Below are 121,896 nucleotides of genomic sequence, written 5' to 3' on the forward strand. Positions count from 1 at the left end.
CTGGGCTCGAGGAAGCACTGCCAGCACCCGGGATGCGAAATTGGGTTGGCACCAGAGCGGTCAGCAGCTCTCATTCCCCGTGGAGCACTCGCTCTGACGTCCGCTCCTCTCCCTCTCCCCTCCCTCGGGTTTTCGTGGGCACAGGAGCGCAGCCGTCGCTCCTTGGGATTGATTATTTCTCCCTCTCCAGCCTCATCCATTAATGACGCACATCGATTCAAACGCTGGTGCTTTTTACTTCTCTCTCTCTCTCTCTCTCTCTCTCTTTTTTTTCCTATTCCCCCTATTTTTATGACGCACAAAGTCAGGGTTGTCATTATTCTATATTTGCATGGATTAAGCTGCCTTCATCATCTATTAGCTTCCAAAAGATAAGAGCCCACATACAGGCTCCCTCGTTATGTATGCTGCCTCTGCCCTCCATTCCTGATTACTTCTGGCCCATATTCTAGCTCTGGGAGCCAAATGGCTGCTTCGAGCAGCAATGCTTCAAAAATGATTTTTTTAAGATGTTCTTTTCATAAAAGGAGACGTGTTTTCTGTCTTGGCCGCCTCTTTCCACGTTAACAAACCGTTTAGGCTTCCTCTCAATTTTTCACGTTTTCCTTTTTGGCCCGGTAATAAAGTTTTACGTGAAGCAGAGCAATGAATCTATCTGTCGATTTTGTCCTTGTGTTTGCACGCCTAACATCACAGATACCTTGGGCAGGGGGGAGTGGGAAGGGGGGTGTTTTTTCTCAAGTCTTTCACAATAATTAACGCGCTATCTTCCTGCTTCAAAATACTTCCCATTATTTACTCAGCTTGTTGGTTTAAAGTAAGATTAAAGAAGTGAAAAGAAAATAAAATAATAAACTGCCCCTGGAGTTAGAGGGATGGAGAAACCCAGGAAGCCTCCAATGTTGGGCTGGGGCTGCCTAGCCAGGACTGCTGCGGGCGGTTTGCAAGAGCTCGGTGCTGTGCCGGGGCTGCTGGTGGTTTTCTCATTAAATCCCAGTCTGCCACTGCTTCCTTTTACGGGTATTTTGTGCATGCTGTGGCACGATAGCTTTGAAGCTGATAATGAAATAGCCTCCCTTTTCCTTTGGTCCACGTACAAGCAGGTAAACACAATTCCACCGAATTTCATCAGAAAGTCAATGCCATACAAGCCTGGAGGAATCCTGCGAGTGCCAGCAGCAAATGCAGTGAAAATATCTCCTTTTTGTTGCCCAAGCCTGACATCTACATACTCCTTTGCCTTTCTCTTCTGCCCTGCATAGCAGCCCCGGGGGCTACGAGCCATGCTGATGCTAATGAAGCTTTCTGACCAGAGCCACCTTGTGCGTGTGCTGCCTGCACAGAGGTCCCCTTCGAGGTAGGAAGGACATGCATCCTTCCCCTGTTCCCACAGCCCTGCCTGTGCTGATTGTAAAAATATCTGGGCCCTGCAAGAATAAAATCCCCTCGGAAAGGGCAGACAGACTCAGGACTCTGGGATAATGAGGTCTCTGTGTCAGGGACTGCAAGATGGAAATGACTTTGGAGCATTTCAGGATCCCCGTGCTGCTGATGTTGCAAGACTGAGCGACTGAAAGGGCACCAGGACTGACTGAGGGTGAGGAAATAAGGAAGGAGGGAAAAGCAGCCCAGGCTTCAGCTGCAGAAAGCACTGGGGTGTGCCGGCTGTTTTCACAGAACCACAGAATCGTCTAGGTTGGAAGAGACCTCCAAGATCACCAAGTCCAACCTCTTTCCATCTTACTGTCCTCAGCCAGCAGAGAGACTTCGGGCAGGGTTCATGCACACCCCTAGGTCGGCTCCCTGCTTCCCATGTACGGGCTTGTTGTACATTTGCCATTTCATCTCCTCTCACTGCTTCTGGCTGTGGAGCTCCCTGTGGCGAGACCCCTTCCTGAATTGTGGCCACCAGGAATTTTTGTCATTCCCCCATTCCCCATCCTTCCACTTCCCAGTTCCCTGCAGTGCTGGATGGACACATGCTCTCACTTTGATAAGGCACTTTTTTCCAAATCTCCCTGCAAAGCTGCTCTCTAATTTGCTGTGCCACAAGGGAAGACTAAAAGGAAACATACACATGACTGGAACCCAGGGTGGTTTGTACATCTCCATAACAGGGTAACAGCAGAAAGCTGGCCGAGCTTGCTAAAACTGGCAGGACACAATGACAGATAAAACCTACACATGACTACAGCATCAAAACTCCTTTAGAAACACTTAGAAAAATCCCCCAAAAAATGTGGAGGGATTTTTTATTATTATTTTTTTGCAAGCTCTCATTTTTGGACAGGAGCAAATGGCTGAGAAATACATTGACAAACTAAAGATCAACCAGTCACTCTCCTGGTGGTAGAGGACTCTGAATGTCTCCTTAGAAATGGAAAACCAGAAGGCAAGTAAATCCAGAACACACTAGCCAAAGTCACATCGGTTTCTTCCATACTGATACCAGCAGGACCAAGGACTCCCTCGCCGTCCCCGCTGCATCCAGCGCAGCATTTCAAGGCCGGGGGTTATCGCGGCAGCGAGCGGGTAACCGCCAGGGTGGAGCAGGGCATGGGCCCCATTGGAGAGCAATTAGATCACGGCTTATCAGGAGTAAAAGTCAGTTTCCAGATAAGCAGAGTGTAACACATGGATTAAAGTTGTCAGTTAATTAAAGAGGCCAGGGTTTAAGCCGCGGACAGGGCTGTGTTTTGTGAAGTAATGTTGCAAGAGATAGTGCCATTCTGACCAGCTGGGAGGACAGTGGTGTGGCACGGGGTGTCGGGGTGCTGGGTTAATTACCAGAACTAATTACAAACGCTGTGTCTGAGGGCTCCAGGCCAGGATCCAAGCCTGTGTGTTGTGGAGCAGACTCAGGTGCAGACCTTGGGTGCCGGGGGCAGATCTTCTTCCCATTCAGGCATTGACCACGCCTGGTGCAAACAGTGATGGAGCAACTAGCACGGACCAGAGAGCTTGGCATGACACCTTCTCTAACCACAGAGAAAGCGATGGGCTGACAAGCTTTCCAAGCAGAGATAACTTGTTTTATCTGCACCCTAATTGTTTTTTATCTCTTTTTAATGAGCGCCAAATTTCTGCCCCTGCCGGCAGCCCAGGGGCAGGGCTGGTGGGAGAAACAGACCTCCAGGGTGGATGGCCACATGCAGCACCTCCAAAGGGAACAATAAAGATGGGCACCCACATTTTATCTGCCTGGGGCAGCAAGAAACCCTGGGGGAGCCCTGCTTTGCAGTGGATGGCAGCCTCAGCTCACACATTAGAGCCTCAGCATTTTGTTACATCTTTGTGGTCTTTAAAGGAGAGGTCTGTGCGAGACGCACCAGAAAAGGAAGGCACCACTTTGAAGAGCTCACATTTGAAGCAAGGATCTCCTGACTCATCCACACACACGTTACACCTAGATGCACTTTGAACCTCGTGACATTTCCAGCACAAAAGCAGCACCTTCCTCAGCTGCGCCCCACGCTTCCTTGGGCAGACAGTACAATTTGCTTTGAAGTGGGTAAATGGAAATGGATTCCTAATTCGCACCGCTCCTAGACGGCAGTGGGCAATCCAAAATAAGGTTAAGTTTGCTCCCAGTTTTCTCTTTCTGCAACTTTCTTGCAGCAGGGCGACAGCTCGGGCAGATGACTGCACAGCAGTGCCCGCCAGGGTGAGTCACGCCAGCGCTGGCTCTGAAGGAGGTGTAACTGCGGTGAGAGTAAAAGGAGAGGTTGTGAACTTCAGAGTGTGAGAGTGAAGGATTTAAATAAGGGTCAAGTCACATAAAGTTCACCTTCCTTTGAATTAAATCATGAAAGCCTCAAGCTTCCTGCCAAATCCCCCTTGGTTTGCTCCCCCTCATTCTGCTCCAGAAGTGAGAGCTCTTCCAAGCCGCCCAAAGCCCATGGAGCAATAAATTACTTCCGAGACTGGCTAATAGGAAAAAGCTAAGGCAGGATAATTAATGTCAGAATTTGTTTATTTTGAGCTAAGAATCAAAGCATAATTTAAGTTGGAAGGGGCCTCTGGAGGTTGTCTGCCCCACCCGTGGCTTACAGCAGGGCCATCTCCATGGCTAGATCACGTTGCTCAGGGCCTTGTGACTATCCCCAGGGATGGAGATCCCCCAGTCTCTTCAGACAGCCTCTCCCTACAGCCTCTTCTAATGCCAAACCAGTCAAGTAAAACTAACTGGAGTTATCCCTCTTGTACCTTTTGTCCGTTTTCCTCTGCTGTGGGCATTCAGAAAGGGCACAACCTGGCACCAGGTTGGATTGTTCATAGAATCATTAAGGTTGGAAAAGACCTCCAAGATCATCTGGTCCAACCATCATTGTTGTCACCAGACTCCCCAAGTCCTCTCCTGCAAAGCTGTTTTCCTCCATCTCAACCTACAGCTCACTCTGCTGCATTGGGTGCCTCCTGCCCTGCTGGGCCATGAAGACAAGGAGCAGTACCCTGGCTGTCATGTCTCACTCCTGGAATGCAAAAATCTCGATGTCCATTGTGAACATCGCAGAGGAATAGATCTGTGGATGGAAACTTCAAGAGATTTTCCACCTGTTGCTCAAGACTGAAGCACTCCCAAACACAGAAATTGAATTCTGTGCCTAGAGATTTTGAAAATCTCATCAGGACTGAAGACCAAAATCAGAAACTTCTATCAAATGCATGCCAGATATGTGCTGCTAAGCTTGAAAAAAAAGGAAAAAAAAAAGGTTTTTGACGGAATAGGAAATGGCTACTAAACTTTTCCAGCTCTACAGTCCTGTCATTTGATGTTTTTTGTCTGTTTCCTTTATTGTACATTTCAATATATCTCTATCGCAAATTGAGACTAGTAACTGCCTATAGGGGACCCAAAGACTAACCAGGGGAACAGAGCAATAGCAGCGAATTGTAATACTGTGGAGAGATTATAGATTTATGAGGCCCGTTTGAAATATTAATCAACCATAACAATCTGTCTTCCTCAGTCAGGTAGACATTATAATTTTCTTGTTAAAAAAGAGCAAGCTAGGATACATAGAACTTGTCAAAAATTATTCACCAGCAGAAAGAAAGACCTGGCACAACTGGGAAGGGAGCTTGGCCCCCAGGGACCCTCTGGAGCAGTCAAGGTTGCCCACCGCCCTGCCGAGCAGAGGAGCCTGATGCAGGAGAATTCAGCGTGAGGGAGCACGAGCACGCAGGAGCTGTCTGAGGATGCTTCTCCAATGGTGGTCAGTAAGGATGGTGCATATGGACTGTGTTCATTAAAATCATGCAATGGCAGGTTTAGAAAAAAAAAAGAAAAAAGAAAAAAGAACAACAACAACAAACAAACAAACAAAAAATACCAAAACTGTAGCGGGAAGGGGGAGAAAGAGCAGCCACTATTTACAGAGATTTCAAATTGGCATGGGAGCAACCTAAGTAAGAAACAATGCGTATAAAGACAGGTAAAATTGACCAAGGCTTGCTATGGGAGGAGTAAGAAATGTCTAATTAGTTTTAAAATCTAGAAAGGAAAAGGAAAAATATTGAGGTCAAAGTGGATTTGCTTTTCCAGTCACGTGAGAAAAAATGAAAAAAATGATTTAGAATTGTTGTAAAATGTTTCTCTGTATCCAAACTGAACTTTTATTTATTTATTTATTTATTTATTTATTTATTTTTTAATGATGTCACCCTTTTTAACTCTTTAAAAGGTGGCTTATGGATTTTTGAGGATAAATAAATGCACCAGAAATTCCTTAAAATATATTTTCCAGCACGTGTGTTATATTGACCCCCCAAAATAATTCCCAGCTCTATTGAGCAAAGGCCTGGGGAAGAGGGTGGACATTTGACACAAGCAGGCCTAACTCCCAGCGTGAAGTGTCCGAAACCCAAGCTGCTAGAGGAAGAGAAAGCGCAGTAGGTCACGCTTCAGAGCAATGAGGTCTCACCTCTCATTTCCAGGCAGGCACTAGGCTCCATCACGTCCCTGGAGTTTGCACCAAGAGACTTCACGTGAACTTAATAATATTAAAATGATTTAATATTAGAGACAGAGTACAGGGAGGAAATGCCTCTGTCCCTGTCCACCTGCAGTATAGATGAGCCTGCCAGAGACTCCCTCCAGTCCAAGTCTATCTTGACAGATGTCTAAAATACGCAAATGCTGAACTTAGCCTTTCCCGTGCAGTATAGTAATTCATGTCAGCTCAGGCTTATTGGATTAGTATGCAGCAACAAGTAATGCAGTGAAATGCAAACACCTTGGGGCTGGAGGCCTCAGGGACTGAGGCAGTTACAACGTGCAAGGCATGAGAAAATAAGCTAGTGTTATTTTTGCTTTCTGTTGCAGAGGGAAAACGAAGAAGAGGAAATAGTGATATGTCAACCATGGACACCTCTCGGGGGGCCCTCTCGGTGGTCAGACGGTCCCTCTGATGGAGGGTTTTCCTCTACACCCATGGTGCAGTGAGGAAGAGTGTGCACTGTGGATGTGAGAATTGTGTCACCAGCTTCTGAACAGCAAGAGCACTGGCAACTGTATTACTGCTGTGCTGGGTAGGAAGCATCCAGCATATGTATTACACGCATTTCTGTCTTTGCCATGGCCACTACCCAATACAATGTAATGGTCTCTTTTCTTTTAGTTTATGAGTTGTAATGGTCCCTAGGAGAATAGATGAAGAAAAATGAAAACACATCAGCAAAAATGGATGGAGAATGAAAATCCTGAAAAATAGATTTATTGCTGCAAATTGAACCTGGGAGTTGCTTGATGCCTTTGATGCCTTCCTGCAGCTGACAGCAAAGAAATGATTTAGCAGTGCCTGCATCATGCTTATTTAAATGTTTTGGTGTGCTTGGAGCTGCTCACCTGTGAGAAGGGCAGGCGAGATGCAAGGACAGGACTTCTGCTCTTTCCCTTCAGGGGGTGGGACCACGAATGGATGCTTGGAGCCATAAAAAGGTATCCAAGATTTATCGAGGAGCTCTTTTTTGTTGTTGTTGTTGTTTTCTCCAGCTTTTTTCTCTGGTGAACTTGGATTAGGCTGCCTAGCATCTTTCCTGTTTTTCTAATTTGCTTCAGCATGGCTGTCTGACTCAGCTGGCACCAGGCATGCGGTGGAAACCAAGTGGGCTCAGGGAACCTTTCCCCAAAAAGCCAAGTTCTCTTGTCACAAAAACAAAAGAAATTCCTCAAATTTCAGACATGCAATTAAAATGAGTCAGTAAAGAAAAAAAAAAAGTGAAACGGGCAAGAGATGGAAATGTGCGGCAGTAGCATGGGAAGCATGACGATTTATGATCATAGGAAAAACTCATGTGAGCCTGTGAAAGAAAGTAAATATGTGATTTGGTCAGGAACTAGGGTTTTACTTCAAAGCACACTCCTGCAGGGTGCAAGCTGCCAGGCAATCCCACGTACCAACCCCTGGTGGATACCAGCACCTTGAGGGTGCTCAGGATGCCCCAAAGAATGGGCAAGGAAATGGGGCCAGGGCTGGCTGTGCCTGCAGGAGAGAGTGGTCACAGCAATGGGGCAGCTGTAGGTGATGAGCTCGGGTCGGAAAGGTGGGAACCATGCGTCAGGAACCATGCGTTTTCCCTTTGTGTGTGTCCCCAGGACTTCTCTTGGGAAGAGAATGAGCTACCAGCAGGTAGCACCTTTCACTACTGTGGTGTTATTTGGGTTTTCACCAACATGGTGATCCCGATGAGGCCCACCTAGGTGCAAGGGCAGTGCAGGGCAGCTCTGAGTACCAGCAGCAGATGTAAGAAGAGGCTCTGCTGAAAACACTTCAGCCCACAGACTTCAATGGCTGGCGATAACTCCGCTGGGCCACACAGTGAGCTCATCATGGAAAACCTGCTGGTGATTCAGAGAGCGTTGCTCGCTCCCGGCAGCAATGCTCACCAGTGGGAGCGGCGCTGGGGAGGAGAAGGAGGAGGCCTGGGGCAGGCAAGGATTTGTGTGGATTCAACATAAATCCCCTTGCAACATCACCAAGTGGTGGAGGACACGGCGCAGCTCAGCCCTCCTGAGGTCAGCTGTGGTCCACTTCTCCTTGGGGCATCCACATTTCTGTGTCTTGGTGGCACTGCAGGCCTCTGCTCAGAATGCTGGGGGGAAAGGCTGCAGGTGGTCCCTGAGCATCCCTGTGGCTAAACAAGTGATACATCCTCTGATAAAACTCCAGTTATGGGTATGGTATCACAGAATCATGGAATAGGCCAGGTTGGAAGGAGCTTGAATAATCACCAGGTCCACCCTTTCATGGGAAAAGGGAGCCCAGGTGAGATTACTCAGCACCCTGTCCCATTCCACGTTGAAGAGATGGGATCCCTTTGGTCTTCCAGGGCAGGTTCTCCAGCCCTTTTGGCCATTGTTGTGGCGCTCCTTTGGACTCTGTCCTTTTGGTCATTTTTGGACCCTCTCTGGTTTGTCCACATCCTTTCTGAATTGGGACCAGAAGTGTGTGAAGGAGGAGGAGGGTCCAGCTTGCAGTCCTGCTCCCAAGCTGGTGGCCTCGTCACAGAGTAGTTAATCAGAATTTATAAAGTTGCAGATAGACAAATTGCTTTAGGAAGCTGGGCAGGCTAATTGGCTGTCGGTGACTAATCACCGCCTGATTACAGAGTAGCGGTTGCACAGGTATGAATCAGAAACCTGCAATTGTCAGAGCCCTGTCTGAAACCACCCTGCAAACAGAGGCTTTTTCTTCCCCGCTTTGACAGAGCAGGCCCATTGTGCGACAGAGATAGATCGCGCCTTGCCCATGGAGAGAAAATATAATTACAGTGCATTCGGGAAAAGGAGACAAGGATCAATATACAGGAAAAGAAATAATTATATACAAACGCACAACCCCTGTGAAGAGAGGCATTTAGGAAATTTCAGGGAGGAGGGGAAGAACAGGCCATCTCGGCTTCATACATCTGTTTCACACCAGCATTTACAAATGCATTTTCAAAAGCAGAGCAAATCCAGATCCAGATTAAGACTCTTAATGACAAACTTATAAAGATGATGCTTTAACTCCCTGGCCTGGGGCTTCATGAAGCAGCGAAAAGCCACCACAGAATGTGGAGCACCTTCCTCTGCTCCTCTGCAGGGTGATTTCACTGACCCATCCTCATCCTCGCCCTGTGTTGGAAGGGCTCAGGGTGCTGGCCCAAGCTTTCCACACATTTATCTAATTTCTGCACCCTGTTTACAAGCTGTGGGCTTTGGGTCCTTCTGGGGCTGCTGGACAGGGCTAGAACTGCATCTCATGAGAGGAAAGAACTGTGTTTTAATGCAAGAGCATAGAGAAGTGACAGACAGTTCAGTCATTCACTGTAAAATTCATTTTTAGGAGCTGTTCCCTATTCAGACATTAGCTAAAAAATTTTAAGTGAGTGGTGTACCTCCCTGGCTTTTATTTATTTATTTAAATCACACAAACCCTTCTCCACTTGGAGGAAATAAATCCATTTATTTAGGCTTATTTGCGGATCTTTGTGCTTGCCATCCTGACATTATCATCCAGGAGTTCTGCAGCAGCTAATGAAATTTTAATCCCCCAGTACTCAGCGTGTATGCACCTAATGAATGTTTTGCACATATGTTCAACTTCTTTGTCATCCGAACGCACCAACGCTCACCCCGTACACACACGTGTACGCGTTACTCAGGGCTATGACTTATTGCTCGGGGGCATCACGGCGTGTCCGTGCTCCAGCTGTGCGTTATGTGACTGCCTCGCTGGCGGACCCGGGGATCAGACGAGTCAGCACTGCATCACGCAGCCCCACGTACCGGCCGTAACTGGGGTTTCCTAACGCTCTGCGAATGTTCTTGCCAGAAGCCATGCACGGTTTCTCTCTGTCTCAGAAAGACCACCTCTTTAGCTGCTTCTTTTTTAAATTGTTGAGGTCCTTATTTTGTACATTTTGGACAAATTGGTTCATTCTTCTTATACATTGGGCCTCAATCACTTTTTTTTTTTTTTCATGTGTAGATACTTAAAATTTGGGCTTTGGATCTTAAAATGTTTTTCATCATACCTCGGTCCTTGGGAACTTCTGATTCGGATGTACATCCGAAATTTAGGTAATTTATTTAGGCAATGGAGTTAATGAAGGCTGGCTTCTTAGTATTTTATTGCACAGTCTCACACGTCCTACCAAAATAATCACAGTTCAGCCTTAGTCCTGTCTCCCACGCAGATCCCTATCCCTCCCACAGGGCATCCAGCTCTCCCACTTCCCCTCCTAAATGCAGTCGGTGTCACTTCTGAGCAATGTGTGTGGACTGATCCATGAGGCCTGTGTGCCAGATAGCACTGACGCCGGCCCAACCACCTTGGGGGCTCCCCTAATCCCACCCTGGTACCCTGGAGCTTCGTGGAGCAGTTCCCCATCCTTTGCAGTCTACAGAAGCTCCACAATAAGGGGCAATGCAAACAGCCATACGGGCGTCATGAGCGGGGGCCTTCAGACTTGCATGCTCAGAAGATGTAAACTCACAGCCTGAAGGAGGTGTGCAACTCTGAAAATGTCTTTAAAACAATAACTTCCAAATCAGGCAGCAATAATAGGTTTTCCCACTCTGGGGCCTCTGAGGAGTTATTAAATACAATTTTCCAGACTCATTCAAATGTCAACTCATTACAGCCTGTGCAAATAGGAAGGCAGACCGTGGGATTTGTGTTTTTGTTATAACTATTTTTATATCGAATCTATAAAATGTATAAAGGAGCATTAAGCCTTGTTATTCTCTTCCTTTTTTTTTTTTTTTTTTTTTTTTTTTTTACCCATAGCTGCCCCACCTCTTTTTGAAAAGGATCATTCAAAAGCGGCCAGATAATAAAGGCTGGATGAGGACATTCCAGTCCCTCCTTATCCACTTAAAAATACAGTATTTCAAAGGCAATTCGGGAGTGCTTCTTTTGGCAGCTACAACCGGAGCCACAGTAGAAACCTTTCAGTGGGTCAGCCTGATGGATGGCCTCTTACATCAATGAGCCAGCTGTCCCCATTAGGAGTGGGAATCATCTGAGCAGCCCGAGGAGACTTCAAAGGAACATTTATCATGTACAGAAAAAAAAAAGGTACCCTGCACTTGTGTGGTTCTTTGCAGCAGCAGATCTCAAAAGGTCTGCAGAGGTCAGTTTTATTGTTAGGCATGGAGAAGCAGAGACACACAGCCTGGAAAGGGCTTGCTGAAAGTCCCTGGGGTCCAAGCAGCAGAGCTGGGACTCATACTCTCTAATTCCAGTGCAGTGCCCTTCTTTAGCCCCACTTCATCCTCCCCCTCAAGGTACCAATTCCCTGTAGAGTCAACATTACCTGTCTAAAGGCATAAACACACTTGTATTTTTCTCCTTATCCCAAGGCCACTTTTTCAAGCATTTCCAAGTGGAGATTCTGCGGGCTGGAGCAAATGCCCTTTAGATGAGGCTGTTGGACTGCCAGGCCTGTGAAGACCTCTCCAGCATCCTCAGCTTTCCATCCCCGTCCTTTCTTTTCATGCACTAGTCCCTGCAGAGATATCCAAGTGTGCAGCACCTCCATCACAGGAGTTACTGTGGGCTTTGCTCTCCCAGGTGCTCTAGGGCTCCCTCCACTTCTACGTATCCCATCCACTGGACCACTGCAAAGGTTCATGAACAGCCCCACCTCCCTCAGTGAAATTCCAGGCAGCAACCAGTCCAAGCTCAACACCCATCTGTCTGAGAGGCACAAATGTATAAATATATATAATTTATTTTTTTTTTTTGGGGGGGTGGTAAGGTTTTGCCAGTCTTTGTCTTCCTGAAAACAGGTGAGAAGATTTCACGAAGAATGCTAAAAAAACTGAGCTTGCTGCTGAGGGAGGGCAAGAAACCCCTCTCATTTCAGCTGAAAAGGAAACTACTGACAAAGCCCTGAGCGACCAAACATGGCCTTGACTGGAAACAGATGCCGCAGCTCTTACCAGTCCAAAGGAGTCCCCAGGGCTTTGGATTCCTCAATTTCTCAGAAGTGCTGGGTTTTTAAGAGAAGTACAGTAGCAGATAAACAGGATTAGGGAGTTTTAGAGTGGATTTATAAACCTTTCCTGGGCTACCCGGGCTGTGCCCACTTGATGGTTCCTAGAAAATTAGGCTCCCTTAAGATTTCCTGGCTGGGTGCAGACTTAAAATTTAATTTTCTTTAATAACAGTCCCACAGAGTAATTGTTTGCGCATGCATGGACACGCTGAGATGGATGTGGTTATTCGGCTCATTTAATTGTCTTTGTGCCAGGGATCTGGCAAGAGGACCTGCTGTGTCAAGCGGTGTCTAATCTCCTATAAAACCTAACACTTCTGGCACAAACACTTGAGCTCACAAGTTTTAAGCACCCTTCCTTGCCAGTTGTACAAGCGGCGTGTGATCTTCCATGTGCTCGTAGAAGGGGCTGGGACCCTCCTGCCCATCCATCCTGCTGGGGCTTGGAGCAAGGCCACCGCAAGGCAGTGTGCATCTGGTGGCCTCCGTGCATCTGGTGACCTCCTCCAAAGCCTGCTGGATGTCTTCTTAAGGGCGGATCTCAACTTTCACTGGTTAAATTAAAAAAATAATAATAAAAAATAAAAAATGGTTTGGGAGAGAAAGAAAGTTTCAAGACTTCCTGACGGCGGAGAAAAGCTTGAAAATACCCGTGCTGTAACATCTAAAGGCACATCAACTCAGAAGCACATACTTTTGAAAGTACATAACTTGCCAGTGACTCGTGATTCTTATGACTTATGATATGGAGGTCAAAACTGTGCTTAAATTCCCTGAAAGAGTGTTGAACATGATGTGCCCAAATAATGTACCGCTGCACCATGCTGCTGCACCTTAGGGTGGTGGTAGACCACACAAGTCGAGCCTTCATGCTATCACTTTTCCTGTTCTTGGCCTTAACAAGACCTCTGGGAAAAGGGAGAGTTTCATCATCTGTGAGGCATGCAGGAAGAAAAAAAAAAAAAAAAAGATAAAAGTGCAGTTTCAAGACCCGTTTGAGCTGATTTAAGCATGAAATTTTGCAGAAAAACAAAGCCTTGCCTTCGGGCACCTGATCTCATCGAAAACCATTGTTTTCTGGGGAGATGAGGACTGTTTTTCCAAAACAGGTTGCTGGACTGGTTTTCATCTTAGGCTTGCCGAAGGCTGGGCGAGTGGTGGGGAGAAGAAAGGAGCACGTGGCTGGGAAGGTGGACAGAGCTGCTCCTTTCTCCAGTGGTGGGGATGGTGATGCTGCAGGGATGGCCTTAAGCCAGTCGTCCTCAGAGGATGGTTGCAACCATGGGAGAAGAATCTGGCCTTGGTCTCCAGAGCCCAGAAATAGCCCCTGAACAATGGGACATTGCCGCCCTCTCCCTAACAGAGAAGCACAAGTCGAAGGGAAAAAACAGCCTCCATGACTTCTCTCCTTATTTCTCCAACTTCACAGCTAAGTCGTTAGAAATAAATAAATGAATGAATGAATATCTGGAGGCTCTTCTGTTCCAGTTACGTAACCAACAAAACACTATATTCTTCCCCACTGACGAGCATTTAAATGTTCTGTCCCCCAGCTACAGCCTGCTAATAGGGATCATGAGGACCGCTTCGGCTGCCAAGAAGAAAGCTTCAATGTTGTTTTTTTTTATTTTATTTTTTATTTTTCCAGATCTCCATAGGCGCCTGATCTGTGTGCAAATGCTTTCTGGATTGTTTTCTAATGCTCTGTTTTGTTAGGTTTTGCACTTCCAGATAATAGCCGTACAGACTGGATGGCTGCATGTCGGCCGTGAGAGGCAGGAGGGTCAGCAGCAGGAGGTTTGGATGCTCTTCTACTGCCCCTTAGTAAACTGGGTTGGGAGGGAACTGAAGAGCCTTCGCGACCTAGCTTCACGGGTTAGGTTTTTTATTTTCTTCTGGTTTTCATTTGTAAGCCAGAATGAATTAGCATATTTCTCTCTTGTTTTACGTAGCTGGCATTAATTATTTTATTAGTTGCAAGAACAAACCAAATTTGTGATTATTAATATCAGTAGAAATCTCAGTGTGCTCACAGACGTATTTGGGGGTTTTCATGCTATTTTTTAAGACAAGAAACAAGTGTCGATAGACACATTTGTGACTATTATTTTAATCTTTCACACAGCTGGAGAGTTCAGTGTCCGTGGTTGTGGTCTCGTTCTCCTCTTTCCCTGCTGAAAGTTCTTCCAGTTCGGTACATTTCAGTGGGAGCTGGGACAATAAGTTTGTCTCCTCCAAAGGTTAATATGTCCAGAGTTTCTCTTACGTACGCAGTATTGTTACTCTGATTTCACAATCAATCAGACACAAAAATGTTAGGTACCTTGCCAGGAGAAGAAAGGGAATAGAAAGGAGGACAAGAAACCCAGATCACTGAAAAAAAAATTAAAGCAGGAAATGTAGAAAATGAAGGGAAATATATCACCAAGTGCATTCGTAACAGCAAGGAACGGCTGGTTATTAAATGTCACCTGTAGTTCTCATGTATGAGTCATATCTAAGCTCTGTCCTCATCTGTGAATGGAGGCAAAAGACGCGATCTTTCATTCATACAACCCCTTTTTACATGACCTGACTCCTCCCGGTGAAGTTTGGCCAGTGGGCAGAGATGCCCAGTGTACGCGTCCAGAGGGTGAAGGCTCTGGTACAGCCGAGGCCAGGGCAATGCCTCGCTGCAGGGGGAAGGACAGGCCATTTCCCAGAGCAGTCCTCTCCTACTGCCCCCACCTGCCTCATCCCAGCTCGTGGAAACAGCTGGAAATGGGCCCGGAGGAGAACAGAAGGACCATTCGGTGCTGGTGTAGTGAGCTGAACTGGTTCTCCCGGGGGCCAAGGCAGTGCCAGAGCTGCTGCATGAGGAGGAGGCAGGTGAGGGCAGCTGGGAGCAGGGGAAGATGCCTTTGTTCTAGTGTTAGCGAAGACACAGACACCTCCTGAGGGCATTTAGGCCCACCTCCGATCCCTTCTGTGAGTGCCTGTTTTCTCCACGGATGTCAAGGCAGACCAGGTCACCTCCAGTGCTCCCTCTGGCACTTCAGCGGAGGGCTAGAGGAGAGGCCGGCTGAAATCAGCCCTCGGCCTGTTCACAGCAAGGGCACCCTGCTACAGTACAGCTTCAACTGATACCACGCATGCTGCAGTAATCTTAAAAATCAACCACTTCTCCCACAACAAGAGGTTCGCAGCGCAATTAGAAACAGACGTGGGCAGCTCGGTGCGACTCCCCTTGTAGGCACTCTCGATTCAGTTGCTTTCTGTATCGCAGGCATTGGCATAGCGGGTTCTCCGGCAGAAAAAGGTCATGCAGCAGCTTGACGGCTGCGTGTCCTAAGCTGAGATACAGCCCGTGTGCCAAGACAAGACTGAAGGGTCTCCCGTGAGTCATGCCTGCGCTGTGAGAGAGAACGTGCTGCATGCAGATCTGTCTTTGACGCAATGGCATGTCAGCCCTGGCAGCAGCACCGCTCGGCTCAGGAGCTGGCCCCTCTCGGCTCTAAATCTCGGTTCACGATCTCTGTGAAGTTGTTTTCAAGTCCCTCAAACCGAAGCCTGATGCTGTTATTAAGCGTTCCGCGTACATTAGAAATGCCTGTGTGAACGTGTCCAGATAGCACAAAAACAACCGTGCCAAGAGCCACCCAGTTTCAGATTCCCAGACCTCCCTACCCACAGTTCCAGAAAAAAAAAAAATAAATAAATAAAAGAAAAAAAGAGGAAGGAGGAGAAAGAGGTAAAGGAAGAGAAGCAGGACTCTATTAGCAGCACAGAGACTTACTTTCACAAGGATTTTATCGCAGAACAAAAACCACAGTGTAGTCATTGAGTTAAGACTCAACCTTCAGCTAATTAAGCTCTTTGAAAACCGCAACCGTAGGAAGGCAGACACTTGCTAAATAGATTACATTTTTCTCTGCTCACGTATTTTGATACCTGTCATCTCCATTTCCACCAGACACATTCACATCTTTTCTTTTCCGTCTCTTACCATATGGACCATCCAGAAAAACAAGACAGTCCTCACCAGCGAAAAGCCCCCGCTAAGTGCGACACGATGACCATTAGACCCTTTGCAGATAATTTCAGATTTTTTTTTTCAGGCTTGCTGTGATATTATCTGTATGTGGAGGGTACTTTTTGAAGACGATGGATCTCCGTGGCTGCTGACTGCTCCCACCGTGCCGAGGAAAGGCACACTGCACCTCACACACAAACATCCAGCCGTCACGGGAAAGCTGGGCTGGGTGCGGAGCAGACCCCAGGGACCGACCAGCACAAGGTTTTCCTGACCAGCATCTCTCCAGCCTCAGCGTGCTGCCTCCCAGCACACCCGGGGCACATCAGTGCTTACTGTGCTGCTGTGTTGGGTCCCTGTGCTTGTGTCCTCGCAGCCCCTCCTGCCTACACCGTGCAGGGGAAGGGCTAAGCCCTGGTGCAGGCTGTTGCAGGTGCCTCTCCCTCATCTCACCCCTGCTTTCCTTCACCTCCTCTCTATCATCAGGCACTAAAAGCACTGCGGCAGCTCCCAAGCAGTCCTGGGGAGGTAACTCCATCCCCTGGATCTGGAACCTCACTCCTTTCATTGCAAAGCATTAGCTAAATACTTTTGCTCTTTCTTTTTTCCATAAGCAAGCAACAGACGCCTTGCTTTGAAGCTGCTACAAGGCTTGCTGGTGCCCAGCCAGTGACACTTTGCTCGGCAGAGAGGTCCAAGCGGACCCTTCCCTTCCCAGCAGAGCCCTGTGAAGCTCTCAGCTCGTAGCTTGCCCAGCTTACTGCCACACGCTCAGAGCAGCTTTCAAGTGGCTCTGCTGGCCATGGGGTGCCCAGGCTGGGCAGATGAAAGGTGTTACAGGTGGGAACACCTGCATCACTGCCAAAACACATGTGCCTCCGAGCAGCTTCGCACCACCCAGAGCAGGCAGATCCTGAAAGCAGAACTAGATGCAACCACAGCAGGAGTGCTTAGGGGAGCAGAATCTTCCTGCCGGAGCCAGGAATCTGGTCTAGTGTTTGGGTGGAAAGCCATGTGTTCCTAACGCAACAACCGGGGTGATGTCTTTTGAGGTCTTTGTTCATCTTGTACAATTAGGGGAGCTCAGCCTTTCAGCAGCGGCAGAGCAGGTCTCAAGGGGCTGCTGCCTTGCAAGGTCCATTAACATATTGCAAAATCCCATTTGCCCCAGCTGCTGTGGTTGAGATATGTCTAACATCTGATGCCAGTAACCATTCAGCAGGGTTTCAGATGTGTTTCCTCTCCATAACAGGAAAAAGAAAAGGGCTCCTGTTAGATGTGCCGAGAAAAGCCCTCCCTGTCCCGCTGCAGGCTGCAGAGCTCTGTTTGGTACACATAATTACCTGCTTTGTAATGCATATTTACTGCACATGGGACGGCACGCTGTGTTTATAAAATACCTGAGGAAGACAGGCACACCCAAGCACACCTGCCTGCTGCCGTGCCGGGCGCCTGCGAGGTGCCACCACCGCGTGGGCTGTGCTGTGGCTCCTTCAGGCCCGCGTCGGCAGCGACAAGCTGTCCCTCCGTGCCCACTGCTGTCTCACAGACACCAAAAGATAAGAGTGGCTGTTCCAGCAAGGAGAAGCAGCTTTGCATAATGCGAGCACACACAGGGAGGATAATTGGCGATGGTGAACGGAGTCAGCAGGGCTAAAGCACACGGCACCTGCCAAGCTTGACGTGAATGTGGCAAAGCTGGGTTTGGTGAGCTCCTGGCTCCACGGTGTCTTCGATCTGGCCGGGTGCTACTTACGTCCAGCACAAGGTGTAAGGTGTATTCATCCCTACCCCAAACCAAGGCTGGTTCTGCATGTAGATGAGCATGTCCCACCTCTGGTCCAGCCAGGCGTGCCCTGCTCTGCGGGAGCAGGGGAGAGCCTGAGGTCCGAAGTGTGGGATGCCCTGAAGCACGTGTCTTTGGTTTCCTGATGATGGGGTTACTCCCGGGGACTTTTGTGCCATCGGCAGCTGCATGGGGGTCCTGCGTTTAGTACTGAGACAAATGGTGCTGTGTGCTTCACCAACCCCGGTAGGCAAAGCAGATTGACTTAAGTGTTTCTGGGGTAAAAATCAGGCAATTGTCAATGCCCAGAAAATGGCCCTAACTACCTTGCTGTTTGGCTTTTTGCAATCGTGGTGCAGTCCTTAGGCACACTCTATGCCTCCCAGTACCTCCCTGCCTTGTAGAAGTAGTGGCAGCCTGAAGTGTTTGCCAAGCCTCTGCCATGCATTTCCCCTTATCTGCCCTGTACGGCGCCTTCCTTACGAAAAGGTACAAGAGGCCAGGGCGTTTTTAACGCTCTGCGTGGCAGAGAGCAGAGATTGGGCCACAGGAGCAAAAAGCCTTTGCATGCAGTTGGGGTAGGCTAGATAAGGCTTGTACAAATAAAGCCCCGACAGGTTTGGCTGGATGTGGATAAAGCTGCCAGTGTCTTCGTGGGGCTCTGTCGGTGCAGCTGAGTTCAAACCCAACGTGGCAAACGCTGCGGGCTCGTGGTGCATCCACAGACTGCCGCACAGGCTCCATCCATGTGAGCTGGCTCTCGACGAGTTTGTTAGCAATTATATTCCTGCCTAGATGGGCACGATAAGGAAGTGCTTCATGCTGAAACTCCAGGCGGCAAAGGGTAATTAATGCAGATCCGCAACACAATCGTTGGGTCTTCTTCTAAACGCCTCGGTTCAAGAAGATGAGGTGCAGCACGTGTACCTCCTGCATGTGGGGGGACACGATGCCAGGCTCCACGAGCTTCTTAAGAACATAGATTAAAAAAAAAAAAACAACACAAAAGCTAGCACATGAAGGATATTTTGAAAACATTCACTCTACATTTAAGGGTAAAATGCAAGTCATTTTTTAAAATTGTCATTTAAAAATTGGATTTTGTTCCAGGTCATTTTAAAATTGTATTTGTTTTACAGTTAGCAAGGAGGCATGACATACCAGGACAAGTGAGTCCAAACTCCTGTCATTAATATCTTACGGAAACGGTCAAAGTTTAAAGCAAATGACTGAAGTCAAATATATAAATTAATTACTAGCAACTCCCCCAAAATATCATGCATTTTTCCTTTTTCTTAAAGGAGAACCACTTGTTTCATCAACTCTCTGCTTGTTTTCCTTTGAGTGCTTTCCCTCTCCAGGAGTAACGCATCGTGTTTGATGGTTTATCAGTATTTTTTTTCTGGGTGAAAACCCTTTCCTAGGATTTCTGTATGTCCATGACAGAGGGGACACATGAAAGGTGAAAAAGCTCTAGTGTAAAATGGTAGAAAAGCATACTCTTAAAAGTAGGTTCTTTACATGATTAATCTGGCATATTATTTTTAAGGGATGTAAGGCTGTCCAAAAGCTTTGGCTTATGCCTGACTTTTTACTACTAAGTCTTAAAAAGAAAACACCAACCACTACTTTGCTTGGTTTTTTCTTACTTCTTAAAAAAAAAAAAATAATAAAGTTTTTAAACATTTAACAATAGCTGATTCTGGAGGAAATAATGAATGCGTTAAGCATGATAAACAGCATACAGTCACAGCTGTAAGCAAGAAACAGCTATTTACAGATCCTTGCACACATCCGTAATCCATTCCACTACATTTCATGCACACAAAAGCCAAGTTAAACAGCAAAAACCTCAAAAAAAAAAAAAAAAAAAAAAAGAAAGAAAGAAAAGAGGACAATTCATGCAGAGTAGGGTTGCAAAGCCTTTAACTGAAGCAGGAAAGGACTGATGGTTTATCCAGTTGGGCTGTTCAAGCCACAATTGCAACCACCTTTTCCAAACTTCAGGGTTCAGAAAAGAGGCTCAAACCAAGGAAAGAAAACCAGGGTCGTGGGCCGTGCTACCAGGGTTTGCTCGGGTTTGACCCTTTCTCTCCAGGCCAGCTGTCCCTCAGAGTGAATTACTGACACTAAGAGGTGCAAGAGCCACCAAAAGGATGAGAGTGCTCGGCATCCCTCAGCTGTGTGGGGACGAGGGGCACTGACATCACCCGAATCCCACCCCAATTCACCCTGCTGGGCCACTTTGCTCCCCCAGTACGGTGGAGGCTGTGCCTTCACATCAGCAGGAATGTGGTTGTGTAGATGCCACACGAGCCTAGCCCTCAGCTGGGATCCCCCTCAGATCAGGGGATGCAGAGCCATCAGCCAGGACATGCCAGCACCCCTTCTGAAGGACGCCGCAGCCGTAGGGAGAAGCGAGCCATCTTCACTACACCAGAGATAACGAAGAAGAGATGAATGTGATCTGCACAGGGATCTGCAGAGGCATGAGCTATGCTCCCGGGGATGAAAAAGGAAGATAAGAGACGAGGCAGGAGCAGAAGAAAACACAAACTGACAGCAAGGGGGAGGCTGGAATCTGGTGGCCTCTGGCAGGAGATGTTTCCTCTGTTGTGGATGCCAAAAGTGACTGCAGTGGCTGGGCTGATCCCAGGAGGCAGAAGTGTGCAGAGCTGCTAATCAAAGCGCAGCCCCACCAGCTGCTCTGAAAGCACCAGAGTGCTTTTGCAGGATACAGCAGGCGTGTCATACATCAGGCAACTTGGTCTGGTCACAACCTGGGGGATTCCTGGTGCTAAATTAGCTACGTGACAGCACTCCCTCTTCTCCCCTACTCTGCCTCTTCCAAAATGGAGCAAAACACCTAAAGCAGAAAATATAAAGACATCCAGGACTCTGGACTGCTCTTTCTGCCCGTGTCAGGCCTCCCAGGCACCATTTGTTTTTTTAAGCAGCTCAGATCCTGACCCGGAGTAGTAAGTTTTGAAGTCCTTAGCTTGCGACTGCTTTCCTCTGGGAGGCGTGTGGCACACAACTCATTAAGCTCGCATCGCTTTCCGCGGACCAGCCATCTGCTGGAAAATCACACTTGTGCCCTGTTACTTCCACCCAGAAAGGACTCTCTCTGCCCTCATCAGGTCACACCGATTCAGTCAACAGGGACCCCTGCTTTAGCCTGGGGTTAACGAGAACAGCAGTGATGGTGGGGCAGATGGCAGACACTTCCCAGCTCGTCTCTACTTCCAGGCCACCTGTGACCATTCCCAGAAATTCAGCAGAGTAGGTCCAGAACCTCAGCCCAGCGCAGGGCTGTGGTCTCCTTTCCACCCTCAGTCAGCTGGGTGGAAGAAACATTTACAGCTGATGCTCTTTAGCTACCACCAATAGGTCATTCTTAGGGCTGAAAAATTCATCTGAACACTCATTTCTTCAGTTTCCTGAGAAGGAGAAAGTTGCATTTTCTTGAGTTAGATACAGGGGCACTGAGATTTGTGTCTGACCTGCAAACACTTACAGTTCACACACTTCCTTCCATCTTAGCCATCCCTTGCAGGAGAGTGGGGAGAAATGTACATTTTTAAGCTCCATTCACCAGATCTGCTTCGATTTTGCTTGAGGTTATGGTGAGCTGCATCAACACTTCAGCTTGGTCCATCCATCATCTCTCCAAACGCTCTGGGCTTTTGATGCTGACATCAGCGGCTTTACTTGAATGCCTGCTCCTCCAGGAAATACTTGACCGAGGGCTACAGCCTTGACTGAGAAATGTGAAGCATGCAGGGGCATCTGAGCAGGACAAGGCTGTCGCGGATATCTTGGGGAGGTTTTCTCCCAGCCTGAGCGGTGCTGACCTTGGCATGAGCAGCTGTGCGTGGCGTTGTGCTGCTGGGATCCCTCAGGAGGCACGGGGGAGTGTTGGGAGGCTGCTAGCGCTGTGTTGCAGCAGTAGAAAAACCTTACAGCAGTGTTTCTTACAGAAAAAAAAAATCCATGTGTCTCGTTCCCGGCAGCTCTAATGCTTTACAACACCTCCATCAGGTAAAGCAGCAAGGCCAAGGACATCTCTCGTCACTTCCCTTGGCTAAAGGTAGCAAGAGCCCATGAGCTCAGATGCTCTGCGCCCCTGGCGTGTCTCATCTCACACTGAGCAAGGCTGCCACGGTGCTCACAGGAGGAGGGAAGTCCAGCGACGACCATTTCTGATCTCTCCACTTTGTCCTAGCACTTGGGGCTATTCAGAAACCGATCCCCTAGCTGTGGTTCCCATCTGTTCGCTAGAGAACTGATGCTTTCAGACCTCCCCTCCTCCAGGAACGAACACAGCGTTTGATCGCAGTCCAAAAGCAAGGTGTTACAAAGGAGACCTAAAAAGAGAAGAGAGGGGAATATGGAATACAATAACTAAAAGCTGAGAATTATGATAGTTTGGAGAGATTTTCTATTTCCAAGCTTGAAAATTTGGTTGGGTTAGCTTTCCCACCTCAGATTGCTTGTGGTATGTTCCCCGTCATGCCTCCACAGAAAGGCTGAACCTCAGTGCCTGGCTAAACGTGTAGCAGTTCATCGTCCCCGTGTCCTTGTAACGAGAACTTATCACAGACACAATCCTGGAAGGAACACACAGCTTTAAACCAAACTTTTCTTAAAAACAAACAAACTCTATTGCTAAGGACGCGGTGATGATCCCGTGTCAAAAGCACAGGGTTTGGAGGTATTCATGTTGCTGGGGGGGATTCTTGCCTGACAAGGCACAAGGCACTCACCTTAAAGCCTCAGACTCTGCGGCATGGGACATGGTTTACCATGGGACATGTAAACAGGGGACAGCCCTTTCTGCCTAGCGGAGTGGTTGGAGGGCAAGGCACACCACCACCTGGCATAAAACCAGAGCCCTGCTGATGAAGGATTCCTATGAAGGATGCAAAGTTTTTCTCTCGTGGCTCTCATTCAGTGTTGTTGGCTCTTTGTGAAAGGGCTATGGGGCAACTGCAAGGTACACTCTTGGTAACCTACAGCAATGAAGATGAGCAAGACTCACACAAGGTATTGGCAGCCTGAATCCATCTGGAGGAGGTGGTGAAGGCTATGTGTTGGGTTTTTTTGTGACCACGGCTATCAACATTAAAACTAAAAGGATGTGTCTGGCCTCGTGTTTCGGTGCACAGACACAATGCAAAGGGCCTGCACCAACGAGAAGTCCTAGTGCAGGATTTCTGCACAAAGCCCGGGGCATTAGCTCAGTGTGAGGAAGGAGAGAAACGAATACCAAACCCTCAACGTGTACGTGCGTGTGTATAATAAAGTGACAATATAACAAGAGGAGGTCACCATGATACTCTCTCACGCTCTCTGGGAAATAAGTGACCTGTCAGCAGGCAGCCCTATATTAGCTGATTTCTTAGGTATGCGAGTTATCTAAAAACAGTTGCTCCCTAATCTGCTCTCATCAGCTCCAGGTTAAGGGAGTTCATAAATCCCTGTACATTTGACGCTAATGGAAAATGTGCGTCGTGACTCCCTGGGGTGACCCAAGTGTGTGACAGTAAAGCAGCAAAGCTATGCATTGCTGGGTTTACCCACAGAAATACAAATTCAGAAGAACAAACGAGACAGAAAGGAAAGAGGCTGGTATGATGGCAGTGTCCACATCCGCTCTGCCCAAAGCAGCCTCCTGTCCCAGGAACAGATTTGTTTCAAAGCACCCGCTGACACCAGCCTTGGTTACTGGGGGTCTCTGCTCCTTAGTCACAATGCACTGGCTGGGCAAGAAAGTCTGATTTCAGACAGCTGGGACTGCAGAGACCTGAGGGGATGCAACGTGTTTGCCTTAATACTGCCAATTCACCATCCTCTCCCCACTGCAGGAGGGGGAGAGCTACTGAACACAGGGGTGCAGGAGCTCAGCGAAACTCGGCAGATGAGGCACGACACGAGGCAGCTCGCTATTCCCCGGCTGGCACATGTGCAGAAGCAAGCTGCTCCCTACAGCTCCAGTTGGGAAACTGCCTTCAGTCTTTCCCCAAACTTCTGGCTCTAAATGGTTCAAGAGAAATGGGAGGAAACCAGGGGCAGGAGGTGGGTGTAAGGAGAGTGCTTTTGTTCTTTGAATTTGCGAGTTCTCATGCAGCTTTATGTCGGGAAGCACTTGAACAGTGCATCCTTGTGGTGCCCCAGTTGTGTAAAAATGTGCAATCAATAGCTAGTTTTGTCCAGAAAGCATGGTCTCCTGAGCAGAACCCGGGTGATGCTTGGCTGTGTTTGCGCAGAAAGCCGACCGTGGTTTCTGGGAAGAAGGAGGAGGAAGCTGGTGCGAAGTCCAAAAGGTCAGTGTGCCAGGTGAGTTGGTAAATAGTGAGATAAGACAGCTGGAGTAAGAAGACAGACAATAATCAGGCCAAGGAAGAGAGAAAAATCCGTCTCCTGCTTCCCACTAGTATATAAATGTTCAGAAAAGCTGCTTTGATGGCTTTGCAGACATCAGTGTCTTTGTGGTGGGAACAATACCTCCTGCGTTCCTGGGCAGAAAGCCGAGGGGAGGAGGTGAGGGCTCACTGGGTAAGGAGATGCCTGTGTAGGCTGCAGCGATGCTAATAAGGCAGTTTCTGGAACCAAAATAGCTACTTTCATACAGCCCAGATGTGAAGACATCTTTCAGCCCGGCTGGGATGCTGCAGTGCTGAGCTGGGCAGTGTCAGGCCCCGTGCAGGTTACCCACAGGGGCACTGTGGCACCCAGATTATTAGGATTTTCTTTTTTTTTTTTTCCTTTTTTTTTTTTTCTTTTTTTTTTTTTTTGACATGGGTGAAAACATTCAAAGCTAAAGCCTTGAACAAGCCAGAGCTCCTTCATGCATACACACACATCCAGTGCAGAAATCACTCCTCTTAACACCCCAGTGTGTGTTTAGACTAGCATTTTATTAGAAAGGGGAAAATGGAGAGACAGGGAGGAAACTAATGGCACCCTGGATGGAGGAGATCCCATTAAGACCCCCTGCTGTATAAAGTGTTGAAACTGTGCTGGGATGAGGGCTTCCTGAGCTGCTTCTATTAATACGACTGTGCTTGAGAGAAAAATAAATGGGCTTTTGGCTGGATGGTCTCAGAGGGCTGGGTAGTCTCAGAGCAGAGCAGAATTTCAAGCCCCTGTTAACAATGAGGATGATGTATGCTGCTGGACTCGTTGATAATTCAGCCACCCATGGTATAACTGGCTGCACGCCCTCCTCACCCCTGCGTGAGGGTTAAGGTGAGGCACGTCGATTCCTGCTGTGGACTGGGGATCTCAGCTTCCCTTCCCTCTCTCCCTCTTCTGCTGCTGCCTTTACCATTTCTTCCTAGTCACCTACCTCTTCCTTTTCCTCCGCTCACAATTACTCCCCGTTCTCTTTTCTCCTTTATAGTCCTGCTGTACCTTTTCCCTCTCCAGCACTGTTCACCTTAACGTTGACATCACTGCACACTGAATATCCAAAGCCGCTATTCATCTGAAAAATAAAATAAATTTTGGGTCATTTGCTGGCTCCCAGCGAAGTGCTCACAGTACCAGACATTCCCTGGGAGACAACAAACCAGAAGAAAGACGGGGCCTTTGCTTTGCAGTGTTTGGGATTTTGCAACAGTTGCCATGAATTGAATGCCAATTTTCCCCGACTAGCTTGCAACCCAAGCATTGTGATGAAAACAATGGCTGTCACTGGTGCCAGTGTGTTCCTGGTCCATAACCTGAATGTCAAAGCAGCAGAACTATGGGATGAAAGGCAAAATGGCACAGCTGACTGAAATATCCTAAAGGGCAGCAGACAAAAAGTATCAAAATAAAAGCAGACTTTCTTCCCCAATTCAGAGAAACTCTAATCAGTACCATCGCATTTCAGGGGCTCTTACAGAGACAACTGTGAATATTTTCTTCTTTCTTCTTCCTTCTCTTTCTTTCTTCCTTCTCTCTTTTCTTTCTTTCTCTCTTTTCTTTCTCTTTTCTTTCTCTTTTCTCTCTCTTTTCTTCCTTCCTTCCTTCCTTCCTTCCTTCCTTCCTTCCTTCCTTCCTTCCTTCCTTCCTTCCTTTCCTTCCTTCCTTCTTTCCTTCCTTCCGGCAAGATCTGTCCTGGGGAAAGCTTTCTCAGCAACAAAACTGAGATGGGTGAAGTGTGTGGAGGACACAACCTCAGGGCACAACACATCTGAGGTTGCTGCCGTTCTTCATTGCCAGGCCGTTCGTCTTTATTTGACTGATAATTCCAATCTACAACCCGCAGCAGCTTCACTTCCTGACCTCAGCTCAGCCTGGCCACCTCACCATCCCAGGAACACGAGGTGAACATGCCGAGCGGATCCTGTGTTTAGCAAGGTCTCTAATGGTTCTCTAGCCACAAAATGCAGCGCACACAAAACACAGGACAGACAAAAGGACGACAGTCTCTTTTGAGCTTGTGGCCTGTGAGCCCACAAGGCCTGGGCGCACATCCCTGTCCTCTCCCCCAGAAAGGGCATCGTTCCCACACGGGGACAGGACCAACCATTGGGTCAAGCTTAATCACACACCGACTTGCCAGCTGCTCTCTTTGCTCTTCCCTCCAACACGAGAACTGGCTTTAAGCAAGTTGCCTTTCTTGCCCTTCTCCTTGTCTCTCCCGGACGCCCTTCCTCTTGTTCAGGGAGCCAGCGATTCGAGGCACCCACCTCTGCGTGAACACAGAAGGGTTCAGCGGCAATAAGGAAATAAGAGGTCAAAAAGACGTGCTGGTGATCCCTTAACGATGCCTGGAAACGAAGGCAGCCACCGGTTTCACTCCGTGGCAGCCCCCAGGGGGTGCACACAAGCAGTGATCTGCAGGAGATGGGCTTGGGGCAGGAGGAGGGTGAGAGGACTGCTGTGAGGGGCTGGAGAGGACGAGGAACTTGTGGGGAGAAGGTGTTTCTTAAACGTCTTACCTTAAAGGTATTACAGGTAATTCCTTACCCTGCAACGTCTTCCCCAGCTGTTGTAAAACGGTTGCATTAGCAAGGGAGCCAAGGCTGTGTCGCGGCTGGCAGGTCAATTCATTGACCTAAGCCACAGGTTTTTAGCTTCTTCTGCAACCAATATTCATTGCAAGCATTTTTCCAGGCCTGCGGTACACTGCGAGCTAATAGAAGTTGTTCTATGGGTATCCTTTAGGATCTGCGGTTCGTTTGAGTGCTTTCATAGATTTCTTTAATCTGTCTGAAATTGCAGGTTTCAAGTAACCTTCGGTATTTGAGCCAGACTCCTCCAATTAACTGCTCCTTTAGCTGAACGTACTGGGGAGGCCCAAGGCATTAAAACGAGCTGCATGAAGAAACCAACCCAAAATAAATATAATTATGGCCTAAGCTCATTGTTCACAGTGGCCTGACCTCCAGATGGCAACTCACATGATTAAAACTCTTTCATTTTTGCAAGAAAGCAGATTAAGGGGGGTAAAAAAGTGGATGGGTGGCTGCCACTTCGGGGCAAATCCACCACGGCCCCCCAGCCCCTTCATCCTCGGGGGGAGGAGGATGCTCGGGCTGCTCTCTCAGGAGCTGGTGTCTGAGATAGCTTCGGCTGCAGCCCTCCTGGCGTGCCCAGGGTCAAGGAGAAACGATTCCTGCCCGCCGCTGCCACCGGGGAGAGATAAACACGGTGCTGCCGAGCGGCTTATCGCTTTCTGCAGCCGCGCCGCTCCCTGCCTGCATGGCCAGGGCTGCCGGCGGTGCTGGAAATTGGGACACCTGCCTTGTGAGCCCCCGTGGTGGTGGTGCCGAGCCCAGGGGGTCTGCAGAGATGAAGGGTTTCTACAGGCACACAGCGAGGGGTGATACTGGAGGACGGCGGGCTGGGGGACCGCAGGGTGTGATGCAAAAGTAGGCTGGGTTTGTCTGGATGTCATCTGTGTGTGCACGCAGCCCTCCGGCCCCCAGGTGAAATATCAAGGGGGGAGCTGGAAGAGAATAGGCAGGAGGGATGGCAGGAGTGAAACGCCTAAGTAAAAACCGCACATTTTGTCTCTTTGTCTTTGCTTTTGTGTCCCTCTCTTTCGCTTAAATTGGGAGCTGCTTATCGTAGCAATACCCTGAGCTGGCATTTCAGCCTGCGATAGAAGTGCAGCTTTTTCATTAGGTTTGTGTCAGCCGCCTGAAATGGCAAGAACAAAATATCATATACACACAGTTTCCCTTCTTTCCTTTCTCTAAGGTTATGGTCACTTTGGGTCAGTTGGATTACATTTACAGAACGAGCCCCTTTTTCCTTTGTGCTCTGTAGGGAAAAAAATCCCTCAGGCACACACATCAGTCTCCTGCCCCTATCTGAACCAACAGCAGGGCTGCTTCTGCTAACTCTGAGGAGAAACGTAACTTCCAACGAAAGATGCTGAAACTACAGTCCTGCAGATAAAGGTCTGTGCATGCCCACAGAGCAGATATGCCACGAGAAATGCTGCACCCACAGGAAAGGCATTTGCTCTTGCTCTGGAGTGACCTGATTTGCAGGCTCTTACCCCAGCAATGAGGGCCGTTGCTTTTCTGCTCATTTTTTTGTGCTCATCCATTTGCTGTGGCAACATTCAAGAGTACCACAGGCATACGAATAGTTACTTTCTCCCTCCTATGGCCAGCATATGTCTTAGGAGATTCTTACCCACAACACAGAGCAGGCAGGAGAAGCCTGAGAAGACCTCCTGGCTGTGCGTGAGCTGTACCTACCTTTACTTTTCTCTCCTTGCCTATCTTTCACATCCTTTCAACTTAGGTTATGGTGTGATGAGTTTACAGTGCCGTGTCCCATAGATTTCTTCGGGATTTTTCTCTCGTGCTTTGGTCAGACGGTGTGGTGGACAACCTAGGAAGCCACGTGGAAAGGGAATTGCATGGTTGCGATTCATAGCCCTGAGATCAGCACTGTGTGCACGCGAAACCAGGCTGGAACGGGTCCAGGGAGGCAAAAATACCTCGAGGTCTGTGCCGTGCAAGCCCCCCATAATTAGCTGTAGCTATGTGCCACCCAGGGTGGCTAGCAGGGGGAGCCATGAACCAGCCTCCCCTCATGTCTGGGGGTGGCCCCACCACACAGAGCTGCACGGGAGGGAGGGAATAGGCCACGGTGCCAGCTGCTTTGTAGCTTTGGAGGGCTTTGTAGCCTCTCTCCTGCCCCTGCCCTGTGCAGCACTGATGACTTTGCTTCCAGGAGTGTGTCAGGGAAATGACTGCTCAGGGAGGAAGGTTGGGGACAAAGCTTCCCTGCCCTCTCCTTCACCACATCCCTCTGCTTTTCCACACTCAAGGAGGAACTGAAGCATGATGCATGAGCAAGGTCACAGCATCTATTCCTGCTTCCCTGCTTCTTGCAACCCTCTCTCCCTCCATAGCCAGCCTCCTTCTCCAGCCCCACAATTTCTCAGATTTTTTCTTCCCAGCAAGGCTACTTATAATTTTCCTTCTCAGGGCCTGGGTACTAGCAGACCCTCCTTGCCCCAGATCTGGTAGGGAAAATCCTAATCAAACCTGTCACTGAGGGCATTGTCAAACTCCAGGCCCCAGCTCCACGAAGATGCTAAGCTGTGCCAAACACAGAGAGAGCGCTGTAAGCCAGAAGAGGCAGCAGCAGCAGAACAGCGGATGAAGAGCATTTCCTCTTCATTTCAAACCTGGAAACACTGGAGATGTTTTGACTCAGACCCTGAAGGTTGTCTGGCATGGGCAGTTTCGGTTCAATTTACTTCTGGGGAAGAGGTGAAGCTGAGACGGCGTCTGTGATGGAAAGCACCCAGGAAGCACCAGAGCCCAAACTCTGGGTGCTATGGGGAGGAAGCTGAAGCGCGTGCAGAGCACCAGCCTCCTGGTGTATCCACCTGCAGGAGCTTCGTGCACAGGCCCGCACCTAAGCTGCAGACACAACAAACTGATAAGCTCTGTATTCAGCAGTGCAAGGCTTGTTTCTGCTGAGGTAGAGAGGTGCATTTCTCCTTTGACACCGGTTCAAAGCTCAGGCTTGGGTACTTGCCATCTTCCATGTACCAGGATAAGCAGTGTCATTCATGCTAGAAAAGATACTGAAGGCCCCAAAATTGCACCTCTGTGCATGAAACAACCCAAAAAGGCATTGAAAAGTGAAAAGCATGCACTTGCATGCCACAGAAAAGAACAAATTACTTATTCCTTGTCATCTCATATCCTTCAGATAGAAATCTGGACCATGGAGGCAACTGTTCCAAAAGGGCAGCACAAATTTTCACCAGCCTGAACTTTTTTGAAATGTCAGAAGGGAAAAGGAGACCGGTGAAATCTAAAGCCTCTTAGGCAAACTGCTGGGTAGGAAGCCGCAGCTGTTGGCTCGGCAGTCCTGTAAGATGGTGTTGTCTTCCCTGCACCACTCCTGTTTCACGCAAGGAACCTGAGTGGAGACACTGACCCTGGGAGCAGCGGTTTCTTGCTGGTGCCAAGCAGCAACTTTCTGCTTTCCAAGCCCAAAGCCTGCTTACAGCAACAGAAGAAGCAATACCCCAGCTCACCGAGCTACCCAGCTATGCACAGGAGATGAGAACAGCTGAGCTTCGGGCTTAATCTAGCACTGGGGGAGGCAGTGACTTTGTCTTTGCAAGGCATCTGTCACCGCATAGAGCTGGGTGAACAAAAGGGAGAGCTATCTGAGGGAATTAGCTCAAAAAAATATATATAAAAAAAGACTAAACTCACAAAGTCAAGGCTTACTATTCACTGGAGTGAATCTGGCAGGCCTGCCTTTATTTTTAACATTTTCTAGCAATCGTAAGAATAATCCTGTCACGCTCTGCGAAGGCGATCTCTAGAAGACTAGTGGATCATCTCCCTGACTCTCCTGACGAGGAGATGCTCTGAGCCATACTTTTTAGTCAGGGGAGCACTGAATCATGGAATATGTAGAAGAAAAAGAAAGGGATGACACTGCAGCTAAAGCAATGGGTGCTGAGATGGAGCTGGTGTGTCAGACTGACCTACGTGACCGCAGGCAGGGAAGCTCCTCTCAAGAGATGCACAGAGCAGTGCTGTCCTCCCATGTCGGTGTGGACTAAAACGTGTCCCTTACACCGGCTGTGCACAAGGCCTGGTAAGACAAAAAAAAGCTCGATCTCATTTGGAGCCTGACAGCATCATCACATTGCGAGCACACAGCCACCCTCAGAGCCTCCGAAATGCTGAGCATCCTCTGCCCTCCCAAGCCCTTCATGCCCCGGTGTTCTGACAATGGGCAGAGGGCTTGCACCTATGAGATGTATGTACATGTAGATACGTGTGTGTGTGTAAATGTGCGTATGTATGTGGACGAAGTCATGTTATCCATTCCCCTCTACATGCATGCCGAGGTGTAGTGTGGCTCTCCCCAGGCACAGCAGCAGCACTGGGTGGGCAGGGCAGCCCCTGCCCACCAGCCGGTGCCCGCAGAGATGGGCCACATGATTTACGAGGGGCTTTTCAGTGTAAAGCCATGGTGGAGTGCCATCTGCTGGGCATGTGCAGGGCTCTTCTGGTAACGAGGAGGAAGAAAGTAAAGGAAAAACCTCAGAGAAATAGTCTGGGCCTGTGCTAGGACATTAAACTTGCTTGAGACCCTTCCCTGGCAAGCTGGCAGGGACCAGCCCACAGCCAGGCTGGCCCATCCTGCAACCCAGTATGGCTCCTGCAAAGTGCCCAGTGGCTCCCGCCAACTCCCAAGCTGCCCAGGAGAATTTTGGGAGAGAATCCCAGTGGATTTGGGCCAAAAGCATGCCAGGAACCATCCTGATCATGTGGATATACCTGCAGTAGAGATGTACCAGCAGGAATCAGTGGCTAGGGATGCCCCTTGGCACTAGTCGATTTGTTAGACATCACCTTCATGTGACGTGCATGTGATAGACCCAGGCAGTGACAGGGAGGAGGAGGAGGAACAGGCTTCATGTCTTGCCACCTTGACTAGCTCGCACACCAGCTTTGGATCAGATCTGGAGGTAGCCACTTATGTCCGTCAGCTGGGCAGGAACTTGCCCCCCTAAGTGTACAGGCACCCTGGCTGCCCCAAGGAGGGTGTGTGAATCCCTCGTGCTTGAAGTCTGGAAAGGGAAAGTCACCTCCTTGTGAGCCATGCCTCCCTGCTGCATCTTCTCTGATTCATCGCAGATGGTGGCAGTCACTGAAACCTGAATCACAGTGGCATTATGCTAACCCACCTCTGATTACAGTGCGAATGAGGAGCACAAAAGGAGGAGGGCAAGGGGAAGGGGAGAGCGGGACACAAACTGCAAATTAAAGGCAAATCACAAGCTTGGTTTCTGCTATTGTGTCAGTGGGGGTGGTTCAATTTTCTGCCATGCCAGGAAACTGCGAGACATACCATAGTGCCAAAGATCAAGGCTCATTAGGACGACAGCTATGAAGATCCCTGCTTTTTCTCCTATTAGAGATCCAACAGCCTCATACAATTCTGTACAGCTGCAGCGCGTTTCCTTCCCACCACTAAGGATCCTGGGAAACAATGGAAAAATTTCCAGGGACAAACTTGGTCAAGGGCTCTCTGAAAATTGTTATGAAAGGACTGAATCTAAATCCATAAATAAATTAATGTTAGATTTCTTTGCCAGCATGCCATAACCACTAATTCTAGATTCCTCAATGAAATACGTCAAAAGGAAGCTTCCTCCCCATCCATCAATTGCCTCCCAAAAGTAGGAAAGAGACCTTGATGAGAAGGAAAAGCTAAACCCAACAAGAAAAGAGCATCATGTCCTTCAAAAGAAGCACACACTTTCCTGACTTTATGGATTTATTTCTGTCCTTCCAGCCCACTCCAAACAGAAACTTATCACCCTCTTTTATTTTTATTTTTTTTGTGCCAAATCAATAGTCGCTTGTGCAGGGATTGTGGAATGCTGCATTTGAAAGCCTCTCACACACTTTGTTGAAGTAAAGGGCTGATAATAATTAATAGCTGCCAAGGACATTCAGCCTTGCTGAGTGGCTGTTAGCATGGTTTTCCCCTGGAATCAGTTGAGACTGAGCCTCTCCAATTTTCCCAGGCAGTATCTGGATACCAGACAATTTCTCTGCACTTCTGTGCACAACCCCCTGCAGAAGGTGAAGAGAAGATCCCACGAAGCCCTTGGACCAAAAAATCTTGTTAACGGATGGAGTCTGCACCTTTTCTAAAAGTTCTTCCCATGCAGCAGGGTTGTTCAGCTGTGCTAGGAAGGCACAGCTTTCCCCCCCATGGGGACATCTGTGCTTTGGGTAGGTGAAGTAGCTCTGGACTGGCTTTCAGGTCACGGAGGAATATCAAAACACTGTGTGCTGGAGGCTGAAGGATTTGTTCCAGATGGTTTCTGCCTCTTGTTCTCATAATTCAACTGCTCTGATAGGGTTAGAAACCCTAGGAATTATGCCTGGATCGTAAGCTGCCTTTATTTCATAGTCATTCTGGAGTTAGTCCTAAAAGTGATGCTTTTGGGAGCAACAAGTCTAATAACAGCACTCAACACAGTAGCTAAAGGAAGCAAGACAGCTGAAGTGAAATGCTGAGCTCCTGGCTCTGCAGCTTACTTTTGTCAGCTCCTCTCAGACCAGGGGAGGCAAGTTTTGGAAATCTCCCCTTTTCTTTCTTCTTGCTTGGGCCAGCTGGAGCCAGGCGAGCTGCAGAGCCAGCAGGCAGCGAGCACCTCGAAGGCAGAGGTGGTACAGGAGAGGGACAACCTGGCGGGCAGCCAGGAAAAGGAATGACCTTAGCTCCGAATGCCTTGCGAGAGAAACTAGGTGCCGTAATATTTCTTGGCAGACAGGTGTTTTCACTTCGTCACTTCAGCTTCAGCAGCTGCTTCAATTTTTCATCAGAAATGCTTGTGACAGCATGGGACACGCCTCAGCAGGACGCAGGACACAGCAGCGCTCCAGCATCTGCCCTTTCCTTTGAGCTTTTCTCTCTTTGGTAAGAGGTGGATGTTCTTTTGAAGGCACCAGTGCTTATGCTTGGGCAGGTGGAGCAAAGACCTTCAGACTGGCTGAGCACCTCCATTTGCCTAGAGCTGTGTGGACATCTCCAGGCTGTAGGATCAGACCAACACACAGGATCAGACCAAATTCTAGCTAAGTGTGGTCAATGGGGAAGCTGTAATGGGAAATACGTGCCCAGCAGCTGGCAGGTTACAACATCTCTAACCCCTGAATGAGTAACTGGGAAATATATTTGTTTGTGTCGGGGCCCAGTCTGGTTCTTATTCCCAGCAGTCAGGGTGGCCAAAAAAAAATGCTCCAGTCTAAACAGATGCAATTTAGTCCATTAGCAGACATCAGAGAAGCTACCTGCCTTGACAAAACCCAGCTATGTTTCTAATTAAGCAGGGATAGCTCAGAGTTTCTGTTGCAGCCACTGTGGCTACAATCCCAAATTCCCGCAACAAATTACCGACACTTCTCACTGTTAACAGAATTACCTATCTATCTACCACTGTTGGTCAAATGCTGGAGTGCATCCTCACACAGAATTGCTATTGTAGCTGTCAGCTGAGATTTCTTTGAGCAGAGATTGTGGGATTTGGTGTTTGACATGAGTCCACTTCCAGCCTGAAGGGCAGAGGCTTCCTTTTTAAGCATAATCAAAGAAAGATCAGTAGGGGCTTGGATTTCCTTCTTGTTCCTCCAACCCCCTGTTCAAGCAGGACCACCCAGAGCAGGCTGTCCAGGAACACATCCAGATAACTTCTGAAGATCTCCAAGGTGAGAGACTCCACAACCTCTCAGAAAAACCTGTGCCAGTGCTTGGTCATGCTCACAGCACATAAGTGCTCTGTGGTGTTCAGACAAAGCCTCCTGTGTCTCAGTTTGTGCCCACTGCCTCCTGTTCAGTCACTGGGCACCACTGCAAAGAACCTGGCTCCATCCTCTTCGGATCCTCCCTTCAGTTATTCATATACTTGATAAAATCTCCCTGAGGTTTCTCCTTTCCAGGCTGAAACCATTTTGTGCATGGTTAACTGATAGAAGTGAAGGAAAACACTCTCATGCAGGCTCTTTTGCACATTGATGAAGGCACATATTTTAACCAGGGCTGCAGATGAAAGTTGCTTTGTCTTAGGTAGATCAGCTGGGTTGTCTGTGCTATAAGTGAAACACTAATAGATAATACCCAGCTGGCATTAAACCAGAGAGCATGGGCATGAGCAGGGAGTTCACTACAAAACCCACTAGAGAGCCAGGTGATGCTCGGGGGATTGCTCCTGCTGAGCTTCCTGCTGCCCAGGCCCCACCATTTTGAGGGAGGCCACGGCGTGGGCCTGCCCTTGCTTCTCCTCACAACTGATGAGGAAGGGAAGAACAGCCTATTTATTCCCTGGCTGTTTTCTGAAAACCCTCCTGTGGTTCCCATCCAGCTGTAACCGCAGCGGTTGATGGCTTTAGGAAAGAGGCACCCGGCTGATCTGACCTTCACTATCTCGCAGGGAGCCGCGGAGCACAACCGCGCTAGGAGGGGGAGAGAAAGGAGAGCAAATCCCGATCTGCTCAGTCTTGGGTGGACTAATGCTGTGAAACAGTTAAGATGACATTCGCAGGGTCCCAAAATGCAGCTTGGACCTGGCCATCCTGAAGAGACACGGGGACAGTACTTTTCCTTTCGGCTTAGCTTTAAAAATATCAGCTTGCACGCTGCGGCGGTGGCCACCGGTCAGGTTTCAGCCTTGCTGCCAGGCAGAGGGATAATCCTGCTGTCATCTGTGCTGCTGGCACCTCACACTGTGCTGCTGTGGAGATCCCCTCCTGCCCCTCTGTGTGTCCTCTGCCACTGGAGGAGAAGGCCTTGGGGCAGCAGTGCCCCTGCCACCAGCACCTAGAACCCCAAGGAAATACGGGGGGCATTTGCTCTGCCACCCCCCATGTGGGTTTGGGCTCAGCCGAGGCTTGGCCTGCTGCTGTGGTGGGTATTGGAGGTGGCAGCACCAGTGATGGACACCTTCCTCCTCCTCATGGAGGAGGCCGAGGGCGCAGGAAGGAAGGATGGATGATGGAGGGGAGGCTGGATGGGGAGACAGGGTGGATGTGGCAAGCAGGAGAAGTGGAGGGCTTCAGCAGGGGCTGGGGCTTGGAGAGGGACGGGGCTGGGTGCAGGGAAGGACAAAGACTGGGCAGGAGGTGAGGAGATTTGTAACAGGGACAAGGGAGAGCACTGGGGGAAATCAGCCTTACCCTTAGGAAGAATGTAACTTTTTTTTTTTTTTTTATGTTACAGCCTTTTCATTTTAATAGAAGACATTCTTTTTTTTCTCCCAGCTTTCTTTGCCCATTCTTTCCCTCCTGTTATTTGACCCTCCATTGGTAATTCTGCTTCAGTGTTTGCTAATTTTCTGTCTCTTGCTCTGCCAATACAACTGTCATCGCATGCATTGTGCTCTGTCCTTTACGAAATGATGTGCGGATAGCAAACAGTCTGTATGTACAATACAAAGGCTGCTCTTACCTCCGAGCTGGCAGACAGCTTATTCTCCCCATCTGCAATTATCCTTTCAGTTCTTCTCTTCATCCTTTTCTATTCCTGGGGCCTTGATTTTCTCTTGTGTTTCCTGCAGCCTGGCCCCTTGCCAGCTTTGTTGTCCCCCCCTCAAGCTGAGTCTGTCCCCGTCCCTGCCGTTGGTATCACTCGCAGCGCTTCTCCCCCTTGCCCCGAGCAGCCTTGCTGAGGCAGCTGGAAGGCAGCAGTGCAGTGTAGCAGGGAGGACGTGAAGAACATCTCTTGCAGATCTCTGTGGTCATGGCTAAGGTCAAAGAGCCAAACGTTTATGGTTTGTGCGTGGGTGTTATGTAAACAACAGCAATTATTCATTGTCAAAACTTCATAACTCAGCCAAAATTCGACCATTTTTGCTGGGTTATTCACAGAGGCTGCTACTTCTAAAGACTCGCAACCAAACTTCAGCCTTCCCCTCCCAGTTAGAGAATTTTGCTATTGCAATTAAGGTGAAGAAGTCACTGTCACAGTTACAATAAGCTTCCCACCACACCTTCTCCTGCCACTAGTGATGTGACCCTTGCTGGGTATGGCCCCAAAACTCATACTCACTTGCTCTTACAAGACTCATACACGAGATGGCTTCTGATGACCCCTCAGCTGCCCTTTCAGAGACCCCAAGTGTAAGGCAGAGGGTAGAGTTTCTTTGTTATACCTAGATCCCCAAGAAAATCCCTTATAATCCCCATCCTTACACTGCCTGCAAGAATGCTCTTCCATCCTCCTTCTGCCATCACATGCAGTGTAATCCTCCTTTTCCTGCGTCACCCGTTCAGTGATCCTTCTTATTCTGCAAGATCACATGCATTGCATATAGCAGCCTCCCTCACACTCACAGGGTGAGCAATGAGGCTGGGAGAAAACACTCTTCCTGCCATCCTCCTACATGTTGCAAAGAAAGCCTCCCTTTTTGCCCGTCCCCCCAGAAGGCCAGGGCAGTTTAGATCCCCTTTCTCTCACTCTGATGCCACGAGACCACTCTTCCCTGAGCGGTACCAACAACAAAGGTGGTGCTTATTTACTTAATCAGCTAGCTTTTTCTGCCTGTCATTGAGATCCATTTATCTGTGCCGTGATAACCTTTCCCACCCACCCTCCTCCTCTGAGGCCACGAGCAAGGCAACACCGTGCTGACGTCTTCAGTCCTGACACAACAGTGGGACACGCTGAAAGAACAGACCCGGGCTAGGTTATTCTGCCAGCTCTCCCATGCACTCATGTCCTTGCTCCACACAGAAAGCATTGTATTGCAAACCAGTGTGCTGCTTAGTCACAAGGGAAGCCTGTACTAGCTTGTAGCCTCAGGTAAAGAGCTGCATTTTTTCAGTGTGAGAAACAGTGTGCAAAATGAAGGAAAAATTCTCTGTAAAATGGCCTCCCCAGTATGTGCACTCCCAAAGGGCCAGGATCCACAGTCCTTCTTGTTGAAACATCACACACCCCACTGTAGCCACTGCAGTACCAGGGTAAGAGCTTCATGCATTATCCATCAGATGACCCCAGGGTGAATAAGTGGGCTCAGAAGCTTCTGCTTCCTAGATTAGTGTCATCTCCAATGGAACAGCAAAATTGGGATGAAGATGATAAGATCCAAAAGTGATGGTGACTTGCCTACCTGTACAAGAGCATGTCTGTGCTCCTTCCCAGCCTCTCTTGTCTTTGGTGGAGATGACTTAATCCAGAAGGGGTGATGAGAAGGAGAAAGATTTAAATCAAACCCGATTACTGTGACTTGATAGGCTTCCCTGGCAAGCTGTTCTGGGATTGACCCAGCAGTTGTCAGCTGGCTGCCTCCTCCCTTGACGACACTGCTCAGAGGGCTCAAGAGCCAGATGAACTATGGCCGGGCTCTTAACGCTCCTCTGGGCTCCAAGAACAAGCATCAACGTTTGCCCTTACAGGCGTGCAATGACGATCTTCTTATGAGGAGGCTGAGATTTGCATGGCCATTAACCAAACTTTGTCGGTGGGCAAACAAAAAGAGAAACGGCTCCACAAGTGCTTTGTACGAGACTCTGGAAATGGCACGCTCTCGTTGTGGCTTTGGAAATAATCCACCTAAGAGATTACTCTGGTGTGGCTGTGAGATAATACTGTGAAGCCATCGCGTGTGTTCAGCCACCGTCCCCCAGGCACCTGAGCCCTACCCAGGCCTTTCCCCAGCCATGTGAGGGGCTCGTGAGGGCACCAGGCAGGACCATACCCACTGAAGGTGCCTGTCTGTCACAGGCAACAGATGCCTACAGACATGAAATGAGAGGCAGGAGGAAAAGTGCAGTGTGATGCAGAGGGAAAGCTTATATCCTGGACCAAGCTAAAGCAAGGTCAGTTCATGCTGGCCAGCACCTGAGCCTCCCTAGGGGGATGAAGGCCATCAAGACTGCTGGAAAAACATTTCAGAAACGATTCTGAAATGAGTCAAACATATCCATTTTTTTTCCCCTCAATTCAGTCTTATATGCAGCCATTAAAACAGAATGGGTTATAAATAAAAAAAAAAAAATGGGCCAAAGCAGCATGAGCATTTTTATTAAAAAAAGGAGAGTAATAAAGCAAAGCTGTAATAATAACATGAAAACGTTGACTAATATCTGTGAAAAGCTTGGAGAACCATGGAGGGAATGAGCTATTGTGTTTTGTGGCGGGTGGGGTGCTGGTGAAGTGTTTGTGGTTAGGACAAAGACTCTGACTTTTGCAAGCGGAGCTGATGAGTTTTAGGGTTTGCTTTCTGGAGACTCCCTGCACCCATGAGGAAATGGCTGGTGCTCAGGGAAGGCCAAAACAGCCAGGATTTTATTGAACTCATCAGAGCCTCTTCCAAGGATTTTGTCTCTCCTTTTTGTCTCCCCCTTCTACTGCCTGGTGCCACCGATGAAACACGTTTCAATATCACGGACAGAGAAGCGGTGGCAGATGAAGAGCTCCTGGTTTTGGAGAGCCGCGGCTGCACACCCAGCGGCACCTGCCATTTTACCTCAGTGAGCTGGCGCTGGTGGGGCCTGGCAGGGGGAAGGCTGCGTCTGTGAAAACGTCAGTGAAACACAAGTTCAAAGGCGGGGAAGGGACCGGGAGATAAGAGCGCTCCGAATCTTCATTTAAAAAAAGAAAAGACAATCTGATTAAGATGTGCTGGCTATCTCAACGCACATGAGCCCCAACATCAAAAGGCTCGCAGTTCGTACACGTGCTGTAGATAATTATCAGTTTCACTTGGTACTTCTCTCAGCAGCAGAGCTGACGTCGGGGCCATTCCAGAGACCGCCTTTCCGACCAGCCCTGACGCTGGTCCTCTCCCTGCCCCTCGCCCCGCTGCGCACACCCTGCCCGCACCCGCTCGGGCTGCCCGGTGAGGCTCACTTGGGCCTGGCTGAGCCCACCGCCCGCCCTTGTGGTGATTAGGCTGGGGGAGCGGGTCATGAAATTCCCCACATATTTCTGAAGGTTATGGCAGAAGGCAGGTAATGAATGCCAGACCTTCCGAGAGAGATGTGTGTAGCTTTGCGTGAGAATAATGTGACTTCAGGGAGTAGCACGGCAAAGAGCCTCCCTTCTTTGTCTCTGTTCAGCACCAAACCCTCCCCCAGAGATGAAATGACCTTTGTCCGCCTGTCCACGGGAGGCAGAGACAGACAGAGACAAGACACAGGCAGAGACAGAGAGGTCATGCTTTTGTTGGAGGAAAGAAATAATCCAAAGAGCAGTGCTGAAACACTCCTAATCCCCACAGCACTTTGAAAGGGGGAGCTGGGAAGCCTCTCCCTCCCTCCACCCCCGCATGGCCCCATGACAGTTTTCTTTCATGAGGAGCCCTTTGCACTCCGTCCACAACCCCAAGACCACCTTCACTACATCCCTTTTTAATTTGAAGATTTTATTGCACTGAGGGAGGAAGGGTAAACGCTAACAATTACAAACAAGTCCCCTGCTGAGCACCCTCTCACTACTCTGTCCTTGTGGAAGACTTTTTTTTTTTTTTTTTCCATGCACTTAATACTTCATTTAATGGATACCCAACTGCATGGGAAGCTTCAAGATCTATAAAGAATGAAGCCTAACCTGCAAGACATTCTACTAAGCTGAATGTTTACAGTAAGCACAACAATCCATCAGAGTAGCTCTGAAGGCTCCTGAGGAACAGCTTGAGGCCAATAAAAGGCTGGATTCTGGGAGGGGATGGAGAGGAGGGGGGTGAGAAATATACCTATAAATAATACTTTATGTCTGTGCCAGATCCAAAATGCAAGCATCTAACTCCACAGAGAATAAGCCAGCTTACTTTATGGCAAAGTGGATTCACACTCTGTTGAATATTAGACACACACCAGCTGATGGACCTCCCCTGGAAGTTCAGCTCTGTCCCACTTGGTAATCAATTGCACCTCTTCAAACAGAGCATAAAGCGTCATGTGTTTATTTTAGCAAAAGGAACTCCAGATACAGAACGTAAACCTATTCCCACAATGGTGCTTTAATTACTCAAGAAGGCTGACAATAAATTTACATTTTAATTAAGAGTAATGAATTATGCATGATTGCTTAGCTCTTTCTGCATAGTTAGCAGACAAGCACAGAGAAAGGTATGGTATGGATTGCAGGAATTTATCCTGACAATACAGAGAAAAGGCTATTTTGATTGCGGTGGCTGGGGATTTGATTGCTCCAAATAGGTGCCAGTCCATGAAAAAAGAGTCCTACTACACCACTGTAGTTCTGCTACAGGCTCCATGTTATACTGTGGTGTATGAGAACTGAGTCCAACTTCTCCCCCTATCATGACAGCACAACACTTGAAGATCATTTCACTAGAAATTTAGCCCTTCTGAACACTTTAGGACTGTGTACGTAGGAAGAGTGATGGCAAAACATTTCCCATCCTCAGCAGGGACATGGAAACACCAACATAACTGTTGATGTTGCAGACTCCCATGATTTTGCCTTGTTTTGTCAGCCTGTCTGTCATATGTGTCACTCATCCCCATATAAAACCATAGCATCCATCCAAAGGAAAGAAAAAGGAGGAAGTTAGCTCTTCTGGATGCATAAAACAACATGCCAATTTGAGCACATATGGACATGAATTCTGAAAAACAGAACCCCTAGAGGACAAACTGGGCCTGCAATGAATGCTTGAACTGTGACTTTTGAGTTATTTTACATCGTGGGTTCTTAGTATGAGTGGGCAATAGACCACTGCTGCAAAATTATTTGAAACTTCACTACCTGTTCTTGTTCGTAAGGCTTTGACCTTCAAAACAGTTTATATTTAAAAAATAAATAAATGGGAAAAGCAGGAAAAAAATTGGGACCACCAGTGAAATAAAAGCATGGACATCTAATTGGAATCATCCTGTCCTTATGTCAAACTCTAAGTTGACTGAATTGCCTGCCTTTCATATTTTAGCTGCTTGCTTTGGTATCATAACACTAATTTCCATCTTCAACTGCAACGTGATTAGTGTTTCAGACATTTCTCCTCCTTGCTGGAGACATCAACCTTTCATACCCTTGTCTCAGGGAAAGTGCCACCTTGGAAAGTGGGACAGGGGCACTTGGACCTCATGGTGAGGAGCCACTATGAACTTGACATGGGTGAAAATCTGAGTTTTGCAGCAGCCCGTAGGGCTAGCATAGAGGTAGCAGAAACCCAGGGCTGGTCAACAAAGCTGAGCTGAAGCACGTAGATCAGCAAGTGATGTCACTGCATGAAATGGAGTGGGGCCCAGCAATCCCATCTGGCCACAGCAGGTCCAGGCCAGGGCCTCATGGATCCCAGCAGCTTTCAGTCAATGCAAGGGACAAATTATAAATGTTAGCAGCAGCATTGCAGGGGACTGTTTCTGAGCTGAATGACAATGATTGTGACCGGGACTTGCTATACAAGGCACCTTGTTCTTGATGGAGCTTTCCCATTAGCCTCAGCTGAAGATGGTCTCCCAACTTGTTTCACATAGAGATGCCAAGAGGTGGTTCTGTGCTCATTTTTCATTTTCTTTCCAGCCTGAGACAGGGCAGTGCCCTTCACAGAGACCGTCACTGACTGGGGCTTTCCCACTTTGGGCAGACCCCTAAGCCAGATCAAAGTCTTCTCTCAGACAACAGCCTCTGCCACAGAGAAAGGGGCTATCCCTTACATTCAGGGGTCACATCAGTAGCTCACAAAACAAGATCTTCCCAAACTCCTCACTTAAAGGTATGCTTTTGATTCTTTTTATGAAATACTCCAGTTTTGAAATATGCTGCTCTCCCCCCAGCATGTTTCTATCTTCCTAATTGCCTACCCATATAATGCTCACCATTTCCTCTCGTTTCCAGATGCTAACGCACCCTGAAGGACAACTGCAAACACTTGCCTAATATTATTGTTCCATTTAAGTGATCTGTTGTGTTGCCAGGGGGATATTATCCGCTCTCCAAGGAGAAGAAAGCATATTATAACATTCTCTCTGTACAGACACAGATCTCACGAGGAAAATCTCCAAGAATCCCCGAGCTTAAATTCGGATCTATTTGTACCATCCCAAGCAATAAACTAAAATAACTTAAAGCATTTTGCAAAGTGCACTCAGTGAACTCTGTCTTTGCCACCTGCCTGTGTGTTTTCTGCCTACTAGCAGTGGCTTCGGCCTGCAGATTCTCCAGGATTCAAAATATCTGGTGTATACACAGGACGAGGGGTCAGGACTACACCTACAGCAACAAAGTGCAGTGGCTTTTTGTGTGATTTCCAGAGTTGCCAAGAGCAAATAATAGGAACATTTGCAAGAACCTAAAATGGACTGATCAGAGATTTAATGAAAATAAAGGCATCCTGCAAGTCTATACCCAGTACCCAGGAAGTACCTTTGTTACCAGAGATTATCACTTCAGTTAATTTTGGTACTTTGCTGATGAACATATATTATCACCAGAAAACAGGGGACAACATTTTTAGTCTCTTCTTTCACCTTATTTTACAGAAATAAAAGATTTGACAGGCCTCCTTTTGGTCTTTCTTCACATTGTTGCTGATACTTACAGCATGTGTAACTTCTGTTACCCAAAGATGCCTTAAAAGCCAACAAATGAAAAGGCTGCTGCAGTACAGAAGTTTTGAAAGTATTTTACAGTAGTAAAAATCTATGTGAAAGCCAAAACTGAATGCTACTGATACCTTCATCTTTAATTCGTCGAGCTCTGCAAAAGGAGAGCACAACACCACAGCACCACAGGACTGCACCAGAAGCTCTGAATTCTCCCTGCATAAAGATACAGAGCATAAAGCAGCCTGCATCTCTTTAGACAAGGTGTTCTCTGTAAGCTGTAATACAGAAGGGGCCCAGCATTTGGACGCTGCTGTCTAATGGCACATTTAAAGTTGGAGCCGCATGTTATAGTAGAAAAAATAATAAGATTTCGACGTGTTGCAAGCATACAAAACATCTTTTGCTAACATTTCTGCCCTAACGCTCTACCATCCATCTCCAACAAACAGGACAAAAGTTCAGGAGCAAAGAGATGTGAATAAATCATTATATGATACATCAGTACAAAAGACTTCAGTTAACTTTGTTATTCATTACCACACGTCAGTACAGCAATGATTTTCATAGTTCTGTTTGGTGATATTTTTTTTTTACTAAACACACATCAATTACCTAGTTAAATTAAATGGCTACAAGAGCCTATCCATTAATTTCACAGAGGCCACTGAACAGCCACCATTACAGATTTTAGCTGCTGCTAAACCTTATCTGAAGTCAAACTGGTAACCTTGAACTGTGGCAGTATGATCTCACTACCAGTCCCTGTAAACTAGCCAGTCCCCTAGGTGGGACTTTTTTTGTTTTTTTGTTTCTCTTTTCCTCCTTGAATTTCCCCTTTCTTGTGACACTGAAGGGTAATTTTAATCGGTTCAGCCACCAGAAGCTACACCTATGCTCATGAGCTGCTGCCTTTTGAACGGCTGCTTAAACTGAAAAGAGTGGCTATGAAAAAGCAGGTGGAAAGAAACCTACTGTAGGCTTTGATGATGGAGGTGGAGGGAGGTTTCAACATCTCTCTGCTTCTCCACAGACCTCCAGGTGACACGGTGCTTTTTGATCTCAGTCGGAGTCTGCTGAGCTGTTGCCATGAAGAAAGCAAAAGAACACCCGCTTTCAGTTTGCTGATGTGTTTGCCTTTGTCTTGCTCTTTAGCTGAGCTCTCCAGCACCAGAGGGGGATGTTTGACTCACGCTAGCGTGACTTTGCGTTTCACGCAGCACGGTCCATTTCGTTGCTGCAGCTTTGCTTGAAGCAGGTCATGGGGAAGAATTAAGCTCCTTCCTTCACAGTCATGCAGAAGCACTCCAGTTCAGGCAGGCTTAGTGAACGGGAGACGAGATTGCCTGTCTCCTTCCGTGCAGCTTTAAGCGTAGAGGTAGCCTGCAGGAGTCTCAATAGCACAGCACTGCTCTAATGACCCCAACTCACAACCTTCACAAACCTCTTGATTCCAAAATGCCTTTTATGATGCACAGATGAGCCGGGTCTTCAGACAAAACAAAACAAAACAAAACAAAACAAAACAATCAAAGCGTTTCCCTCCTCTCCACAAACACACTCACACACACTTCAGTCCTGGCAAATGCCACGCTTTCTGGTTCAGCGGAGGGCCCAGCTGCACCAAGTGCAGTGAGCTGATAAAGGCAGGCCAGGATGCAGGTTTGGTACAGAACCCAGGGGCTTCTTTGTATCCGCTGTTGGGTGGGTGTAGAGCCAAATGGCAGGTTATTCCTCATGCTGGCTAGGGCACAGTGCTGCCTGCAGAGAGCCACGCAGCTTCTGGGCTGGAAGCGCCTCACCTCTGAGTGATGCAGTGTGAGTGCAACAAGGTTGGGTCTGCTCTCACTTGACCATGGAGCCCTGTCCTCAGAAACCCAAAAACATCTGAAGATGAACGTGTCATACCAGTAAACGAGTACAAATAATAGACAAATGGATTATACGACAATCTGGAAGAAGACAGTTTATAATGGAACCTGGCAAAAAAAAGTACAGTGAGAGGAAAGCTATTTCAAAACTTTGGGCTTAGTAAGAGCCGGTAGTCAATGGAGAGAGTGTGGCCAGAGAAACTGAAGAGGATGTATTTCCAGCCAGAAGGAAATTCAACCAAGCCAAAACTGGAAGTCCCCAAATAGTCAGGATAGTGATACTTGCAGCTGAGAGAGTCCTAAAGAGAAGTCTTGGGGACTGACGCAAACTCAGGGGTCAGTGTACTTCTTGGCTGGGGAAAAGAAAAAGCACAACATTGCCTAAATCTTTCATGTGAGTGTAAACTCAGCTTAACAGGATCTATAATTTTTGAAATGAAGGCAAAGGGAGGCAGGGGAGACAAAGCTCATGCCTATTCTTTGTGTGCTGCATGCTACAAGAAGTTGGTAAGAAGCATGCCACAGCTATTAGGTCAAGTTAAACAATGATTATAGCATAAATAACCAAAGAAAACAAAGCACAGATTTGCTCACATTCTTATGAGAAAGCAGCATTTATTCCAGGGTATTACTTTCACTTTACTAAGAGAGATGTTTGACTTTAGACATTTCACTGCTGCCTCTGTTGTACTCATGTCAACATTTTGATTCTTTGTCAACATTTTTGATTCTTACCCAGTGCTTCGGGTAAAGAAGCTCTGCTGGAAAGGGCGATGGGGCAGATACCAATCCTGTCAGCCAGGCATGATGCTCACAAGGTAGGTTTCCTCCTGCTGATGGGCAAGGTACAAACACGCTAAGCACACGGCCAAAACAGCACCAGTTTTCTCCCTGCTCTGAGCCCAGCAAGCAGTACAAGAAATTAGTCTTAGGCAACCTCCCTCTTCCCAGATCAACCCAGGGTTTTGACCAGGCACCTCCAGCGGCAGGCTCACAGGATGCCTCTCCACATCTGCTCCAGATCCTGCCCTCCTCTATGTTCCTCCATGTCTCTCCACATTCCTCCACATCTTTCCACATCCCCCCATATCTTGCCACATTCCTCCATGTCTCTCCATCTCCCTCTGTGTGCCTCCACGTCCCTGGCAGGTTGCTACACCTTGAGAAGAAATGGAGCACTAAATCAAGTGTTCTGCTGGGCTGGGTACTTCTTTTATCTTTTCCTTTCAGCAAGGACAAGGAGAAATGCCAGGAACGGCCCGTGCTGCCTAAATGCAGGCAGCCTTCCTTGCCTCTGAATGCTGGGTGTGCTCCTGCCTGCCCTATTTCTTGAGCTCAGCTGTGTTTGCTCCCTGGCAGGATCATTCCTTACAGATCCTGGCACAGGAACCCGGTCCTGTTCTGTGTCTCGGGTACTAACAATGGCATGTGCGTGCCCACAGTAATGAGAAGGAGCTGAAAGGTGGAGTGCAGAGCACCCTGATGTGAAATGATAGCGGGCTGGGAGCGACGGCACAGGAGAGCACAAGCATAAGCTACTGCGCGTTGGCTCACGGGAGACACAGCTCAGCCTGTCAGAATCAGGCACAAAGTGGTGTCTGTGCTGAGGAGAAGGGACAGGGACACAGGGGTGGTCTCAGACAGGGCTGAGCACTCATGGAAGATGGTTCCCCACAGAGGCAGGTCCTGGTCCCTGTCCATATCCAGTGCAGCTGGTTGTAGAGGGGACAGAGCGGTTCAAATGTGCAACAGGGAAAGGTAAGGCGCTGCGTTACTTAACAGGATTACCCTGCAGACGGGAAGGTGTTCCCTGGCTAAGTCCTGCTACAAGGCACGTCTTCAGGCTTCTGCTTCCTTCCCCCGGCCACTGCTGAGTCTTGTGCCTTGTGCAATGTGGCCAACTTTGCCAGCCCTGCAGGGGCTGGGGAAAAGGCACAGCCAGACAGGGATCTGCAGCAGGCAGTGGGGCCATGCAAAAAGTGGAGGCACTGAAAGCAGCCACAGCACATCTAAGATCCACAGCAAATCCATTGAAACCTCTTAGGGGTATGATTTATTTATTTATTTTTATTTTCTGCAGGCTGAAAATGCTGTTTGATGGTTGAAAATTGATGCAGGTTGGGGACCATGTGCAGCTAGCACCGACTGACATCTCTCCAGGTGGTGTTGAGGGCACAGCTGGATTTGGTGTCATCCACCCTGCCCTCAGAAGGTGTAGGAAATCTTGACTAGGAGCTCTTGACTAGGCTGATACCCCACTGTGAAACAAGGAGACAAATAGGTGTGGTGCTGTTGTACATTTCCATCGCTGTCCTCCTTCCCACCCCCTACCCAGTTCCCCCCCGTTTTTGTACTAGCAGTTACTGGGGAGAAACCACACTGTATAACCCAGATTTTCACTCTGAATGGCAAGTAGGGGATTTCATGGAAACATGGGGAGGGAGGAACAGGGCAGAGAGAGCTTCTGACATGCGCAGGAATCCCACTGTTTTTGGGAGCATCGAGGCATGAGCAGGGCTACCTGGAGAGCTCAGCAGCCACCTGCTGTCCCCAGGAGCTGTCGGCCCCTGAGAGGGTTTGAAAAGCATGAGTTTTTTCAACACTGTCTCTCTTCTACCTTCCAGATAGTGGCTGAGGAGTCTTCGCGGCTCTGGTGTAAGCCCACAGAAATGCCAAACCCACCTCCAATTCCAGACTAGCAGAAATGCAAGGTGATACACTGAGGGAGGGAATTTGTTGGGACAGACAGAAGCACTTGGTATGTGTGCTCTTGGGCTTAATCTGTGCCATATCCTGGAGTAAATATACAACAGGATAAGGTGAAAAAGGGTCTAGAAATGGCTTCCTCCAGTAAGGTGGCAACTGTAAGCTCGGGCTTTCTGACAGGCCACGCTGGCCTCAAGCTGCCCTTGCGTTTCTGCACCCCCACTGGAAGAAGCACTGCACAAACTTCTCCCCAGGCTGCTCCTCTCCAAGCACGCGGCGTGGCACAGCCAGGCAAGCCCTAACGCGAGAGTAAGCTGCTTTCGCTTTGCAAATTGCTCGTGGCATTTCCTGTAAACACGATCAAGATCACCTACGGGCTGTGAGCAGGGAAGCACAGTGATATTACAAAAATGTCTTCTGAAAGGGCAGGCTGCTTCATTTTTTCCATTGTTTCCCAGTTTCCATACTTAGGAGAGCTAAAAATTGTGGGCCGAGGTGGGGGAAGTCCCATACTGATTGAGAGGGGGGCAACCACAGCAGAAATTCAGTGCTGGACTTTCCAAAGCTGTCCATAACCTCAGCGTGGTGCAGTATTTTTTTTTTTTTCCCTAGAAAACTGTGGGTAAGAAAAGATGAGTTCTTTGATAGATTACCAGTCTCCTATCCAACTTCTGTACTCACTGCTCCTGAGGAAAACACACTTATGGTCTAATGTCAGGATAAAGAGCAAGCCTGAGGAGGATGTATAGGCAAGGAGAGTAACACAGAGCTGCTACCTAAATAAAATACAACCAATCTTGCGTGCTTGAAAGTTCCTGATTGAAGCTTCCCCACACTGTGACATTGGATTAGAGTGACTTAAGCAGTGCGCTTTGAAAAGGACAAGAAGACAGGTAAACAACGAAACCTCAGCCTACCTGAAGGTCTATTTGTTTTCTGATATCCTTGTCTTCAGGTTCACCATGGAGGGCCTTAACCATTTCCCTGTGACCATGAGGCCTAGAAACAGCATAAAAACCGATGGCTCAGATTCTCATGTGACCACAAACATCCAGGCTTTTAGAAAGCAACAAATATCACAAGATCCACGATAGATCACAAGAGCAAGGAACCATCACCAAACGTGCCGCTAACACAAAGCAAAGCAGCCTGACAGTGTCACCTTACACGGGCAAATACTGATGAGGTGCTGTAAGAACCGGCTTCAAGGACTATTTGAAGTCAAACTTATTTTCCTTTTGTTTGTCTTATGATGGTATTTGCCTACACCTCAGTCAGGACAGGGGGGTCACCTTGCCAGGAGCTTTATAAAATCCCTTTTTTTTGGTTTTCCTAGGAGGCTCACAATCCAGTCTGCAATGAGGTCCAGTGAGAGGGACCTACAGGACTCCATCAATGAGCCAAGAAGATCCACAAGGGCTGGATCTAAATTAATGCTCCAGAGTAGATAGAGGAAAAGACACGCACACACACAAAATCTACATGATGTATTATCACAAAAATGTGAAAGAAAGCTAAATAATCGGCGGCAGCCAACACAAACTGGCAAGTTCCTGGGCTTTACTGGCGCTCGGCCAGAGGGGTTGGTGCCATCTGGCCCGCAGCCGTGCCGGAGGCTTCGATTAGATGAGGAGTAGCACCTGATGAATGAGCAGGCACAGATGCGGGGCAGGTGGAAGGGGCACGAGGAGGGGAGACAGTGCAAGACGGAGCCAGTCGGGCAGCAGCACGCTTGGACATGCACAGCTATTAGAGTGAAATCTCCAAGGCTTAATTTTTTATTGCAAATTTCTGAGCCCACTTCCACCAAGTTCTGTCTTTTTCCAAGAACGGTCAAAACTCTCCTTCTGCTGCGCACAAGGGCTTCACGTCACAAGGGACTGTGGTCTCTTTTGAGAGTCCTCATGCCCTTTTTTTAGATCAGAGCATTCTGGGACTATCCCAAGGAAAATTTCTCATACTCTGCTCCTGCAGATTAGCCTGGAAAGAGACTTGTAGAAGGGACAGCTAGTTAGTCTGTTCCTAAACCTCCCATAACCCAAATCTATTTTGACCCAGCAGGATCAAAATAGCTGTAGCTGAGCAGGTTGGGTTTTCACCTCAGTCCTCCCCCTTCCCCTCCGAAAACCACATGGCACACACACAGAGTTTCGTGTGGGATGTTTCTTTGCTGTTCTCGGTGTCATCTGAAGCCATTACCCCAGGTTACATATTGACCCACGGTGTTATGCCCAGTGAGCAGGAAAACTGGCAAGCAGGCAGGCATTGTGCACGGCCCGCCCGATACACCTGCTTCCTCAGCGTGGTCAGCAGCTCTCGCAGAAATTTTACAGAGCATTTTGCCTTCTGGCAGCAAAGCCTCAAGGTGAGATGGCAAGGCAGAGGGCTGGACCATAGTAAAAGGATAGTATCAGACAGTTACTGAATCAGAGAAGGGTTTCTATGCCTTCTTCTCCTGACCAGGATGAGGATGGCCTAAGCTACCCCAACCAGCGTGAAGCCTTCACACTCAGGAGGTACCAGAATGAGCAGCACTGTCCTGAGGAGCTTTTCAGAGCCCACAGTATGCTGGAGACAGGCTCTCAACAACACAGACCTCATGGCCATCTAGGAGACAGGGCTGGAGACAGTCACACCTAAAGCATGGGCCAGGCAGGGACAGACAGCCCCAGGCGGAGCCGACATTGGTCTCCTGGACCCAGGGGCTGGGTGGGGGAAGGCCCCAGGTGAGTCTGGCCCAGGCTATTAAGGGTTGTTAGTGTCCTCAAGGCCCTGACAGATGTAAATGTAAGGGGAAGAAGGGTGTATCTCCTTTAAAAACAAGTCATTTCCCTCCCCTTAGATTACATCCTGAAGGGCACCAGATATGAAGCCTTCCTATGGAAGCACCAGCTCCCTAAGTGGTGCCTGCAGACTTGTCTGCGTGAGGAATGTCTGGAGGGTGGTCCTTCAGGCAAAGTCTGCCCTCATAGCAGGGAAATCCTGCTCATATAGCTGATGTTTGTTCTTCAGCATCAGTTCCTCACAGCACGTGATGCGCTCCTTACAAACAACGCTAATGGAGGTGCGGAGCCCAAAGATAGGAAATGCTATGATTAAGGCCACCTGTGGCCTTACATCATCGCCTTTGTCTCTCTGCCTTGGGAAACAATTTCTAATTGCCTGCTCCTCAAGTTCTTACCTCACTCAGAGCATGAGATGGCCAGTGCACTGCTGTTTTAGTCTTCGGCCTGTGCTGTACCCATGAACATGTGGCTGCAGGCCTTGCGTGCTGCACCTCTCCAGCACTGCTCTAAAACCCAATTATTTCACAACGTTTTCTGAACTCCCCAGCACTAATGTGTCATGGTGTTTGCCAAGTGGTCTCACCCAACTTCACAAAATCCATTTAAAGCTGGAAAAATGAGGAAGAGGTAAGATGAATGGATATACTAGTTTTGGTGCTGGAACTAGAAGTGTGACGCTCTCAGAGCCTGAGCTTTCCCAGCACTCAGCATTATAGAGGGCTCAGTGTCTTTAAGGACAAATGGCACCACATTAAGTTGCATCAGAGAGCCTGCAGCATGTCTGCAAGTCAAATTCTGCTGCTTCCACTTATAGCCAAACTGAAGGAACAGCTGGTTACAGTTTGGTGTCAGCCAATTTTTTCCCATTGCAACATAAACTTTGCAGATTAGGTTCAAATAGAGTTGCAGTCTCTAAGACATCATTTTTGAGATTCAGACTGGGAAAATATACAAAATTTGTTTTACAGTTCTGTGCACTTTACGATACACTCTTAAATACACTTACTTGTATTTTACATGTATATGTATTTTGGGCACCCCTGTTACCAATCTATACATAAGCAGACATGCAACTAGCACATTTCAGGAGGCTTTGTTGGCAGCAGAACAATTGTAGGAGTCTCCAGCTTGGTTTCCATTCTGTGTTTGAGAGCAGTGTACACTCAAGGCAGTAAGTGCTTTTCTATGTGCCCTGTGCAGGCTTGACACCCTGGAGTTGTGAGGAAGAGTAAGAGGTCAGCAAGCATCTTTCTGCCAGCCCTGCCTTCTCCCCTTTAGCTCCCTGGCTGTCCTCTCCTGTGACTGCAGCTGAAGTCCCCATCATTTCCAGCCAGCCTTCCCCCAGCCAGAGCTATCAGCCTTGCAGTTGGCAGCACTCAGCCTCTCTAGAATCTAAGGTCTAACAAGCTCAGACAACTGAGGATTAGCTGCACGGTTCTCCAGACACAATACAGTCCTCCCCAGGTGCCCTCAGCTGCTCTGCCAAGCACCAGCCTGTTGCCCTGTGCCCAAGCTCTGGCTCCTTGCAGCTCAGATCTGCTCCTGGTTCCAGTTCCTTTCTCCCAGCACAGATTCCCTAGCATCCTGACATTGAAGTCTAGTCTCTGATAATGCTCTCTTCTTGCCCTTCAACTTCTGTTTAGCCTTGTCTCTTCAAAGAGGAAAACCAACCTTTGTCTGCCACCCGTGTCCCACTGAAGATGTCCCTCTGTCCTACAACACCAAAGGCCAAAGCACTGCTCCCTTGGACAACCTGTCCCTTTGCACTCCGCAGAAGGACCTCACCTCTCCTCAGTCTTTCCTCTCAAATTCCTGGGGGAAACCTCAGCCCATCTCCACCTCCTTTCCCAGATATCTCCTCCTCTGTCCTTTCTCTGAATCAGACCAGACTCTCTGCCTTCCCTTCAGAAACTCTCCTGATACCCATATCCTTTTCTCTCCTGCTTATGTGCCCCCATCTCACAGAGCCAGCTGTATGTCCTTTGAACTCATTCTCACACATTTCTCAAAAACTGGGCACACGTAACAAGCAAAACTCTGCCAAACTGTTTACCACAAACGGAGTGCTCTTCCCTTTACTCAGATATCCTTTTAGCTCAGGAAGGAAATACCACGTCTATATGTGCACAGGACAGGCTGCAAGCAGGTGTTTTGTGGTTTTTGTTGTTCAAGGGAGCAGCCGGATTTGCATTAGGGGCAGAAGGCAGAAATAAACCGAGGAGACAGATTAGGGACAACCACAACAGGTGATGTGGAAATGCCCCTCTTTTCCCCCCGTGCTTTACCAGTGACCCATCTAAATGGACATTTGATTAAAAAATACCAGCAGTTCTTCCTCTTGGTGGTAATGAAGACAGAATACAAGTAGTTCCCACCCTCTCCAAAATGAGGGTGACCAGAGGTGAATGACTGAATAGCTGAAGCAGTTTCTTCACTGATCATTATCAATCAGGCCGGCATCATTCAGCATGGCTAATTCCACCCACCACAGGTTTGTTTTGAAAGCAAGATGATGCCATTACTTGTTGTGGATGCCCTGTTTAGGCATGTTGCAGTATTGCCTAAGCTCAGCAGGAAAGAGAATAGCATTGCCAAGGGCAGGTGATGATATCATTTCTGACTGAAAGCAAGGACATGTCTTTCCCAGCACCTATGGGGAGTAGAAACACCGGCAATAAGCAAGCAGCAGGAAAGAGGGGAATCGCACGTAGTCCGATCCTTTAGGAAGGTCCTGATACAGCCGAGGCCCCGAGCCCATGCCCAAGCCCCTGTTCATGAGTGGCCCCCTCCGGCTGGGGCCAGGCATACCAATATGTCACCGAGTCAGGGCCACGATAATGGGGAAATACCAGACAGAAGCCCCGTCTTGAAACTCAGCAGGCCCCCAGACAAGCATCCAGCTATCTGCTCCAGAGACGTGGGTAGGAAGGAGCAGACCAACTGGAGAACAATGGTATCTGTGATTTATTTTTGTACGGTGCCTACAGCTCCCTGATCTGTGACAGAATGTAAATACGTATTCAACACATCAAAGAGAGAAAATTCTTGCAGGCAAGCAACATTTTTTCCTAGCTGAAGCGCAGCTATTGCATCAAGACTCGGTCACCCCCTCCTTCAAAGGATGCCATGCAACCAGGTGGCAACCAGTCTTCCAGATCTGGGTCCTTAAATCACACCTGGGAGGAGGGAACAGAGAGGGCTAGTCCCTGAAGCATCACAGGACAGAATTCATCTGCAGTCCCAAAACAACTGCAGATGGGAAATGGTAAAAGAAGAGGGAAGACGAGGAGGAAATTCCTTTTTCCTTTGAAAGCATCTGTTTGAGCACAAATAGGAAACAACGGCCTAAAACATTTACACCTGAGTTAGCTGTATATGGAAAATGGGGAGAAGAAGGCATTTCTAGGACACAGTTTGCCTCATCCTTGGGTAGACGATGTCTAAAAGAGACGCGATGACTCATGGCACGGGAACGCCTGCTATTCCCTACTGACGATAAAGGGAGCCCAGAGCAAACAGAGCTATCTGCAGGCGCTCACGGCGGGACGAGGAACACCCACCCCATCTGCACCATCCCCAGGTGCCTGTAAAGACCTCCTGTAAACGACTGAGTCACGGTTGCTTGATTAAAAAGAGATCGTGGTCACACAGAGGATTGTCTTCAGGGTCACCCGCAGGGTTTCCTTGGGAAAATATGGTGATGTGGTTGATTTGCTTTGGGAGGCCGGGCAGAGCCACAGGCTCAGCTGGAGAAGGACAGGGGCTCAATGGCTATGGTAACACAAATCCTCTCCTTCAGAAAGGAACGGAAAAAAATAATAAAATCTTCGTAATTTGCTCAGAGAGACTTTTCGCAGTCACTTGAGGGAATCCCTTGATGCCGCCGAATAACCTTTAAAGCGGAAGGTGGTGGCTGGCAGGGTTTTCTGACAGGCACCGCCGGCACGTCACCAAGAGAAAGCGGCGTGATTCAGGAGCGCGGTGAAACCCCAGTGCTTCGCTCGGGGAAATCCTTTCACTGCATCCTTTCGCAGGGCAAGGCCAATGCGAGGGGCAGCCAGCTGCAGCCAGCAGCCCGTGAGGAGGAGGATGGGGGGACCTTTTCTTTCTCAGAGCTTTTGAATGCCAACATCTGGGCTCTCCTTCCTCCTTGCCCTTGTCCCCAGAGCGAATGCAGGGCAGCAGAGATAGCAGCGTTACACGGGGCAGGAAGCGAGGCGCAGCAGTTAAAACCTCTCTGCTGCTCGAGAGGAAGCACGGCAGCAGCACCCTCTCAGCAGCGGCTGCTGTGTCATTTCCCTCACTCGGTGGCCTTGGCTCCTCGTGGCAGTGGGTGGTGCAGGTGTGGGGTGGGCTCCAGCTGAAGAGCCCTCTCCTGAGCCCCTGGGGAGCACGCTGCAGATGCGTCTGGGAGGACCCAAAGGAGTAAGGGCGTGTTAACCCAAACCTGGACCCGCACCTGGCTGGATGCTGGCTGGTCCCATGAAGACCCTTTTCAAGCGCCTGGACTCTGCATTTCCCACAACCTGTATTACCCAGGACATTTCTTTCCCCCACTATAATCTGCTGTATCCTGCAGCTTCTCCTTTGATAATGGCAGTTCTTAGGTCTATAGCTCCAGCGCACCACGTTCTCAGTGGCCATGCAAGCATCGTACCATTTGACCTTGGTATTTTCCAGCCTGCATTGCAGCACCGTTTCCCCTCTTTGTTTCTTCTAATGAAGCAGAAGAGGCAGCTGCTATATCGAGGCACGTGGCCACTTCAGGAGCACAGCAAGATGTTCGTGTACAGATAAACTACAGAAAATACCTGCCTGAAAACCCCAGTGGCCACATGATTTACTTCAGCTCACTGCAGAGAGAGACTGACAAAAACCGAGAGATCGGATGTTCAAAAGGACACCAAGCCTCAGCTGTAAAAGGATTTCCAGAGACTCTCACATATTTTCAGCACTGAAAATAGAAACTGGGTTTTCTGAAGTATTCTGCCTGCTCACAGAAGTCACCTCTTGGGCTACAGGCACGGGGAGCTGAAACGCTGTCCCTTCTTTAGACGCTGAAGCACGGTTCGAGCTCTCCTGAAAGCTTCTGTCTCCTGAGGTGTCTTTGTGTGGGCTTAAGAGATTCCTCGACCTTTCTGGCATAAACTGCATTTAGTACAGAGCCATGCTCGTCCGTAGGTGCTGTTGCTGTGGCCTGCTGCTCAGAGGCACGCCGTCTCCAAGCAAGATCAGTGCAGTGTTCACTTCGAGGCATGCAAAAGTGGGTAGGCAGCAAATGGACGTTGCTATTCCTGGGCACACAGGAGCAAGATTTCCTCCCCTTGGGAAGCGTACAAATTTGGTCTCACTTGGTCTATGGCAAGGATGTGCTCAGTGTGCTCAGGCAGCCAAGAAGTCCAGCAGCATCCTGGCTTGCATAAGAAACAGCGTGGCCAGCAGGGCCAGGGAGGTGATCGTCCCCCTGTAATCGGCTCTGGTGAGGCCGCACCTCGAGTACTGTGTTCAGTTTTGGGCCCCTCGCTACAAGAAGGACATGGAGGTGCTCGAGCGAGTCCAGAGAAGGGCAACGAAGCTGGTGAAGGGCCTGGAGAACAAGGCTTACGAGGAGCAGCTGAGGGAGCTGGGACTGTTTAGCCTGGAGAAGAGGAGGCTCAGGGGCGACCTTATTGCACTCTACGGGTACCTGAAGGGAGGCTGTAGCGAGGTGGGGGTTGGTCTGTTCTCCCACGTGCCTGGTGACAGGACGAGGGGGAATGGGCTAAAGTTGCACCAGGGGAGGTTTAGGTTGGATATTAGGAAGAACTTCTTTACTGAACGGGTTGTTAGTCACTGGAATAGGCTGCCCAGGGAAGTGGTTGAGTCACCATCCCTGGAGGTCTTTAAAAGACATTTAGATGTAGAGCTTAGGAATATGGTTTAGTGGAGGACTTGTTAGAGTTAGGTCAGAGGTTGGACTCGGTGATCTTGGAGGTCTCTTCCAACCTAGACTATTCTGTGATTCTGTGATTCTGTGAAGGATGCCTTTTAAAAGAAAGATAACCTTTCCAGCTTATCTGGGGCTAGTGTTTACGTGTCGGTGGTATTCTTGTTGCCACAACTAAAAAAAAGTTCTCGGTCCTCCGATGTGTCCTGTCCTTGATGAGCCCTTTGCCAGAGAAAAAAAAAAACTGTGAAGAGCAAGTCCTGGGAACCTCTGCCTACCTTTTGTTTTAATAGCAAGGATTTTACCACCATTAGTTGTTCACCCTTCTTTATGCTTTGTGATAGTACTGGGCCTTCTCTTTAATGTGAGCAACCATTGCAAATTATTTTTTTTTCAGTATCCACACCAAGATATCCAAGAACCCACACCGAGCATTTTGGTAGCAGCGTATCATATCGCCTCCAGGTCGTCTCAAAGCCTCTCACCCGCCTGCCAGATTTGTTCTTTTACAGGGCTGCATAACACACGGTGCGGCCCTGAGCACTGCTGCTGACACCAGTTCTGGATCACAGGCCTAAGTTACCAGCTCTTTGGCACCAGATATTCACAGGGTATCCTTGAAAAATGAATTAAAAGTTTGCAGAACCTAAGGAACACAAACTGATGGTAAGAAAAATAAAAGCAGGAAAAGCTAAAGGAAAGCTAAAAGGTTCGCTTGTTCTTTGATCGTTTTCAGTACTTCTGCAGGATTATTTATTCAGTGCTGAGAGATAAAGGCTTCCTATTTACCATGGGAGATCTGATGTTTTCCCGTTCTCTATGCAAAGGAGCCTGACCCCCCACCTTGTGTCCTCTAGATGCCTGTCCTGAGCGTATGAGATGACACGCAAAGGGAGGAAGAAAGGCGCAGCTCGGTTTCACCCGTTGACAACGTTTCACTTTGCATGACAACTTAAACCCGTGCTTAAGGAGAGATGAGGGGTCCCAACCCATCGACCAAGCACGTGTCTCCACCACAAGGCTGGAATTTCATCCGCGTCCCTTCGCGAGAGCTCCGGAGCGTCCTCACTTCTTAATAGCTAGGCCAAAAAGGAAAGGCAATTCTCACACTGAGTGACCAACACCAGCCCCTCTGCAGGCAAAACAGCTGAGAAGAGTGAAGAACAAGACCAAACCGAGCCAAATTTCATGGGAGACCAGTCAACCACACTGAAAAGGGAAAACCAACTCTGCAGCACCTTTGTGCTCCCAGGTCCTGGTGGAGCATCTAAACTTCGGAGGCTTCCCACGCACAGCTCATGAAACCCCACACTGCAGCCCGTGTTGCTGGATGTTAGATCAGTTTTTCTTGGCTTTCAGTCCAGCTCCACGGCATGTTTATTTTTTACGGTAGGTTTGTAAATATCCATGCGGCTACCAACAATGCGTACTTTCAGAAGCAGCAAACCTTATCTCGGTTTGTTGGGAAAGCTTTCCAAATATTACTTGTCTTTGTGGAGTCAGAAGAGGGAGAAACTCTGTGTTTTGAAGCCAAATTAGGCTGCTGGGTGCTACGAAGCTATCAGATTATCCAGAAGAGGCTTCATGCACAACCGTACTCTAAGTGGTGTCTCGCACGCACTGCCATTTACCACGGGCCCTAAGAAACAAGATGAAAGCTCCTGGTGAGTAAAACCAGGTGTCTAGCTGCACCATCTGCTGCGGGAACTGAAATTTTTACCTGTTTCGAGAAAAAAAAAAAAAAAAAAAAAAAAAAGGGGGAGAAGGAGATGGACAAGACTGCCAGCAGCATCATCTGAGCAAAGCTGGAAAGAAAAAGCCTCACCCCCCAAACTCCCGATGGAAATGCGGTGGGAGCTGCTAGGGGACCCGTTGTTCCTTCTGTAGGACTGCCGGCGTGCTTTATCTGCCCATCTGGGCTGCAGAGGGGAGACTACAACCCGCAGCGATGCTGACTAAGGTTCGACCTTAGAGGAAAGGCACGGCGTGTTCCTCCGGGACCAAAGCGACCACAGGGTCAGGGGCCGGTGGAGAAGCCAGCAGGACCGTGCTGTGTTTCTGTGACTCTGGATACGTGATTGAAAGTGGTCCGCTGATACACACCTTAAGTGCATTAGGTAGCTGAAAATTTTTTGCCCACTTGCGAATTTCAAGTGGCCACACCCAGGAATGTGTTAATGCTGTTGTAGTTAGGGGTGGGACAACCGGTTCAGATAAAATAAAGAACAACCTGAAACTACACCCAAAACTCGAAATGATTCTCTCTCGTTCTGCTCACAGTTGTCTTGCCTTTAATCTTTTTTTTCTTTTTTCTTTTCTTTTTTCCCCCACGTACCTTTCCAAGGAGGAAGCAGAAACACTGGCTGTAATACAGCAAGCTGGTCTCATTTCAGTAACTGAAGCCAGCAAATATCACAAATCTCATAAAAAGTTGAAATTCCGTCTCCAGAATGTTTTACACAAACTGTCGGTGCTTTATAAAATCCCTCTTAGATAAGTATTTCCTAGACGGCTTCCAGGTTTCAGACAAAGAAACGCAATTACCATGCAGTGATCACATTTGTTTGTGCCCTATGCTTGCCCTTCAAATCATCACACCTCGCTGCTGACAGGCGGCAGCGGCTGCAAAGCACCTCGCCTCCCAGGGCCCTTCCATGGCCCAGCTCGTCGTGATGGGAGATGCAGCTCAGGCCAGGACGTGGGACAGGAAGACCCGTCTCTGGCATCAAAAGTCACATTTCTTGAAGCACTTCTGGCTCCTGGACGTTCATGTGCTATAGCATGGGTTTGTGGAGGAGGGATGCTGGAGGAAATCACTATCATAGGGACTATTTAGTGGCCCCCTGGGCCAAGAAGTTTTCATGCACTCGTGTACAAATCAGGCCTAATCCCTGCAAGTGGCTGCTCAAGGCCTAGCAACAAGAAGGAAAAGAAATCGGAGCAGAAAAATTAAGAATGTGCTGAGACATCACCGAGGAGTCCTGCTTGTAAAGTAGTCCTGGAAGGTTCTTTGGTTTTGTTGTTGCTCATTAAAACCATATGTTTGCTCTGCCTTAATATTAGCAGGAATGCCCAGCTGCCTCTTTGTATCTTGTTAGCGGTCAGCCTGAAAAAGCAAAACCAGGGGCTTTGCTTGAGACAGCTCTCGGAAGGGGAATCCCTAACGCATGGGCTGAAGTTAGCCTGGTGTTTTGCTCCAGCTGCCTCAGGTACTCCAGTTACGTTTGGCTGGATATAGAAGGATAACAAACATGGAGTCGTCTGGCTAAAAGTGACTTCCCTTCCAGTGAGGCAGCATTTCTGTAGTGGCAAACGTCCCCGGCTTCCTATGTTTCTTTGATGCTCTGCAACCTTAAAAGAAATAAATAAAGCCACGGCAACAAAACCCGTGCAGGAAGCAGGCGGCTTGCTAGGCTGCTAAACCCCCCCACGGATTGTTTCACAGGTTTCAGACCCCAGGGACGTGGACTCCTGTGTTTTAGAGAGCCCAGCGAGGGGTTGGGGGCAAGAGCTTGGTGATGGACCCCAGCTCGGCATCTCCCACCCACTTAGCTTTGCCTCGTACCCAAACGTTGACTGCAAGGAGCATCTCGAGGCCACGAGCGGAGCCCAGCCCTGGTGACGCTGAGCACCCATATCCCTAGGGCATCCCCGTGCAACCCTGAAGCCCCGATCCTCTGAGGTCTGTAAGCACCCACAGTTTGGCACAGGCAGCACATAGGTGGAGAGCCAGCCACCAGCCCCAGTGTTAGCGGTGTGCTGGGGAGAGGCAGGGGCAGCGGGGACGGCTCCCAGACTTTTTAATTTCCACCTCTCCTTGCACATACTTTTCCATTTCTCCTCCTCTCCCCTTTTCCTCCCCGCCGCGCCGTGACCTTGGTGCAGAAGGAGCGCGGTTAATCAAAAAGGAAAGGAAAACAAGCGCAGCCTTGTGCCGCCACCTGCAAGCTGCCCCGAGCCCATTACCTGTGCAGTGCCAGACAGTGACGTTCGCAGCCACGGCGAGCGGAGCACAAACACCACCTCACACGAATGGCATGTGCGTAGGAACAAAAAACAACAACAGAATTCCTGTACACATTGCTTCAGACCCGACGGCTTTTTTTTTCTTTTTTTTTTTTTTTTTTTTTTTTTCTGTTATTTTGCCTCAACATGGTCATAGGGGTACGGCATCAATTTATTTTATTATTTCTTCAGCTATTTTTGTTCCTTGTTAGCTGGTTGTGCTGCTTTCTGAAGCTCTTTATGTGCTTACTTTAAAAAAGCTGAACAATATCGCAAAATTATAGAGAAGGCTCCTTGCTGGTTTAAAACCTAGGAAGTATTACAAGATGGTAAACACCAGATTGTCTCTACTTGCCTCTGGTTGTGAGCTCTCTGGTGCACGCTATCAAGTTGCGAAGCTCCCCCGTTGCAGCCACAAGAGCAGGAAACTCGTTTGGCTTTTGCTTGCATCCTGCACTGCGCCCATCCTCACTGCAGCAGCCGGCTAGCAGAGCTGCAGGTGGCTCCCACGGTGTGCAGGAACCTCAGGAGAGCTCACAACGTGAATCATATATGTATAAAGGACAGACCGAAGGCAGCTGAAACACTTCTGGCAGCAACATGCTCTTTGCTCTTTGAACGCTGCTCTACAGTGAACGTGCCACAAGTGCTGAATGGGCCAGGTCAGCGTGGGCATCTGCTGCTGCTCTGGTGCCTTACCTCCTCCTTCCCTCTGGAGCAGGGAATCACAGAATATCCTCGGCTGGAAGGGACCCATGAGGATCATCAAGTCCAACTCCTGGCTCCACACAGGACCACCCAAAATTCAGTGCCTATGTCTCAAAGCATTGTCCAAATGCTTCTTGAACTCTATCAGGCTCAGGGACATGACCACTGCCCTGGGGAGCCTGTCCCAGTGCCCGACCACCTCTAGGTGCAGAACCTTTCCCCGACACCCAGCCTGACCCTCCCCGAAGTGCAGCAGCCATCTGAAAGGCATTGCACTCATCTCCTTTGCAACAAGCCCTTTTCAGCATAACCCTCATGTAGCCAGAGCCAGCACCCTGGCACTTTTCAGCTCAGTGGCTGCCTGCAGCACTGGTGTTTCCCTGCGGGGAGGAGGACGTAGCATGCTTCTGTGACCCCTTCATTCCTCTTTAGCAGAATCCACAGCATCACCTGGGAAGTGGCCAAAGTCCCCTGTCAGCAATGGTGAGTCCCAGCTGAGAGGGGGCCGTGCTTGGTAGCCTCCAAAGCACATCAGCCAGAGATGAAGGCTTCAGCATCGCCTCACCATGCCCGGGGCAGGCGGCCCCATGCTCGCTGCTGTTTTGTCTTGCCTCTTGAGGATATCTGGTAGTTTCAGGTTCACAGTGGTAATACGTTTAAAGGGGAAAAAACAAAAGAGGTTCTTTAATTATAAGACCACCCAACTCTTTCAATTCACAGCTCTAGCTTTGTGTTCTTCAACGTATCAGCTTTTCACAGATCGTATTTTACCACGTCTCTGTGCTCTTTCCCAAGCCGAGGTTTGGTCAATGAAACACTAGATCATAATGAAACAGCGGTGGCTCTGCGCTCAGAAACGCAAGAAGCTTCTCTGACTGTGGCTTTGCTCTTATCCAATTTCAAAGATTCACTGGGAGAGTTGTGAAACTAGCCCACTCAAAGCATGAATCAGGAGCTTGCTCTGAGCTCCTACGCTGCGCCCGAGGAGGAAGCCTGCCCTCCCTCCGTGCTGAGTCAGGCCGTGAACCCACCCGAGACGCGTGTGCAGGGGATTCACGCAGCACCCACTTACTTCTCGCCACGACCTGCCTTGCTCCCCCAAGCAAATTCAGCCGTGTAGAAGGGGCAGCACTGCCCACACGTTTCCCATGTTGAAGCACTGGTTTCTGCACCTTCCTCTGTTTCCCCAGCCTCAGAGCCTTCCCCATCTCTCCCCAAAACCCCTTCACTCAAGTCACAGCAAGCAAGACCCCGTCCCCAGTGCCTGGCGAGGGCTCGCCCACCGCCCAATTACTCCCTCAGCCTGCTGCCCTTCCTCTGGGGCTGCTGCTTGCACAGAGTCCAGAGGCTGGGAGCAGGGATGGGCTTTGTTGCCTGCAACAAGTTGGGCTGGTTGCTGTTGCCTAAACAGAGGAAGGATAATTATAACTGGTCAGCAGTCCTCCACGTTTTATTTTTCCAACTGGAAAAAAAAAAAAAAAAAAAAAAAGCCTTTTTTGGCCCGAATTATCACAGCTGTACAGAAAGCACTCGTCCTCATCAGTGCTTTTTTGCAAGGTCAACATTCAGGGGATAGTTTTCTGCCCTTAATTTAATACTCCCCAAAGCATCCAAAAATCTTTATTAAAAAAATATATATATATATATAATATGTATTGGTGTTGGATATCATAAATAATAAAAGTGGGAGAGCTAAGTGCCATTTACATATTTGAATAGCTGCTTACATATTTTAGTCTGTTTAACAAACTAAAAGTAAAAAAAAAAAAAAAAAAAAGGATTGGCGATAAATTTCAGGAAAGGCACTGATGTTTTAAAACTTAGGCAATCTGTTTATTCTGAAATAGAGCTTTTGTTTCAAACTGCTTACATGTAAAATAGGAAAGGCGTAAGAAGAAAAACCTTGCCCTGAAGATGAAACACGCTCCTTGGTCTGAGCTTGAAAGTCTTTTGCTGACTCAGAACGAGGTGGGATGAGCGGAGAAGGGAACAGAAACAGACCCCAAACATTGCACGCCGGGTTTTTGCTCTTGCTTTTCCTTTACTGCAGCTCAGCTACCAGGCTAAGGATGTACACTTGTCCATTATTTATACGTCTATAATTAATGGGTATGAGCATAAGCAGTGACCTCTTGCATCCCGAGCACCGCGCGCTGTTATATTTAAAGCGAATCCAAGGACCTGAGTAAGCAGGCAAAGCGAGCGGCTGTTTGTTGTAGCAACAGCTCCTTGGTTTTTTCAGGGAAAACTTCCCATGGCCTGCCGACACTTACAGAAACGAGGGGAACCACCTTCCAGAAGTGGAAGGTGCTGACTCAGTTTTTCCCCTACCCTAGAGAATGGGAGGGTGAAAATACCCCGTGGTTACACGGGGAAAGCAGCGCATTAGGCACGTTAAAGGTGCACTCGCTTGGGCCTGAAAGAAGGCAGCTTAGTGCTCGAGGAAAGTGAGAGTGCCCCCCTCCCCACCCCAATATGCATTTCCTACCAAAAAAAAATCAGGGCTGGGAAGAGCAGGGGGGGATGGCGCGTCATGCTTGTGCCATCGCCAGAGCGGTGGGAAAACGTGGCAAGGCTCCTCACCCGCACCCAGCAGCGACCTGTTTGCCTTGGGGCACAACGGGAGAGCTCGTCACCTCCTGTGGTTTTGCCCAGAGACTCCTATTTTTGCAATCGCAGCCCTCGTCAGCTCGTCTGGGTGTTTGGAAGCTGCCTGCATTGAAGGATGCATTTTTCCCTGGGTCCTCTTCCTACAGCTGCCCCCCAGTTTGAATATCGCCGTGCTGCTTTCTACCAGAAAAACAACTGTATTTTTCAGGAAATCTGTCACACCTAAGCAGACTGATAAGCCATGCAGAAATTTTAACATGCTTGTTAAAGCTTTAAGAAAACAAATTTCCTTCCAACAAATCTAAAAAAAAAAAAAAAAAAAAAAAAAAAATCAAATTAAAAAGCCCTGGGCAGCAAGTTCATTGGGCTGGCTAACACGCAGATTTTTGTGACGCCCTTTACATGGGTATCATTTCCCTGCACTTCTGTAACTCTCTAATCTTTCCTCCTCGCGTTAACTTGCCAGAGGATTTGATGGCTCACCTGGGCTTGCTAGGCACGGACCCAAAGGTTATAAGGAGAGAAGGGTTCGAGGCGGTGCGGATCTGACCGGGTCACATCTGCGTTTGGAAAATTATGTTGTTCTTTGGGTGTTCGCATGCTTGCTGTTAGTTTTCGGTTCCTATTCCTTTATAGCCTCTGAAATAAAGGATCTCTTTCATGGAAGAGCGCTGCAGCCAAGTCATACCAAGTGTATCCAGCATCCACCCAACTCCAACAGAGTTCGTGAGCTAAGAAATGTTGTTGTTCAGCTATGTAACAATTCATTTGATACCAATAAAGTGCTGTTACATGCTTGGGGTTTAGCAAAAAGGAATTCCACATGCCACCATTTAGTACTTTTTCATTGTTTCTTTTCAAATGAAGCCTGTGAGCAGCAGAAGTCGACTTCTGGGGCAGTTTAGGTTGAACAACTTTGATGTGGACACAGAGGACAAGTGCTGGCCACTGGAGAAGCTAGAAATGTTGAACATTTCTGGGTATTTGGTGGAAATATAAAACTTCTGTGAAAAAAAATAAATGTAATCCAGCACCTGGAGCATTTAACCAGCTGCCCCAGTTATTCAAATTATAGGCAAACTTCAGATAGGGGCTTACCCTGGCAGTGCATTTACTAACCTGATTATGATAACGCTCCTCAGTCCCAGTCATTCCTATCTGGCTCCCTTTGGAGAGGGGAAGTCTGTATTGATGCTTGCAGAGCCCCTCCCCACGGGAATTAATGCCAGCCAGTGACTGCACTCATAAAAATGAATTGGAGAACAAAGTCTAGGGAATGTCTTTTTGTTTGCTCTGCAGAGGGAAAGTCCCCCAGAGACAGCGGGCTGAGGTTTCTCCTTCGGCTTGCACCACTACAGAGCTGCCTGCTAAAACCCCACACTGCAGCCCTGCCTGAGCTCCTCTGAGCACCTCATCTCATAAGGTCACCTCATTTTCATTCGTCGCTCAGTCTCCACAGAACCGCAGTTTTCATACTGAAAGTCACTTTTCAAGCAAGAGGTGAACCATGGAGAACCTCAGCTTTTGTAAGCCGCTTCCTCAGCTGACGGACACTCACTTGGGATTACGTTCAAAAAGCACCTAGCTGACACTTTGTGGTTTTGAATCTAGCTCTGAGATTTTCAGAAACGCTTCTCCAAAGCTGCGGTATCCTATTGCAGGAGATGCCATCATTTGGGCAGCTGTTCATGTACAGCAAGTTCACCTGGGTTCACGCATTTTGACAACTCAGACCTGGAAAGTTTCACAAAGTAAGTGTTTGTCCATCTGATCTGGCAGGAGTTCTCCAAACAAGCCAAGCAGATGTGGCTCCACACTGACCACAGCAGGGAGCAGCACAAGATCCAAGGTCAGGTCCACCCTCTGCCCGGCCTAGGACCAGTGGCCTGGCAAAGAGAGAGAGTATGGATCTGAGGGAAACCAGGAAGGTTTTTCCCCAGTACTTTCCATAAACCGGTTTATTTTCAGAAGCATGCAGACATCCGTTCTTCAGGGGCACACCAGCTTCATCGCAGGTCGCTGCAAAGCCCTGAGAAGGTCCCTACCCCTGTGGGGTGTGAAGAAGCCCTCCGAGAAGTTTCAGATGTCCCCACTCTGGGACAGCTTCTGTAGACCATCAGATCTCGGCTGCAGGGCTGCCTGCCACACAAAAGACAGGTGAGGCCAAGGCCCCTTTCCTTCATCTAAACTGAATGTGGTTTCACGGACCTTCTCCTGACTTGCAGTGACAATTGGCTCCCCTTTTTAAATTTCATTTCCATGTTTGTCCTGCTGGAGTTAGAAAAACAGCTGGGTTTTATGCTGGGCCTTTTCTTCAGGGTAAGTTCATCAACGCAACACCCCCCAAAAGTCAGCTGAGCTCCCGAATCTTGCTCTGTATATTATGTATGGCTCCCGGTCATCTTCCTTCTGGATCACAATCTTTTGGAGGCAAAGGCTGCTATGTTCTCAGCATTTGGGCAGCATGTGGCACATCTGAAGCTTGCCATTTTTAAAATCCCCCCAATAATCCCAGGCACGTGAGGCAAGCAGCTGCTGTATGTGCCCACAGGAGTGCGGGCTACTGGCAACTCCGTAGTAAAACCAGCCAGGTTGATTGGAAACTGGCCAGATGGCAGCTCCTGTAAGCTAAAAGGATTAATTATTTGGGGATCATGCCTGGAGAGCAGGCGTGATGAATGCAAGATACAATTCCTTGTCACGACTGTGTGTCAGTGCTGGGAAAGGAGGAACAGCCTGGGATTCAACAGCAGCCATCTTTGATCTCTCTGGGGACACAACAATTATTTTTATAAGGCTCACAAGACAAAAAAAAACCCTCTCTTTTAGCCTAACACTGTAGGTGTGAAAGGCTATCATCTACCAGTCTTCACTTTCCTGCAATTACACTGATGTCATACAGTCTTATTTATTTTATTACGTATTTCACAACTGTAGTGTTAATTAACCATTTTATTGGGTCTGTGTAATTAACCATGTAATGACTCAAACACCTACAAGACAGCTCTGTTGTTTTTTTTCCCTTTTAACTCACCAGGTATGACACTGTAGCTACTTCTTCTGACCGGGTATTTCACTACATAGCCCTCCCTCTCATGGCCGAAGAAAACCTCCAGGAGATTGTCCAGTCTAATTAAGAGCCATTTGTCTAAGCAGAAAAATCCACTTAGGGGGTTGCTGCCAAGTGCCCCTGACAGAGCTCCTCTGGGGTTACGGCTCCTGCTGTGGGTAATCGTGGTGGGGCTTGGTGGTCTTCTCCAACCTTGGCTGTGCAAGTGGCTGATGTTAGAGCTGGGGGGATGTGACCCACCCAACACAGCCGGTGGGGAAATTCCTCCCCAAACCTCTCCATGGCTTTCAATCTACACATCCTTGGTCCCGGGAAATCAGGCAAATCCCCGACGGGGCCCACTCTCCCCACTGGGCAGAGAGGTCCTGCCTGCCCTCCTGTTCAAGCAGGACCACCATTTTTAACAGCCGTGTATGAGCATGGTTATTTCCAGCACAGTTTCCCTGAACTGTGCCAGCGGAGAGACTCTTTTTGTTTTTCCTTTCAGACCCCAGCCAGCCAAACCACGCTCTGCTCTCCACCTACACGCGAGTGTAGCGTTACAGACGCTGACCAAAGCCACGGGGAGGGGGGAGGACGAAAGGACACGTCTCTTGTCCTCAGTCATTGCATCACCAGCTTCGGCCCCCAGATCAAAAGGCGCTTCCAACTGTCCCCATTCTGATGAGACCCCAATGTGGGACAGAAGATCCCAGATTTCCAGGGTGCTTTGCTGGGCACAACACCACAGCCCCTCTCAGCCCTTCTAGCTCCCTCCCCATTTGTTTCCGTGACTTCTTTAGCCCTAATCTGCAACTTTTCTGCTGTGGGGAAGGGGCCAATGTGTAAATAACGCAAACCAAACAGGGAGTCCTCTTAATGCCTCTCTGCAGCGGTTCCTCGGAGCCCAGCTGGATTTTAGGAGCTGGCCTGGGCCCGTTGCTGTTCCCTCACCTGAAGCCGTAATCCTCTCTTTGTGCCCTCAGTCACTGCCATAGCAACTGCTTGTGATGGCCCCGAGGATTAGTGCCTCGGGAAGGAAGGAAAAAAATAAAAAGCCCGCAAGAAACGCTCTGATGCTGCTTTTGTTACGGTGGAACGAATGGGTTTAGATGAAACAAAGAGCCCTGCTAGCCCTCGGCTGATCTCCAGGCAGCCACCAAGCTGAATGACCGGCGGGTTGCAGGGTTCGGGTTGTTTCCTCCTTTTCTCTGAGTCACCGTGTTTTGGCCTCCTTGCTGAGCCAAAGCAAGAGGAACGTGCTCGCCAAGGGCCTGCTCACCTTGCTTGGCTGACCTGTCCACCTAAATCAGTTTGCGTGAGCCAGCAGACGTTCCTCCCAAAGGGCCGCTTGTCTGGCTGTAATGCACCACAGAGCATTTGTGCAAGTTCCTGGGGTAAAAAAAGCAGCCTGAGAAAAGGAGATGGGTAGATAATGAATGCCCAGTGCACCTACAGTGAATACTGGGCAAATAAACAGAAAAGCCTTATGAGCTTTTGCCCAGAGCTGATCAGAGTCCTCTAAGTAACTGTACTGAAGACAGACTTTTAGACATCACCAGCAACATCCCATTTCTCTTCCGTGCCACAGCCAAATCAAGCAGCCCAATTGTCTGAAGGCATAAGAAACAACACAGAGGACAATACCGGGAAAATAATGAAGTGTGAGTCCACAAAGCACAGCCAAGGCCTCTGCCAGAAGGCCCTTGCCTTGAGAAGAAGGCTGAGTACCAGGGCAGTGTGGTAGAGGGGCACATCTGTAGCCGTTCCTCTCCCGGCTTGAGCCAAGGTCTGCCAGGGAAGAGACCTTCTGCCTCGTGACCGCAGCGTGTCTGCTGTGACAGCCCTAGAGAGGAACGGCAGAGCTTGTGTCCTCTGGGTGGGAGACACTCCTTGGATGTGGGCATCCCTTGCGGAGCAGCATCCTCCAAGCCTCCTGCAGCCTCCCACACCCCAGAGGAGCTGAGCCAACAGGCAGAGGCCATGGGTGCTCCCCTCCATCACAGCCACGTGCCAGACAGGAGGAGAATAGCAGCACCAGGGCATTCAGAGGTGATCCACACGTGTGGATCCAGCCAGGTAGGATCACACCTCCCCATTGCCCCACGTGCTGCCACTCAGAGCTGAATGCCTTGAGCGAGGGAACGTGAGGTGAAGGTAGGCGATCTTGAAAAGCTGGAGAGAAAGCTATTTGCATGTGCCCTGTACTAAATATCTTCAAGGAGTTTAATGAAAGCTCCACTCTTCTACCTTCAAGCATTCAGTAATGACAAAGGGAAGCTCAAAACCATGAACGGGGCAATGCGCTGAACTAATACATATTCACCAGTGCACACGTGGAAGTTGCATCAATCAGATCCGCTTCGTTCTTCACAGCCCGATCCAAGACAGGTCATTCATAATCTTTTTCTTTTAACTCAACTATGTGCTGGAGGCTGGTGCTTACAAGCTCTGTTTACCAGGCTGTGCCACTGGAATGGCTTGGCTGATGACTTTGGTGTGGTGTGTTAGAAAGGATTAGCTTCTTTGTGTGCATGTGCACCTGCACATAAAAAATGAAGGTTTTTCTTACTGAGAACTTCTAATGGAAATCTATGCTAGGATATCTATAGGGGAAAGCCCCAAAGGAACATTTTTCAGACTTTGTTTTTCCTTTTTGCTAGTCCTTTATTTCTCCTAATATGAAAAGAAAAAGGAATAAAGACAAGGTGAGAGAGTAAGACAAAAAGGAGATGACAAAACTTTGCTAGGATTTGTAGGGATGAAAGCATACAAACCTAGGACTGCAGAATCACACAAAAAGGAGGCTGGAAGATACATAACCAGATCATGCAGTCCCATGAAGCAGGACCAGCTGGACACAGGCTGCTGTACTGCAGGTCTGACGTGGTCCAAATCTGTTGTGAGAACTCCACCTGTTCCCACGTGCCCCCTCCTCACAGCGGCTTGCTTTACCTTCACCTTTCCCAGACCCTTTAGTTACAAGATGGCAGAGACCTATGAAGCACAGGCTGAGAGCTGCTGTTCACAGAAGCACAGCAAGCTTGCAGTGCATTCAAATAAAAGAAACAAAAGAAAACAAAAAAAGACCGGTGATGTATTAAGCTAGTAACTAAAACCCTTCACACAAGCTTCTTCCTTAATTAGTGCCTTTAGCACTGCTGGCGTAATCACGAACGTATTGCTGTGAGTGTTCAGTCAGCCATGACAGGCCCAGCACATCCCCACTTCTTGCCAAGTTCCCTGAAGCCTTTGCAATAGCATCCTTCAGTCTCTGACCCTGCAGCCAAGGGAATGAATGAAGGATGGATACTGAAATATATCTGTATGTGATGTGTGCCAAAATGAATAATGTTGATATGCCCATGTTATAGCAAATACAAGCCACACAAATCCCCAAAGCTAAAACCAACTCGGCAAACTTAGGCTGTTTTTTTTTATTATTTTATTTTATTTATTTATTTATTTATTTATTACAATTCCTAGGGAAGCAGATCCCTTCCTGCTCTCCTCTGCTCTGAGGTACATACGGCTAACCCACCGCAGCTGTGACCATCTAAGTGGTTAGCTCTGCTCTAAGCTAATTTTGCAAAATGACCTAGTTTAAAAATATTTTGAAAGAAATCTCTATTTGGGGTGTGGGTTTTTGCAAGCTGAGTCAATTCAGAGCTCTTGTTTCAAGCACACCCACCGAAAGCATTAGGCTGGTGTACCAGGGGGCTGTGGGAGCTGGGTTTGGGACCAGGAGCAGTGGTGAGCATCTGGGGGAAAGAGGGTAGGGATCCCAAGGGATGGCAGTAACAGCAAAGATATCAGAGTGTTAGTCCCTATTCATCCATCACTTAGTAAAGTTATACCTCTACACATCAGGGATGTGACTGTCCTCTATAGGGAGGCCTTTTCCACCACTGTGACAATGTAAAATGTCCTTGAAGGGACAAGTGACATTCCTGTCTGCTTTAAAACTAATGCCTGGGTTGCTAAGGGCTCTAGCTCTGCACAAACATGAATCCGATAGTAGTGCTTGTTATGACATGAAGTACTTGGGTGGTGGAATAATGCCAAGTTCGTGTTGTTTGGGAAACCCCATTATTATTACACTCCTTTTTAATTTCCTGACTTCCTGATGGCTTGTCTTCCAACCCGAACTTTGCATTCTTTTCTCTTTTTCTCATCTCTTAATTATAGCTAATGAAAGGTGGAGGAGGTAAATGTTAAAGAAACTTTAAATAGAGCATCAAAATTCCTTATGAATAGTTGTTATTTTCCAGGTTTCCACACAGCTTTAACAGTCTCACTCTCAAGTACCATTGCAGATGCATTACATTCATACCAAAGCTTAAGGGATTTGTTCAGAATGAAAATGAGGTGGAAAAATGTATCTGTGCATCTAATTCTTCCATTCTGGCCCTCTCCAATGTCCATAGGCACCTAACAGCCTGTCTCAGCTGGAAGCTGGACTGCAGTCCCTGGAGAGGAGTGTGAGGTGATAAGCACCAAAGAGGACAGGGGTGGTCATCAAAAATGGTATAACAGGAATTAGCTGAGTAAGTGAGAAATAGATGTCATATTCCTACAGTCCTGTTCCTCATCAGTGTTCCGCAGAAAGAATAAATAACTAGAGTAAGCAGAGGAACTTTTAGAAGGAATATGACAGAAAAACAAAATCCTGATAGCAAGGTCTATAAGGCTCCGAAATAGTCCCTCAAGGGGAGCAGTGGACACCTGAGTCATTTGAACGATAGACAGGACCAAGCACTGGAAAACACACAGGAGGGAATAAATCCGCATTAGCAGAGGAACGTTTCAGATGACCTCATGGGCTGTTTCCATCCATAAATCTGTGATTCTGTGACAAGACTTTAGCTAGAAGAGGGCAGCAGCAACATCAGAAGTGGATACACCCATATTATGTACATTGGACCTTGGAGTGACCACAGTGACCTATGTGTTACATGAATGACAACTCATATTTTTGGAACATTTTAGTACCTTAGCTATTTTCCATCTTGCATAGATTCTGGATCTGACTGAGGCGAGCATCCTGCCACCCAGTTCCCGTCACATTTACAGGGTGAAGGAAGAGGGCTGGGACATTTGGGCCTCTTAGTTGTTCTTTAGAGTAAAAATACTGTCTGCTCTGAGAACACTAGCTGTGGGACCTTCCAGCTTTTCTGTTTTTTGTTTGTTTGTTTGTTTGTTTGTTTCCCTTTCTGTGATCGACTTTTTGGGGAACTCCACCTGGGAATTTCTGTGGGATGAAAGTACCCCAAAGTCTATTGATTTTGATCTGGGAATGACAAACAGTAAGCCTTTCTCCCTGCACCAGAAAGAAAAAAAAGCAAATAAACAAACACTGATTAAATGATTTTAAAAACAGTGATCATATTGGTTTATAGTAATGCTCATGACTCACCTCCTAGATTTTTGATACCCTTAGTACCAACGTCATCCCTTCAAGCACTTCAGTTCTTGAAGAAACCATTCTCTTATCCTCCCAGTACAGCTCTGCTCTGTTCAGCCTTCATGCCCATTAGAGGCACCAAGGAACAATTCAGTTTTCATAGAATCACAGAATATCCCGAGTTGGAAAGGATCCACAAGGATCATGGAGTCCAACTCCTGGCTCCACACAGCACCACCCAAAAATGGCTGAGAGCCTTGTCCAAACACTTCTTGAACTCCGTCAGGCTCGGGGCCGTGACCACAGCCCTGGGGAGCCTGTCCCAGTGCCCGACCACCTCTGGGTGCAGAACCTTTCCCTAACCCCCAGCCTGACCCTCCCCTGTCCCAGCTCCATGCCGTTCCCTCGGGTCCTGTCGCTGTCCCCAGAGAGCAGAGCTCAGCGCCTGCCCCTCCGCTCCCCTCGTGAGGGAGCTGCAGGCCGCCATGAGGCCTCCCCTCAGCCGGCTCTGCTCGGGGCTGAACAAACCGAAGGCCCTTCACCATCTTTGTAGCCCTCCTTTGGACACTCTAATAGTTTGATAGCCTTCTTGTATTGTGGCACCCAAAACTGCACACAGGTGAGGCCACACCAATGCTGAATATAGTGGACCTTAGTGTGTGTGTAATACTGCCAGGAGGAATCAGGGACCTCTTTGTTCCCCAACAGATGGGAGACAGGGAGTTAGCATTAGACATTCCCCTTCTTATCTCCTTAAAAGTAAATCTCTCTTTCATACCCATGTTTGTACATGCCTATACAACATTTCTGGTGGCTCAGCCAAAAGTCAATCCTCTGAACAGAAATGAGGGTTCAAACCCCCCAACAGGTTCTCTGAGCTCCCAACCCTTCTCTCCTTCATCTTTCCAAGAAAAAACCACCAGTGTCCTTCTTCAGGTCTTTTTCTGCTCTACATCACCAAAACTCAGCACCTCTCCTGCCCTCCATCCCTCTGAAAGTATCAGAAACCACTGGGTGCTGACTGCTGCCCATCACACCTCAGCAAAAGGCAGCCAGCTTGCATGTAGCTTCCCTTCTCTTCACACAGCCTGTGCAGAGAGGGAAGAGCTCAGTTTTGGTATCCACCAGGAGAAGTTTCCTGTGCTGTCAGTGAGTCCTGAAAAGCCTTATTAGCCCCTCATTACCGCTCAGTGCTGACAAAAGGTAATAATCGTCAGAGCCATTTAAGCAAAGAAAGAGCTCCAGAGTGGGCCATTATTAATTCTGGGAATGTGATTTTGAGCAGTACTGAGAAATTACACTGATTCAGGCTCTGAGTGCACCGCCCGCCGTTCAAAGCACACCGTGTACGTGTGCATTCACGCACAGAGGCACATGTGTGCACGTGTCTTCCCTCTCCCGATGCCTATCGGGCAGCAGAAGGGATGTGAGCTAGTCTGCGCTGCTCCAGTTGGAGTGGGAAGGTCAAAATGCTGGTGCTGAGCAGCGTCCTGCAGCGACAGCTCCCATTTCCCTGTGCCACAGCCAGCTTCTGCCACCAGGACACAAACACCAGCTTCCAGCTTGGCTCCAGGGACAAAGTGCAGAAGGAGCAGGGCAGGGACCTCTCCCGGGCTCCTGCTCCAGCACAGCCCCACGATAGCTGGAGAAAGAAGGCATCTCATCTCTCAGAAGAGAGGGGAGTCTGCCCTTTAACACTTGAGCATTTCAGTGCCCTGTTTCAGTGATGCAACGAGGTGTGAGCACGCAGGGGAGTGACTAGGACAGTCTCGACACGCAAGGTCTGCTGCCGAGCGCAATTAGGAGCTGCTGTGATTTCCTCATAAACTTTGCGAAATGCTCACGTGGCAAGGGAAAAAGAAAAAAAAACAACTGGTAATGCTGGAAGCTTTTATTCTTTTATTGGGATTTTATTCCTCCAGCAAACAACACACACCTGAAAGTATGATCTCAGACCACAAACCCAGGTGAAGTCACGTCAGCCAACAGGGAGGCAAGCTTGGCGGTGGGGTTGGAGGCCACGTGCTGGCACACCAAGCTGTGGTGAGCTGCAAGGCAGCCGGTGAGCTGGCCACGTGTGCTAAGTACCAGGAAAAGACCAAATAACTACACATGCCAGGGGAGAAAATAAATCCCTCTTGCTTGCCCTGCTGCTCAGAGAGTCGATGCTTAAGGCCACATCCTGCCCCGAGGAACTGGTTAATCCTGCTCGCTGGAGGGACGAATGCACCCGCTGCCTGGGACAGGCCCAGCATCTCCCACCACCAGTACTTCCACACGTCAGACTCCTGCCAGATGGGGCTTTCTTCCAAGGAAAAGTCAGTGTGCAGAAGTGAGCAGAGTGCCCTAAAGTCACCCTGTCCCATCAAACCTCCTGTTCCGCTCTGCTTCTCACCGCTCTCACTCTCGTGGGAACGCAACCCACTGGGCCACATACTCTGGATGCCTAGGATTCATCAGGTCTGTTGTTCAGTAATTTAAAATAAAGAGCAGAGTAATTAAGAATTAAAGCTGCATTTCTGTGTCAGAGCTATTATGAAGACACTGCTGTAGCCTTTTGAAGTGATCTTAACCCAACTAATTCATGGAGAAGCTTTTTCCTGCTCCAGGATAAAGATCCACCCATTCACTCACATATTTAATTGAATACGAAGTGTTTAGACTCTTTCTGCAGAGAGCTATTAACCCCCTTACTCCAAAATCAAAACCGATGCCCTATTTTTTTTTTCAGACATACCAATAAAAGGAAAGTCATATGATTGCCCGACCTGTCTGGCTTTGCAGCTAATTTGGTGGCTTTGGGTTCTTGTTCCCGTTGTGCTCACTTTCCATGAACAGAAAGCAAAAATGTTCATGGAAAATGGATTTCAAAGGCATGTGCATAAGTGTTCCTGGAAATCTAATTTTACATTTGCAGTAAAAGCATCTGCTGCATACAAGGGCTGAGCAGTAAGACACTTAGCTGCACAACTCTCTTCACCCAGAGCAAAGAACAGAAAGCGTGACTGTATCCCAGTGAACGTAAGGGTTGTTCTCAGGTGTTAAGCAAGCAGGACAAAGCAAAATTCAGATGGTTTGCTACATTATTTTTAATCTGGCATGAACAGAGGTGTTCAAAGCTCATTTTTTGCAAGATGCTACCTGCAGGAGGAGATCTGTTTGTAAAAGCAGGGCTTGGGGGCAGTGGGTGTGTGACAGGCCCTGAGTACCATCTACCTACCGAGCATGTAGAAGAGCTCACCACATTACAGTGATGCTCCTTTACCAGGAAATGTGAAAGACATGGCCAGCAAGGATAGGCAGAAAGCACTTAGCTAGAATTTCTATAATCCCTTCCAGTTCTTGACTAAGATGTATCTGTTGTCACAGAATTAGCCGAGGACTGGCAAAAGAGCAATAGACCAAGGTGAGAGGAAAGGGGCATAAGACATGGGAGATATAAAAAGGAGCCCCAGTCTGGTTCAAGAAAAGCTCTGTCAAAAGCAGTGCATCTAAATCCACTGCCTCAGTGGCTTTAGAAACCAAGGATGAGATTGGCTCTGGAGGTCAGAGCTTTAATGTGCTGTTAAAAGCATCCATATCATAAAGCAGCGCCGCTGCACCAGTTTTGATTTAGCAACACCAGGTTACATCAGCTGAGGAAGTCGTCCATAAATTGAAGTCTGCCTCTCTGTAAACACAGTGAAGGGAGAAAGGCTCTGCCATCTTGTGAGGATGGTCCAAAGGGCCCACGGTGATGATCTGGGCACTCCCTCTTGCCCACCCCAATGTCACTGCTTTGTCACCCCCCTGCAAGGAGCAGAAGGGACAACGTGGTCTGGCTGCTGGCCGTGCAGACCTGTAGGTCTGCTCCATTTCGTGCCCTGCTCCATCCCCACACCAGTGGCTGGCTCCACAGGGAACAAGCCTCAGAATTTCTCCAAAACTGAAGCCTCAGTAGAAGAGGTTTGAGGACAAAACAATGAAAATAACAGCAGCAGATCACTCAGAGCAGCCGGTTTCTGAGGGAACTCAGACTTGAAACTGCTGACCTATTCAGTACAATACCACAACAGTTGTTGAAATGGCGTGGCACCGCAGGAATGGAAGGTGGCAAATGTTGCATTCATTTTTTAAAAGGGCTTTTAGAGGCCATCCAGAGACCTGTGAGCTGGAAAGCTGGGCACCCATACAAGGCAAATGGAAATCAGCTCTAACGAAGAGCAGAACAGCTTGATATGCAGATATATGTGATACAACAGGGAAGAGCACAGTCTGCAGAGCGAGAGGTCAGGTACTGCGAACCCGTTGGTGTCAAGACTTGGGCAACTTGGCACACTCATAAATGATCCAACTGCAAAGAGATGCAGAGCGAGCTCAGAAAACTGGATGACAGGTTGATAAAGCGACATATGCAGTTCACTGGCAGTAAATACAAAGCCAGGGACACGAGGAACACCAGCCCTAGCCATATGAAGTCCATCAGGGGCTCTAAATTAGCACATCAGGAAGGAAACATCAGGGCCACCAGGCTGAAAAGCCCAGCTCGCTGCCCAACAGTTGTCAACAAGGCAAAAAAAGAGCTTTAGGGATTACTGCAGAATGAATAGAGAATGACAAAGAGACCACTTGTTCTGTACCTCAGACACGGGGGCAGCTCTGCATAGGCAGAGGAGGATACAGAAGAATCAGAATATGGAAAAGACGGGGCAGAAATGTGCAGTGGTTTCCATAGGCAGGCAGGCTGACTGCAGCTTTGTCGCCTCTGCCATGAAGGGATATGAGAAAGGTCCCATCAGCTCGTGAGCAGCACAGAGGTGTGAACAGGAAAGCGTTGCTCGTTGTGGGTCCTGCAATGAGAGAAAGGGAGCACCGACCAGTCTGTTGGGCTGTGGGTCTAACACGAAGAAAAGGAAGCACTTCTTTCACACAATGCAGAGTTGAGTTATGACACTCGTTGTCACGGGATGCTTTGGAGGCCAGAAATATAAAAGAATTCCAAAAAGGGGTTAGCCAAATTCTTGCAGGCTTAACCCATCTGCAGCTGTTAAACACAATGACCCAGATGCCAGTCAAAAATTCCCTTAACCGCAGCTTGCTCACGGCCGGGCTGGTAACGCCACGCAGGGATTGCGCTATACTTGCCCTTTCCCTGCGTGCCTGCTTCAGAAGCGAGCTGCTTGATTAGCTGTGCCTTTGGCCTGGGCCACTGACACGGCATAATACTTCATATACGACATAAAATGTGTATTAAGTAACTAGAATGTGTTACAGGAGATGATCAAGTCTGTTTACCTTACATGAATGCCTCGCCTTCGGCAGGCACTGATATCTGGTGTCTTGGGAGAAAGGCACTTCTGTCCTCCGAATCTATCCATCATGCCCCCTGGCAGCCCGTACCAAAGACCAGCTCTTTCTTGATCTCTCACAGATGCGCTGCTAAATCCATAAACCATGACGCTGGATTACCTTTATCATTGATTTAGCTGTCACCACTAGAAGTAGTTAGCAGCCATGAAATAAGCCAGCAACCGCACTTGAAGCAACGTTCTCCCGAGGCGCATATTTCCTTTTATTAGTTCTTAAATTAATTCTCCTTCGCTGCATGAAGTCTGCCTCATTCTCACTTTGCGGGGTGAGGAAAACCCAAGTCCTGATCACTTTTATCTCACACACCATAATTTTGTGTGAGATCTCTTCTTTCTGCCGCTTCTCCTTTTCCAGCCGACACAGGCCAGGATGCCTCTAAGTCCCCTCCTCACCGAGGTGTGACTGCTGCTGGGGACACAGCCAGCGAGATTTGGGACGAACTGTGCTTCACCCGGCGAGGGACAGTCCCTCACTCCCATGGCTGGGTTGTGCTGGCACCAAAGCGCTCGGCTCGCTGTTTTACACCCAACTTACTCCATGTAAAAACAACCTGTGTTTTTCATTGCTACCGGTCCAGCATCTCCTGCCAGCTCTAAGCACTTCCTCTAAACCGAACCAAACCAAACAAAAAATACGCAAGATTTTGGGGCTATGTTAAAGTTGCCGGCATCTGTCCTGTCTGAAAGGGAAAAAACACCCCGATCCCAGGCAGGAAAAGAAAGGAAAAGGCACTAGGTGCTGCGCCGTGGTGTGAGAAATGAAGCCAAGAAAAACAGCATCTCAGGAGATACTGAAAACAAAACCAAACATGGTAAACAGCAGCAGAGGCAGATTTCAGAAGAAAGGCAGGAAGACAGTGACTAAAGCACCAGCAGTGGAACAGTGGGCACATGGAAACCGAGCCCGGCATGCCGTGGTTTCTTTGTTCTCGTTTTCCCTGCCATATTACAGAAATCATGATGTTGGCGAGATCCCTCTCTACCCAAGGGTCAGTTATGTCACTGCAAGCTGGTGGAGCTGCACTGGTCTACATCCACAAAGAAGCAACTTTCGAAGATTTCCCAGAATTACTGGGGTTTAAAACCATGCCCTGAGAACCTCGCAGCTGGGATTGTTCTTAAGCCAGGTCATACTAATAAGATAGATACAAAGTAATTAGAAGTACCTCTATTATTTTTCCCTAGTTGCAAAAAACCTAACGTTGGATGCAGACGTGTTGAAAACATGACCCTAGGAAAACATACGCATGACACTTTGCTACCAGTGCAAGAGTCACGGCAAACGCACACAGAGCTCTTTCAGATCAAGGTGACACGGACGGATTGCTCGTCCGGTAACGACTAAACCACGCTTGACCATTTTCACTCCATAGACCTCTCTCCCTGTCAGGTTTTATAACCCGATTACTACAGACTTGGGTTAGATTCAGACAGATTGCCGGGCAGTGAAAGGCTCAATATCCCATTATCAGATTTGTGAGCTGGCCATTCCTCTTCATTTGGTATGTAATAGAGAGTGTCAGCAATGTCCTGTGGGCTCAGGCTTCACAATGAGCCTCAACTACGCAAGGCGTATGTGCGCATCTGGAGCTCGGGTGACGCTGCAGAGAAAAAAACTCCACGGAATCAGGTGCAGGACAACAATTTTAAAACATTTTTTATTTAAATATTAAATAAAACACATCGACTAATCATTTTGGTGTACATCTCTCATTTTAACATAAGAAATAAAATGATTGTTCAGTCATGATAAAAAATAAACTATACATCTTAATTAAACCAATCACATAGTGTCTTTAAATACCCTATTGCATTGCAGTCTGCAGAACAGCACTGTCAAGATATCTACAAAAAAAAAAAAAAAAAAAACCTTTTTAAAATGACCTCTTTCTGCTCCAGCAAGAATTCCAAAGAGGTTCTACAGCAATTGGAAAGAAAAAAAAAATACTATGAAAGTAAAGTGCTTGTCATTGCTTAGGACAGGAAACAAAAGAATCTGTGGCCTTTTGATCCATGGCATTTAAACAGAACAAATATTGAAGAGGAAATTCTGCGTTTAAGTATGTGTGCTACCCCTTACAAAACTGAAGGCAAGTTGCTGCTTTGTGACGAGCTGGCTTCTTCTCACCCCCCTCTCTCCAGCCACCTCCAGATAACATTTTGTTGTTGTTTGCTTTGTTTTTTTTTTTTTTTTTAACTGCTGTAATTTAACATGAGACTTTGGTGTTTCCTCTGCTGCAAGGCACCACACATTCAGAAATTGAGCTCAAGCCATTTTCGCTCCCTGTGAAGCTTCCAGGCCACGTAGCAGCAGGCTGGAGGTGCACCAATACAGACACACAGGTACTACACACAGATAAAGAGGTTGTTTATGGAGAGCCACAGACAGAGCCACAGGACATCTTTAGCCATTCCTACTCCCACCAAGTAACCTAGTCAATCTTTGGCTTTTTTCTTTTTTTTCTTTTTTTAAAAACAAACCAAAAACAAACAAAAAAACAGGTATCTATATTATTTGCAAATGCGTAATACTGCAGGTTGCACAAAGCCAAGGTAACTTGAAGGCACCCTGTGTCACGCTCGGGAGATGGGTCCTTGAAGCATTTTGACAAAAATGCGACCGTTTTCCGACCTTCCAACGGTAACTTCCAGCTGCTCGCTCACCTGCTTCCACAACTTGAACACCCTACCCTGCCCGTCGCTGTAGGGGCACGGCCTGCTCTCCCCCTTATACCTAAGAAGTCACGCTCTGCCTGGGGAGGAGGGGTGGGGTTTATACCAGAAACACAACATAAGCATATTACAAAATATAAAAAATAACTAGTGTTATATAGTTTTCTGCTTCCTATTTATATACATATACAGCATTAAAAACCATACGAAAAAACACCTGCCTAATCCAAAACCTCATTTTGCTAGTATGCCAAAAACAAACCAACCCAAAACAAACACCCAAAGATTGTGCTGTTTTACTCACTTTTAATACAGTTTTGTTCAGAAATAGCTGTACTCCGTGAGAGTAGAATTCTGTTCTAGCCTATTCCTTTTGTCTTTGTCAGTATAGAATTATAACCTCAATATTGCACATTTCCCCAAGAGTCAGTTCTATTTGGACCCTGATAATGAAATGCATAAAAACATAATTAGCAGCGGAAATAACGATGTGCAGCGCTAAGAAATACCCCTCGGGCAACTTGGAGGCAATCTCTAGGAGGGCTTTTTAGAAGGAAAACCCTTCCCGCCACCCCGCCAGCGATAACGGTTCCCTCCTCAGCGCCTCTGCAGGAATATGAAAAAACTTAGTGTTTATATAAAGATTCCTGGTGATCATTTAGACCAACAAATTACACACGCGTGCATGCGTGTATACGTATGTCTACACACAGCACCCCAAAGAAACATCCCTGCAGAAGACCAGACAGTACGTAATTTGGATCCTGATATCAAGGGATACATTTTTCAAGAGATTACTTGCTTCTGTGCTAATTATAAGGTTGGTTGGTTGGTGGTGTCGTTGTTTTTAAAGGTTTTCCAGCTGATATATAAAGCAGAAAGTTCACAGTTTTCATTTAAAGTATACCTATCTGGGAGGTGCGGAATGGGGAGGTTGGTTCCTTTAAAATTAAAAGCGTTAAGAGGAGGAGAAAAAAACAAATGGCAATGCTTCCATTTTTGTCTTCTATGAATGCATAAATGCTGCATGCCACTGGTTTTCTGTTTATTTTCTTTAAAAGAGGTAATCATCTTCACAAACCCATAAGTGAATATTGTGAAAAAGGGAGGCTCTGGTCCCTTCTTTGAAAAGCCTCTCCCTGCTGTGTCACCACTACCGACAGCTGCTAATCTTGCATAACAGCGGAGCTGTATTGGTCTGACTTGAGTACAGTACCGAAGAGTTCTTCCCCAACCACATCCCTCCCTGTCCCCACAAATGCCCCACCCATCTTCCCCATCATTATTTTCCTTTAAAAAAAATTCAATTTCTATTTCGTATTTGTTCAGTGCAAGAATAGTAGAAGCAAAAAGACATACATATTGCTTGGTTCAGTTCTATAAAGTTGCTAGCTTTCTGAGCCAGACAGCCTCTTCACATACTTCAAAATTTATTGCTTCTGAGAGTCACTCGTCCGCACGACGCCAGCCAGCCACGGACCTACATGTGCCACGGAGCAGCGGTGCAAGTTCTTCGCAAAAAAACAAAACCACAGCAGCATCAGCTGCAGCAGCCGGAGCTCTCATTTGACCAGGACAAACTTCCCTAGCTGGTTGGAAGTCAGGTCCTCCATCTCACAGTCCCCGTGCTGCAAAGTGACAGCCTCGTAGCTCGGAGACTGCGCGGAGAAACTCTGCTGCTGAGACAAGGTGGTGCCAGCGGGAGAGACGCTGCTGCTGATGTACAGGTGAGTGTCTAGGAGGTGAGCTGCTGAGGACACCGGTGACACGCTGACACCAAAGAAGTGAGGTTGGAGCAGCTGGCTGTTGCCACCAAAGGCCAGCTCAAAGGAGTTCTCTCTTTGTAGCTCGGACAAGAGAAGAGAATTGGATGTTTTGCAGGTACCTGCGCTATCAGAGGAGGGGAGGCTGTTGGTCGCAGGTGTCTGAGACGTCTGGGGACAAGCTGGCTGAAGTAGCTGGTGATGCTGGAGCTGGAGCATTCTGAACAAAGGTGGAAGAGGTTAACTTGCATTGCTAGGACGGGTTCACGTTTTCCTTCCTCCTTTCCTGCCCCAACCCCCGATCCCAACTCATCCTCCCCCTCCCCCCCCCTTTTTTTTTTGGTCTTTCTCCATCGAACCTCTCCCTACCCAGCCAGTAAAATTAAAGCAACGACCACGCCAGGTCTCTGTGCTTTCACTTGGCTTTTCCTCATGTTGGAGAGGGAGACTATCACCAGAAAGCTATCTAGTCACAGCGTGGCCAGCTAATAATAGATGTTCTAGAGACGGCATGTGCAGATAAACCGGAAGCACTATTTTCCATCTCGCTTCTCTGGGAATGAAGAGGTGCCACCGCACATGACGTTTGAGGCCACTGGAACCGTGCCTCCTTTGTGGGCTGTAACTTTTCCAAATTACAAGGTCTCACTTCCTCGCCATGGGAAAATTACAGGAGGAGGCAGAGGAGGAAAGAAATCATTCCCAAAACTAACAAAGAAAAATACAGCTTGCAGAGGGGAGAAGTAATGTTTTCCCCCACGGTACCCAACTGCCTCTCAATCCAGCAACCTCCAAATGCTGGGACATCAAGATTTTAGTGGAACTGCACGTCCTGTGTTACGTATGCCAGCGCAGGAAGCCGCAAAGGAAGCTAAGCAGTTTATCTGCTGCCACACAGCACGGTTGAGAGGAAAGGAATCCCCAGTGACTCAACTCCCCAGCCTCTTCTGCCCCTAACCAAAGCAAGCCCTAGGACAATAGTAAACCTCCTCCAGGCCAGCTTCTCACCTCTGCTGCTGTAGCACCTCTTCCAGGAGGCTTCTTCCCTCTCTGCTGCTCCCGCTGCTGCTGTACAGGCAGGTGCTCGGCTGCGTGTGTTGAAAAGGGCTCATGGCACTCCTTGCTGCCCGAGATGAGGAGGACTGACACACCTGCCGAGCAAAGCCTTTGATTTTATTCAAGCCGAGAAACCCTTTGGTTCGAGCGTTCTTCCGCAGCTGCTGCCTAAAAGCCTTCAAGCCTGTGGGACACGAGGAAAAGAAACGCACTTTAATCCTCCTTAGCATTTGCCTAGGAGCCTGCTTTACAGATCAGCCCTTCTGGGCAGCTGCCTTCATTTGCGTGAGCACTGTGCTACAAGAAACCATGACTCTTGGGCTCATGTTCACGGCTCTGCCTGATGGCCAAAGCAGAATTGACGTGATGGAGCAGGGTCTGGGATAGCTGCACCCTCGTGTAGATGGGCACATGCACAGCAAGGGACAAAGCTGCTAGAGAACATGAAGTGCATTCCATATTTTAGGAAGAAGGTGGAGCCTGCCGTCCCACTCACAGCGGCAGAAATATCTTCATGGGCATGCTGAAGCAGCATGTGAGAGCCTCCCATCTCAGAACCTTCCTCAGGGGAACCTGACCCTCCTCAGGGACCATGAATACGAGAGGCAGAATGCCTCAGCGTAACCCTAACAGAGGAGCAAGCCCCCTGCATGCTTCCCTCTCCCTCTGGCCATCGGAAGGGTACAACACCCCAGCAGTAAAGCGAGGAAAGAGTTACCTTGAGTTAATGAGGTATCAGATGCTCGCCTTCCTTCTTGGAAGCTGACGGGCAGGAGGGAAGCACCTCCCATGCAGCCCTGGGCCTGTAACACCGGAGCGTCAGACTGGGAAGCTAGGAAGGGTGATGTCATCCTGGCTGCGGCCGGGCTCCCCGTCATTACTTGACCTGCCAAGCAGCTGCTCAGGGCCACGGAGCTGTCATTTGAAGATGAAGTAAGGCAGCTGTCTGAACTAGTTCCCTCTGTGGGGCTTGCTGAGGAGGAAATGACTATACCTGCAGGGGGAAGGAAGGACAGAAAGAGCATTCCCAAGATGAGTACGGGAAGGAACGAGCGTGACATCAGAGCATTCTGCCCACCTACACCGGCACTAATTAGCAGCTGCGAGCCAGCGAGGTGTCCAGCAGCTCGTGCTGTCACAGCGCCTGACTCCAGCACGGGGTCACCGACGTCAAACCTGCCTGGCTCCTGCCCAGCCAGCAGGGCTCAGCCAGCATCTCCGGGCCTGTGGGGCTTCTTAGCACAACACTCCGAAACGGGATTTTTGCTTTGTGAGCATTTCTGCTTGTTTAGCTCAAGGGGTTTGGAAGTGTACCCAATACAGGTAGGGATAACCTTTTTTGTTTATTTTTGCATATTTTTAATTTGTTTTGAAATTCAGTCCCACGTGTGATCACACCCACCCACCCAAACAGCGAAGCAAGCAGAGAAGGGTTGTGTCCTGCTTGTGAAAACGCTTCCTCTAAAATGATCCAGGTAAAATTTAAAAGTGCAGAGTCCCTTCCTGGAGAACCCTACTTATTTAAGGGAAGACAGACCTGAGGAGAGCAGACTACACTTCTTTTCTGGGCTTTCCTACACCAGTCAGGGAAAAATCAGCACATTTTCCCCAAACATTTGGCTGCTGGGTCACTCCTCCTCTGTCCTTTTCCTCTAGCTAAGGACAACCATACTTCTCCCAGACTTACTTACATGGAGGGGCATGCTGATAGAAATGAGTGGTGACTTCAGCCAGCGTGTGCCTCCGGCTGGTGTTGCTGGGGATGCGGATGGGGTGGTCATATGCCTTAATTTCATCTTCCAGCTCCTTCTCTTGCCTTACTTCCTCGCTAATGGTGGTCTCCAGCAGGCTGTTGGGGGAGATGGAGCGGTTCCGAAAGAGCCCATTGAAGTTGGGATCCACAGGAAAGAACACGGGCTGCAAAACACATCAGTTCACAGACTGAAGGGCGTTTCACTTATTTCTGCACTACATTTTAATACTCTTCACAGCTCTGGGGCATGTCTTCCATAGGTGTACTGCTTGAGAAGCTACTACAGCACCATGCCCAAGTGCAAAACAAAAGAGTCAAGGCAGAGAACAACAGTCACAAACTGTTGTTTTGGATCAACAGAACAATTAAAAAAAAAAAAACAAGACAAGTTACATACAGGGCAGCTGAGAACACCAACCTGTAATGGATTGTTCATGTCACAGTCCATTTCTGCCTGCAAGGATGGCTGAATCAGACTCTGAGGTTGCTGGTAAAGCAGAGATGATCGCAGGGTTTCACTAGTGAGACTGTCCTGAGGCATCTGAAGGCAGAGAGAGATGCACAGAAGCCATCACACACCGCAGTTCCATGTGATTCTTCAAACACTCAAGGCTCAAGGAATTTCAGAGACACCTTCTGTGCGAGCCTTCTCCACGCACTTTCTATCAAAATTAACAAAGCTGCTCTTTCAATGCCAACACAAACACAAAGTTCCTTCTCCTAACTCAGGCAATTAAACTGGAAGTACAGTTTGAAAAGGCACCAGGGGAACACTTTAAAGGGGGATGGGGGTGAGGAAAAGAATCTCAGGAAAAACAAACAAAAAAAAAACTGAATCACAGAGTACTTCTGAGGATCCTACAGGGTGTGTAACTAAGAAACGTAAGTGATCCATGCCTGAGAGGGCAGCCTAATCTTCTGGCTCATTACTGAGCTGCACCAGAGGTGAACTGCTCTCTGGATCATGACCCACAGGCCGTTAGTATTCCATCAGCATCCTGCTGACGAACAGTAGGCTGCATCCTATCAGAGGGTACAGACAGCAGATTCAGTTCTCAGAAGCCTCAGAGTTGCAGCCTCGTTTTTCCCATAGAAAGGGGCAGGAAAAGAGAGCCCACACATACAGCTTCCCAGGTAGATAACACCCTTCCTCACCTCAACATTGCTAATCTCGGAGCTCCTTGGCCTTTGCTGACGGCCAGTCGCTGGACGACTCGATAGCTGGCTGCTTCGATACTCCTTGAGGCGTTCCAGGAGCAGGTAATAAATTGCAGCGAAGTGGTTGTAGCTGCTGTTTTGTAGAGACTATAAGACATCAAAGGAACCTTTGAGTAATAGGTAACTCGAGATACAAGCAGCCACAACTCATCATTAAGAGTTAATAGCAGCGTACTCATAAAATAAGTAAAAATCCAGAAGAGCAGCGTGAATTTTACTACACTGACACTGGATCAAGGCCGGTCACTGAACAACGCACACGACTGCACCACTGGCATGCTGGTAGTCACTGAAAATATATTTAAGGGACGAGGACTTCTCACCTCCACAGTTCTCTGCCTGTCAATGCCAAGTGTCTGCATGATCCCAAGGACCTGTTCATTGTAGTCGCCCAGGTTGGAGTTGTAGTTTTGCATGGAGAAGGACAGAGACTGCTGCTGCTGAAGAGACGGGTCAGCTTGCATCCACTTGTGCTGCTTTATTTGGGAAATAGTTATTCGTTTTGTTGGGTCCACGACCAACATCCGTCGGATTAGCGTTTCACAGTCTGGATGACAAAGATAAACTCATGAGCAAGGGGTGAAAATGACAGTCCAGCCCCAGGTCATTGCTAAGAAACTTTCCCACCACCAGCATTTGTCATCTGTGAAAATGGGAATTAAGAGATTTTTGAGCAGCTGATGCATGGTGTGACTACTAAATATTCAAGCCAGCACAGGAAAGGCCAACACACATTTCATAAAAGCTACGTGTCACTACAGGAAATGAAGCTGTACTGGCTAGCAGCAGCTTTCAGGTGACTTTCCACCTTGCAGTAGCGCTAATTGTGAGTGGATGCAGGTTTAAATCCACTTGAAGCAGGTCAGAATTCAGTACAGAACTACTGCACAACTACTGTGCATACTCAGATACAACTTCCTGGTCCATGCCTACTGCTAATTTGTTTATAACCGGGGAATCAAAGCCATTCATGGCTAAAACTGATAAAGGTCACACTTCAAAAGATATTATTCACTTGAAGAGAGAGGCACATTCACTTTTCTGCATCCCAGTCAGGGACAGGTGATAATATGCCTCAGTTCCTTTTTCTCACCAGCCTGTTTGAGCGCAAGCATTCAAGAAACAGTACTAAGCCTCACTATTTCTGCTGCCCTTGGCAGCAAAGCCACACTGAAAAGTTCCCCTGCTGCATAGTTTGAGTATCTTAGAACTGCACCCATCTCAGCATTGCAGGCTCATTAAAAGTCTGTCTTCTCTCTTTTCTAAGTGATTATTTCTTCACCTAGGGTTGCATTTATTTTTGTAATCCGCAGAGGTACTCTGAGAGAGGAAACGGTAACGTTTTAGCTGCACCATAAAGTAGGTATCAGAAAAGAAAGTGTGTGCAACCAGGCCCTGAACTTACGTCCTACCCTACAGAAATTACTGGATGCATAATGACAGGGGGATTGCCAGCTGCAAAACCAGTCCCATCTGTCACTGCCCCAAGAAGGAACAGGACAACTATTCCTTTACTCACAGTTCCTTTTCTAACATTAAGGATCTGAATAAAAAGCACCTTCGGACATGAAGTACGGGATGCGGAACCGCCCCTCCAGCACTCTTTGCCTCAGAGTTGGTAAGTTGGGTCCATCAAAAGGCAGAGAACCACAGACAAGGACGTACAGCACCACCCCAAGGCTCTGTCAACAGAAAACAGCACAGCGTATGAGCGACTCCAGCAGAAGCAATGGTTTTGAAAGCCCACAGTCCCTAAGAAACTGTGAAATGCAAATTCTAAGGAATTTCAAGCTCACCCATATATCGAGGTGAGGGCCTTCATATTCCTTGCCTTCAAACACTTCTGGAGCTGCATAGGGTGGGCTTCCACACCAAGTGGAGAGGGGTTCTCCTGACTTGTAGAAGTTTCCGAAGCCAAAGTCTGGAAGGAAGGTGAAAGTCTGGGGTAAGACATCACTCAACTACATGCAAACATTTCAGAAGCAGCAGAAAACGTGTTACTTTGTTCTCCACACATTCATTTGAACTACTCTTTTTTGTCCAGAACATACATACAAAGAACTATCAGTAACTTCTATTTAATTTTCAGTTACTGTAAGTACATTTATTGGATCACGGTAGGGAGACTGAGTTTGACTACATGCCTAACACTGGTCATAGAGTAAGTGTGCATTTCTCAGTACCTGCTAACTTGATATTCATGTTAGCATCTAGCAGAAGGTTCTCTGTTTTGAGATCTCTGTGCACTATGTGGTGGCTGTGACAATATTCCACCGCTGAAAGAATCTGCCAGAACTTCTTCCGCGCTTCACTTTCACTCAAGTGCCCGTTGGAGGTCAGATGATCTGCAAGACCAAAAAAGAACACAAAATTTAGAAACACCTGGAAGAAGCTTTTTGTAATATTCCATGTGCTGTACTTGCTTTTTGACAACACCAAGCCTGGATTTGTAGCCAGAACATGTATTACTCAGGACTGACAGCAACAAAGCCACAACTTCTAAATCTAAAGAACCATTAGTTACTGCAGCGAGAACTTACCAAACATTTCTCCATTCTTCGCAAACTCGGTGACAATGTAAAGCATATCCTTTGTCTCCATAACCTGTCGAGACACAAGAAAGGACATGCTTAAAGAAATGCAGACCTCTGTAGTTTCTTTCATTTCTCTAAATGTATTCTCAGACATATTGGTTCAATTATTTATTTGCTGCAGCAGCTGGCAGTAAAGACATTTAATTTTGCACCACAACGATCTTTCCTAGCAAACTGGTAATGAAAAAGATAACAAAACATTGCTCATGCCTACCACATTCAACAGCTTCCCATACCATTGCTCTTCTTGCCATTACCATGTCACCTGATTTCCATAAGATAACTGGTGAGCATTTCCATACTTTTGTACATTTCCCTGAATTCCTTTTTTTTGGTTAAAATATGCATATAAAGTTTTATAATTCACTGGACATATTTTGAGCACTCAAAGACACGTAAATTTACTTGAAGTCATCTTTGCTTCATGGCTAGCAGGTACTCAGATCACAGGAGATGCCTAGAACTTGGAAAATCAGGAAGTCATTCATATCAGACACCCCACTCCCATTCAGCATTGGCTGGGGACGTGGCAAGCCGCCCATGCAAGTGAAGATAGGTAGCTGTTTGTGTAACTGCACTGCCTGAGGCACATCAACAACTGTCAATATATTGCTCAATGTTCACCTATCAATCTTGTGTCAACTTCCTCTGACACTTGTTATTTTACACATCTTTGGAGGGAAAGAACAAACAAACAAACAATGCTGAGTGTTTTCAAATTCATATTCAATTACTATGCTACGTCTTTTAAATGTTGCCTTTCAGGTTTAAAAACAAACAAACAAACAAGAACAACAACAACAACAAATTTCCCTAGAACTGGACACAAAAGGAACAGGTATTTTGGTTTGGAAGCAGAAGGCTCGCAACAGGTTAACAATCAAACAAGCGCCAATAGGACTTCAAAGGCTGCAGTTTCCAGCCTCCCAAAGGTAACTTTTTTCTAAGTCTCTCGTCCTCCCCTCACTACAAGTACACACAGACACAAAACGAAAATAAACAAATGGGGAGCAAAGGAAGAGAGGTTCCCAGTTTAAAAAAAAAAAATGAAGGAAAGTGTTCCGGGAAAGTTGCCAGCTGGATGAAATTAAGATGCCGTGCTGAAACTAAAACAATGACGAAATAATACAAGAACACACACCCTACATCGGCATGTCATCTAATTCCATCCCTGCTTCTCAGTCTCCACCAAACAGGTAAAGCATCGATTCCAACAACAAAGAAAAGAAAACTGCTGAAAAGAAATTACGGCGCACTACCAACGTCATTTGCTCAATCAGGTGAGGTGGTTCAACTAGATGGAATTTAACCTGCTTTTCTAAAAGCTTCAAAATAGTATTTAGTATTTTCACCCACATCATTCCACTGAAATGAAATCAACAGGACTGTTAGAATGTCTCGGTATATCCTACACTGCCCTATGGGCAACAATGACGTCAGATGTTAACGCAGAATCATTTTTGTTACGATGTTTAATACTATAAATATCAGGCACTTCGTGTGTGTCAAGGTCTTTAAAAATAATACCTTGCCTAAGCACCTGCCTTACTGGCTTTTCAGCCTTACACGTTAATTAACTTTTTTTTTTAAGCTAGCAAACCCAACGGTAAGATCGCAACTGGTCATAGTGTGTACTACCGCACATGGCATTTCAGCCCTGCTGCTTCCTTTCTTCTTCTATTCCTCCCCCCCTGCCCTTCTGGACAAGTCCAGACGGACTGTGATACATCTTCTTCTCCAGTCCACATGGCACTATTTAAGATGATTAAGAGGAACTTACACCAAATGCTAATTAGATCAAATGTTTAGAATTTGCAAAGCAGTCCTTGCTCACTAGACAGACGCAATCCTGTTTTCTGCACAACACATTAATTTGTTCCGACTGTTAAAAAAAAACAAACAGTGCAGAAATTGAAAGAAACTAAATCAAAATTCATATTGTGAAACTCTACAAGTGAAAAGATATTTTAAATCCATTTTTAGAACTATGCAAACTGGAGTGGAATAACCAAAAAGGTCATTTTCGGACATATTTTAAGATATCAACATTTCTAGGCTTTTTTTTTTTTTTTGCTGGTGATTCTAAAGCCCTTTCACTTATGGCAAGCTCAACTTCTGCGCACACGACTCTGCTGTCCTAGAAGAGTTTAAGCCTTCCTCTTATCAAAAGCATGTAAGAAGTTCCAACCTTCTACACTAGAAAAGCAGAGGAGTTAGGAAGGCAAATTAAACGTAGAAGTTCAGATAGTTCGTTTCAGATCAAGAAACCGATTTCAGTCTGTTTTAGTGCTTTTGTTTTAATTGTATTGTTTCAAGCAATTTGCCAAAAAGCTGTCTGAAGTATCAGAATCTTGTTCAAAGAATGATGAATGACTTTTTTTTTAAAAGAAAAAACACCACAGGTTTTGAAGAACGCGCTTTAAATAAACTATTTCTATTTGCGTTTTCTCTGCAAATATTTGATGTGAAATCATGTGCAAGACACGCGTATGTCATTCACATGCTGTGCTTCAAAGCCGACCTCTTACCTGGTATAGCTTGATAATGTGTGGATGATTCAAAAGCTTCATTATCTGAACTTCTCTATAAATCTTCTCCAGATTGCTTGGGTCTAACCTTGTTTTGTCTATTATTTTTATTGCAACCTGCAGATTAAAGAATTAAGAAAATAAAACAAATTCAGGCATTGCAAAATAGGTATTCCTAGAAAAAAGACCCACAGCACCACATGCAAAACCACACACAAGCTCACAAAATCCACATAAAGTAGCCTCTAAAGTACGGTCCCGGCAAAGCTGATTTTTCTGAACTACACAGAATTCACGACAGAGCGTTTTCATTTTTCTTTTCTACGTCAAAGGATTACACGTAAGGTAGTGAACAGAATTGTAGAAATTAGCACTGGGCAGGATTCGGTAAATCTTTTAATCCACCCCATGCTAGTGAAAAACTGATTTCTGTAACAGGCTGTTTCCTACTCGAGCGACCGGTGTGACTTTGACATGTACTGCACATGGAAATACAGCTGCATGCCCATTAGGAAATTATCTCTGCGAACACTGCAAGTTCTTTGTTCTCCAAACGTACACGCTGAATGAAAAAATTAAACCTGTCTAAAGAGTTCTAGAGCTCCTCAGTCTGTTGGACTCTTAGAGAAGTAGGAGGGATGGAGAGAAGGTATCGTGCTAGTTGGTGAGGTTGTTTTTGATGTGTTCTTGCTTTAGTTTTACACCAACTCCGTGGGGCACAGGCTGCTAGTACTGAGGTGAGAAAGCACGGAGTTTGCTGCCTGGCTTTTCACCTTCCGTGCCGCTTTGTTTCAACGAGTTTGTAAAGAAAACTCCGTCTGGGCTCTCCCCGATCTCCCGGACCACACTCACCTGCGTTTTGGTCACCCTGTGCCGGGCCAGCTTCACCACGGCGAAGTTGCCTTTCCCCAGCGTCCTCTCGATATCGTAGAAGCCGACTCGCAGCGGCCGCTGCTGGGCTGGCTTGGCGGCGGGCACGGCGGCGTACTCCGACATGATCACCATGGTTCAGGCGGGCGGCGGGCGAAGGCACCGCCGCGTTCAGGACGGCAGCATGGGCGCCGCACCTGCACGGGAGACACCGGAGTCGGTCAGAGTCCCCCTCACACCGGCGGCCGCGGCTCCGCCGGGCGCCTCCCGCCGCCGTACGGCGGAGCCGCGGCCGCCCCGCTCCCCTCACAGCCCTCTACCGCGCTCCCCTCAGAGCCGCGACCGTTGGTGCGCGACCGTTGGCGGGCGGCCGTTGCCGCGCCCGTACCTGGCGCGCGCTCCCCGCGGCTCGCGCCGGGCTCTGCCGCCGTGCGGCTAGGGTGTGAGGGAGGCAGGCAGCGCGCATGCGCGGCGCCGCGGGGGAGGGAGGGGGGCATCCCGCGTGCTCCCTCCTCCCTCCTCCCCCCTCCCCTCCTCCTCCCCCCGCCCCTCCCCATCCCGCTCCTCCTCCCCCGCCCACCGGCGAGAAGCCGAGCCGGGCCCCATTGACGTCACGTTTGACGCCAGAGAGACGCGCGGCCCGGCGCGGGGCTGGAGGGGAGCGAGACGGCGCGGCGTTGCCAGGCAACGGGCGGCGCTGACGCGCGCGCTGATGGAGCCGTCGCCAGGGAGACGGGGGGGCGGTGACGTCAGGGAGGGAGGGGAGGGGGCGCCCGGGTCTCCGGCCCGCTCCCCCGCCCCGCCCCGCCCCGCCGCTGTCACGTGACGCCCGCCATCTCGCGGCGGCGTCGCCCCCTGCCGGCGCGCGGCCGTTAGCCGCCGTTAACCGGCCGTTAACGGGCGCGGCGAGCAGCGGGAGCGGGTCGAGCCCCTTGCCCTGCCATCTGCCTGCACCTGCGGAGGTGGCAGCTCCGCCAGCGGGGCTTGGGAGTGAGCCCTTCTGCACCCCTGGGCTGCCTGGGGGTCCCAGACGTGCCCGGGGGGACTCCTCTCTTCAAGGCTCGTTGCCGAAAGCCGAGTGGCAGATGCCTTCGATACAGTTCAGTCTTCACACAGCGTTCATTTTTCACACCAAGTTCAGTCTTCACACAAAGTCCAGTTTTCACACAAAGTTCATTCTTCACACAGCGACCGAAGTTTGCGGAGCCTTGAAAATACGGCTTGAATGATGCCTGGCGCGTCTGTTACTCAGCTTGCTCTCCTCTGTTAAAATCAGCCGAGACTTTTTTTAGACAAGTAATACTCGGTGGTAAGGACCCCGACCAGAAGGCTGTTTGCCTTAGTCTGAAGTCCTTTTCTGACCGTCATCGTCACTAACACACCGGCCCCTTACCTTCCATCCAGCGGCTACCACCGCTACAACGGGATGTGCCAGGCTCCTCGCAATAAAAGTAAGAGTTTCACAGGAGGGATATAGCTCTGCTTCGTGTCAAACTTTGCAGAGCAAGTGATGTGGTTGTTCTCACCGGTAGCTGATGGTCTCCTTAAGGTCCCTGAGTGATTTCTGAAGGGCTCAAGGAGTACCACCTATGGGAGGAGAGCAAACGTGAGCTTTTTATTATTATTATTATTTTAAGATTTACTCTGTGAAGACCTGATGAGAAAAATGTGGTTTATATAAATCGAATTACATGGTATACGAGCTGTGCGTCATAAATATAAACAAGAGAGATCTGCCAGCATGTTCTAGTGAAGCAAACCGGACTTTCTCTGCTTCTCTTATCTAATGAGTTATATTGCTTTTGTCACCCTCAGTAACTTGGTTATGCTGCAGGCTCCTTCATCTAGAACCATGGAGAAGTAACACCTGAGCACCTGCAGGGCTTGAAATGGAGGTGGGAGAGAGCCGTGGCTTGCAGAGCTGGTGGCCAGGAGCCTGAGCATGGGCTCTGCTTGCACAGAGGCACTGGTGTGGTCCCGGTCATGGGACTCCTGCCATTTGGTGTAAGGGGGTAATAGCATACAGCCTGCCTTGGCTATCGTAACGTTCAATTAGCACTTACACAGTGCTTTGAATAACTCACATGAAAAGCTGGGTTATTATTATTATTATTGTTATTTTTAAGCTAACAATGTATTCTCCATGGAGCTCACGAAGAGGAGGTGACGCACAAACAGCATATACAGTAGCAACTGCATGTGAACAGTGCCCCAGGAGTTATAAAGAAAAAAATTACCTTAATAATGGTTCCTCTGCTGTGGTGGGATTTTCCTCCCTTTAATTATAGTTGCTGTTTTCGTTTCAAATTGATTAAGTGTTTTAGGATGGCAAACAGAACCAGGCTTTTTAGAAAGAACACGCAAGGCGGACAGCCCCAGCTTGGAAAGTAACATTTTTATTTATTTTTAAAGGACTCTTTTTTTTTTTTTTTTCCTTCCTAAATGGGAAGAAATGAGCTGGACTTGGTGTTCTGTGTAACATCTCATGATTTTTCCATCCTAAGGAGTGGCAGACACCTGTGCCATGGGACTGCCTGGAGATTGTAAGACGGCACCAGAGGGTTACAATTCACAATCCTGGTTTTAATTACCCACATTAGATGGAAGAGGCAAGAAGAACTGGCAAGTGTTGCTGTCTGGGGAAGGTGCTTATGCAGATCTGCACTCTCTAGTCCAGAGGGTGGGATACATATGGCTTCTTCTGTAGAGGAGGGAGCACACTGTTTTTAGGAGCCATCACACTATTGTATGATTCATTGAGAATTAGAAGACGTCCCATATCTATCACTCTCAGCAGCCTTACCGTATTTCTCTTCAGTTTTCACACATGTGGGTCATGACAGTTTCCATCAGTGCTGCTCAGAAGTAACCATTGCACAGTTTTGGTAGTACCATAATTACATTGTTTTTCTTCCACTTTCACTATGAATCAATAACGTCTAGGCATTATGAACCTCTTACACCGTCCTGTTTCTCTGTCCTAGGGGTGCTTTTCTGAGAAGGTCGATGCTTTTGCAGTTCCTGCTCTAACACTTCTGCTGCCCTCTGGTGTTTTGGATATCCTGAGTGAGGAGTCACTTCTGAGAAACAGCCATGGTCAGCAGAGGGATAATTATGGAGCCGGCTTGTACGTAACGAGGGTAGGAAAGCAAGGAAAGTGGCGTGGCACTTTCCAAAGTGTCTCCACCAGGATGTTCCTCTCAGTTCCCTACGAGGAAGGAGAGGCTGGGAGGCCACAACTGCTCATTTTTTCCATTGCAGTAGTCCTGTGCCCCCTCGCTAAGGGAGGCATGGTCTACGGATGGGAATGTGTATGATGACTGCTGCCTTCCAAAACTCATCTCACAGATATTTCCAGCAATTCAGTCTTCAGTCGTTTCACTCAGCATTTTCTATCAGTTTCAAAACAAACTAACAACAATAGCAACTTTCTTCACTTGGGGAAAAAAAGCAAAACTGAGAAACGGAAGCATTCCTTTCTGCCCATTCCACCTTCCGTAGTTACAGTCAGCCCGGTTTGCTGTCGTAGGATTGCTTGGACACTGCCTGCAGTATGGCTGTGTTTTTCTCTTTTCTTTCTTCTTCTTTTCTTTTTTATTTTTCAGAAAAGACCGGTGATTATTTTGACAATCGTATTTGTTGGGCCATTTTCAGTGTCCCAGCATTTACGCAGTGTAACTGAGAAAAACCTTGCTGAAGTCAACAGAGTTGTTCCAGGTAACAACAAGTCTGAATCTGGCCTAGAAAAACTTAAAATGGAAGGTGTCACATTCCGAAAAGCGTAGGCACATTTGAAGCAAAGGAGATGAGAAAATCAACTAAAGTATTTGTAGGCTTATTTTAAAGCCAAAAATTTTAAGCCAAAAGCATTGTCTTGGGGAGGGGGGAGTGCCTAAATATTTCTAATATGATTTCAAAGTGTCCTTGAATTTGAAAAAATATGTCTGTGAGCACAATTTTGGCAAAAACACTCCTGACTCTCCAAGCTAGCACATCCTTACTGAGGCACCACAGTAGTATCCAGAAATACATTTCAGACCACTGGAATGTCTTTGGTCACAGTATTGCATCACAGTAACATAATTATCATCACAACAATGAGCTTTTGTCGTTAATGTTTATGACATTTCATAATTAATGAGGCGATGGCATTTCTCTGACTTAATACATTGAGCTTGTCTTGCAGAGGAAAGGTACGTAGTGCTCCTCTTCAGCCTTCGCCCTTATCTAGGGCTATAAAACAGCTTTTTAAAGGGTCAGCGCCAGGTATGCAGGGTTCTTTCCTTTCCTGAATATAAAGCGCTATCAAATCCACGGTTAATACCAAGGCTTTGACTGTTTTTGTTCGTATTAGGGGAAGTTCAAACACAGAACAATCAAGACAGTTTATGCCCTTGACAGTGTCTTTCTGTTATTGTCATCGTTTCCCTTCCCTGTTTGTCACTCTGATAATGCTACACTGTGATGGGGCATATGAACCTGACTGACAACTGGCTACAAACACATGAAATAATTATGAAAAAAGAGGAGTGGGCCAGGTTATTTCCACTGCCCGGGATAAATGAAATGCAGAAACTAAACAATCAACACTGAAGAATTGCTTATGAATTCAAGTTGTTTTTCTTCCCCTCAGTTGTTTAAGCTTAATGACCAGAGGTGGTAACAGTACTGGAAGTGCACCTTGTGATCTAACCATATTCAATTAGCAGGAACTCATTTTTTACAGCATGTGGGCTGATTTTCAGGGATGGTGAGCATCCACAGTTTCTGCTTTTTAATGGAAGTTGCCATTGCTCAGCATCTCCACACATGCATCTGTGTCTCCTGCAAGGCAAGGCACGTATTCTGCCAGAGGCTTGGATGGGGGAGGACTGCAGCCAAGAGCCCCCGGGGCTGGGTACGTCTGTGTTCAGCTGCTGCTACCCTGAGCAGCCAGGTGGGTGCCTTCCTGGGACAGAGCACAGAGAGCTCAGGTGCCTACAAGGCAGTACTTGGAAATGCATCTCGAAGCCGTGGTCTTCATAGTCAACATGGAGAGCAGATAAATTGCTCCCCCCATTTACGGTGCCTGCTTTACTGCTGGGAGGGCAAAAGACTGCAGGATGAATGCCATGCCCACGGTGATGTGACAAGCCTGTGGCAAAGCTGTGGCAGACATTTTGTGTGTCCTGAGCCCAGGCGAAGTGCTTGAAGTGCGAGCCCATCCTTCACTCTCTGAGTGACTGATGTTGATTTACAGCTGATATAAGAAAGCTACATACATGCCGTGTTCACAGCCAGCAGCTCTTGCCCGCCATTCTTCACATCAGGCTGGGCTTTCTGTAGGGTCAGCACTTGCAGTTTAACGTCAGCCCCCCGCTTCCTGCTGGAATGTGAACAGGCAGCCTGGCCAGACGTGGCCAGCTTGCTTTCTGCTGCTCACGGGCTTTGCAACCGCTTGCTGGCAGTTTCTGTTGAGAGTGTGTATTACCTCTGACTGCTCCCTGAAACACCCCGCATGCTGTGTTAGCTCGTGTATTGTTTTGGTGTTTGGGGTTTTATAGGCCACACCTGACAGAGAAGCTCAGCGGTATGGGATCTGCCAGAAGCTGCTAAGCCAAAACCAAACAGTAAATAGGCTTCAGCGCAGATGTGAAAGCCTAGGTGGGAGGGAGACATGTCCACAGATCTATTTGACAGGTGAAATTTCCCTTCCCACTTCTCTGGCCTTGCATCCTCCCTGCTCTCTGCCAACCCCCCGTGCCATTTGGAGCTATCATCTTCCTGGGGCCCCAGGCAGAGCTGGAGGCTGAGGAGGAGGCAAAGGGCCCAAGAGCAAAGAGGCTACAGATGGGGTGAGCTGGAAACAGCTGGTAGTAGGGGATGTAGCGTTGGAAACCTCTGGTGTAAAGGTGAGGGAAGGAAATCCACTGATAGTGCTGCAGGAAGACTGCTTGTGTGGAAAAGCCTTGCTGGGGCAGGAACGAGCAGCAGAGGCTGCCCTGTGTGGGCCTTGAGCTCTCAAACAGGAGTCAGAAGGCTTGATCACCTTGTGGTGCTTCACCACCCTGGGGCACCCCAACCCAAGGCAGGGCTCTCAGTAGGAGCTCCACATCCAAGCTCTGAATGAGAGCCCAAATTGCTGAGGTCAAACTCTCTTGGGCCCCTCATGCTTTGCTCTGCCCGGGATCTTTGCTCTTTGGCAACCCTACAAATTCTTAGGGGCAGTTCTGCAGGCCTGATGGACATGGTGGGAAACCCTCCACTCAACAAGTGTGGGAGCCCTCCTGTGGGCAGGCCAGAAGGCTGAATACCATTGCCAGCGGCTTTAAGGCTGCTGGGGTTGCCATGAAGTTTTCCTGCTTGGGCAAGGCCTGCCAGTTATTCCCCAGCCAGTGCAGATGCCCTCACAGGAGACTGTGTACCTGCCCCTGTGCTGTGCTGGAGGGACTCCCTGTGCAGGCAGGAAGGTAATTCAGCCTCGTTCCTTGGGGCCTGACCTTCACCAGCATCCTATTGCTTTTTACAGCCGTGGCATAGGATGCGGCGTTGCCCCGGCGGTGCAGCTGTGGGTGACGTGGACACGTGCCCAAAAGGAAGCAGCCTGAGACAATGGGGTGCGTTGCACACGTATGTTGTTTATAGCCACCAGTGGTGCCTGCTGTGCTGGAAATACTCACCCAAATGCGGCAGTTTTTACGTCCCCTCGCTCCAGCTTCTGCTCCCCTCACTCGTGTGTGTCTCATGCAGAAACCTACACATCCTTCCCTGGGGGCAACATGAACGAGGGCCCGCTTGCCTTTCCTCCATATTAGCACTCCAGCCTCTGAGATCCATTGTGCTCCCGCTGCAGTCTGAAATGGAAAGGGCAATCGCTTTCCTGATGTCCCAGGTAATTGCTTTATCCGCTTGTGGCCATCTGCACCTCTGCCAGGCAAGGGGTAAGCCCTGCCTCTTTGGAAGAGGGCACTAACAGCATTTCTCCACGGCAGGCTGAAAAATCAGGAGCTTCTCCCCTCCCCCTTCCCCCTCTCTACTTTGCTCGCTCTGAAAGAAAACAGAAACAAAATAGAAGTCGCATTCGCAGCACCGTGCCTGTGGTACAGTTATTCCATGGGGAAAACCTGATATATCCACCTATTGTCTGAGCCACTACTAAGAGACCTTAGTGAATGAGCAAGTTACGAAAACAGGTATCCTTCCTTCGAGATTAATGCGATATTTGCGTCTGATGTTTCCTGCCATACAGCACAGATTGTTTGTGCTGATGGACAAGTGAGAAATATGGCTTTCCAGAGAGGGGGGAAGGACTGTTGCAACACACCTTTATTGTCGTCCTCTGGAACAGCATATTAAATTCGTTTTCCATCCATCTCTGTAAATACATTTCCTATAATTGCTACTATGTCAGATGCACTGTAATCCGTCCCCTCCTACGTCAGCTGCATTGTTGTAAACCCCCCTCCCTCCGATGTCAGGAAAGCTGTAATCCTCCTCTTACGTTACACAGGAGCTGCATCTCTGACATTTTCAATTGCATTCACCCCAAGCCAGACAGAGCGGGGATGGAGAACAAAACACCAGTTTCTAGACCATGAATGTAATGAGTTCTCTGGGGTTTTGAGCGTGCATGTGGGTGTTTGAAAGTAAGGTCAAACGCATTTTACACACTCAGCTGGCTTTCTCCAGTCACAGACCAGACAAAGATTACTATTGCTGCAGAACATGAGAAGCTCAGCAGAATTTCTGCATGACATTGAATCATGCATCATATATCCTTACATCCTGGTTCTGTGTGTAGGCTGGGATGAAGGGTAAGACGATAAATAGCGCTTCAGAGAAAAGGGTTAGCAAAAATCTTGCTTCATAAGCCCCAAATGGTGAAATGACTCCCATGAAAGAGTGAGGGAGGTGGGTTGGCTCATGGTTTGTGAGTGGGACACCAAGACAATCTATTTTCAAGTACGTACGCGTATGTTACGCTTCAGTCCCAGGGGCTGAGCAAGAGCCTCTGAACAATAACACACAAAAGGCAAATTTCTTACGTGCAAGTCCTGGCACAAGCCAACTCTGAGCTTCCAAGGAAGGAGAACACAGGGCATATGGCATCTAAATATATGCAGTCATGGATGACAAGAAACATGGAAGAACTTTTTGGACGGAGCTGTTTGTTAACATCCTGAAAATATCTTTCACGAGATGGATACTGACAAGACAACTCAAATCCAGATGGTTCTCCTGTGATTGTTTCAAAAGAGCTCTAACTCTGGGGTAGAATAAGCAGCTTGTGTTACCGGAGAAGGTTGCTTGTGACTCCTCGAATAGGAAGCCAGGTGTTTGTACTTCAGTGAGAAATACCCCTCCTGTCACACAGCTGATATAGCCAGAGGGCACACAGCTTTGTCTTCCTATCCAGCAGGATGTGCTATCTTCAGAAGCTCCTCATGTTCTAGACCAGTTTGGGGTTGGTTCCAACTCTCTTTTCTTTCTGCTGATAGCCATCACCTCTCAGAGGATCCGCGGCAATTTATTTCCTTGCTCAATTTATGCTTCTCTGTTTGGCAGACGTTTCCCCAGTTTTATAGTACATACCTGCAGAAAGCCTTTTCAGTTAGGTCTGCAACTACCGACCTTTGTGGAGAAGGTAGACTGGTGTCTCAGCTTAAAGAGATGCCTTTTAAGAAGGCAATTTAGGATCAAGTATCCTCTGAAGCTATTTTTTTATTACTATCTTATTTTTTTGTCACCATCAAGATTATGTGAGTATAGAAAGACCGTATTCTACAATGTTTATTTTAAAGAATAACAATGCTAGATGCTTAAAAACATAGAGGGTCAGGTTAGGAAGAGACCTAATTGCACAGCAATTCCCACTGCAAACCAAGGTGAGAAAGTCAGGAGCTGAATTCCTCTGAAACTTCTGGACACCTCGATGCCTGCATAGGCATGGATTCTTCCAGCCAGCCTAATTCCACTTTGGCACGTCACTCATGTCAGCAGGGCATTTTGAGCTTAAAGCATCCAAATTCTGTCATTTGCAACAGAAGCAGAAAGAGCATGAAGGAAAACAAAATGGGCATTGGCTGATTTGCACTGGGTCCCAATGCAAAACCCCTTCTGGAAGGCTGTGCGTGGGTGTGCGTGTGCATTACCCTGCAGCTGCAGATGGCACATCCCATCAGAGGTAAAGATCCGGGGCTGACAGAACTGGCCGTAATAGAGAGTATAGTCTGGAAGGCCTCCAGAGACATCTCCTTGCTTCACTGCTTGTCGATAAAACACAATCTGATGGGCAAACCTCTCTAAAGTCTCATTCGTTAATGACGATAAGAGATTACAGATAGGAAAGCTTATATATTTTTCTAGTTCATTCCTTTGATGGGATGGAAACATTTTCATTGCTTGAAATACCAAGTACAGCTTAACCTGGGATCGAAGGCTTTAGCTTACAGTGATATTGGCAAATATTTTCCTCAGCCAAAAAGTAAATTTCTCACATTTGAAATCAAAGGGATCAGCCTTAAAGGGATATGTGCCTCCTCTGTTAATGCAGGAAGGTCCTCCTCCCGATGCTTTTTGGGAAGCAGAACAAGCTGCCACACATAACACACATCAAAGCGGACGAGTGCAAGCTCCCAGTGTAGTACAAAGTATGGGGCACAGCAACTCATCTCCACAAGCAGGACAGGGCTGTGGTGAAAGCATCCACCCTGCATCTTCACAGGACTGGAAGGTATTGTGGAGCAGCCTACAGCAGGCTCCTCTGTTTCCAGAATCTCACCATTTTTGCTGTTATTCATAAACAGAAGGCTTGTTAAATAACACAGCAGCTGCATGAGTGTTTAGAGAGGTTGTACTCCTGCAACAACCTTTATGAAAGGGAAATATTGGTTTGGGAATTGGGGGCTAGAAAAAAATGCCAAGACCAAACCCACAGAATGCGCAATGAGTATTAAAGGCATGAACGGCTGTACAGTTCACCAGTGATCCTCTGCTGGTCACTGCAGCTGTTCACTAAGGAGTTACCAGTGATAATGAACTCTCAAAAACCTGTGTCCGGCTTCAGAAATAGATATTTTTTTCCCTGAAAATATTGCTAATGGAGGCAGACACAGGTTTTGCTCTTGGGCTTCCTGCTCACTCAGGGGACAGGGGCACATGAGGCTGGCTGCAGACCTTGGAGAGAGGATAGCAATAGCTAGACTGGAATGAAAAAAGAAAAACAAAAAGTAGAAGGAAGCAAAAACTGCAATGTTTCCCCCTCTTTCTGCCTAAGTGTTTCAGTGCTTTATGGAAACTCGTATTTTTCCCTCTACCAGCAATACAAATTGCACCTCATTGCAAGCTTTTACCCTTCAAAGCCTTTCTCTCTCTGCCTTCATTTCCCAGTCTGTAAAGCACATAATGGCTCTGCCCATCCTTCCTGGCCTCAGGGCTGGTGGAGAAGGGCTGCCCCTGGGGTTCCCCAGGGCTCAGCTTCAGCTCCCAGCAGCTCCCTGGGCCTTGTGGTTTGTTACCCATGAAAGCTCTCGCAGCTGTCCAGTCCTTCATTAGCTCTGGAGCCGGGAGAATCGGTGTGATCCAGGCTCAAAATAGTTTAAGACAACTGCATCCTATCCACCTAAAAGTCCCCCCGCAGGTTCTTGCGGATGGCCCCAAACAGCTGTTCAACAGCTCTATTTCAGAAATGAGGGGAACCGTGTAGCATGTTGAGTTGTCAGAGCTGCCTCGGAAAGGAACAGCGTGCCTGCCTGTCCTGCCTTGGCCGAAAATGCCCCCAGCCAGTGCTAACTGTGCCAAAACCACGATTATCTCATCTCCCTTGTTCTTCTGGGATAACCGAGAGCTGGCTTTTAGAGGCCGTAATAGTAGCGCTGCTTCATCTCCTAACAAACTCACCTGAGCTGTTTCTGACAGCTGCATGTGTTGAGCACAAGCACAAGCAAAAGAGATCCCCCAAACGCTCCATAATTATGAGATAAATGCTGGACACAGAGGTGGTGCCTTCTGCCTGCTTTGAGGCCAATGGGCTTTGGGCCAGGGCATCACCTGGAGAGCAGAGGCAATGGAAGAAGGGGCAGGCAGCCACCGAAAAACAAAGTGTGGCGGTGTGTGGTCTGCAGTTTTCAAAAGCTGTGTTGCCTTTCTGCGTAAGCAGCCCCAAGCAGTCAGTAGAGCAGCACATCCTCATCATTCACCCTGTGAAATATATGAGGCGTCTGCAAAATTTGGACGAGTGCGTACAAAAGATTTGGACAAGTCCCGGTAACACTCCGGGTATCCCTGCAGAGTAGATGCGGTGCGGCTGGCAGGGCTGGCTGCCCACCCACCGGCTCAGATTTTCTGCTCAGTGACCAGGGTTACATTTTGGCTCTAATTTATGCACAAGGGAAAAAACAGGGGAGGGGAAAAAAAAAAAAAAAAAAAAAAAAAAAAAAAGGAAGCCTTTGCATCAGACCCCTGTGTGTGCAGTAACCCAGCTTTCTGGATCTGGCCCCAAGGTCCAATCCACAACCCAGACAGAACATGCTGATACCATGGGCCCTAGGCAGACAAGGCTGACAACCCTTCCCTGCACACGTGGCACTTTTAATGCTGATGTTGTGTCAAACAGTGAAAATGAATGCTTCCCTAATAATTGCTCTCGGGAGAAGTCACATTGTAGTCTGCGTCCCACAGAAACATCATGAGTCAGAAGAGAGGCAATTCCGCGACAATTGTGCTGTTAGCTGGGGTCTGGGCTGTGATGAGCAGGCAGGTCCCAGCAGGATGGTAATTTTGGTTCTGTCATCCTACATTTTCCTTTTTACTGCTAAGGTGTTCCTACTCTGAACCCCTGCCCAGGCGTATTGCACTGCCCGTGCTCACGGGGGTAGAAGCACCCTTTGGATGCATGGCTTGCATCATTAGTCACAGACTTTGGTCCTTCTGCTCCCGTTTTCTCTGTGGCAAGAGCCCAATCTCTCTTTCTGACACCGTTCTGCAGGGCCAAGTCCCTTTGCCACTGCACTGAGCAGCACTAAAATCTTTTCAATAGCTCATCAAGAGTCCAGTGACCCAGCTGCAGATGGAGATGCCGAAAATATTCTGATCCATATGTGCTGATGACATCTAAACTTTGCTGAGCAATAAAACAGAGGAGGGCTGGTGCGACACTCCTGGAGGACAGCAGGGCCCTCTCTGGTGGGTCAGCACCTGAAATGTCTGGCTCTCTGTGGTGTGTGAGCTGTGCTAATGGGATGGACGTGTCAGACAGATGGGCTGGGCACCAAGCCTCGTGCAGTTAGTCTGTCAGATGGGAACGTCCTGTGCCAGGGGCTGTGTCTCACAGGCAAAGAGCTAAGCATGCTGTTGGCTCTTCGTAAATACCACATTAACAGCTGGCATGTGCATTGGCCAGCGCTTCAAAAGGACACGCTGAGGAATGAAACCTCTCTGGGCGTAAGGGGTGGTGCTGCAGATGCACAGGGACAGGGTGAGAGGCAACAGAAATGGGTTGCAAGAGGGAAATTCTGATCAGACACTAAAAAAATAGAAGTCCAGCACAGTCCTTGATCTATGTTGGCCATGCTCGGAGCAGGGGCTGGGACCAGAAGTCAGTCACCTGATGTCCCTCCTGACCTGCACAACTCACTGGTTTTATGACCGTGCAGGACAAGTCCCAGTGACTCACAGAGACAGCCTGAGGAGGGAGACTGAGCTAAATTCTTTTCTGCTCTATCACTGTTAAATGAGAAGGTGCAAAAAGTGTCTTGCTCACCGTGGGGACTGTGAGGAGCTGCTGCTCTTCATCAGGAACCCATGAGATTGTGTCCACCACGGCATGTCTCTAAGTTTATTAAGGCAGTAGGGTTTTATTTTTTATTTTTCTTCTGGCTGAAAGCTCATTCACAAGAAACACGGTCCCCATCAGTTGCGGCCCACACAACTCCTGCTCAGCAGCTGACGTTTCAGGAGGGATCACAAAGCCTTTGGGACACAGCAGCGGCAGCAGTATTTTGTGGTTGGGGGAAAGAGCTGAGCTGTGGGAAACCCATCTGCCCCTCAGTTCATGTGGTGGAAGCAGGGTGTCCCACCACACCAGGAAGTCTCTCAGTTCCTGGCCATCCCCTCCCTGGCTCGCTGAATATGCAAGGAGCCTGTGGAAAGTGGAACTGCTGAGAGCAACCCACCCCGAGGCAGTTCAGAGATGTGATCAGGCTGCTGTGGAGGAAGCTGGAGACGTGGGCTTCCCCCAGGGAGATGAAGCCACTGTCTCTGCATCTCCCACATCCCAGGCAAGCACCCTTGGCCCAGGCCAGCAGGAGATGGCACCACCACCACCGCCACCATTTGGTGAGGAGCACCTGAAGCTGAAGGGAAATGGAGAGCTCAGGGTGTTTGCTGAGGATCAAATTAAGTGCTTCATCCCGTGCAAAGCTCATTTCCACATTTTTATTTTTTTTTTTATTTTTTGGCTGCCAGAACTGCAAGGCCCCTCCAGCCCAGCTGCCCCAGCTCCAGGCAGCAGTGGTGCCCTGGGAGCAGGAGCAGGTCAGGGGCATGGTGATGCCTGGCCTGTCAGTGCCAGAAAGTAAACACAAAGGAGGGAGGGAGGGATGTTCACAGGATTTATGGCTGTGACCCTTGAAGCCTGCAGCTCATTTTACTTTCTATGGCAGGTAGTTTTCTCTGAATGAGTTGCAACACCACAACAACCCCTTGTGCTCAACCACAGGGTTAGCGAGTGTTTGTGACAGAAATTGTGAATAAAACTGATGGGATTTTATTTATTTATTGATTGATTGATTGATTGATTTATTAAGAAGTAGAAAAATAATGATACGAGAACTGAGCACAAGCAGTTTCACAGGAACTAGCTGCTCTTTCCCGCTGGGTCGGTGTATTTGCCCAGCACATAAGCAGCACTGCTCACACAGCTCACAAGGAAATCTGACCGGCAGCGCAGGCTGCCTGGGTGGGGAGATATTTTTGTCCTAAGGCCCCAAAGAGGAACAAACAATATCAAGCAGAGAGCATAGGTGAAAGGCAAGCTGTGCGAGACAAGCTCCGGGGCAGCCTGGGGAAGACGGGTGAGTTGCTGTGTGGGTGAAAGCCAGAGACCCCTGTGTCTACAGGGATCAGCCTGGGAGGATGGGAAATGGGAATTGTGTGGGGGAGTTGGAGAAGAGCCCCTGCTGCTCCCACATAGAGGGGAAGAGTGGGAAGAAAGCTGAGCCGAGTTGTGGGCAGAGGCCGCTCAGCCCAGGGCTTTAAATGTCAGGGTGAGGAGGTGACCAAATGTGGAAGGAAAGAGAGCGGGATGGTATTGGAGGGATGGAGAAAGTGGGCTGGCTTGGCTGGAGCAGAGAAAAAGATGACCACAGCTGCCCCGCGCTGGATAAGCCAGAGAGAGAGAGGTAGGATGAGCTTACAAATTGATGCAGTGCTTGGTTGTCCATCAGGGAGCACAGAGAAGGTGGCACAGACTCAGGGTACGAGGGAAGCAGCGCTGTAGGGACAGAGGGAGAAGAGGACTAAATGGTGCCGTGCACATGGGCAGCTCCCACCCTGAGAGAGGGAAGGCCCCAGTGCCAGAGGTGTGGTGGGCACGGGTGGGCCATGGCCAAGCCCAGCAAAGAGTTGGGACCAGCTTTCTTGGCATTTTGAAATGAGCCTCACACATCCCGTCCACCAGAGGAGGTTTCCCTGCAGTGGGCTCCTTGGGGAGCTGCCACCCAAATACAGTGCCTCAGCCTTGCAGGAGGGTGGTGGCTGCTGGCAATGCCACCTACACCTTGGGCTTCCTCTTCATGCTCAGCTCTGTCCCATCCCATCCCATCCCATCCCATCTTATTTTGGGGATAGGAACAGCAGCCTTGGGAAGAGCTGGCTGAACAGAAGCAGTAACTATGCAAAGATAGTCCAGGAAAACTCAAAATGAAGAACTGCCATGAAAGCATCGACAGATGGGGCCGCAAAGGCCTGTCCCCAGATAACACATCTCCATTGGGTGGCATCTGTGATCCAGCCTCCCAGTGCCCATGCATGGAGCTATGTAAGGTGCAGTAAGCGGTGCTACACGGCCCAGGGAAGCCAGATTTGAAGAACTGTCACAAGTGGACTTTCTTAGAGCTCTGGTCCAGATTTGTTCTCCAATACCCCCAGCGACTGCTGCTCTTTGTGTCTGTCCTGGACAGCAGTGTTGGGGGAGACAGGACTGCAATGTAACCAGACCTGGTGGGGGTAGGAGAAGTCCTCCTGCAGCCTTGTCTGCCAGACTGCTCTCACCCCTGCTGTCAGCAAGCAGTGATAACGGAGGGGAAGTGTTGATTTTCCAGCAAGGATTATTTTCTTAAAAATTCCTATCCCTTGTAAGTCACTGGAGGATTTTCTGCTGACTTCAAGGAATGAAATCCTAGCACTTAGATATCCAAAAAATGTGTGCAGTGGCCAAGGAAGTTGCTCTATCAGCTTTTGGGGCACTATTTGGCTATAAGACCACTCTGCATGAATACACAGTGGAGATTTAAAGGCCACATCTCCAAGTGGAACTCACCAGTATGGCTTTCTCAATCTGAACGATCTATAGCACCCCAAAGCAAAGTGCTAACCTGGTATAAATTGAGCCCAATGCAGGCTTAATTAAATCATTTCATGCTCCCAGCCCATGCTGCTGGAAGAGCAGGTGAAAATATTCTCAAATAAACCGGCACCAAGTAAAAGCAAGGTTCAGTGTTTAAGAGCCCATGGCTTGTGTGAGGCAGAAGAAATTCTCTGGGTGCTTACTAGATCACTTCAGAACAGCTGGTATGGGGGAAAGGGATGCATTTACTTACAAATATCCAATCTCCTGCAAAGAGAGTGCTATTTTCTGGGCTCTCCTGGAAACAGCCCTCCAGATGGGAGCATCTCGGCCATCGCACAGGAGGCATTTTCAAACCACACTAATGTGCAGTGAGGTGGAAGCTCTGAGTGCTGGTTCAGACCTTCTGGAGAAGGCCAAGACCCTGTTTAACTTCCATTAATGCCACTACAGTCACTTTTGATAGTACTGAATAGAAAATGGAAAAAAAGAGAAAGATAAAAACAATCTTAAAAGCTTTGCAAAAATACCACATTTTTAAAGACAGACGCATTTGCTTTAAAGTGGTTTTAAGGGAAAGAAAGCGTGAAAGGATAAACCTTTCTTCTCAGATTCCCAAATTCTGGGCTGGGCACTGACTGGGACATGATTCAGTGCTTGTCAGGCTGTGCTGGTGTGGCCAGCTGAGATGTTCAGGTAGCAGCAGGGAGTTTGGGGCAGGAGGTGTCCCCCGTCAGCCCACACTTTTGGAGCAGCACAGAGCGAGCAGAACAGAAGCTGGGTTTTACCAGTGCCATAACAGCTTGAAGGGTTGGAGAGAAAGGCCGAGAGGAGCAGTTTGTGTCCAGAAAGAAAAGCAGTGGTCACAAGCTCCAAGTGACCGCAAGTGCTTTACGCCATGCATAAATGTCACACCACATTTTAAGTACTGGATCAGCCTTGTTCAGCCAGCTCTGGACTGGTGACAAATATGCTGCACTACTTTTTAACATGTTTCCCTCGATGGATTATCTAGCAACAAACACTGCGTTCAAAAAAGTGCTGCTGCTGCAGTTTGAGATTTATTTTAACTCTTCAGAAAAAAAAAAAATCTCAGAATCAAAACAAAAAGAGCCACGAAGGAGTGTGGGAAACTTCTTCCTAGATAAACGTGAAGTGACATCGCTGTGCTCCCTCCACCCTGACGAGGCTGCTCGGATGCCACCCGGAGAGGAAGGAGGATGTGTGGTCTAATGAGTAATGTAGGACTTCGCTACAGGGCTCTGAGTCAAGGAGCACCTCAGACAAATCGCTAATTGCCTGTGATTTACTCCCAGTTAGCTGAGGAGCAGCAGCCCAGTCCTGGGAACACAGCGAGCATTTAATCAAGCAGGGCTCGACCGCTGCTTTCAAACCCGGGCTTCCAAAGCATGCAGGATAGTTGCAGCATGTCCTTTAGCCCTCCCAGCAGTGGGGACAAGCCCCCTTTCCAAGTGCAAGCCCTTGGCAACCTGCAGGGACCCTGGGCACCAAGGGGCCTGTGCCCCCTGTAGCCATAGGGCTGGAAGGGGGTCGGCCGTCAGCTGCGTGGAGCCAAGCCAAGTGAGATTTTTTTCAGGCGTCTCAGGCTGGAGGAAGGTTAGCTATTATTACTAGATAAGGCATTTTCCATCCAAATATGACATTTGAAAATGCCCCGTTCCCAAATAAGCATTTCTGAGAAGCCTGAACAAAAACAAAGTGTCAGGATTCATTGGTGAGACCGCTGCATGCCGCTGCAACTAACCCCCTGCCCCCCTCCCCAGCTCACTTCCCCCTTTGCCTTCTTTCAAGGAAGAAAAATAAATGTTGAAATTGGAAGGCTTCCAGCAGAACTGAAATTTCAGTTTCCAGCAGCCAGTCCAGGAGGGTCGTGCAGGCCCATGGGGCTGGGGGCTGCAGCCAGTGCTCCAGGGGGTCCTGGAGGTGGTACCAAGCCAGGTGACAGCTCTACCTGCCCACGGAGCAGTGGGATCCACAGGGATGGGAGCACTTGCTTTGTGCAGCTTGCTGTGGAAGCCAGTACCCCTGGCTATGACTTCCCTTATCGGGACTGTCCCCCACCTCCCCAACTAGCACCCATCTGCCTGGGGTGAGCCCGTTTTTGTCTGTATGCACTTCTCAGGTGCAGGGCTGGGACCTTGCAGTCAAGCATCCCCTGTGCCAGGCAGCTAGCCAGCCCTGCACTCACGCAGGGCAGGCGCCCGGGGAGGATGACCCCTCTCTGCACCACGAAGCTCCTGCGTGACATTTGGCCATTGCCCGCCACATCCAGGGGCAGAGTTCAGAGCCCACGCTGGTGACTCAGCACCTCGCTGCAACACCAGCGCAGTGACCCACCAGGGCAGCGGGGAGCTGAGCCCGCGGCAGGGCTCTCCCAGCCCGATAACCTCCCCGCTGCACCGCGTGCTGCAAGAGCGGGGTGAATCAGCCCGTCCCTTGAGGCTGTTAAACCAGAGGGAAGCTGTTTCTTCAGAGAGTGTCCCGCACCCTGCAGATGAGGCGAGGTGAAGCAGGCACCCATCAGCTACTGGCAGTTTTGTAGCCGCAACTCTTTGTGCCAACAGGCACCGCAGCCACGGGTGGTTTGAAGCACCGTCGGAGCCAGGGCTGTGCTCCCCACCTTCGGCAGCACAAGTGCAACGCCTTCCTGTATTGCGGTGCCGTCTCCGTGCCAAGTCCTGCTCCGGCTGACGTCTGACAGAAGTCTTGTCAGATAACCCCGGGGGTCAGCGTGAGGCCAGGGGAGAAAACACCGGCAGGGAGAGTGCTCGATCGCTCGATTGCCACAGCCCTCGGCACTTGTAAATGCGGGGCTGGAGGGGAATCTGTTGAGAAAGACGACGTCTTGCAAGGAGCTGCAACAGCTCCCCAGGGAGGGGGCAGTGGGAAAGCACCACAGATTCACGTTTCCTAATTAACGGCATTACCACACGACAGAAGAAAGAGAAGCGGAGCAGCATGAAGGTCACCCCATTGCCTCCTCTGTGTATTTCCTCCTGCCTTGTTCTCTTCATCTCATTCTGGGTCCTGTTGTTGGGGATGCATTTATTTCTCCCTCTTACCAGCCTGCTGCTGTCACGGTGTCTCATGATGGGAGAGCTATGTCAAGAGGCACCATTTATTCCCCGGAGTTACTTTGTCTGATAACACCCTTCCTTGCAGCCAGGGCCCCTTCATGGCCAAGCTGAGCACCAGGACCCATCACAGGGCATCCCGACGCAGTGGGGCTCCAACTACCTGCAGCCTCCTGGGCACCCCATGCGCTCCAAAACATCTCCAGTGCTGTCTGTCAAGGGGGTGACGCAGCCCGGGCATATTTAACATGACCCAGTGGGCAAAGGGGAAATACAGTTCAGTTCAGTGACAGACAGCAGTTATGGGTATGAGTATCTCTGAGAAAAATGTCCCAGTGTAATTGCAGTTCATTGCTCAACCCCTTTCCTCTCTTGCAGCTCTATACTAGCAAACCAGCCCAGCTTTTCTGTCTCCTGCTCTGTTGGCTGAAGGATCTCTTGACAACCTCAGTGGAGAAGAGGCACTGGGGGTTCTTATTCTGCAAGGACGATTTCGCTTTTAGGGATGTACCACAAGCACAAACACATGCATGCGATGCACGGGTGTTTATTTATCTACGAGTTGTGAATGCTGCTGCCCTTTTCTTTTGGCTGTAAGTTCACTTCTCCCACAGTGCCTCCTCCTACAGATCACTGCACATCCTATATCCCAACTCATTGCCTCCACTGGGCTTCTCTAACCCCCTTCTTAGCAAAAGGCTCAAACACATAAGAGCCCCCCAACACCTCCTGTTCCCCCAGCAGTCTGCAGAGGCCACCCATGGCTTGCATCCTCGGTTGCAAGAGATGTTCTGCTGAGACTGCGCTGAAACACCTTTAAAGGTGCTGGAGAAATGTGGTGAGGACACATGGTCTGCAGGGCTGTGAGCTCCAAGTCCTGGCTCGTCACCCCCTGTGTAGGTAAGCAGGCAACAGACAGGTAAAAAAGTGGTTGTGGGAAGCCTGAGGCAACAAACAGGGCTGTTTTCAGCGGTGCTGCCAGCCTGCTCACCGGGTCCAAGGACATGGCTTTGAGGGCTCCAGGGAGGGGGCCCCTCTCGCATGGCTGGGCAGCGATGCCTTGTGCCACAGGGGCCGGGCCGAGCTGAGCCATGATCCCATCTGGAGGTGCTGCAGGGAGGGGATGGCCGCCCTGCTGGGAACAGGCCGTGCTCCCTCAGCACCCACGGCAGTGCTGTAACGCCGCTCCTGGGGGAAGATGAATAATTTAGGAACAAACTGAAGCCTCTATTGTGTTCCGAGCAGGCTCTCATGTTTGCTTATCACGGCGACGTCTGAGCCCCTTCCTGTAATGCATTTCAGCTATCTGATGAACCTTCGTCATGTTTAGAGAAACATGATGAAGAGAAACCTAGGGTAGACATGAACCACTCGTGGTCCATTAAAAGCTGAGAAACACAAATCATTTAGGAAGGGTTGTCAGTGTGGTGGGCATCTCTTCAATCTGGGTCATTTGTTGAACCCACGCAGACCACCGGAGTGGATTTAGGCTCTTTGATTTTTAAAAGTGGTTCCTGGAGCCGTTCTGGAAGGGCTTTTCCTGGACGGGCCCATGTGTCAGCACCCCTGTCCCAGGGCACGCACGTGACTCAGGGCAGCCATTTTGACTGAGGCACACGGGAGGAGATACCGTGCTCTAAAATCGGAGCTGTCGTTAACAGCAGAGAGATTTTATGTAAAAAAAAGAAAGTGTCCTGAAAACCTTAATTATCTACATAAGTGAAAATCTGTATTGGCAGTATCCCGTTTCAGGCAAAGGAGTATTAAGCCATACCACAGGTCAGGAGCAAGACCCAAACTTTAAACATAGGCACATAAGAGTTAAGAGTGAGACACATTTACCTTCCCATCAGCTAAACAAAGGGATTGCCTATGGGAAGTGCTTAATAAGAAAAGAAAGGGTGGCTGCAATGCAACTCAATCTGCACTCCATGTATTTAGTGAAAACAACACACTGACAGCCGCCTTCTGAGAAGCCTCGAACGGGATTACCGAAAGCCGGCTGGTTTACAGGAATACACAGGGCAGCTCGGTCTCTCCATTCACTGGTCGCTGGGGGCTGGATGGAGGGAACAGCTTAGTCACCGTTAGGGGAACCAAGAGCTGAAACCTTCACCTCTCTTGCAACAGAGGAGGAGTTGTTTTTTTCTTGCCCACCACTTATGTCACAGCTTGTGTGTGGTGGACAACTCTCCCCCACTTCCCAGCAAGCTTTCCATGTCACTGAGTCACACCATTGATGTCCCTGTGGGGAGGTGCCCGAAAATGAATATCTCATAGGGAACATTGCGAATACCTTGGCTGAACAGCCGCTGGGACAGCAGGGAGTATGTACCGATGGAGGCTGGTCTTTGGGCAGCGCTGCAGCCTCTGGCTGAAACTGCAGTTCTTTACAAGGCGGGGTACGAGACCTCCAGGGCCTGGCTTAGTGGCCGTGAGGTAAATGCCTTCACCAGAGGCCAGCCTGAATGTTCCCTGAGGTCAAAGAAGACTCACACCGATCCCAGTGGATTTCTACTGAGGGGTTAAGAACCTGGGGTTAGGTTTCCAGAGGAACTAAGGTGTTACTTCTCATAAGCTAAGGGTCAGTCCTCTCAAAGCCTTCCTGGCAGCAGCATCCTCGTATCCAACGGTTCAAGAATTGAAACGTCCGAGTAAAAGCATTTAAACCCACATTCCCCATCCCACGTGAGACTGCAGAGCATGCTGGGGCTGGAAGAGACGATCTCATTCCCTCCTGCTGAAGCTGTTCCACTTCACGTAGATTAATTAAGTATTGATGCAAGTATTGATTACTCTTGTGCTACGTATTGGAAAACTTATCCTCAACCTTTCGTGGGCATTTTTCCATCCCTCTATAATTAGATACCCGGGCAGATACTCTTCACCCAGAGAAGGAGATGCTGGGTCATCATGATGTCCTGCAGGTTAAGACCAGTGCTTGTGAGCAAGGCAGTGGGAAGGAGCAGCGGTGCCTTGGTAGGCAGGAGGAGAGCACTGCCCTTAGGCTCAGCAGCCACCAGCAGAGCCCGCACCTGAGGAATGTGAATGCCAGCCATTATATTAGCTGTTATATTAGCCATTTGTGCAACGGGAGTGTTTTACCAACCTGGGCTGCTTTGGGTCAACACAGTAAAGCCACACGCATCTCCCCAAGCAAAGCCCATGAACTATTGCACCACTGGTTGGTGGTGGCTGTGCTCAGGGAGATTGCAAACTCTCTGGGTGAGCAGCACCCTTCTTTGTACCCCAGCTGAACAAAGCAAGCCTGTGGAACAGACATGCATTAATCACATCCTCTACCTGCATGCAGACATCTTTTAAAAACACCTTAACTCTTTGGTGTTTTGGAAGCCCTTCATTTGCAGGATGCAGACAAGGAAGAGTCAAAAATCTTACAAATACCAAAAGCAGAGGAGTGTGAAACAGTTCCTCCTAGTGTGAGGTTTGATCTATGCCTTCCCCAGGTTTTGCTCTGAGTCACAAGGTTAATACGGGTCTTATATCACAGAGCTATTTTCAGCAGATGCTTTTGCTCCCTGTGGTGAAGCAGTATACAAATGCAACGATATCATACTTACGAGGCAAAATTAAAAGGGAAATGTGCTTTTCTTCAAAGTGGTTGGTGGATCTTTCAATCAGAAGTTGATTTTCCAAGGAGACTGCAAGTAAGGTACGTCAGCACTGGAGGTAAATCTGCCTGGACTGCTCCCTGACCTGATCTGGGGTTCTGTCCCAGCGTCATCAATAAAATCCCCACTTTTTGAGCAAATTCGCACTGTGTGCCAACAGAGTTCACTGGCATGGGGTGCATTCACTTCAGAAATAGGAAGTAAACAATAGGTCAGATAAGAGCTGTCCCATGTTATTCACAAACAGCGAAAACAAAACTTAGAAGTTAGATAGGGCAGCTTTTCATAACATCAAGTAAGCTAAAGCTCTGCCGTTCGTCAATAAAAGCATCCTTGTCTGTTTACTGGCACTGAGGGAGACAACTGAAACATTTTGCGATTTATCAGCCTCTTTGCAGCGTGAATATTTGCACATGGTCGAGCTTTTTTCTTTTTCTTTCTTTTTTTTTTTCTTTTCTTTGCCTGAAATCAACAGAAGAGTGCATGATTTCTCACTAACGACATCGCCAGTTTCTGTGATTCTGCCAGAATCAATAGACTCCAGCGATGCCTTTGATGTGGAGATGTGCTGGTGAAGCAAGCTCACTGCGGTCTGTTTTTAATGCTTTCGGTGTGCGTGTTCCCATTGGCGGAAAGTGGAGAGTGGGAGATAAAACAGGAACACAAAACACATTTTACATGACACCTTATCCTACCCAGAAGCAGAGAGGCACTTAGACCTCACAGTTCCTCCCTGAATGGTGCTTCGGTCAACAGTTTGAAGTAACATTGCCTAAAGTGGCATTTATCTTTGGGGCTATCTATCAGATTCCTTTCTAATTTTGTTACGTGTGTGTTCCTTGCTGTTTACGCCGTACATGGTTAAAGGGAATCTTTGTTGCTTCTCCACAGGTTACAGCAAGGTCAGGACTTAGCACTGTTCATCCTTTCACCTCCTAAATATCGGACATTCAGTCCTAAAGGCTCTGTCACAGAAGGGGAAGCATACCCACAAGGATACCTTCTCTCCTGGCTGCCCATAATGTTACCTTCTGCACACTAAGCTGGCCACGCTGGAAGCCTTTTCTGGAAGCCTGCCCCGAGGTCTGCAGTGCAAGAACGAGTTTATGTATGATTGCAGACAGAAATGAGCCAGTTTCTTCCTGCTTTAGGCTTACGTCTAAAGCTCGGCTAGAGGGATTTATCCCTGCACTGACCTGAGACAGACAAAGCAAATCAGTCCCAGGAATGAGCCGAGACCACCACCCAGGTCACTCCAGGGCCTGATTTGCTTCCCCTGTCTCAGAAGAGATACCCAAATGCACGGAGATCACCTTCTGTGAGGACACCTCCGAACACCCCCACCTCTCTCCTTCACCACGCAAAGACTCAGGGTACAATGAGTTGCCAGGGTGAGGGAACCGAGTCTAGATTTTGGGGCAAAAGTCACACTTAACGAACCTCCAGCTGAGGAGACAGCAATAACACAGGTTGGCAAAAGATCTGGAGACACAAATGGAAAGAAAATGGGAACACTGTGCATGGTCAACAGCCTGGATGTCACTCAGCTCTCAGAGCTTCCCCACCTCCTTGAGGAATTAAAAGAGCTTGATTGATTCCTCCGACTGCAGGAGAGGAGCCGAGCGGGGAGCACTATTAATACCTCCAACTCCAAGTGAGCAGTCGCGGTCTGAATCTGATGGATTTCAGGAGGAGCCTGAAACAGAAGGCTCCTTTGCTGTCTGTGGTGCACTGAGCAGCTGTTCGAGAAGGGGAATCATCTCTGCAGAGGATGAGTCTGCCCTAAAAGTCATCCCTAGATTTTCGGGAATGCCTGGCCGTTGACTCCCTTCTATACTGCAGCTGTCCCAGCAAGGCTGAGTGCAGATGCACGCCCCTCTGTCTCACACAGAAGCCTGGAAATCTGATAAAGAAGGCAAAGTTAACATCAGGCTACCTGAATTGACTTTAATGAAGTTAATTCATCGGAATTACTCCCTTGAAGCTGGGAGAATAATCAAGAGCTTCACACTGAATCTGTTTTACCATCTCACGGTTTTGTAACACTAGAAAAAGATGAACGAATACCCACCGAACACCCAAATGCCTACGAGCTGGGGAACAACTTCATGTATAAACAGTCAACTTCTGGGCTGTTTTATGGCAGTGAAAGTCAAGAGAGACAACAGCGCCATTGGTGGCACCTCTCCAGCAGAGATCTGTGGCTCTGACACACGCTCCGTATTCACACCGAAGTCAGATGGAGCCAAGATATGGCTGGCACTGCTGGCCAAACGAGCTCAGACATCCCCATCCCATATCCACCTGCACGGGATACAAGTTCCAGCAATTCCAGGAGGCTCCAAAAGCTTGTAAGAGACACAGATATCTGGCAACGGTCAGTTAATAGGCACCGACAAAACGGGATGACTGTAATCTTGCATTTAACCTTAGGAAATCTCCTCGTCCACACATCGCGGGGAGGAATGGCAGCCTTTACCCTATGTGAGCAGTCTCACAGGGTTTTTCTCAGACCTCTGGGATGTCTATATGCACGCTGATGTGCGTCTGTGGGTGTGTAATCATGCCTCTGTGCAGAGCGGGACATACAGCAAGACACGTCTCCGTTGCAGACAGGGTCACTTATTAAGGGTTTTTGTTATTGTTATCTTTCCCTCACCACAGTAAACATTTAAGGGCTGTGAGAACTTAATTCACTGCTCACGTGCCTGGTAAGGACACCCTTCTGCTGCATTTTTTGCCCCCGCGGACAGCCTTGCCCCACCAGCGCCCCTTCCTGCCGCCCTGCCAGGGCAGCCTCTGCCGCGGTAGCTTTTTGGGCACTGGCTTTTGCTATCTCACCCCGCAGGAAAGCCGAGGCAGGGTTTTATTGCAAAGCCCCGTGCAGCTGTGGGGGACGGCTTTCTGGTGGGAACTCTGAGTAGGATGGGTGTAAAGCTGCCCTGCCACGTGCTCGGGGCTTGTAGGAAGGCCGGCGGTGGGAATCAATAAACAGAGCAAGAGGATGAAGACACGTGGCCATGCTCCCTGGAAATCCCCGGGCTGCCAATACGAGCCCGCCTAGGGAAGAGTTAAAAGCAGCGCCTGGAAAGTTTGGCCAGATGACTTCCTGATGGAGTTTATACAAGTATAGTGTGCGCAAGGACGTATGTGCCTACGTGCCACTTCTCCCGAAGCAGGCTGAGCTGAGCAGAGGGAGGAAAAAAAATAATAATAATAAAAGCAGCGCAGATGGGACCAGCCTGAAATCAAGCGCCTGATGAATGAGCAGGGTCATCACAGCCCTCTCCTTACAAAGCTGCCAGACAAATGTGAGCGGTGCCTCCTCTGCCATGCAGCCCCCTCGCCAAAGAGCATGAGCACGGAGGGCAGAGGCCGGGGGGAGGCAGGAGGGGATGTTGGCACGGGGTATTCACAGCGCCCCACTGCAGCTGGCAGTCGTGCAGCTCTCAGGGTATCCCCAGCAGCGAGGGAGACTGTGCAGTCATTTTCAGCTGCTGGGATGCTGAGGTGATGCCAGGATGATGCCAAGGAGATGCCGGGGCAATGCCTGTGGTGTTATGCAGGTACATACTCAGGAGGTGTTGTCATACGACCCAGCCTGGATCGAAACATCCATGAAACAGGTTTCTTAGCATGGATTGTACAAATCAGTACGCAGCCTGCCCCTCTTCCCTCATAGCTGTGCACGTGCTCTCCAGATGACCTTGGCACACTCACGTGCAACTCCTGCAGCAGAGCTGTGATACTCTGAGCTGCTAACTGTGAGGGAAATGGCCCTGCATGTGCACAGGAACCTTATTCTCACCACTGTGACTCCTTCCAGGGAAGGATTTGCAGAAGCTCCTAGCGCTGGCCGTGGCAGCAGGAATTAGCTGTCTCAGCCAAGTGAACGGTACTTTGTGCCATGATTTACAACAGGCTTACCTTCTAGCTCCTTACTCAGATTTCTTTTTAGGGTTAAGACTTCAATATTGCAGCTGTACGGAAAGGAAGCCTCACCCAGGGCATCTCGGCATGCATACGAGCAGGGGAGCACTTGGCAAGGTGAGCTCCACCTGCCTCTGTACTGCACTGTGCTGCGAGGCAGCCCTCGCTGGCCTCCCAGACGAGAGGAGCAAGGGGCTGGGGACGAGTCAAGGACTCTGCACAGTGGCCTGGTTGATGGACTGGCCTGCTCTAGGCAGGTCAGCGAGAAGGCAAGCTCTGCGTCGCTCACATCTCGCAGTACATCAACCTTACTCTTAATTATGTCGTTCCTGTAGAGCCTGTCATTCCTCCTGCTTCTGAGTGGGGTGAGAGGGCACAGTCTGTGGAGGGATTAAGCCTCGGTCCCTGTAGGGATGCTTAGTCAGTGAACCCGTGCTTCTCATTACATACTTTCAACCTGCTGTCATTCAACAGCCTTGTGGAAGGGCTTACAAGCTTGTGCTGTCTCAGAAATTTCTGCTTGTTCATTGCAGCTGTTCTCGGAGGGGATGCTTGTTCCGAGTACATCTCTCATTGATACCACAGCTAATTGCATCTGGAGGTCAAAAGGAAGGTTTTCCAAAGTGCTACCATTGCAAACCCTGCCTGCAATCCCGGAGTCAAGCCAGGCTACTTACAGACACATCGCTATCACCAATAACTAAAAAGCTGCAGACACAATTTAGATAACGATGTGAAGCAAAAATAAAAAGCACGAATCCTTTCCCAGGAGCTGTGCTGACTTTCGAAAGTAAGACTTGTAAATCGTAGAAATTGGCCACCTAAGTAAAATGAGCATTGTATTCATTGATTTCTTTTAGACCAGAATGCTAACAACAATTTTTTATTTGACCATCTAGATTCCAAAAGTCACGCTATTTTATTCAGCTGACCCCTATTCCCTATTTTTATTTGTATTGAGCCCATGAATTTATATTTGACTGAAGAAATTACAAATCCTAAATTCTTGGCTTCAGTTCTCTGGAAGGCAGCTTCGAAGTAAGTGTTGACTTGCTCTCTCTGTTTTCTGGATATTCCTGCCTTTAAATTTCTAGCAAAGATACTGTCATTTCCATCTTGTTTCTCTAACACCCAAAGCGAACCTGTTTTTGTTACAGTCCAAGGTGCAGGTAGAGGAATTAGGAGGAAGAAATGTTGCTGTTTCGCACCACTGTCAAGTACTCTGCCGAGGGCGAGAAGCCAGGGACCTGATTCTTGCAGCAGAAACAGATTCAGAGCTGAATTTCCACCTCTTGGCATTTCCCCCTCTCTACAGGCTAGCACAGGCTCAAACCAGAACAATTAGGATTAGGGTGAAGTGAGATACTGGAAAAGAAGCGATTTCATCTTAATGCAAGCGCTTCACACCGGATTGCCTCCCACTAGGGCTGATGTGCTAAAGAACAGAGCTGTTTCCCCGTGTGTGGTAAACTGATTTACACGGGGTACACAGCCTGCGTCCCAGAAGTGTCCCTGCTCTGGGACGGCTGCCCAAGAGGCTGTGCAGGAGCACAGAGCACGGCTCAGACTCCCTGCCTGGCTGACAGACGTGTAGCCCAGCCACTACAGCAGCTGCCCTGTTCGGGTGGGAAGGATGGGCAGCACCAAGGAATAACGGGTGGATTCATACCAGATTTACTCCAAAACCTAAGAATCAAATCAATCTTTCCTAAGAAACAAGCTCCCTTTTCAAAAAGAAAAGTGAGGTAAGGTCAAATACTTGCATCTGAAGCAACATAACACGAAGAATAGCCCGGTTTGGTTGGCATCCTGTGTGGTTTACCAGCGGTCTCTTGGTCCGGGGGAGGAATGCAACATCCCAGACGCCTGCACAACTGAAAGGCCAGCAAGCCCTGTCGCAACGCCGCCCGGCAGCGCGATGACACCGGGTCACATTACATGGGAGCATGCCACGCAGAAAAGGTCACACCCTGGGCTCCACACCAGCCTGCCCTAGTTGGAAAGCAGGCTTTTGTACGTGACACCGCATCTGCCTTGCTCCGGAGAACTTTGATCAGGCTCAGCTGCTCGCCACGCAGGGCAGATGTCACCCAAGTGCCCGGCAGCAGTGGCATTCCCAGCAGGGAAGTGCTGAGCAGGGAGCGCACAGAGGGAGGGCTCGTTTCTTAGAAAGAGGAGAGGAACAGGGTGCTCCGGGCCTGGGCAGCCAGTGCAGGGTGTTTCACAAACACCAGACCCATGTGAACTGAGCTCGACCCCCCGAGGGTGGAGAAGAGCAGCTGATATCCCTTGCAGGGCAACTTCTCCTGCTCTTTCTTCCCCTCTGGGTCTTTCCTAAGTTGCTGCAGGCTAAATGTAGACCCACGGGGGGCTGGCAGACAGTGGCAGTGCCTGGCAATGCCCCCACGGGTACAACCAGTCACATTCATGTCCTCCCCATCTGGTTCGAGTTGGCGTGCGTGGCTTGTAAATCAGAGAGCTGTGCCCTTGCAGGCACCAACCTCCATGAGATGGCTTCGTGTCCCTCACCCACCCAGTAACCTACGGTTTCAGTGGGGGCTTATTTTGCCCCGTAGGGTGATGCCTTGCTGTTTGGAGCCCACGTCTCTCCTCATCCCCATCCTGCCCTGACAAGAAACGTGCTGTGTGACTCGCAGCCACACCACTTTTTCATGCCTCAGTTTCCCCCTCGATATCTAAAAGGGGCAGAATTTGAAAATACACCTTCCCTTTTCTTTGTGAATGTCTTTGATACAGAGATCTGAAGGACAACAGAAGAGCTAACGTTGACCTACACTTCCCTTTACTGCGTCCAGACCTATTTAGTGCCTATTTATGGCAACCTGGTCATTAGCACTAGAAGAACAAACCCAGTACAAAGAAAGCTTTAAACCACTGAAGTGGGGTGTGCCGGGCTGTCAGAACAGCTATTGTACATTACTTTCCTCCTTGCCCTATCAAAAGACAAAAGCTTCATTTGATGACTGAAGACACGGAGAAACCAGGATAGCAATGGGGGTTCCTCCTGAAAAAAAAAAAAAAAGAAAAAATAAAATAAAAAAAAAGGAATTCCGTGTTTCCTAAACCCCACATTTCTCCCTTCCTCTGCACTGTCCCCTTGGGCCTCTCCACAAGAGGAACAGAGCAGAAGTCCTCCAGCAGCTTCCAGCTCACCTCTTGCAGCCCCTCAGGTCAGGGCTGGGCTGTTATTCCAGCAGTGCCAGGAGAGCTTGTGATTTCGATGTGTTTTGTGGCTCGGTTTTCAGGCAAAGAGCTGAGCAAGCAGCTGATGGGAGATGTGGACAGCCTCTTTGCCACGCAGAGAGCTGCTGCCACTTGCTGTCATCTTGTCACGTACATTTGAAAAGGATTTTCCTTCTGCATTTCTTCCCATGGAAGATTTCAAGGGTGAAAACGCCTTGAAAGGAGGCGATGTACCTCCTGACGGGCCTGGAGGTTTCAGCATCCCTCACCCTTAGCACCCTTCTATTGCACATTTCCTTTTATTTTCTCCCTGT

The 121,896-nt window shown here is 48.5% G+C and overlaps 1 protein-coding gene and 2 long non-coding RNA genes across 3 annotated transcripts; all 3 read right to left on the reverse strand.

Annotated features, from left to right (window-relative positions):
- Positions 1-32,546: 32,546 nt before the first annotated feature.
- LOC118160863 lies at positions 32,547-40,255 on the reverse strand. Its single transcript, XR_004747709.1, has 2 exons — positions 36,243-40,255; positions 32,547-33,835 (listed from the first exon to the last, which is right to left on the reverse strand). It is a non-coding gene; the product is annotated as an uncharacterized LOC118160863 (long non-coding RNA).
- Positions 40,256-47,358: 7,103 nt separating this feature from the next.
- LOC118156117 lies at positions 47,359-49,324 on the reverse strand. Its single transcript, XR_004746165.1, has 3 exons — positions 48,804-49,324; positions 48,354-48,502; positions 47,359-47,438 (listed from the first exon to the last, which is right to left on the reverse strand). It is a non-coding gene; the product is annotated as an uncharacterized LOC118156117 (long non-coding RNA).
- Positions 49,325-79,362: 30,038 nt separating this feature from the next.
- Positions 79,363-117,843, reverse strand: SIK1 (salt inducible kinase 1). Its single transcript, XM_035315920.1, has 15 exons — positions 117,809-117,843; positions 105,196-105,203; positions 92,160-92,378; positions 91,308-91,424; positions 88,726-88,789; positions 88,369-88,530; positions 87,982-88,106; positions 87,744-87,867; positions 86,509-86,732; positions 86,123-86,272; positions 85,386-85,508; positions 84,906-85,131; positions 83,933-84,208; positions 83,167-83,398; positions 79,363-82,378 (listed from the first exon to the last, which is right to left on the reverse strand). The coding sequence occupies exons 3-15, from the start codon at positions 92,310-92,312 to the stop codon at positions 81,958-81,960; spliced, it is 2,397 nt and encodes a 798-aa protein (XP_035171811.1). The 5' UTR covers positions 92,313-92,378; positions 105,196-105,203; positions 117,809-117,843; the 3' UTR covers positions 79,363-81,957.
- Positions 117,844-121,896: the final 4,053 nt, after the last annotated feature.

The sequence above is a fragment of the Oxyura jamaicensis genome, chromosome 1 (assembly GCF_011077185.1).
Source record: "Oxyura jamaicensis isolate SHBP4307 breed ruddy duck chromosome 1, BPBGC_Ojam_1.0, whole genome shotgun sequence".
Classification (NCBI taxonomy): Eukaryota; Metazoa; Chordata; class Aves; order Anseriformes; family Anatidae; genus Oxyura; species Oxyura jamaicensis.

Bases quoted from the DNA above. Each gene is read 5' to 3' on its own strand.
- SIK1 (XM_035315920.1), bottom strand. From the start codon at position 92,312: ATGGTGATCATGTCGGAGTACGCCGCCGTGCCCGCCGCCAAGCCAGCC. The intron at 91,425-92,159 runs GTGAGTGTGGTC...TTTAATCTGCAG, and splicing joins ACAGGGTGACCAAAACGCAG to GTTGCAATAAAAATAATAGA. The intron at 86,733-87,743 runs GTGCTTTTTATT...TTTGTCATCCAG, and splicing joins CCCGTACTTCATGTCCGAAG to ACTGTGAAACGCTAATCCGA.